Source organism: Crotalus tigris, unplaced genomic scaffold (genome assembly GCF_016545835.1).
Source record: "Crotalus tigris isolate CLP2741 ecotype Arizona unplaced genomic scaffold, ASM1654583v1 scf7180000018301.7375997, whole genome shotgun sequence".
Lineage (NCBI taxonomy): Eukaryota > Metazoa > Chordata > Lepidosauria > Squamata > Viperidae > Crotalus > Crotalus tigris.
The window spans coordinates 1,226,799-1,331,825 of record NW_024096931.1 but is presented as its reverse complement, the minus strand read 5'-3'; the positions used below and the strand labels follow the sequence as shown (position 1 = coordinate 1,331,825).

At 46.6% G+C, this 105,027-nt stretch overlaps 1 protein-coding gene across 1 annotated transcript; it reads right to left on the bottom strand.

Annotated features, from left to right (window-relative positions):
- Window positions 1-30,133: 30,133 nt before the first annotated feature.
- CACNG3 (calcium voltage-gated channel auxiliary subunit gamma 3) lies at window positions 30,134-103,536 on the bottom strand. The gene is made up of 4 exons (XM_039349689.1): window positions 103,301-103,536; window positions 35,613-35,696; window positions 33,149-33,289; window positions 30,134-31,618 (listed from the first exon to the last, which is right to left on the bottom strand). Exons 1-4 carry the CDS (start codon window positions 103,509-103,511, stop codon window positions 31,104-31,106), a joined length of 951 nt encoding a protein of 316 aa, XP_039205623.1. The 5' UTR covers window positions 103,512-103,536; the 3' UTR covers window positions 30,134-31,103.
- Between the last annotated feature and the right edge of the window lie 1,491 nt (window positions 103,537-105,027).

Here is a 105,027-nt window from a genome sequence, read left to right as displayed (position 1 = left end):
CCTTTCTTTCATCCTGTCCTCAGATGCCATTTTCCCTGACCCTTTGCCATGAATGTAAGGAATGCCATCCATCTTTCATTGTAATCTTACCCCCAGATGTCTCGTAACACCCCCCCCCTCCCAACTTCTCTACAACCACTTTGGGTTGTAGATCCAAAGTCCCTCGCTGCTCTTCCTGGGAGTTGGTTTCAGTGGTCATCTTCCACTCTCAATCACGTTCTTCCAATCCCCTCCTTTCCTTCTGAAAGAGCCACAATGTCAGCTGCCGGCTCACACTCGCTTGTGCTTCGTTACCGTGTGGTGACCGTCTGCCATGGACTCTGGGGAGGGGGGGACTATTGGAAAGGGGAAAGCAAAACTGCTGTCTCTCCGCGAGATGCTGCTTCAAGGTCTCCTGGCTGGGAGAAGAACGGCTGCATAGCCACCTACGCTTGAAAACACCTTGCTTCAGCCTGATTGAACATTGGGGGGAGGGTGGGGTTAGTGATGGGAGGCAGTTAAGGGAGAGGAAAATTGCCCAGGATTGTGGGGAAGGGCCACTCCTGGCCTGCTTCCCCAGGAATCTCGTTCCAACAACCCTCTGTGGGTCTCACCAAGAGAGCGGACCATGAGTGAGCCACGTCCAACAATCCATTTCTTCTCCTGTTCTTCCAACTTCTCCATTCCTTCTCAAACTCTTCCACTTATCATGCTCCACCTTCCCAAAGTCTCCTGAACCAGGTCATGAATCCAGGTCTTCTACCACATCTAGGCTGACTCATGCCCTGGTGCAGAAGGCAATCTACTTGAGGAATCATCCCTGGGAGGGAAGCCCAGGCAATGACCTAGTGATGGAGGCAGATATGTCCACCCAGGGCACCTGCAAGGCTCAAACCGGGGCAAATTCAAACCTTATTTTGCTGTTCTTCCAATGCATTCTGACAGCAATCTGCTCCTCCCTTCTCCTCTGAACCCTCCCCAAAAACTCAACCCACGTCTCCACCAGTCTCGCTGGTGCATGTGATCTGCTGGCCACCCATTTCCAAGCCAGCTGTTCCTCTGTTGAACTAGCCACAGTTTGGCTCTGCTTTTCCTGGGTTTCGGTAGCTTCTGTCCACATTCTGCCTTCATGTTGAGACTCTCATTATTTTTTACAATGCTCACATTTTTAATTCAACTGACCTTCACCTATGGGAAACACATTTATTTTTATTTATTAAATTTGTTTGCTTGCCCATCTTGTCAGGACACTTCCAATATTTTCCATGCCTGTTGCACAAAAATGTCTCCCCACTAAGGACTCTGTTAACCCTGTCCTGGCTGCCTTAACCTACTTTGGGGGGTTTCTTGGGACCTGACCATTTCTCAGCTCCTATTTACCCATGTGACATCTCTGCTTTGTGAGTTATACTGATTGCCATTTGGCTTCCAGCTGCCATTCAAGATGCTGGTTGTCATCTATAATAGGGCTTTTCAACCTTTTCACCCATTGTACCACTTTTAGGATATGGCAACATCCAAGTACCTCCAGTCACCTAGCAAGGTGTCAAAAACTTGATAAAGTACAGGTAGTCCTCGACTTACAACAGTTTGCTTAGTGACTGTTCAAAGTTACAACGGCACTGAAAAAAGTGCCCCCAAGCCACAGCCGAGCAAGACACCTACCTGCCCACCCGGCTGCGCTCTTCCTCCTGTCCGAGGTTTTCATTGTTGTGAGCATTTCTGTTGAGGATTGGCAACGGGGGTGGGGTGGGGGGGGTGTTTGGTTTTTATTCCCCCTGTCTGCTGGGTGGTTGCAGCAGGTTTTGGTCACTTCACATGACCCTGGGACACTGTGACCATCATAAATATGAATCAGTTGCCAAGCATCTGAATGTAAATCACAAGATCCTGGAGAGGCTGCAACATTCCAGCTGATCAGTGCTTCTTCTGGACTCAGCAGAAGTGTCAGGATCAGTGCTGCTTTCCAGCTGATTGGTGCTTCTTCAGGGTTCAGCAGAAGCACCAGGATCAGCGCCGAGCTCCATCTGGAGCCTGGCGCTGATCCTGGCACTTCCGCTAAGTCCTGACAGCCCTGCAGCTCCAGCCGTCTCTTGCTCAGGCTTGTGCGGTGCTGCCACCGCTTCAGCTCATTCTCCTCCCCCACTACTTTTCTAGGATGGTTGCGTACCACCTGCCAGGTGCCAATGTACCACAGGTGGTACCCGTACCACTGGTTGAAAAGCTCTGATCTATAAAGCCTTTGACGATTTAAGGCCTGGATATTTACAGGATTACCTATTTCCGATTTGACAGGGTTGGCATGCCCCAAGTCCCTTCAAATCAATGGCCCCACACAGGTCCCCTTCCTGCCCCTTAGAAGAGCAATTCCACCCTCCCCCCAAGGTCCCTGTAGCCCCAAATCTGCTCTCTTCAGGAAGTGGCTGTTCCTGCAGGTACTGAGCTGGGTGATTTGCAAACCTGCTGGATAGTTTGTGATTTAAGTTTTCAACTTCCTTTGGCATTACTGTTTTAATACTGCTTTGTCAATTTATATTTTTAATTCTCTTTGTAAGTGTCTTTGACTTCCTGAATAAATAAAATGGAATGATTTGAGAAATACTGTAGAGGCCACCTAAAGTTCCTTTGTTTTGAAGCCACATTATATTTTGGCTCAGATTCAGCTTGCAACCAACTCCTGTTCCGAGGACTTTTACGTAAGTCTTATTTCCAAGTCAGGAATTCTCCCATCTATTTGTCTGGGTTGTGTTTCATTCTCTGACCTTCACCTGGCCCTCCTATCTGTCTGGATCCTTTTGAATCTCACTTCTGTCTTCCAGAATATTAGCTCTCCCACCAAAATATGAGTCATTCACAAATTTCATAAGCGTTCAGAACCCTGCCTCTTCATTCAGGTGGAAGAACTTGAGTCTGATCTTTGTGTCCCCACTCAGTTTGTGTCTTCAGTCAAAGAAGGAGCCTGGTTCAGCAATCGTTACATGTCATTCTGAGCTGGCTACGTGTTCATTTAATTGTCATGTCATCCAGCCCACACAAATAATCTGCTAATTAGCAATTGTGGCGGTTGTATGTTTCATTGTTAAATGCTCACAATATATTAAGAGAGTTAGCCTGTAGAGCAGTGACAGAAATCTGAGACCACATTCAACACGCCTCCATGGTGGCCTGATAAGTAACACATTGTTTTCACATATAAACAATCTCAGTCTAGTCTAGTCTAGTCCAGTCCAGTCCAGTCTAGAATCTTCCAGGTTTCTCTTTACCTAACTGCACTATAATTTGCTAAATGTAATTTGTATTACTGTATCTCAGTGACAGCCAGCTCTACCGTGAGAAATGTAATTGATAAACATCTAGTCCCAAAGATGCTTAGGACCTAGTTCAGATTGTGTTTCTTTATTGGTTCATGTCCACTGCATCTCTGCATCCAGATACCCATTCATGATGCACACACTCTGAATCACCCTCTGATCCAGATACTATGGAGAAAGAGAGCTGAGGGTCATATGAGTGACTTTCAGCTCTTAACCCTTTTTCATACAGATGTTAAGAACCACTGGAGACAGAATAGTCACCAGGAGTACTTCTGTCAGGAAGTAGAAGTGTAGACATGAGAAACTTGGGCCCTGCAAGTACAAGTTGAGTCACCAAAGCCCCCGGAGAGAGTACCATTGTCAATAGCATCCTGTGTCAAGGTTCCAATTCATGAACCTAACCAAACAAACACCTTTGAGACATTCCGATCTCTCAATATAAGACTTTATTGAGTACATCATTTTGGCACATATGAAAGAAAAAACAGTTCTGGCAAACCCCAGCCCAAACCCCTATAGTAAAAGAATGGAATTTGCCCTCCCATTCATGAATGGGTCATATTGTCCAATTAGGTACAATTATATTGTTATGAGAAAATGTCTCTGAGTCAAGCCAGGCACCTGGTGAATTGTCCTTGATTCTCATGGTCTGCCTTCTTTGTAGCCTGCATCCCAATTCCCCATCCTCCCCCCAAGTTCATTGGCAAACTAAGTGGAAATAATTCTTGCACCAGCAAAGCGAGCTTCAAGCTTGACATCCTGTCACAAAGAATGCAAGCAAGATCAATAGAGCCACATTGCCTGGGTCTTTCCCACAAGAGGTCATCTACTAGGGCAGTGGTTCTCAACCTGTGGGTCGGGACCCCATTTGGGGTCGAACGACCATTTCACGGGGGTCGCCAAACAAGGCTGTCCGCCATTTTTTCCCCTTTTCCTTAGCTGTGCTACTCCCTTTTGTTCTATTGGCTTTTGAAAGCCAATAGAATAGACTCTCTTGAATAGAGTTTAATTCTATTGGCTTTCCAAAGCCAATAGGAATTGTCCAGGCTGTCTCTGCCCTGCTGAGCCTGCCAAAAGTCCCATTCTGCAAACAGTGCTGCACCAGTTGAATAGTCCCCGACTTACGACCAGTTGAGTAGTCCTCGACTTATGACCGGGGGTCGCGGCATTAAAAAGGTTGAGAACCACTGTACTAGGGTGACCATGTCTCATTCTGTGTATTACAAAAAGCAGGCCTGAACCCAGATGAAAGAGGTCAAGAGAATCTGTGTCCTCCAAGAATGTCAACTGCAGACAACACCCTCTCGCCCACCTTGCAAATGAAGGGATATTTGTGGCTAGGCGTGATTAGCAAAATCCTTTGTACTCAGGGAGAATATACTCTCTCTTGTTTTGAAAACTTGCTACTACAATCAGGGGAAATTCAAAGGAATTCATTTAGATCACAATGTATCCCCAAATTTGACTAATTCATCATTGTTTCTACCCTTTTGTTCTAAGACTAGTGATTTGCAATAGGGCTGTGCAAAGCATTGAAGATCAAGATTTAACTGAGTCACCCCACTGAGCCCAGAGTGCAAATCAGAGTGAAGAGCCATTTCATGAGAGCCAGATCATGTCAGATCATACCAAACCAATCTTATTTCATTCTTTGACAGAGTGATTAAATTAGTAGACCAGCGAAATGCTGTGGATGTAATAGACTTCAGCAAGGCATTTGACAAAGTGGACCACAATCTATTTCTTGGTAAGCTAGAAAAATGTGGGTTAGACACATTGCCACCAGATGGACTTGTAACTGGCTGACAAACCATATTCAACAAGTCGTCCTTAATGGTACCTCATCTACATGGAAAGGAAGCAGTGGGGTATCACAAGGTTCCGTCTTAGGCCCAGTGCTCTTCAGTATCTTCATAAATGACTTAGATGAGGGAATAGAAGGAGATCTCATCAAATTTGCAGATGACACTAAGCTGGCAGGAATAGCCAACACTCCAGAAGAAAAGCTCAGGATCCAAAAAGATCTTGACAGACTTGAACAATGGGTCCTATCCAACAACGTGAATTTTAATGTGGAGAAAAGCAAAGTTTTACACTAGGCACGAAAAGCCAAAGGTACAAGTACAGATTAGGCAAAACCTGGCTTAAAAACAGTAACTGTGAGAGGATTATCACTTAAACATGAGCCAGCAGTGTGTGGCAGCAGCAGCCAAAAAGTTAATACAATACAGAGGCATAGAATCAAAATCACATGAAATATTAGTACCACTTTATAAATCCTTAGTAAGATCACACCTGGAATACTGCATCCAGTTTTGGTCACCAAATGACAAAAAAGATGTTGAGACGTTGGGAAAAGTGCAAAGAAGAGCAACTAGGATGATTAAAGGCCTGGAGACTAAAACATATGAAGAATGGTTGCAGGATTTGGGTTTGGCCAGTCTAGAGAAAAGAAGGACTAGGGGAGACATGATAGCAGTCTTCCAGTATGTGAGGGGATGCCACAAAGAAGATGGGGTCATGTTATTTGTAATGTATTGAGGTGAAGTATTTGGAATTGTTGAAAAAACAGTCATAAGACTCTGTCAGTTAAGAGCCAGACTTGCTGTCTGCATGCTAATTATCTTGTGTTAAAGCAGGAACTAATATTTGAATCCTATTGGCTGCCACCTAGTTGTTGAGTGTATAAATAGGGATGGAGCTGCAGTTATCCAGGCTTCTGTTTTAAACCTGCAATAGAGCTGTTTGTTCACCTGCTGCCTCATCGATGCCTCACCAATCACCAAACATAACATTATTCACCAAAGCACCAGAATGCAAGACAAGAAACAATGGCTGGAAACTGACCAAAGAGAGAAGCAACCTGGAATTAAGGAGAAATGTCCTAACAGCGAGGACAATTAACCAGTGGAACAGCTTGCCTCCAGATGTTGTGGGTGCTCCATCACTGAAGGTTTTCAAGAAGAGGCTGGACAGCCACTTGTCTGAAATGATATAGGGCAGTGTTTCTCAACCTTGACAATCTTAAGGCATGTGGACTTCAACTCCCAGAATTCCACAGCCAGCAATGCTGGCTGTGGAATTCTGGGAGTTGAAGTCCACATGCCTTAAAATTGTCAAGGTTGAGAAACACTAATATAGGGACTCCTGTTTGAGCAGGGGGCTGGACTAGAAGGCCTCCAAGGTCCCTTCCAGCTCTATTCTGACCGAGATTTCTTTGCAGCAGGCAGAACAGGGGCTGCCAAAAGTTCCGGATTCTACACCTTTGTTGTGGCTGCAATTGCTGCTGGGTTTGCTTCAAATAATATACAGTGCTAAAACTTCACTTCCCCAGGGAAAAGGAAGTGGAGTGGGTGGGGCTTGAGTGCAGGTAGTCCTTAACCAATGAGCACAGTTGGGATCAGAATTTCCATTGCTAAGCAAGGTGGCTGTTAAGTCAGTCATGCTGGATTGTACAACCTTTTTTTGCAGCAGTCATTAAGCAAATCACTGCAGTTCCTGTGTGAATCATGTGGTCATTAAGCAATCCGGCTTCTCCCCTCGACTTTGCATGTTAGAAGCTGGCTAGGAAGGTCGCAAATGGCGATCCCGTGAGCCAGGGACACTGCGCCCCTAAGAAATAGGTGCCAATTGCCAAGATCCTGACCTTTGACCTTGGGGATGCTGCAACAAACAGGAATGCAAGGACTGGACGTAAGTAACTTTTTCCAGTGCTGTTGTAACTTTGAATGGTTGCTAAACAAATGGTTGTAAGTCAAGGACCACCTGGAAAGTGTGAGACTGTGAGTCTCTCTCTCTCTCTCTCTCTCTCTCTCCCCAGCCCACCTCACAGGGTTGTCATTATAGGGAAAGTAGCAGGAGGAAGGTTGTTGGATATGTTCCCTGCCTTGAGTTAATTGTAAAAATAATAAAAGGCAGGATATATATAAATCAGTGATGGCGAACCTTTTAGAGACCGAGTGCCCAAACTGCAACCCAAAACCCACTTATGCATCGTCGTGTGCCGGGTGGGTGTGGCCCATTGGGTGGGTGTAGCCCATTGGGTGGGCATGGCTGCAGTGGTAATGGCAGACTGGGTGGGACTAAAAAGTTCGATCAATCAATTCCAACTTTGCAAGATCTTTTTTTTTTCCTACGAGAAGTTGAAATTGACTGATTGACTGAACCTTTTTTTTTTTTTTTTGCACAAGGCAGTGGAGGCCTAAAACGAAAAGGTTTTATAAAACCCAGCTGAAGGCCTAGGACTGGGGCGACGGCGCACATGCCAGCAGAGAGGGCTCTGAGTGCCACCTCTGGCACCCATGCCATAGGTTCGCTACCGCTGATATAAATAAATAAATAGAAAGTCCAGGAGTTTTATCTCCTAATCAGAGTCTATATGTTCCAAAGCCCTGCCCGTTTCACTATCTTGGCTTCTCCTTCCCTCCCTTCCTTCAGCTTTCATGGGACTGAGCAGCAGGTCCAATGAGGCTACCCCACTTCTCTGTCGGTCCTATCAACCCCCCCCCCAATTCTGACCAGCTCACCTCTCGGGATTTGGAGGTAATCCAGCCAATCCAGGCTCTTGAGGCAGGGCTTGCTTTTAAATTCTGTGTCATGGGGGGGGGGGGGAGGAGATTTGATTTCAAGACTGGCCCACCAGCCCCAAGGCCTTCTGCTTTTGAAGAAACACCAACTGGGCTGGCTCACAATGCCACCTTCTCTGTGTTGTGCCACAAAATGGTCTCCTGAGGACCCTTTGATTAGGTGTTGCCTGTTGGCTGTTGTGTGTTATTTTATGCCTGTGCTCTGTTAGCTGTTCAGAATTATTTGGTTTTAGATAGGCAGCCGTATAAATTCTTTAAAGAAATAAAAAAAATACTGGTGACTGTTTCAAAAGTTTATGGCAGAGTTTATCACTCTCCCCAGGAGAAGCTTGGCAAGAATTTCCCATCTCGAAATTTGGAGAGAGGAGTTGCTCGGACATTCCCCCTGAATTGTATCTGAAGAGGGATGAGAGGCAAGAAAGGAGAGGAGAGAGAAAAGAGCAAAGGAGGGGAGAAGAAAGTAGGAAGGTTGGAGGAGAAGAGGAGAAGTGGGGAGAAAGGGGAGGAGAGGAAGAAGAGGGAAGTAGGGAAGAGAAGAAAGGGAGAAAGAAGGTAGAGAAGAAGGAGTCTGGATACGGTGAAAGGGGAAATGGGCGAGCAACACCAAAAGTCATGTGTATGTATTTATTTCATTTTATTAAAAGTATCTTAAATATGAATGTAAAAAGAATATATGTTAACATCTGATAAATATCACAGTATATGTATGGGGGAGAGTTTGGAAAAATAAAAAATTATTAAAAAAAAAAAAAGAATTTCCCATCTCCTGTTCCTGGAGCCTCCTCGACCTGCAGCCTTTGCGGAGGGGCTTCCCTGGCCCAGGAAGTGGAAGTGCTCTGGAAGCAGAAAGGGGGGGATGCAGAGGACCTGGCACCCTCCTCTGGAGTGGGAGAAAAAGCGGAGGAGATGCAAACCTTCCTAAAAATACTGCTGAAATGACAAATTAATTTTCATCCTGATGGGAACATAACAGCGCTGCTAAAAGCGGTGAGGACAAAGCCGGTGATTAAAAGATAATAAGTGCTTTCATGTTTATATGTTATGTGCTCAGGCCTAAAGAGGAATATTTTAGGCAGAACGCAATGCAGCAGGGATGGGATTTGACAGGACTTGGGTCCCAGTAGGTTGGAAGTGGACCCAGCCAGCCACACGCTCAGCTCAGACAGGAGCCAGGGGCCCCCGAAGGTCCTGGGGCTCCAGATCTCTCCAAAGGGCAGCCTCCCCCAAGGGGTGGAGGAGAATAGAATAGAATACAGAATATAGAATATATTTTTATTGTCATTATGTAACTCACAACAAACTTAAGTGCTGTCCACAGTACACACTACACACAAGTAAAAACCACAAATAAGAACATACATTATATACACACATCCTTCACATTCCATTCACCATTGCGCTGCCCCTAACATTCACTTCAATGTTGCACCATACGGTGGTATTTAATATGGTTACAGCGCTGAGATACAAACTATTGTTCAGTCTATTTATCATTGTTTTTATTATCCTGTACCGTCCGCCATCGCAACCCCATGGACAACGTTCCTCCAGGCCTTCCTGTCCTCTACCATCTTCTGGAGTCCATTTAAGCTCACGCCTGCTGCTTTAGTGACTCCATCCAGCCACCTCATTCTCTGTCGTCCCGTTCTTCTCTTGCCCTCCATCTTTCCCAGCATTAGGCTCTTCTCCAGGGAGCCCTTCCTTCTCATTAGGTGGCCAAAGTACTTGAGTTTCAACTTCAGGATCTGGCCTTCTAAAGAACAGTCAGGGTTGATCTCCTCTAGGACTGACCGGTTTGAACGCCTTGCAGTCCAAGGGACTCGCAGGAGTCTTCTCCAGCACCAGAGTTCAAAGGCCTCCATTCTTTGGCGCTCAGCCTTTCTTATGGTCCAACTTTCACAGCCATACATTGCAACTGGGAAAACCATGGCCTGGACTATACGCACTTTTGTTGGCAGGGTGATGTCTGGATAATATACCTCCCACGTGCAATATTACTTTTTTGCTAGAAAATGTTCACTTTCAATGAAGGACTAGGAATGACATGATAGCAGTGTTCCAATATCTAAGGGTTTGCCACAAGAAGAGGGGGTCCGCCTCTTCTCCAAAGCAGCAGAGGAAGGACAAGAAGCAATGGATGGAATCTAATCAAGGAGAGAAACAACCTCGAACTAAGGAGAAATGTCCTGATTGTGAGAACAATCGACTAGTGGAACAGCTTGCCTCCAGAAGTTGTGGGTGCTCCATCATTGGAGGCTTTTAAGAAAAGACTGGACAGCCTTTTGTCTGGAATGACACAGGGTCTCCTACTCAAGCAGGGGGTTTGGCACTAGAGGACCTCCAAGGTCCCAGCTCTGTTATTCTATTAAGAAAATCAAGATTAGAGGCCAACGTAAGGATTCCTTTCCTATTAAAAACAAGAGAAAGAAATGTAATAGCTGTGTCACAGTGCCTTGTGGTGTGAAAACCATTTTGATTGCCAGCTCTATGTGTAATGACAATCCACCCGTTGTCAAAAGAACTCACAACATCAATAGCGCCTGGAAAAGGCACACTGTGTGATGATGTAACTCTCTTATTGCTGGCGCATGATTTTGCTGCACCTTCTTTGCTTTGTTCTCACACCTTGTGTGCCAACCATATAGAGGTTTGCTGTCATTCTTCTGGCAGCATCCAGAGTTCAACACCTGCAGAGAGGCCTCAACTTACAGCCATTCATTTAGCAACCATTCAAAGTAACCACGGTACTGAATAAAATGACTTACGACTGGTCCTTGCATTTAGGACTGTTGCAGCATCCCCAGGGTCACTTGAGTCAGAAATGTGGGTGGTTGGCAACCAGCATGTGTTTGTGATGGTTGCAGACTTCATCGTCATCATTCACAAACTTACCAGCCAGTTTCTGACAAGCAAATCAATGGGGATGGCTGGATTTGCTTAATGACTGCGTGATACAGAACAGAGCAAAGCAGAACAGAACAATAGGCTTGGAAGGGACCTTGGAGGTCTTCTAGTCCAATCTCCTGCTCAAGCAGGAGACTCTATACCATTCCAGACAAGGGTTGTCCAGTCTCTTTTTAAAAGCTTCCAGTGATGGAGCACCCACAGCTCTTGAAGACAAGCTCCTTGTCAGAATCCAATTATATTTCATCTCTAGTTATCGACTATGGAAAACCCCATTTCTACCCTCTCTGGATTCTGTCATACGATGAAGGGAAGGGGGGTGAATAAAGGGGCTTTATGGCCCTCACTTCCTTCAGTACACTTCAAAGAGACTGGATGTGGATACCACCAAAAGGACTAAACATAACAATGAGGCCATTAGCTTTCATCTACTCCTCTCTGACGTCTCCCTTCCACTGGCAGTGAGGGAAAAGGGGGTGGAAATGTAACATCTGAGATTGTCACTGGAAAGATGGTGGGGTGGGGTGGGCTGCTGGGGATCCCTTAAAACCTTGAACCATAGGGCTTGGGCCCCAGGTCCTGTCTAGAACGCCTGCAACCATTTTCTCTTAATAAAGGATGCCTGTTGGAAGAAATATTCCAAGAGTTCTGTCTTCTTAAGATGCAAAATGGGGTGGGTCCTTACACTCCTTCAATGGTTTATTGTTCTCACTGTTAGGAAATTTCTGCTCAGTGCTGTATGTTGGTTCTCTCCTTGGTTAATTTCCATCCTTTGCTTTTTGTCCTGTCTTCCAGTGTTTTGAATAATAGGTTGATCCCCGGTTCTTTGTGGCAGCCCCTCAAATACTGGAACACTGCTATCATGTCTCCCCAGATCCTTCTTTTCACTAGACTAGACAACTCAATTCCTGCAACTGTTCTTCATAGGCTTTAAACTCCAGCCTCCTAATCATCTCTGTTGCTCTTCTTTGTACTCTTTCCAAAGTCTCAACATCTTTTTTTATATTCTCTTAACCAAAACTGAAGGCAGTATTCCAGGTGTGGTCTTATTTAACATTCACTTAACAATTGCAGTAATTTTACAGCCTAAATGTTGGAGATGTGGTAGTTCTGATGGAACTTATTTTCATGTTTGGTGGACTTGTAAAAATATTAAGGCTTTTTGGATTATGATTTGGTGGAAGATTCAAAAGATTTTTAAAAGGAAGATAAAGTTTACTCCTCAACTATTTTTATTAGGTATTTTTGAGGATTTTGATGTTAAAGAAACTATTTTAATGTTGAATCTAGTAACAGCAGCAAGGTTATTGATAGGTCAATATTGGAAGAAAGATTCGTTGCCTACTATAGAAGATTGGACACTTAAGGTTTTTAATTTAGCAGAAATGGCTAAAATTTCTGCTTATTTAAAGGATCATACACAAGAAAGATATATTATGGTATGGAGAAGATGGATAGATTATATTCAGATTAAAAATGGAACTAAAAAGTTCCATTTGCTTTATGATTAAATTTTTAAAATAATTATTAATAGCATTTTATAATGGAAATTATTTAGTTTATTTACTGTCATTATGGTTCTTTATAATGATTGTTTAAAAATGGATTTGTTTATGATACTATGATATTAAGGTTTAAAGGGAGTTAAGGGTTAAGTATGAATTTAATTATTGTATAATTTGCTAAATTTAATTAGATTATGTTTAATATATTTGGTTAAATTTAATTAGATTATGTTTAATATGTTTGTAATAACCCTGTACTTGGCTCTGGGAAGTGGGGGGGGGGTAGGGGGTGGGGATGGGTGGTTAGTGGGTTTATTCTTTGTTAATTATCAATAAAACTTTTTAAATAAAAAAAATAATAAAAAAAGAAAAAACAACAACAATTGCAGTAATTTGCTTAACAACCAGGCCAAAAAATCATAAATCAAGTGTGACTCACTTAACTACTGCCTTGCTTAGCAATGGAGATTCTGCTCCCAATTGTGTCATAAGTTGAGGACTACCTGGAAGATCTCCAAAGGTAACAATTGGGATAAACAATCAGTAGATACAAGTGTGTGAAGGAAGGCAGTTCTGGTTCCCATATGAGCAATATAACAATTTGAGTGCCTGGTACAGCAGTCCAATTCCTTTGCTAGCCAGTAGTGCTATCAAAGGTTTATGATGGGGACTTCATTTAAACATGAGAAGCCCTCAATAATCTTCCATTGTTTCAAATGGAACTTTTTTTCCGGTAGCTGAGTATTTCCTACAGCATCAGTGGGTGCTCCAGATGTAAATGCAGCAGTTTTCTTGGCTCTCCCATCATGTAATTGTGCAAATGCATCTCCTGATCCACAGTCAGAAGAATTTTGGTCACCAAGCACGGTCAAACAAGGTCTTTAGCAAACAGCTCCTTCCCTTCTCAAAATTTGTCTCTGCAATACTCTCCACCCCAAATTCAAATTCCCAAAACAGCTTCTGCAAGGGAATTATGACAATTAAATCCCTCCCCCCCCCAGTACCTAATCTGGAACACTGTTTTTATACTAGAGGAAAGACAACACCCCCCCCCCCCGCAAAGTGTTGTGTCTGTATCTCCTCAAAGGATGTGCCTCTGAAATTGCCACCATGTGTTCAGGTTAGGCTTCAATCCCTGTTTTGAAATTGTCCCAAAAAATGAAAGTTCTTTTTGTTTCCATCTACATTTCTCCAGATTAAGCCCTGAGCCTGCTGCCTTAATACAATCCAAAGCTGACCTCAGATTATGTTCATTTCTTCTACTGTTTGCCCAACCGTGTGGTAGACCAGTGGTTCTCAACCTGTGGGTCGGGACCCCATTTGGGGTCGAATGACCATTTCACGGGAGTCGCCAAACCACGCTGTCCGCCATTTTTTTCTCTTTTCCCTAGCTGTCCCTCTTATTGGTGGCCACACCCACTTGGGGGTCACCACAACATGGGGAACTGTATTATGGGGTCACGGCATTAGAAAGGTTGAGAACCACTGTGGTAGACTCAAAGCAGCCGTGGCCCTCCTTCCGGTGTGCAGACTCACAGATATTGTGCCCTGAAAAGCACAATATCTGTGAGTCTTCCCCAGGAATCTTTATCAGGTGCAGCCACATCCTCCCAAAGCTGATCTCAACCCGTCTGGAGGGCCTGGGGAGAGACCCCAACAGGGGTGGGTGGCTGGCTGGCTGTGAGCAGGACAGGAGCTTGGTGTCTTATAGCCCAGGGCCCTGGAATTGGCTTGCTCGGCTGAGGTGTCCTGCCCCCTCCCGCCCAGCATTTTGTAAAATGTGTGCATAAACACACACACATACACACACACACACAAACACGATTAATCCACTGAACTCTTGGCCCTAATTAACAGGGCTATTTATGTAGCCTGGGTTGATTTGTTTTATGTTTTTGTTTTAAAGTATGCTTTATGTAGGTAGAATCAATCCCATAGGAGACAAGTTTTAATCCATCCCGTGTAATGCATGCTGTAAGATCTCCGTTGGGTACCCAGATTGTTTGCGCTTTGCAAATCAAAGCTGTTTCAGAAAGGGGGTACTGTATATGCTGCCGTATTAGGCGACCCGGCGTATAAGACGACCCCCGTCTTTATAGCCGGGCCGCATTCCTAGAACATCGTCTTATACGCAGGAAACTACCAGTATTTCCGGTGTATAAGACGACTCGGCGTATAAGATGACCCCCGTCTTTGGCGCCGATTTCAGCGCTCGCGGAAGTTGTCTTATACGCCGGCATTTACGGGTATTTCTTTGGCTTCCTCAAATCCACAGAAAGAAGTCTCTTCCCTCCTCCCTCCCCCCTCCCTCCTCTAGGGGCAACTCTTCAGTCCCAGCCCCTCCAGTTCCTCTGAAATTGCCAGGGCTTTTTTTTTTTTTTTTTTTACTGTTCCCTTTTCAGCTTATGGATAACATTCCTGACTCTCTCCTGGCTGTTGTAACTGAGTTGTAGATGAGGGGGGGGGGGGTTAGCTATTCATCTACTTCCCAAAATGGAACACAGCAAATCTCTCTCTCCCAAGAGCAGGGATATCACTAATTTATTTTTACAGATTAGTCTCCCTGTAAAAAAAAAAAGTGACTTCTCAAACACACCCTCACTGTTGTTTGTGTTCCTTAGGCAATTCCTTCCTCAGAGTTTGTACACAAACTGACTCTGGTAATAAAAGGAAGGACTAGTCTAGCAGCATCCAGTTTTGGTCACCACGAAGTAAAAAAGATGTTGAGACTCCAGAAAGAGTGCATAGAAGAGCAATAAAGATGATTAGGGGACTGGAGGTTAAAACATATAAGGAAAGGTTGATGAAATTGGGTATGTCTAGTCTAATGAGGAGGACGAGGGGGGACATGATAGCAATGTTCCAGTATCTCAGGGGCTGCCACAAAGAAGAGGGAGTCAAGCTGTTCTCCAAAGCCCCTGAAGGCAGGACAAGAAGCAACGGATGGAAACTGATCAAGGAGAAAAGCAACCTAGAACTAAGGAGAAACTTCCTGACAGTTAGAACAATTAACCAGTGGAACAACTTGCCTTTAGAACTTGTGAATGCTCCAACACTGGAAGTTTTAAAGAAGAGACTGGATAACCATTTGTCTGAAATGGTATAGGGTTTTCTGCCTGAGCACGGGGTTGGAAGGTCCCTTCCAACTCTATATTATTATTATTATTATTATTATTATTATTATTATTATTATTATTATTATTATTATTATGGATCATCGCACAGTCAGCCAGATGTTCAGCCTGGATTTGGCATTTTGTCTACCTATCGAGTCCTTACCCAGGACCTGGGATAGGTAGATGTGGATGTTTGATGGTATTACAGATATCGTCGCAGGATGGAAGCAGTTCCTAATAAGGCCGTCTTTTGCAATTGACTATTATTATTATTATCATCATCATCATCATCATCATCATCATCATCATCATCATCATCACCATTATTATTTCTGCCTCTTTTGATATCCACTGCTGTAATCCTGAACATAATTTCCTCTGCGTGGGGAATAAAACCAGTATTGCCCACCTGGTGGTTAAACTCATTCCTAGGGCACATTTTGGCAAAGCGTCTGAGTTTCCTCTGCTTGCCTTGGGCCACCCCGGCTGGGCATCGTTGTGAAATGCCTTCTTCTGTGAAGCAAGCTCTTCCATTGGTCAACTTGGTCAGAGGACCAGCCCATTCCTCCTCCCAATCCTCCCTTTGAGGCCTCTGCCTGGGCTTCATCCTGCCTCTCCTGCTCCTGGTTGCGGCTCAGCCAGCAGGCGCCAGGCCTCTTGCAAAAGCAGCTCCGTCTCCAAGTGCCACGTCCCCAAAGAAGCAGCAGACATCTTTTCTGAGCCTGCTGCTCTGGAATCAGTTCGCCTGCTCTGATCTCAAACTCACCTGGGACCGTCACATCCCTCAAAGGAGTGAAATATTAGAGAATAGATTTGCTGCCGTTCTGTTCCTGCTGGCAAAATTTGCGATGATTAGCTACCACAATCACTTGGGCACAAAAAATATTTTTTAAAGCTTCCAGTGCAGTCTTGCATTTATTACCCACAAGAGGCAAAGTGGGAAATAGACATTATCTTTCTCTTCCAGACAGGGGAGGAATTTTTCTTCCTTCTGAAATCTCTCGATTATTAACTGCCAATAAACAGATCTCAGAAATCTGAATCTAAATAAGAAATGCAACTGGAAGCTTCTCTAGGGAGGTACTGGAAAAAGAAGCAGATTGTTTACCTCTGGGGCACAACTTCCATCTGCTCTAGCACAAGGGACCCCAAGAGTGAACCGGCTCCTTTCTCTTTCCTGCTGCTCCCCCTTCCAAGCCTCTGAGAGGCACCGCACAAAAATATCCGAATACACTACAACATTCCTCCCCCTGCCCCCCCCCATGTCCCCTTTGGGCGAATTCACAGAACTCCTTGCCTGGGTTGGCATCACGCATGGAGCCCAAAGCTTAGCACAGCAATTATTTATTTATTTGTTAAGTTTATTTGCTTCCTGTGGGGCTACCCTGGGCAGGTTACAATAATAAAAAGGAAGGAAATGAAAGGAGAGTAAACAGAAGCAAAATCATAGAACAAAATAAACAACGAAAAAGAAACATAATAATACTTCAATATGATAATCAAAAATGGTTAACGGGCAGCCGATGCTTCACGTGCATCCATCTCCCTTCAGATTGCCTCAATTTGTTTCTTGTTAAAAAAACAACAACCTCCTTGGGATATGAAAAAGCATTGCAAGGACACTGCTGTGTTCATGCCACCTGCAATTTGTTTCCTTGCATCTTAAATTGGGGTTGCAGTTGTTTGCTGTATTTATCTATTTGTCAAATTTATTTGCTGCCTATCTCACCGTGGGGCTACTCTAGGCGGCTTGTATGAACCCAGCCATTTTTATAAGCCATGATTTATAATTTGGCTGTAAACCTGGCAATTTGTCAGTTAATCTCAGTGAAATGTGGTTAACAAAGCCGGGGGTTTGTTTTGTACTTTGTGTGAAACAGGCCAAGCTGGGCTTGCAGCGCATCTATTAGATTTAATGGATGAAGAACAGCAAACATTGTAAATGAGAGCAACACACAGCAATTTGCTCTTGGCAAGATCTTGAGTGCTGAAAGCAGTTTGCCTTTGAAAGAAAGACTAATTTTCCAAACTTCTGTTTTATTTTTGCTTCTAAATCCTCACTTTGAAAAAGAAAACTTCCTGTTGTTGGAAGGGACAATCAGCCTTCCCGAGCAGCTGCAGCTCGGAGTGAGGTGTCGTTTGGCAGCCAGATCAAAATTAAGAAACTCTCTTTGAGACAAAATTGTGCATTCATCTCTCTGCTTTTGAAAGTGAGTGACAGAAAGGGTGGGGTGGAGGAATATGATTTGCAATTTAACTTTTCTGTAATGAGCTCCTGCTATTATACGGATTTCATAATGGCTGGTTTGCCTGGAACAGATTGTCGGTGCAACTGGTTTACAAAACAGTTTTCAGTGCAAGGCTTGCTTTTTTCTTGTTTTAAATAGCAACAGCTGCTAAGGCTGGTAATTATTGTATTTCATCAAAATAAACTTACCAACTCACTCCTCTTAGAGTTTCCCTCTGCAGTTTTCCAGTAGAGCTACTGTCGCTGGGCTTTGTTTGCCGTTAAAAAAACCCGAGCACCTATTTTGCACTTTGGAAGAAACGAAGCTTCAAACTGAGCTGTGAGCATCTTCGAAAGATTCTGGGGAAGGTTGGGTGGAAAGATGAGATGGAGGAAGCCATGATCGGTTCCTTGCTGGGGAGGGGGCCTTGTGAGTGATGGCTGGGTATGAAATGCTGTGCATGGATGCCAGGGCTCTTGGAGAGCTTCTGCTTCAGCCCTGCATCCCTCCCCCCACAAGGCACAAAGAGGCTCTCAACATTTTGGCAGGATATCCTGCAGCCTGCCAAAGGTGACTCCGGTGGAGGTCAAAAAGGTCAAGATGGCAGACAGGAGAGCATGAGTGTAGCCCTGCCCTGTGCAAAAAAGGGGCAGGTCTTTAACTGCATAATTGCAGTTCTCAACCTGATTCTCTTGACCAATGCCCCCCATACCCCCCCCCAGCAATGTCATGGCATTGTGTGTCCTCCCAGCCAGCCCCCCCCCCCCAGGAGGCAGCTTCAGTGTGTCTTTCACAGCTGTGGTTTTTAGGTGTCCTTCATCTCTTTTTCCTCTTTTCCCATCACTCTCTGCAGCATGAATGTTTTACACGAATAGCTGCTGCTTCTGCTGTGTTCCCACCGGCTGCTTCTGGAGGTTGCAGGGATCTTGCCTTCTTCTGTTTAGGGGTTACTCTCCTCCCAGGCCCTTCTAGCCTGGTCTGCAGGAGAGGTCAGCCCCTCGCTGCTGCAGATGCTTCTGCCTGGATCAAGTTGGACCGATGCTTTCCATTCAAGCATTATGTCTTCAGTGGTCTTTTCAAATATGGGTGAATCTGCCATTTACAGAAATCTCTTCATGGCTAGCTGATCCAACCAGGAAAGCAATCAGGTCCAACCAGCTGTATCTCATTGGTCTCATCTCAACTGAATTACAGGTTTAGAATTTTCTTGCTGCTGTGTCTGTGGAGACATCCAGGTCATGGTTGTCCCAAAGGTGCTTTTCAGAAGGCAACTGGACTTTCTTGATTTTTCCCCCCTTGAACACATTTGGCTTCTCATCCAAGAAGCTTCTTCAGTTCTGGAAGCAGAACTGAAGAAACTTCTTAGATGAGAAGGGAAACATCTTCAAGGAAAACCCAAGAAAGTCCAGTTGCCTTTTGGAAAAGCACCTTGACCAGGATGAGTGAGAATCTCCATAGACTTCCAATTCCATATCCCTTCCCTGTACTTTTATAATATTGTCTTTTGATCCCTTCAGATAATGTCCTAGAACCTGTCTATGGAGACCCTCAGTCATTAAGGTCAAGGCTATCTCAGTGGTGCTTTTCAAAAGACAACTGGACTTCCTTGGTTTTTCTCTTGAAGACATTTCACTTCTCATCCAAGAAGCTGCTTCCGGTTCTGAAGAAGCTTTCTGGATGAGAAGCGAAATGCCTTCAAAGAAAAAAAAAATCAGAAAAGTCCAGTTGGCTTTTGAAAAGCACCCTTGGGTCTTATTGTTGTGCTTTCTACTATGTGTTCTGGTGGCAGGATAAGATACCAGACACAGATGTCCTCTCCAGAGCAGGCCTATCATCAGTTTACACTCTGTTGATGAAAGCCCAGATGCGCTGGGCAGGGCATGTTGTAAGGATGCCAGATCATCACATCCTTAAACAGCTCTTCTATGGTGAGCTGTCTCAAGGAAAGTGATCGCACGGGGGAAAAAAGAAGCGATACAAAGACACGTTGAAAGCCTCTCTCAAGTCCCTGGATATTAACACCATCTCTTGGGAACTTCTGGCGCATGATCGGCCGACATGGCGCACCTTGGTGTACAAGGGTTGCCAGACATATGAACACAGAAGGTCAATCTTAGCACAAGAGAAGCGAGCACTCCGCAAAGCCAGAGCTGTAAATGCTGAAGTAACGGTGTCTACATTTCTTTGTTCAGTATGTGGCAGAACATTCCAGGCTAACATTGGTCTTATTAGCCACCTAGGGACACATCATTGATGGCCCATAACCCACAAGATGTCAAGGTCTTCATCGAAATTGATGGACGAACAACATGTGTTACTTTTTTGGTGTCTGTGTGAGTGAGTTTTCTTATTCAGATAAGGTGATAAACCAGTCCAAAGATAGCCTGGCTCGTAATTGGGAAGGCCAGGACAGGACTGAGATAAAGTGTTGTGATGGGTTCCCAGACTGATAAGGATTCAAGAGACAGTTTTATAAACAGCCAACTACCAGGTTCTCTATTATTGGTAAAAGAATTTCCTTCTTGTCAGTTGCTGCTAAAAGGAAACTAAAAAGTGTCCATCCAAGTTTACTGGGGACAAATTAATTCTAAATACAAAACAGTTCACCTGCTGAAAGCAGTGTTTCTCAACCTCAGCAACTTTTAAGGTGTGTGGACCTCAACTCCCAGAATGTTAAGAATTGAAGTCCACCCAGCTTAAAGTTGCTAAAACTGAGAAACCCTGATCTAAAGAAATTGTATTAAAGAAGACTTTGTAAGGCTCTCGACTGGGAAGACTTACATTTTCTTTGCTTTAGTAGATGGAGCTGCCAGTCTGCCCGAGACCCAATGTGGGGTGTGAAGACAATCTCCTGTTTCGTTTGTCGACTTACCTCCACCTCAGTGACTGGAGACCTGGACACACAGGTGTTGCAGAACAGCCGTGAAGGTCTCCACCTTTTTGGAGGTGTCTAAGACAAGGAGCCCCCTGTCCTCTGGTTCCTGCATGAAACTGAACGCCTCTGTAAGGACCCACCCCACTTTGCATCTTAAGAAGACAGAACTCTTGGAATCTTTCTTCCAACAGGCATCCTTTATTAAGGGGAAATGGTTGCAGGCGTTCTAGACAGGATCTGGGGCCCAAGCTCTACGGTTCAAGATTTTAAGGGTCCCAGCAGCCCCACCCCACCATCTTTCCAGCGACAATCCAGGTGTTACAGTACATTTCCCCCCCCCTTTTCCTCACTGCCGGCGGAAGGGAGACTTCAGAGGGGAGTAGATGAAAGCTGATGGCCCCATTGTTATGATTTAGTCCTTTTGGTGGTATCCACATTCAGTCCCTTTTGAAGTTGTACCGAAGGAAGTGAGGGCCATAAAGCCCCTTTGTTCACCCCCCCTTTCCCTTCATTGTATGACAGAATCCAGAGAGGGCAGAAATGGGGTTTTCCATAGTTGATAACTAGAGATTAAATATAATTGGATTCTGACAGCTTCCTTCCACTTCAGGGTCCCCTGACCTAGGGGTGCTGCCAACACGACCCTTGAGCGAAAGCTTCCCAATTGCTGCAGGGCTGCAAATACATGTTGAACGTAGGATTGCTTAAAACTCTCCAACTGCACACTTGTCCAGCCTGCTGGTCCCTTCCTTCCCTGGAAGTGAATCTGATGTGCCGCTTCTTCCCAAAGGACCAAGCGGGGACACTTAGCATGTACTTGACCAGCAAGATTCCCAACAGGAAAAGCACCCGGAGGACAATAAAAGCCAACCAGTTCTAGAGAACCATCTTTTTCTGGCCCTCTTGCTTTGATCAAGTTCAGGAAAATCTGTTCATGCTGTCAGCCTGGATCTTCCTGTTGAGTAGGAGAAGCTGCCCTCTCCCATGGGGGATCCTCCCATCTCATGCTCACCTGGAAAAAGAGGCCAGAGGCAGAACTGGATTCAGCCATGGAGTCCAGCCATGAACATGTCCCTGTGCAGGCACCTATCCTAGTGCAGCTCCAGATGCTGATCCAAACAGGCAGAGAGGGAGAAAATTTCCCAAGGTTCATAGCTGGCAAACATTGCCCTTTGCTACCCTGACACCTCTGCTGCTTTGCAACAATATCACACATTTGCTGAAGCTTTTTCTTCCCAGGCAATAGAGCAGAAATGCTAAATAAAAGCCATGTCCAGGAAAGCTGGATGTAGATTATGTGTCAAGATGGACTCGCAAGGCACTTCTTTCCACTGGCCGCTTGAACAAAGAAGCTAAAGGGGGGGGGCATGGGTATGCTTGGAATGTGTGGGGAGCTGGGAGGGGGAAAAGGAATTTACGTGAGCCTTTTTCAGGCTGGGAATGTCTTGCAACCCCAAGGTCAGACCCTGAAGACTTTTGAAAGGTGCAGACTGTTTTCCCTAAATAAAATCCTTAACCTGGATTGGTGGACAGTGGACTGTGGGCAGCCTGGGGAATGATGGCACTGGAAGATGAAAATAGAATAGAATAGAATAGAATAGAATAGAATAGAATAGAATAGAATAGAATAGAGCTGGAAGGACCTTGGAGGTCTTCTAGTCCAGCCCCCTTCTCAAGCAGGAGACCCTATACCATCTTAGACAAGTGGCCATATAGTCTCTTCTTAAAAACCTCCAGTGTTGAAGCACCCACAACTTCTGAAGACAGTGGTTGATTGTTCTCACTGTTAGGAAGTTTCTCCTTAGTTCTAGGTTGGTTCTCTCTTTGATGAGTTTCCATCCATTGTTTCTTGTCTTGTCTTCAGGTGCTTTGGAAAATAAGTTGACCTCTCTTCTTTGTAGAAGCCCCTCAAATACTGTGTTGGAAGTCAGCACCCACCCTCCTAGAGAAGGAAATATTTGGGGGGATATTTAAAAAGCAGTATATATTCCCCCAAAGGAATAATAGAAAATAGGCAGAAACCACCCCCCCCCCCCAGTCTCTCTGCTCCAAGCAGAAACCAGATCTGTAGAAATGCAGATCTGATAATCTTTTCAGAAAGACTGGAGCCAGGAAGCTTAGAGCTGATGGAATTAGAAAGACAAAGGTCCCTAGAACCAACAACCCCTCACCCAAAAAATCTAACACAGGACAGAGCCATCAGCCACAGCCCCAGGGAAGCAGGATATGACCTTTAGGTCATAATAGGATTAACCCCCATCAGAATATTAAAAGGACACACTGAACCTCAGGTCAAACTTCATGCCACAGGAACAGGAAACAACTCCAAACCCAAAAGCCCAAGAAGGTATAAAAACCCACCACTCCCAGCTACATGTGGTCAGCTTTCCCAGGGCCACATTTCTGTCTGGCTCTGCTCTTCAATAAACCACAGCCTTCTTTCTAAAGCAGTCTCCATTTTGTTCATTCCCAGCTTGGACTAGATCCTGATGAAGATTTTTCTTTCAACAACTGGAATATTGCTATCATATTTCCCCCAGTCCTTCTTTTTACTAGACTAGACATGTCCAATTCCCGTAACCGTTCTTCATATGTTTTAGTCTCCAGGCCTTTAATCATCTTAGTTGCTCTTCTCTGCACTTTTTCCAAAGTCTCAACATCTTTTTTTGTAATGTGGTGTTCCTTTGCTAGACCTTCCAATCCCAGTTTAAGCAGGTATTAGGAAATGGTCTTTTTCTTAGTGAAAAGTAAAATATGGAGCTGAACATATTTGCAAGCAAACTGAAGTTGTCTAGCCAGCTTGTTTGCCTCCTCCAGATGACCCGAGTGCCATCTTCTTGCTGCCACCATGCTGCAGTTTCTGATCCAGCTGTCTGTCTCCCTCCCAGAGTTGCCAGCCCCACGCAGCTCCCCACGTGACACCAGGAGAGAAATAGCTGCAAAGGGTTCCGCTGCAGGCTGACACCCACCCCTCGTGTGCCCTGGAGCCCCAGCTTTCCCACTAAGCATCTGGCTCTCTCTTGGGAGTGAATGCCAGCATCCTCCTCCCTTGGGCACCCTGCCTCCCACCCTGCCCACGTGCCAAGAGTTGACCACCAATGCCTTCTCCTCTGTTCTTGCCTTTAATCTAGAGCAGTGCTTTTCAACGTTTGTGTGACGGCGACCCCCGTCACACAAACGCGCCGCGCATGCGCGGCGCCGCCCCATGCACGGCGCCGCCCCCATGCACGGCATGCATGCGTGGCGTCGCCCCCTGAGGGGGAAAAATGGCGGATCGCCTTGTTTGGCGACCCCCGAGAAATGGTCGATCAATCCCAAATGGGGTTGCGACCCATAGGTTGAGAACCGCTGATCTAGAGATTCCCGAACTGGGAAAGGAGCCTCACAGAATCCATTCTCCTGTGACCTGCACCCCAGGTTTTGGCTGCAGCTTCCAAAGGGATCAGCCAGCTTTTCTGGCTGGGGAATTCTGGGAGTTGAAGTCCACAAGTCGTAAAGTTGCCAGGTTTGGAGACCCCTGCTCTAAAGCAGAGCAACACACACAGAGAGAGACCCTAAGGGAGTCTTTCTCAACCTTTGCTACTTTAAGAGAGGTGGATGTCAGCTGTCAGAATCCCACAGGCAGCAAGCTGGCTGGGGAATTCTGGGAGTTGAAGTCTACAAATCTTAAAGTGGCCAAGGTTGAGAAACACTGCCCTAAGGGCATAATGACAATGACTCCACGGTTTCAGTGAGATGGCACTGCAGACCCATGTGTCACTCACAGCTGGTCATCGGGGTCACTTAGGAGACCCTTCTGTCCCCTCCCCTGCATAGCCCATCTCTTCCCCCACCTGGGGCTCTTCTGGCAGGCTGTGCCCAGCCAGGGCAGCGTTTCCTTATTTTATGCTTCACCAGCAGCAGCCCGAACTTGTCACTGGCCACAATATGGCCTTTAATATTAATAGGCTCTGCGTGTTAAGCATTTCTCAAGGACACACAAGACTGTGCGATGGAAAAGGCTGGCTGCAGTTATGGTGAAAATGTCCAACGATGTCAGGTGGCCCACCTTATCCTGGGGCAAGGTCTCCCTAGAGAAAGGGGGCAGGGGACTCTTTGTCCCAGAGGGTGACGCTTGAGCTGATCAGGATGTTTTGATGATTGAATGGCAAAGAGTGTTTGTGGAAATCCCTTGGGTGGTGTTCTCTCTGCCCCTCCCTGGTTGACTTGGCAGGAAACTGGGATGCTGGCCTGACAGGTGCTGCTGTGTCCCCCCCCAGTCTTATCCCTTCCAGGCCCCCATAGTCATGGATCCCTGTGATGCCTCCATGCAATTCCCCAGAAGCCCAGGCTTTCGCTCAAGGTACTGCCCTGGGTGGGGTAAGCAGGGGCAAAGGACTACTTCAATAGCACCCAGCTAAGGACCACCTGCTCCTTGTCTGGACTTGGGAAAATGGCAACACAACAGAGACACAGTGAATAGTGAGAGACGTGAGAGAAAGAGGAGGCCAGGCAGGTCTGTGCTGATGCATGAGAGAAGACCTTAGTCTCCATGGTCCCTTTTCAGCTGCTTGTCCCAGGATGGGGCCCAGAATAAGGGTCTTTTCTGGCATGGCTCTCATCCTCTGGAACATCATGCCCCTCACGGTGAGACTGCTCCACCTTCTTGGCTTCCGAAAGGGCCTTAATACTGGGACCCCAATGGGGAGCCTCCACACTGGAGGTGATTAGTGGACTAGGACAGTGGTGGGATTCAAATACGTGAACAATCGGTTCTCTGTTTGGATGTTGCTTCCAGAAGTCCATTCTGGGTCTGGGCAACAAAAAATTAGCTACCAGTTTTGTCGAAGTGGTGCGAACCGGCAGAATCCCACCACTGGACTAGGAAGAAGGTCCCACCCACATCCCATTGTCTTCTGCTTTAACTTATTTCTGTTTATTTAATATTTACTGTTTTAATGTTTGTACCTGTGTTTGTATGATGTTTGTTAGCCGCCCAGAGTTGCTTGATAGTGAGTTGGGCAGCATATAAATTTAATAAATAAATAAATAGGGCAGGAGGTTAGTGGAAGTGACCAGGGCTGAAGCGAGGGCATGACAGGGTTCAGGACACAGCTGCCCCTTGGCCAGAAGGCAGGGGGAGCAGGTCTTCAGAGCCTCGGACCCAAAGGGACATTTGATGTTGTCTTGGCTGATCCAGCCAATTCTCACCATTTTCTCTGCTGAGTTTTCTAAAGATTGGGTAGACGGGTGGGCGGGCTCTCCGATTCTTTTCCAGCATGGCCTGAGGAGACCTTTCTGCTCAGCAGTGGCTCGCACCTTCTCAGTGTGGGTGGGTCTTAAAAAGTACGCAGGAACTTGATCCAAAAAACTCTTGGTCAGAAATGACGCCGTCTTTCTAAGTCTGCCTTAGTTTTTGAAACTGGTGGCATTGTGAGTGTTGCTCCGGGAGTGGGAAGGAGCCCTGTCAACCTCTGACAGATCACGTGGTGGCACCTGCCATGTCCCTGCCACTCAGCTTTTGAGATCTTACTTAGCAACAGCTGCCCACAAGCCTGGGGAAGCGTGGTATAGCTGGGAGATCTGAGTTTATTTATTTATTTATGAGACTTATATACCGCTTTAAGTGCAAGCACTCTCTAAGCGGTGTACACCAGTAAGCAATGTATATATATATTTACATTGCCCCCAACAATCTGGGTCCTCATTTACCTACCCCGGAAGGATGGAAGGCTGAGTCAACCTTGAGCCGGTGAGATTTGAACCACTGACCTGCTGAACACAGTCAGCTAAAGTGGCCTGCAGTACTGCACCCTAACTGCTGCGCCACCTCAGCTCTTAATCCCGGGTGAGATTTGAAGCCCACTGTGTCCCTGAAGGTCCACCCTCCCTTAGTGAGAAGAGAGGGAAGTGATCTCCTGCTTTCCTCCTCTGGACATGAAGGACGGCAGGAACTGAGGTGGGCGTCATTGCCTACCCACCCCCACACCGTGGCCGTCATGCTGAGAAAGGTGGCTGTGATGCCTTTTATTTATTTATTTATTTAATTATATTTATTTATTTAATTATATTTATTTATTTATTTAATTTTATTTATATGCCGCCCAATCCCAAGGGACTCAGGGCGGCGTACAAAATTAAAACAATAATCTAACAATAAAACAATAAAATAATATAATCATACAGCGTGTCCGATCATATCCCGCCCCCCCCCGGGGACATCAGCCCCAGGCCTGCCAGAACAGGAGAGTTTTAACAGCTTTCTTAAAGGCCGGCAGGGTGGGAGTAGTTCGAACCTCGGGGGGAAGTTGATTCCACCAGGTCGGAGCCACCACAGAAAAGGCCCTTCCCCGAGGGCCCGCCAGCCGACATTGCCTGGCCGACGGGACCTGAAGGAGGCCCAATCTATGGGACCTCACTGGTCTCTTGGAACTGTGCGGCAGTATGCGGTCCTGTAAGTAAACTGGCCCTATGCCATGAAGGGCTTTAAAGGTGATAACCAACACCTTGAATTGCATCCGGAGACCCACAGGAAGCCAGTGCAGCTCGCGGAGGATAGGTGACACGTGGGCGTACCTTGGCGCGCCCACAATTGCTCTCGCGGTTGCATTCTGAACCAACTGCAGCCTCCGAATGCTCTTCAAGGGTAGCCCCATGTAGAGCGCGTTACAGTAATCCAGTCTTGAGGTGACAAGGGCATGAGTGACCATGAGTAGAGCCTCCCGGTCCAAATAAGGCCGCAACTGGTGCAAGCACTGTTGGAGGAAAGGAATGATCCAGGAATGATCCAGAACCATTTTGAGCTGGTTTGAGCATAGGAAACCTTCTCTTCACCAGGAAACCTGATTCCACATGCTCTGAGTAATCTGCTGGACAAGGACACTGGATAGTCTGGAGGAGGTGGCAGCGGGTGGCACATGTCCTGATTCATTGGCTGTGAAGACGTTTGGGCTCAGCCGGGGCTGGACAATGGCCAGAAAACAGTTGTCCTAGCAAGGAGTTGCTGGTTTGGTTTTTTTTTTTGGGTGATTTCTAGGAAAATGGGTGCAACTTCCCCTGGACTGGGCTGTAGGCCTCTTGATGGTGTAGGTGTGCAGTTTGGGGTGTGGACTTTTGCTTCTGGGTTGACCAAAATCCCTCTGATTTTGTCTATTGGAGGGGGATGCATTTTTTTTATTTTTTAAAAATAAAATTTTAATCTATGAAATGGATATATGCCTATCAAGTCGACATGATCAGAGGACAGCCATGTTACTGCATGATAGCCCAAACTCAGAAGGAGCCTGGTAGCCTCTGTTCGGATGAACAGGTTTAATCTGAACAACTGTTGATTCACGTTCCTTCTACTAATGAGAATCAGGAGGATCACTTGGTTTCATGGATCGCTCTCTGGCTTAAGCAAGATCCAGTGAACAAACTGCCCAGAGTCACTTATGGTAGGTGAGATGGTTGGTACAGAAAACAAACAAGCCTTTATCTGCCTTTTAATATTTTTTCTTAGCTTGAGAAGGAGCTTCCAGATTCCTCCTGATTGATGCCTGTCAAAGAAAAGTGAGCTTCTCATAAAATGCCTGATAAAAATTCCACCTGGGATTCAGCTCAGTATTGATACACTCCTTTGCTTCTACTGTGCTATGAAGCAGAAAGGAGCATGTTTCCCCAGAAAAGCCAAACAGGGTTTATTCGTGCCAGCTCATGGTGGTCCAACCCTTCGTTTCCAGCTTAAAACAAATTAGCCAACTAACCAAACCCTCCACTCTCTCCGTGTTTTGCTTCCTTCTTTTCTTTCTTTTTTTTGTCTTCCTGGCCAAGGGTGGTAGATAAAGGGGGTGGACTGTTTTTGCCCCATCTACAGAAAGGATCGCTTGGGTTAGAAAAGGGGGATCATAATGCTGAGAGGTGTAAATCTGAGTTTTCTTTGTATTGGCTAAACGACAGTTGCAAGAACCATATGGTGGGCCTTTTCAAAGATGCCAGTTTCCATTGGCAAAGTGGGGTGGGTCCTTACAGATGTCCTGTATTTCTTCATTCATAGGAACCAGAGGGAAATATTTAGAAGGTCACCTCTACTCGATCTTTCTAGATTTGGCTGATCTCCTAGCAGGTGGCAAGGAAACATGGCGAGATAGCTCTCATCTTCCAAAGCATTCTAGGCCACTAACACATAAGCAAGATGCAGAAAAAATATGCTTTCTTGGCCTTTCCCCCAAATTGGGTGTGCTTTTAGGTACTTCAGCAAATTTGCATTTTTGTGCACGCATTGTACAGAATGTACTTTTTATCTTCTCACTTCAGGAAAGGATGAATTTTGGTGCACAGGTGCATTTGATTTCCCTTCTAAAGATTTTATAAAGGTGTGAACTGGGCAATTTTATTAAAATGCAGATTGAACTACTTTCCCTTCTGTCCTTTCCTGCTCCTGAAAAGATTCAGAGAGAAATGATAACCTATTTTTTAGCGCAAGCAAAAAGGTTTCAAGGGTCTTCTAGGATCAAAAGAAGAATCCAGATGGAAAAATGCAGAACCAGCTCAAAGACCCCTGTTGAACCCACCAGTCCTTCATCCTCAGAAGGCTGCTACCCAAAATGCTGTGGAATACCAAGGAAATAGATGTTCCTCAGTTGTTCTTCTCTGCATGAAAGCCTTGCTGCTATTCTCGGCCACTCTCGTCATCAAATTAGATACAGCCAAAGCTGGAAAAAAAAAACCTCCATGGTCTGCAAATTTGATTTCCCAGATAGATTGCAACAGAATTCAAGTTTATTCTGATGCTTTGGAAAATAGGTTGACCCCTCTTCTTTGAGGGGCTGCCACAGAGAAGGGGGGGGGTCAACCTATTTTCCAGAGCATTTGAAGGCAAGACAAGAAGTAACGGATGGAAACTAATCAAGGAGAGAAGCAACCTAGAACTAAGGAGGAATTTCCTAACAGAACAATCAAGCAGTGGAACAAATTGCATTCAGAAGTTGTGGGTGCTCCATCACTGGAGGCTTTTAAGAAGAGACTGGACAGCCACAGGTCTGGAATGGCATAGGCCAGTGATGGCGAACCTTTTAGAGACCGAGTGCCCAAAAACTGGCCCCGCCCCGCTCCACCCCCCTGACCCCCCACTCCGCCCCCATCCCCTGCCCCACCTGCCCGCAGGGCCACTCACTGCCTCCAGGGCCCGCTGCAGATCGCCCAGGCAGCCCAGCAGTGCTATGGTGGTCACACCCTCTGCCCGCGCTCTGCAGCATCAACTGTACACGATGGGGTGTGAGGACAGAATCTTGTCTATGCTGCCTGGCTGCCATGTCCTTGACTGCGCTGCTCCGTGTGGGCCACACTCAGGGGTGACTCCTTCAGGGGGGCTGCTGGAGAGGAGGGGGTCACGGGGGGAGGCAAGGCTGGGGCAACAGCATGGGTGCCCATAGAGAGGGCTCCGGGTGCCGCCTCTGGCACCCGTGCCATAGGTTCGCTACCACTGGCATAGGCGTGAGAGGGGGTTGGACTAGAAGACCTCCAAGGTCCCTTCACCTCTGTTATTGGTTGGGCCCTTTTGAAATAGTCTCGTCTGCTTTGTGCCACTTCTCTTCCCTGACGTCACATTGTTCCCCGTCCCATCAAGACCTTTTTTCTTTACACAAAGAGTCACTGGAACACAAGGGCTGATTCAAGGGGTTTTTATTGGTTTCCCTTTAACATCTCAAGTGCTTCAGATCATCCCACGGCATAGGCGGTACACAAATGCTAAATCTGAAAAAGCAGATGTGTTGTGAAACATCTACCTGGATACAGAGTCATCGTTTCAGGGTGACATTAAATGCTTGCCCGGTGGGAGAACTTTGGCAGGAATGGGAGGGCATTTCTGCCCCTTACACCTTGACAAAGAGTGTTGAATATGCAAGAGAATACAGAGCCCTTCCAAAGCCCACCAAGACAGCTCAGAGCCGCCTCTCTTCCTGCCATATGGGAGGGAATTGGATTCCAGGCTGTTTAATGCATGCACACAAGAACAGACAGCCTCACCCCCAGAGCCTGCCTCCTTTGGGGCGTCCACAAAGGAAGGAGGGGGGCATCGCCCAAGTCTTTCAGAAGCACTCGGCTTCCCGTTTTCATGCTTGGATCCCCCCCCCAGATGCTATGTCTGGATGGAGACCATAGTCCAAGGCTGTTTTCGTGGTGATGGGGGTGGGGTGGGAGTGGGATGGGTGGGGGAGGAAAAGCCATGGGGGCCCAGCACCACTTCCCGCCTTCTTGATGGGCCTCTGAGCAGTCACCTGCAGAATCATTCCTGGGGTCCTTTTTTCAGCAGGCACGAGGCCAAGCCCGATCTTCCATCTTGGCAACTGAATGAAGAGGGTGGGTTCTTGAGGGCTCCGATGAATTCAGGCCCAGGCCACAATCGCTCGGCCAAACAACTGGCAGTTTAGGATATGAAACCCGAACAGCCTAGACCTGTTCGGATCTAGGCTGCCTGTGGACAGGGAGCACAGCGAGGGTTACTCTTTAAAAACAAGGTTTTGCTGGTTACGCCATCGAAGGGAAGGGCGGATCACACATGCAGTCTCAATGATACACCTCTGTACACGGCATCTCCAACAGTCCGATCGAAGGCCATCCAGCGACAGGTTCGGCTCAGACGGGAGTGGTTCGTCTGTTGGCTGGGTTGTTATGCAAAGATTCTTTGAACTCTTTGGGGAGGGAGTTGTGGATCTGTAAAAAACCGTGATCTCTCTCTGAGTTCAGCAAAGTCCCAATAGTCACCTTGGAAGGATCCCTGGAAAGAGTGAACATGGAGATATCGGTGGACGGGATGGTATTAAAGCCTTTGCCGATGGGAGACAGGTCCCTCGACCGTGGCTCGGTGGAGCGGGAGCTGGATCGCCGTCGGAACCGGTACCGATAGGTGGGCAAGCGGGCAAAGGTGGACTTCTTCAGGAGGGCGACAGAGTGAGACTTGGCCCGGATCTGGCGGTGCTTCTCGATGTACATGTGGACAGCAACAACACCAACCATCTCAGCAATGATGAAGGAGAGGGCACCAAAGTAGAAAGACCACCCATAGGAATAGCTCTTCTTGGAGTCACTCTGCCCGGGGTCCCCCGCATTGGCCGAGATGTAAACTATGATCCCTATGATGTTGCTGAGCCCTGAAAGGAAGAGCAGAGAGCAGCACAACATAAATTGGGGCTCTGGAGTCAAAAAAATGATACACTCAAGCTCAGCATCTGTGGTAAGTTTAGTTACGGTCTTTCTGATGCTCTTGATCAGTGTTTTTCAACCTTGGCAACCTTAAGATTCTGGAATTCAATTCCCAGAATTCAATTCCCAGCCACATCTTACATAGATAAACTGCAGACACCTTTCTAGTATCAATACCATAAATAGGTCTTCAGGGTTTCCTGTGAATTTATCAATTTCCATTATGCAACTTGTCTGCTTCACCACTTGGACGTGAGTGGCAGAAAGCAATCATCACCGGCAGCGTGCATGGTATTTCTGGATCAAGACAAGGCCTGGATCTATTTAGGATCAGCCTCCTTAATCCAGACTTCCCTGGCAATGGAGGAGATCCCACAAAGTGCTTCTGTTGTGATGCCAGGAGAACTATATTTCCTGATAGTTTTCGACAGCGGGAGGGAAGTCCACATACAGTAGATGTGGCCTGGATGTGTCTTGTGCAAACCTCTTAAGGGCAGCAGCAGATCCCTCATAGAGAGGGAAGTTCATCTGTCATGAGCTATGATGAATTTCCACGGAACCAACAGAGCCAGTGGATCCCTTTATCCTTTTGTTTTCGATATGATATTAGCAACGGTCTGGGTTACCACCCATAATTGCTCCATGACAAATAAATAAAAATTCAAGTGACCTCAAGAGGAACAAGAACAAGGAATGGATGAGAAACTCTGCCGGCATCTCCTGAATCTTAAAAGGTTGCATCTGAATTTTCTTTTAAAAAGGCCACAAAGTTCAGACGCAGAATGGGAAAAGCAATAGGGAAAATGCAAATGCATCTCAGTTATGAAGACCAAGTGGTGTTCCACGGATGGGACCTTGAAAGTGTGGGAGGCTGTGATTAGACATGTCACATGCATACAAAGGCATATGTGAACATTCTGAAGGCAACATAAATATGATGTCATTCTTTCTGGCTCCTTTCATGACATCTGCAGAGCTCCCTATTTGTGAAAACATTGTTTTCTAAATCTTGCAATTCAAGACTTGAGTTTATTTTTACTTTTGCAGTTTGTTAATCGTAAAGCCTGGAAAACTGGCCTCATGTAACCGTTTCTTTATGCTTTCTTTGTCTAGCTTCGCACAGGCAATGTCCAAATGTGATTACTTTATTCGATCAATCATGGTGACTGCAGGCTGTTGTTAGCGCTTAGTGCTAAGAACAGCCAGCTGTGGCTTAAGCAATAAATTATGAATTAAAGCATGAAAACAATCATTGTGGCTTGTTAAAATAAATCATAACTTAGTGTAAGGTGTGGTCCTTGTCTTTTCCACCGTCTGTATCTTAGCTTGTATATTTTTTAAAAAATAATCTGCTATGATCCACTTATATTTATATGGAAAATGCTCCAATATGAAATCATAGTACTTAATGTTGCAACTTTATTTCATGATTATTTCATGATGTCAAACATGGGGAGTTGTGTAAAAATGGAACTCACCTGCGGAAACGAAAAAGATGCCTGCACTCAGAATGACATTGAGTTTGCTCTTGTAAAACTCACTGGCTGCCACGCAGAGTCCCCCGAAGAACAGGAGGCCCACACTGAGGAGGGGGAAGATGCTGGAGGCTCTTACAGCACCTGGAAGGACAAAAGGAGATGGCTGTGGTCAGTAGAGGGCAGCTGCAGCTGGCCCAGGGATCAAGGCCATTGCAGGCCAGGGACTGCCCCAGCACAGCAGGAGCATCTGCAGAGAGGACAAGATGGCAGCTGTGACTGTGCAGCCAAAGCCCATTTTGCAGATGTCGCATGTGCACAGAGTCTTCGATTACGTCTTACGCTTAGGCAAGAAAAACCAAAAGTACACATATAGTGTAAGGACCCACTTCAACTAACCACTCAAGAAAGCAGAACTCTTGAAACAGGCATTGTCTCAAAAGGATACTTTTAATAGGGGTCAGTGACAGTAGGGAAGTCAAGGAGCGATCTGGGGAAACACCCGCTGAAACGGTATAGTTAAACTACTAATATTCCTCCCCCCACCAAAGTCATAATGTCCATCCAGCCAATCCACAGGTGGCACAATGTGCAGGTAACTGGCACCGTTGGCGAGCATCTCAAGGTCTTCTCTAGTTTCGTTTCTCTGTAACCGTCTCCCTGATAAGGGAGACACATTCCTTTCTCAAAGGGATAGAGACAGGAAGAGAGAGTAGAAAGCGAAAGTTATCCCAAGCTAATGCAAAGCTCCCCCTCCCCCCAGCAGAACGGCAGGCCCCCAAAGTAGAGTATATATGCAAGGAAAAGAATAAGGATTGGGGGACCTGACATATAGATTGGGGTGAAACCAGGCTTAATAGCAGCAACTGTGAGAGGGATCTTGGCGTTTTAGTGGACAATCAATTAAATATGAGCCAACTGTGTGCAACGGCAGCTAAAAAAGCCAATGCAATCCTAAGTTGTATTAACAGAGGGATTCAGTCAAGATCACATGAGGTATCAATACACTCTATAAAGCCTTAGTACGACCACACCTAGAATACTGCAATCAGTTTTGGTGTCTACAGTATAAAAAAGATGTTGAGACTCTGGGGAAAGTGCAGAGAAGAACAACAAGGATGATTAAGGGACTGGAGGCTAAAACATATGAAGAACGGTTGCAGGAACTGGGCACGGCTAGTCTAGCAAAGAGAAGGATCAGGGGAGTCATGACAGCAGTGTTCCAATATCTGAGGGGCTGCTAAAAAGAAGAGGGGGTCAACCTACTTTCCAAAGCACCAGAAGGCCAGACAAGGAATAACGGATGGAAACTGACCAAGGAGAGATTCAACCTGGAAATAAAGAGAATTTTTCTGACAGTGAGAACAATCAAACAATGGAACAAGTTGCCTTCAGAAGCTGTGGAAGTTTCACAACTGTAAGCTTTCAAGAAGAGACTGGACTGCCATCTGTCTGAAATGGTGTAGGGACTCCTTCTTCGGCAGGGGGTTGGACTAGATGACCTACAAGGTCCCTTCCAACTCTGTTATTCTATTCTATTCTTGACTTTTTTGACCACCCTCCCTGCATGGTGAAATCAGACTGTTTGTTATCTCTTTTAGCAGACCAATCCAGTCACTTTGAAGCATTAGTGCATCACCTGTGCTGGGTTTGAGAAAAAGGCTAGAGACACTATTTATTTATTTATTTATTTTATTTATGAGACTTATATACCGCTTTAAGTGCAAGCACTCTCTAAGCGGTGTACACCAGTAAGCAATGTATATATATATTGACATTGCCCCCAACAATCTGGGTCCTCATTTTACCGACCCCGGAAGGATGGAAGGCTGAGTCAACCTTGAGCCGGTGAGATTTGAACCGCTGACCTGCTGAACACAGTCAGCTAAAGTGGCCTGCAGTACTGCACTCTAACTGCTGCGCCACCTCGGCTCCTATTTGGATTATCTGCTCTAAGAGAATAACAGAGTTGGAAGGGACCTCGGAGATCTTCTAGTCCAACCCCTTGCTCATGTAGGAGACCATCTACCATTCTGGATAAAGGGCTGTCTCTTCTTAAAAACCTCCAGTGATGGAGCACCGACGACCTCTGAAGACGAGCCATTCCACTGGTTAATTGTTCTGACTGTTAGGAAGTTTCTCCTTAGTTCTAGGTTGCTTCTCTCCTTGATTAGTTTCCATCCGTTGCTTCTTGTTATGCCTTCTGGTGATGGACCCCTTCTTCTTGGTGGGAACCCCTCCATTATTGGAAAACAGAAATTAGGAATGAAGGTAAACTCCAGTAGTTATTTCACTGCTTTAGAATGAACGCAGTGCTTAGAAATGAGTTTCAAAACAGGATTTGGGCACACCCCAATTTGACTCCCTCCCCCATGGGGCCCACTGTGTGGTTGCCCCACATGTGAATGAGACAGCCTTTCCTGACTGAGGCACCCACTTTTTGCCCCATCAGGGTCCCTCAACTTACGCAAGAGATACTCAGCAGCGTCCTGGTCATAGTCAGCATCTTCTGGAAAATGATTGATCTGCTTGCAGATTCCTCGGAAAGTCCCTGAGGGGAAAAGTGGGGTGGGGATGTAAGATTCTCATAAACACCAGGATGCTGGACCAGCCCAGCCGGGACTGTGAAGACCTCTGCATCTCAAGACAACACGGTCTCTTGGCCTGGCTCCAGCAGTGAGAAAGAGGATGCCAAGCCACCGTCCATCCCTCCAGGTCATTCTACAACCCTGCGCAAGGTTAAAATCCTGCCATTCCTGATTTTTAACCAAGGTGGTCGAGCTCCAAGCCAGCCCAGCAGCTTACGGTGAGTTCTCTGTGCAGGAAGGGCCTCCTTCACATTATCACCCACCTCTGGCCCCTTTAGCAATCCCCCCCCCCCCCGGGAGTTGTGCAGAGTCACCCTGAGCCTCATCAGCTAGTACAGAAAGAGAAAATGGACCTGCATCCACCACTGAAGGCGGGCAAGCATCACAGACCCGTCTCCAGAATTCATTTAGCGGTTGATTCCCCATTTGAAATTCTAAACTCTTCTCCTGGAGAATCCATAATAATTATTTTAAAAGAGTTCCATAAAATTAGACAGAGAGACCCGGACCTCTAAATCACCCCCAGGTGCAAAGGTTCTGAGGCTGCTGGGACCGCCTTGCCGAGAATTCCTAATCACACCTGGTACAACTCATGCAATTATTCGCCAACGGTGGTGTGGGTTGTGCATTAACATGCTATAAACATACATTCACACACACACACACACACACACACACACACACACACACACTTCAGATCATCATCTTAGTCCATCCCCTTATGGCTGGGCTCCTTCTGGACTACCACCTCCATCACCTACTCCTATCTTTTCAGCAGAGCGGCTCCTCTGCTTAATATTGATTTCTTTATTTAAATTGATATTGTTGTTGCAACAGGATTAATCCCTTGAGGAGACAGCACAGTTTGGCAATCTCTCTGAAACTCAATTGAAATTCGGTTAAGGAGGCTGAAAGCAAAGCCCCCTCTCTTCCTCCCCCATCCCCCAACCATCCTAGTGCAGCTGGACCTAGCAAAGACAACCAGGGTTGGTTTGAGTACCTGGCCAGGAACCTTCCAGTCAGCAAGTGTAGCTTTATTTTTAATAACATAAATCTCTAAGTTGCTTGCAAGCTTGAGCTGCTTCTCCTGGTGGTAATTTCTCTCCTTCTGTTACCCCCCTCACAAAAGATGGCTTTTGTGTGTACGTAACATCTGTCTACTTGGAGCCATAATCCACAAAAGAAAGACAGTGACAAACCAAATCACGGATGTTCCCGATTTCCTAACTCTGAAGTGACCCCCATGGTCATCTCTAAGAGCACCTGTGATGGTTCTGCCCCGGGTTGGGGCAGCTCCCATCTGCACAGACTCTCTCCTCGGCCATGTGCAGCAATCAAGCTGCCAGGGTCAAGACAAGGGACCTTCTGGGGCTGGAGGTGAGGGCTGCTCTGTGGTGGGATCAATTCTCTACATCTTGAGCAGTTGCCTGACCCCATTTCTGGACAGAGCGCGAAGGTTTCTGCACATACTAATTGGGCCTCTTGGCCCTGGCTGCCTAGCGCTCGCTTCCTTTGGGGTCCTGCTTCTTTTGGCCATCTAATTTAACTTGCCCTTGGGCCAGGAGACAATCTTGCTCAGACGTGCGTCCCGTGATGGTGATAACAATGGACAAAGTTGCACAACCAACTTGCCCCTGTACAAACTCCCCTGAAATCAGGCCAGCGAACGACCATGTTTGTTCCTGAGATCGTGGCAGTTCGCCTGGGGCTGGTTGGCAGGACTTAGAGGCTGCCTTGGGATTGCTTTATAATTCTATAAAGGAAAAAAACCGTAGACAACTAAAGTGATTTTCCTCTGCTTGAATTCACCTATCAGTTTGCATTTTTTTCCTTGCTTCTCAGTTGCCTTCTGCATAACGAGAGCTAATTGCAATATGAGTAATATTGTCTTATAATATTGTCTTCTCTTGTAATCTCTCTCTCCCCTCCATTAATTGTGTGGCAATGTCTGTTACAACTTCTTAATGAGACTACTATCTAGCCATAGTGGTTTTTAAGCAGGGGAGTCATCCAAATCATGATTTGGGCCCTTGGCAGCAGACTCAACTTACGACAGTTGCAGAACTCCTTGGTCCTAGGATCGTCTTTTGTGAACTTCCCCCCAGCTTCCCTCAAGCAAAACTGGCACAGAAAGATGTGAATCACACTGGTAAGATGCTCACACTCTTCCTCACCTGTAGCAGCCATTTACCTGCCTGCCTGCCAGCCCCCTGGACTCACTCAATGACCCACAATCCTTGTTAAACAACTGCAACTCAGTGCTGGGATTCCTGTTGCTAACCAATGCCATCACATTCGGTTGGGCTTTAAGACTACATCATTTAGGAACAAAAATTCCAGTCCCAGTTACTGTTGTTAACTGAGATAGTGGCAGTGGCTGCCCCTGGTGAGGGTGGCCCCTTCGGTCCTCCCTTCACAACCATCTCTCTTCCCTACGCCTATGGACCATCTTGGCTTAGACAAGTCCCCTAGGCTGGTAGCTTCCTCCCTCCATCTGGCAGATCTTGTGCTGGGGTGGGCCTTAGCAGAGGCTTCCCCACAGCACTGAGTTCCTCCTGGTCGTTGCCTTGATTAGACATCATTGGAACGGTCCCCACGGTAGGGTGGGTGCCTCTCCAGGTTGACCACTTGGCAGATTCCACCTAATGTAAGGTCCCACCTCAGCTATCTTCTCAGGAAAGCATGACTCTTGAAACAAGCGTTATTTCAAAAGGATCTTTTACTGAAAGTGATTGCAGAGAAGTCAGGCAAAATCTGAAGTTCCCGTGCAGAACGTTAAGCTAAATTTCCCATTGTCCAAACCCCACCCCAATGCCCAGTCCATCAGGAGCCGATCTGCTGGCGTGAAGATGCTGTGAGAATTCTGAGTCAAAGGCGATAATGACCTTGTTAGCAGGCAGGAGGTAGCTGGAAAGGAGTCAAACCAGATGATCCGGGGGGGGGGGCTCATTCCCCTCTCCCCAATTCCCATGCAGAAACATCAAAGCAAAAGTAGAAACATCCTTAATCCTCAACTAGTTCTCCCCCCTCCCTCCAGAATGGCAGCATTCTGGTAGGGACCTGACACCATGGTTACAGATCAGGGTTACCACAAAGCGCCTCCAAATTCAATTCTAGGTGAACCAAGATGTGGTGTGGGGTTTGCTTCTTGAGGCCAATCTCACAGCCTGCTGCCTTCTTAAAAAAGTTTTGATTGGGTCATGGCCCTGCAACAGCTCGTCTTCAGTTCTCTGCATTTAGTGCTGCTGGGCTTGCTTCAGTATTTTCTCAGTGTTTCTTTTTTTAATCATCACAGAAATAACCATCCTGCCCCCTTCCTTCTGCCTACACCACAGTCACTGCATCCATTGACATTTTAGAATGCCAGCATTGAGCTCTGGGTTAAGTTTCACATCCTTGACAGCTTCATTTTCTGTGCATCCTCATTGTGGAGCAGCGTCTTTTTAAGCAGTTGAAATGAGGGTTAGGGCTGTTATCAGTTGTGGTAGAACTCTTCCAAGGCAGTGCAGTGCATCGTGCCAAAAGTCTCCTCTGTAACAGCAGTATAGGCACACGGTTGTAGGCCACCCTGTTTATTTCATTGCAAGAGCCCAGCCAGCCACTGAAATGGACCATGGAATGCTAATAGCAATAGCACTTAGACTTATATACTGCTTCACAGTGCTTTACAGGCCTCGCTACACAGTTTACAGAGTCAGCATGGGGCCCCCAACAATTTGGGTCCTCATTTTATTGACATATTAGATTCCCGTAAGCATTGTGGGAAACTCCAGTACTTAGTTGCATGGAAAGACAATGGGTGGACATGAAGCCTCTAACCCAGTGGTTCTCAACCTTTCTAATGCCGCAACCCCATAATACAGTTCCCCATGTTGTGGTGACCCCCAACCACTTATACATCACCAGGTGCCAGGGACGTGGCCAAAGAAAAGGGGGAAAAAATGGTGGACAGCCTTGTTTGGCGACCCCCGTGAAATGGTCATTCGACCCCAAATGGGGTCCCGACCCACAGGTTGAGAACCACTGCTCTAACCTCATAAAACGTTTCCACAACCAATATCCTGACAAACCAAAGTCATTTGTTTATGTAATCATATGTTTGTTATGTTTCCCTCTCTCCTCTTTTCTCCTCTGCAGGACTAACCTCCCTGTTAAGGGGGGGGGGCAGCATATAAGGACCACCATCTTTGGTTTGATACCTCACTGGCATCCTGCTGTCAAAGGACCAGCGGGAGAGGACAAATGGGCAATAAACCTGTATCTATCTATTGTGAGAATTAGGGAAGGGGGGGTGACAGGTGAGGAAGAGGTCATTTACCCTGAGTATGGAAATTTACCAGCCCAAACACCTCAGCATTCCCAGAACATCTTGGTGGCATCGCATTGGCTGGATTTGGACTGGTCATCAGGGGAGGAATGGTGAATGAAGAAAACAATGATGTGCAGGAAACTCAGATTCAGCCTGACTTTTAGTAAAACTATCTTTCACTTCAATCGAATGGAGTTGAGGGCTTTTCTTTCCTAAGGGATCAGACTGGGGCAGGTCTGACCATTTGGGCTGTGTCAGTGAGGGTTTGGCTATTTCCAGGAACAGAATGACCCCAGAGTTACCGCATGCCAATTCATATCATGCCATAGTCACTGGGCCCTTAGGAAGTCTAGGACTGTGTTCAATTTCAGTGGGGCTATAAATCACGTTCCTGAAGAAGCTTCTTGTATAAGAAGCAAAATGTCTTCAAGCAAAAAACAAAGGCTGGTTGCCTTTTGAAAAAGGGCCTGTGGGGCAGCCAGAAATGGAACTTTTATTGTATCCAGGAATGGAAGACACCACAAGGAGGGGACATGGGGGCAAATGCAGAGCTTCTGCTTGGAGCAGGGCCATCTCTCCCTGCCTCCACCTGGGAAGGCTTTGCTTTCTATTTTTCATGCTCATGCTCTGAATTCCTAGATGGCTAATGTTTTATTAGTTTATCAAAGTATAAAACAGAAAAGCACAATTAAAAATGAAAACAATGGGAAAATAAGGGAGGAAAAGGGGGAGAGAGAAGAGCGTAGGGGAGAGGGGAAACGAAAAAGGAAAGTATTGACCTCTAACTCCTTTTGGTGCAGTAGAAAAAGGGAGTAAGATAACCTCAACTTTTAAATCAGTGTTTCTCAACCTTGACAATTTTAAGGCATGTGGACTTCAACTCCCAGAATTCCACAGCCAGCAATGCTGGCTGTGGAATTCTGGGAGTTGAAGTCCACATGCCTTAAAATTGTCAAGGTTGAGAAACACTGGTTTAAACTTTTACATGATCATATATACTGGCCTCTTCTATAACAACAAACCTATCTAATCGGCAAAACACCAAATCCAAACGTCATTTTTGACATCTCAAGCACAAAGTCCAGAAGTGGTTTCCAAGCAGAAACAAAATGATTGTGTTCTTTTCTTTAATCAAAGCAGTCGATTTAGCCACCTCTGCTAACTCCGTCAACTTCTGCAGCTGTTCGTGGGAATCAAAATATCCTGCTCATGCTCTGGCTTCCTGATTTGGGAATCTCATGGTGCTTAGGGAATAAGCTCAGGGTGAGCTTCAGGGCCGAAATCCAAGGCCAAAAAGCTATTCCAGGAGAGGCATGGGCGGAAGGGAGCAGAAAGAGGATCCACACAAATTCCCAGTCAGGACAGATGAGAACATAAAGGGATGTTGGGGAATAAGACAATAAGAAGGGAAAAGTCCTTAAAGGAGGGAAGCTTTGTAGTTTCCCAGAGTCTCGGCTTATTCCTCCTTATTTAAACTGTTTCCTTTGTTTTCTAGCTTGTTCCACTGTAAATACTCCCCTAAGAGAGCTAAGCTGTGCAATTCCTTTTCTAATAACCAGCCTGACGGACGGTGCATACTTGCCTTGCATGCTACAAATCAGTCGTAATATTTAGGCAATCTTAGGTGAGCTCCACAATGACACTTTGGGCTGTAAAAATGCTTGGAGATTCAGAGGACCTCAATGCCCAGAGCCAGTGAGTATCTCCTTCAAGGCCACCCGTCACAGGTTTGGCATAATTACCAGGAATCATAGAGGTTCTCCCAGAGTTTGTCCTGTGACAGTAACACAATCAGTTTTTTTCCCAAAGGTGCTTTTTCAAAAGGCAACTGGACTTTGTTTTTCCCTGAAGATGTTTTGCTTCTCATCTGCAAAGCTTCTTCAGTTCTGACTGAATGATGGAAGATAGAAAGATTTAAATTCCTTGCAGTCCTCTGGTCTTTAGCACTCTTTCTGAGAGTTGTTATGGCCACTTAGAGGTTTATCTGTGCCTTCAAAGCCACCTGAAGAGTGCAAATGGGTGTGGAGCCTTCCTGGAACTGCTGAAAGGACTGTTATAAAAACGAGATAGGTGGTGTCATATCCACCACCACCCCGTTGAGAGAGGGATGTTCAATCTTAATATAGAGGCCCTCTTTGAGTCAGAACTGAAGAAGCTTCTTGGATGAGGTGAAACGTTGTCAAAGAAAAACAAAGTCTAGTTGCCTTTTGAAAAACCACCTTTAGGACAATCATGACGTGGATGAATGAGAATCTCCGTAGACCAGGACTTTTCAACCAGTGGTACAGGTACCACTTGTGGTACATTGGCACCTGGCAGGTGGTACGCAACCATCCTAGAAAAGTGGTAGCGGGGGAGGGGAATGAGCTGAACCGGTGGCAGCACCACAAGGTGGCAGCCTGAGCAAGAGATGGCTGGACCTGCAGGGCTGTCAGGGCTTAGCGGAAGCGCCAGCATCGGCACTTCTTCGGGACTGTCAGGGCTCAGGAAGTGCCAGGATCAGCACCAGGCTCCAGCTGGAGCTCGGCACTGATCCTGGCACTTCTGCTGAGCCCAGAAGAAGCACCAATCAGCTGGAAAGCAGCACTGTTCCTGGTGCTTCTGCTGAGCCCAGAAGTGCCGATCCGCTGGAATGTTGCAGCATCTCCAGGGTCTTGTGATTTACATTCAGATGCTTGGCAACTGATTCATATTAATGACCGTCACAGTGTCCCAGGGTCATGTGAAGTGACCAAAACCTGCTGCAACTACCCAGTAGATGGGGGGAATAAAAACCAATCACCCCCCACCCACCCCTGCTGCCAATCCTCAACAGAAATGCTCACAACAATGAGAACCTCGGACAGGAGGAAGAGCGCCACTGGGTGGGCAGGCAGGTGTCTTGCTCGGCTGTGGCTTGGGGGCAATTTTTTCAGTGCCATTATAACTTCAAACAGCAACTAAGTCAACTGTTGTAAATTGAGGACTACCTGTACTTTATCACTTTTTTTTTTTGGTCATCAAGTTTTTCACACCTTGCTGGTGGTACTCGGATGTTGCCATATCCTAAAAGCGGTACAATGGGTGAAAAGGTTGAAAAGCCCTGCCATAGACCATCGGCTTTTGGTTCTCCGGATTCTGTGCTTTTAATGAAGCCATTGAAAGGTCAAGTGAAGAAAACTGAGAGGAGAAGAGTTAAGTCTTCCTCAGTCAGCTCTGGCCCCAGTTTTAGCAAGGGGAAATGAGCTTAAGCAAAGACTCATTCCTGGAACCAGGCTCACCAACTGAAGAACAGAACCAGCACAGGATTACGGGAGGCATTGGGCACGAATGGAAACCCTAAACCAGTGGTTCTCGACCTGTGGGTCAGGACCCCATTTGGGGTCGAACGACCATTTCACGAGGGTCGCCAAACAACGCAGTCCACCATTTTTTCCCCCTTTTCCTTAGCTGTGCTCCTCCCTTTTATTCTATTGGCTTTTGAAAGCCAATAGAATAGACTCTCTTGAATAGAGTCTAATTCTATTGGCTTTCAAAAGCCAATAGGAATTGTCCAGGCTGTCTCTGCCATGCTGAGCCCACCAAAAGTCCCATTCTGCAAACGGTGCTGCACCAGTTGAGTAGTCCTCGACTCACGACCAGTTGAGTAGTCCTCGACTTACGACCGGTTGGGGGTCGCGGCATTAAAAAGGTTGAGAACCACTGCCCTAAACCAAAACATCTCTGGACACATGGCTAGTTTTATATATTTAATTTGGAGCCAAAGAGGGGACTTCAAAACCGAAATTTTCTTGAGAAAATATCTCAGGTCACTTCCTTCTCCAGATGATAGGCTTCCCTGTTTCCTTCTGCAGGTGTAATCCCCTGCGGTCTCTTCCATTCATCAACCTTGGGAGTGGCTGTTCCAGTGGGATGGCATGAAGATGTGAGTCTGACTGCACTCTTCCAAACACGTTGGCCTCCTACACTGAAAAGAGAAGCGAGTGGGATCCATCAAGTAACAGCCACCCACAGAGGAGCTCCTGAAGAAGCCATCCCTCCACCGGGTAGAGTTGCTTAGAAACCTGGTGAGAAACTGCCAGAGAAAGGATATGCTGCAGAATGAAACTCATGCACAATTTTTAACAGAACCCTTTCCACTGCATGCAGTCTGACTTTCTAAAGTCTGCTCATTACCAGTAAAGCCCACCCAGCACCTCAACCAAACTCTGCACAATTCAGGTTTACTGGGAAGGTCTATAGCAGTGTTTCCCAAACTTGACAATTTTAAGGCATGAGGACTTCAACTCCCAGAATTCCACAGCCAGCAACGCTGGCTGTGGAATTCTGGGAGTTGAAGTCCACATGCCTTAAAATTGTCAAGTTTGGGAAATGCTGTCTACAGTTCAACTCCCGAACTGGCTTATCCAGAGCAGTGGCCCCTCTGAGCTCAGGGTTGGGCAACATTGCCAGTCCTGAAGACTGGTGTTTTTGCAAGACAGGGTTTTTTGGGGGGAGTTGGGTGGATGGGAAGGTAGGAAGCTACCTTTACACATCTATCTACCCTTCCCACACATTTCCTCTATTGTCTACCACCTTCTCAATGAACTTTGCCAGAGCAGTTGGGAGGGAAGAAGAAGCAGTGATGCGCCTGCTGCTTGCTGACTCCCTGCAGATCACAGGGAGTGTTTGGGGGGAATCAGAGAATTGTTGGGGGACGGCAGGAGCAGGAGGTAGGAAGTGGGAAAACTGTCATCTGAAGCTTGCCAGACAGCTCACCAGCACTTATGTCCTCCTCAGGGACCTCTTGTGCTTTTCTATTTTGCTCCCCAAGTCCTTGGAATTTGTCGCAAGCTAACTTTGGCTATCATTGCTAGGGACCTCAAAGCAGCAGACCCCAACCTTTCCAACTTGGTGGCCTGTTGCTGGATGGGGGAGAGGGGATTGCTCTGATGAGTGGTAGGTGCATGTGTGCACAGCTTTATTTGTGTGACAGTTGTGTGCAAGCACCCGCCACTTGTGCAAGTGAAGCTGTGAGCACAAGCACCTGTTACTCACACAAGTGGAGCTTCAAGTGCACACGGGCTCACCTGACACTCACCAGTTCCGAATGGGCTGTGGCCCCTGAGTGGGCCACAGCCTGGGGTTTGGGGTCCCCTGTCTCAAACCTCAATGAGTGCAACATGAAGCAGTCAGTTCACCCTCTAGCTAGCCAACAGGAGGATGTCTATGGAGATTCTCAGCCATCCAGGTCACGGTTTTCCCAAAGATGCTCTTTCAGGAGGCAACTGGACTTTCTTGTTTTTCTTTGAAACGTTTCGCTTCTCATCCAAGAAGCTTCTTCAGCTCTGACTGGATGGGGAAGCTTCTTGGATGAGAAGCAAAATGTCTTCAAAGAAAAACAAGAAAGTCCAGTTGCTGCCTGAAAAAACACCTTTAGGTCATCAACAGGAGGGCACCAAAAATGGCATCCAGCCTGTTTGGCTTTGCAAAACACACACATATTTGTAACTGGGGTGGCACAAAGCTCCCAGGGCATCATTCCCCTGGCTTGTTTGTGAAGCGATAGAGAAAGTATTGTTTGAACCTCTGCACAACAGAGGGGAATCTGGTGCTGGAATCAGGATGAGGCAAGATTGGAAAAAAATCTTTTCCCCTCAACTCCGCAGAGCTCCAGTGAACTTACTGGAAAAGTAGATGCAGTTTGGCTCCCTGATGAATTGCAGCTGAGCTGGAAGGAAACAGATTTAGTTTCCTATAATTCATCATAACCACAACCCTGATTCCATCATCCCAGATCTGACACAAACTGCATGCTCTTCACATGTTGGCTTGGCTTCTTCTGCTCTTGGGGCAGCCCTGGGTCCATCTCAGAGTCAACCCACATCAAGGCTCCCGGCGTCCTTCTTCTAGATGGAGAGGGAGTATATGACAAAGCCAGCTACTCAGAAAAGCACTTTGCACATGGAAGTCCCTGACTTCCAGCTTGGCATCTCTGGTTTGTTTCCCAAGAATCTGGTGCATGTTGGGAGGCACCTTGATGACCTTGGCAAAACTGCTGCCAGTCTACATGTGTCCTTCAGTCGTCTCTCCCAGTCTGTTGGCATCCAGTTATGGTGCAGAGGGTACAAGGGAAGACTTCAATTCCCATTATCCCTACCCAGAGTGGTTTTGGGGAATAGAAATCTGATCCAACTGGAGGGCAGCCAAATTGGGGAAATTTGCCCCATGGAGGGGAAGAAAAATCCAAAGGAAAACAAAAAGCCTGGATGGCAGTAAAGTACTGCCCAAAAAATCCCTTGGTCACCCAATGGTCATCTGGGGTTGAGAAGGCTTATGGGAGCCTTTTCAACCAGGATCCATGAAAGGCACCATCCTTTTCTTGGGCAGCTGGCCAATTGCTCTCCTGGTTAAAAACAATGACTACTCTTTTGTCAAAGAATTCTTTCTCATTCTGAGTTTAGAGCAGTGTTTCTCAACCTTTTTAATGCCGCGACCCCCAACCGGTCGTAAGTCAAGGACTACTCAACCAGTCGTAAGTCGAGGACTACTCAACTGGTGCAGCACCGTTTGCAGAACAGGACTTTTGGCGGGGTCAGCAGGGCAGAGACAGCCTGGACAATTCCTATTGGCTTTTGAAAGCCAATAGAATTAGACTCTATTCAAGAGATGGTGGCCTGTGGAAGGTTTAGAACTCTGGCAGAGGTGGGGGCACCATCTCTGCTCCAACCACAGCCAGCATTTTTAAGGATGCTGGATTTGCATGCCTCCTTTTCTAATCACTTGTGGAAATTGCTCGTTGATATTTTGTAGCTATTATGAACCTTTGGACTGGGTGGATTTGCTTCAATCCTTAATGAAAGAAGTTTTAAATAAAAGTTTAAGGACCAAGGAGAGAAATTGTTTTGGAATTAACAGCAAAGGAGTGATTAGAACAATGATTTTGGAGAGTTACAAATGGACTAAGGACTTGAAATAAGATTTTGAAATTAGTTATAAGAATTTTCCTCTGGGAAGATACTGTTGTTTTGAACTCTTAAATAATTATATAATAGGACAGAACTTTGAAGGCCAGATCCTGATGGAACTAGAAGGAACTAAACATGCATTTAAAGGAGAAAAACACTTCAGTTTGATTTGCTAATACAGAGTGGAGCAAGATATTTATAATTGGTTGTATTAAAGATTATTTGTGAACTATGGACTTAGATAGATATTGTTTTTAAAAGAAGCTAAGAAAACAAAGTTTTACATGACAACGTTGACTGATTTGAAAATGGATTTAAAAAGTATAGGCTACAAGAATTTTATGGAAAAAGATGCTACACTGGAGAGACAAATAAAACTGTCTGACAAATTAAAACATGTATAAAAAGGATATATAAAAAAGCAATCCCTCCTAAAAGGACCTGTATAATTTTTCTAGATTGGATTTACAAGAAAGATTTGTCAAAGCTTTGAAGAATTTTGTGAGAAGGAACAAAGGAATAATGAAAAAAAAATCCAAATTCTAAGAATATTTGAAAGGATTAAAGATGCTATTGTTAAAAATGACAGGAAGAAATATAAAATTGGCCCGTTTGATCAATATTAAAATAGATGTTATCTCTGGCAACCTTCAATGGACTTTTGCTGATCAGAACTGAACGATGAGGCTTTAAAGATTAGTTTATAGATAAGAGATGGGTTCTGGGAAAAGAGATCTTTTGTTGTGTTTAAGCAGTGATAAGTTACTAAAATTGCTTATACTTGTGGTGAAGAGGGAAGTCAATTTTTATATATTTCTTTTCCGTTGCTATATCGCTTTCTTCTCTATCTTTTTTATTTTCTTTTTATTAGCTTGTATTAGTTTATATATTTTCAATTGTAATGTTTAATAAATTTATTATATAAAAAAAGAGAAAGCCACGAAGTATCAAAACATCAGTCTGCCTCTAGGAGTCCTGGGGACTCCATCATTGGAGAGTTCAAGCGAAGTCACTCAGACCCCGGCGTTGGTCTGAGGAGAGAAGACCTCCAACCACCTGCTGCAAAGGAGGGGCAGATCAGAGAAGCCTCTCCACACCAAGCTGGGGATAGAACATAGAATAATAGGATTGGAAGGGACTTTGGATGTCTTCTAGTCTAGCTCCCTGCCCATGGCAGGAGATCCTACACCAGTGGTGGTGAACCTATGGCACACGTGCCAGAGGCGGCACTCAGAGCCCTCTCTGTGGGCACGTGCACCTTGCCCCAGAAATGGCAACCGTCCCTTGGCAACCAGCCGCCCGTTAACTCGCCGAGGTCCCACATGGCTGGATGCATCCCAGCACCCATGCGCTCGCTGGCCTCTGTGTGCAGGGGCCGATGGTGTCAGGCAGCTGCCGCCCTGGCCCCTGCCCCTTCTTGCCCTGTGACAGTGGCACTCCCGCCCTGCTTCTCCTCACCCTGCAGGATGAGCCTCCTGCCCACCGCCCCACCTGCCAGAGACCCCCTGGATCTCCCCAACCCTGCCTGCCCCCCCCACAGGTGTCCCTCCCCATGAGCAACATTGAGGTGATCACGCCCACATTGGCCACACCCACCCAATCTGCCACGACCACCACAGCCACGCCCACCTGGCACCCGGCGATAAATAAGTGGGTTTTGGGTTGCAGTTTGGGCACTCGGTCTCTAAAAGGTTCGCCATCACTGTCCTACACCATTCTGGACTTTCTTTGAGCTTGATGGAATGGATACATTTTATCATAGAAAGAATAATAGAACTGGAAGGGACCATGGATCATAGAAAGAATAATAGAACTGGAAGGGACCATGGAGGTCTTCTAGTCCAACCCCCTGCTCAAGCAGGAGATCCTATACAATTTCAAACAAATGGCTGTCCAATTTCTTCTTGAAAACCTCCAGTGATGGAGCACCCACCATTTCTGAAGGCCAACCCGTTCCACGGTTGATTGTTCACTCTGTCAGGAAATTTGTCCTGGAGAGGCAGGACTGTGGTCAGCAGGTTGAGACCACAAGAGATGGCCATCAGGGGGTTCCCTTGCTGCCCATCACCTGGTCTCATGAAGGCACCCATCCAATTTATCCATGACATTTACCTTGGACTCTTAAGGAAGCACCACTCCATCCTATTCATTAAAACTCTACAATGGTTCCCATAGCAACGGCTTAGTCATGTAGCATCCAGAAATATTCTCAGACTTTGTAGGAAACACCGTAGGATGATAGTTAAGCAAGGAGAAAATTGCTTCCCAACTGGGCAAGGAGGCTCTTCAGATTGGACTGCAGAGGTGAGCCACAAAGGCCCACAACGGCTGCCGGATGTAGGCCTGTCTATTGCTTGCCTGCAACACCACAGTTGTGCATTCAAAAGTGCACACCCTAACCCATCCCACTATCTAAGGCAGGGGTTGGCAACCTTGGCTCTTTTATGACTCGTGGACTTCAACTCCCAGCTATGCTGGCTCAGGAATTCTGGGAGTTGAAGTCCACGAGTCATAAAAGCGCCAAGGTTGCCTACCCCAGATCTAAGGCAACAGGACAACCTGCCTCAATTCATCAGACTTTTTCTTGGGTAGCACAAGCAAGTTAACTTTTCCTGCAGTTTCAGAATAATCTTTTGCATCCTTCAGAATACATAATTCAAGTTTAAGGTGTGCATTTGGGCAAAAAGCAATATTTGATTTGGCATGAAAATAATAGAAAATATATCCAGAGAAAGAGAGAATGCATTTTAGGACAGAGGCTTAGTGGAATTCTTCTTTTGAAATGTTAGTGCCGGGTTCAAGGCTGCCCTTCTAACAGCTGAGATGGCTTCATAGAATGGATGTCAGTAATGAGGTGGAGCCCCAGCTGAAGGAGACCACAGGCAACAAGCAGTGCATGGCTGCAACGGGGTCCCCCGCTTTACTCGGGATCTCTTGGGGGTGGGGAAGGTCTGGAGGGAGGGGGAAATTTCCTGTTTTGCATGTGTAGCACCTGCCTTACCTGTAGTGACAGCCCTAACCAAACAGTAGAAAAGCCCATGAAGACAAGAGCTCAATGGGAGAGATGTTAATGAAGACCTGGGATCCATATAGGAATCTGATTGGCTGGACAGCTTTAAAGCCTATTTTTGCTGGTATGATGTCTGCATTCTTGCTATTTTTAGTGTGGTTTGTTTGTACTCTGCTCTCTGTTTTGGAAATTCAGGAGGGGCGGGGAGACAGACAAGGGAGATCTTTCTGCTACCTCTGACCCATCCCTGTGGCTTTTATTTGCCCCGAAGAGGAGGAAATCGGAGAGAATTCTGGAAAAAGAGGGAACGAGAGAGCAGAGGTGGAGGTTTGGCGATGGGGACGGGGGAAGGTTGCAAATGGCAATTTGGCTTCTGAATGGTGGTGGGACAAGGCAAGGAAGAAGGTTAGTCTTGCCAGGAGAAAGTGCATGTGGGAACCAGCCCCAAGAGCTGCTGAGTTGGGGTTATCTGGAAGGAATTTGAAGTGAGGAGATTTTTTCCATTATTATAAAGCCAGTGCATTCTTTCCAACCAAGTAGATCTCCAAGAAAGGAAGTCAGAGATCCACTGACTGTTAAGATCTGTTAAAAAGAGCAATGGGGGAGAACAGGAGAGTTGGAGGGGTGGGTGAACACAAACAACTCCACAGAAAACTTCACTCGGGATCTCTCTTTATCATCCCATGTAAAGTAGGCAGACCTGTCCACCTGGAGTTCCAGGTTCTTCTTGTCCTCCCACGTTGGCCTTTGAAGTGCTCAGAAACGTGATGATCTGGCATTAAGGCATGGACGCTCCTTCTTGATCCTTCATCTTTTTGACAACAGCTAACTGGATGTGCCTTTACACACAGGCAGATGTGGGACTGAGTTTGAAAGAGGATTAAGCTCGCAACCAACAGATGAGCGAGAAAATGGGAACGGCTATCAACCTGGGATATGGGTATTGTTGATCCACTGATGCGATTCTCCCTCTGTCTGATTCTACTTAATTTACATTGTATTTTGGGGAAATATTCCTGGAAGCAGGAGAGAGTTGGCAAATTTGGGCCTGGCCTCTGCCTAATATTGTCGTGGGATTTTTGAAGCAAAGAGCACAACACCGAGTATAGCAGTCCTTGGGTGCCTCCTTTACAAGAAAGAGGGACCCTGAACAATGGGAAAGCAAAGATCTGTCTAGATCAGTGGTTCTCAACCTTTTTAATGCCGCGACCCCCAACCGGTTATAAGTCGAAGACTAAACAACCGGTCATAAGTTGAGGACTTTCCCTGCCCGGGAGCACTGTGCATGCGTGGTGCCACCCCCTGCACCAGCTGAGGCGTAGCTGGCAAGGGGCAGCGACGATGCAGAGCGACCACCGGCTGGGCCACCAGCTGGCCCAGCCCAAGGGAGGTAAGGCACCCGCCGGGCCCCACGTGCACCAGCAACCCTCCCTGTGCCCGCTGGCCTCCCACCTCCCACCTCTGGCCCTCTTTTTCTTACATTTTTAGTAGTTGCTCAGCAGGGAGAGGTGGAAGCTTCCAGACAGCTCGCCTTCGCTGTAGACAACTTGCAGCACTGTTTGCAGAATGGGACTTTTGGTGGGCTCAGCAGGGCAGAGACAGCCTGGACAATTCCTATTGGCTTTTGAAAGCTAATAAAATTAGACTCTATTCAAGAGAGTCTATTCTATTGGCTTTCAAAAGCCAATAGAATAAAAGGGAGTAAGGAAAAGGGGGAAAAAAGGGAGTAAGGAAAAGGGGAAAAATGGCAGACTGCATTGTTTGGTGACCCCGTGAAATGGTCGTTCGACCCCAAATGGGGTCCCGACCCACAGGTTGAGAACCACTGGTCTAGATGGTGAGGTCTACCAGGCAGAAAATCCTAGAGGTCTGATTGTCTGGCCTGTTTGGTGAAGATGGGCAGGTCGTTGTCCCTGAATCTGGGATTATTTTGTTGCAAGGCAAAATGGCCCTTTCAGGAGGGCAGCAGAGCTGGAGATGTTTATGGTGAAGGAGACTGAATATTGTGGTCTTCAGCTGAGAAGATGGAAGGTCTGGATTTCTCTGGGTTGCAGTTTCCTTGTAAGGGCTACTCCTGGGCTGGGCTGTGAGCTGGTGGGGAGGGGGGGGAATGAGATGGCAGGGGCTTTTGTACAGCAGGAAGGGTCCAATTGCGTCTGATGAGATTAGGCAAAGAGATGAATTGGTCAGATCCAAAAGAGGAGTGTGTGTATGGGTGTGGGGGCAGCCTCCATTTCGATTGCTAGGGTTGCTGTTTCCACTCCAATTCTCTCCTTGCTGGGCTGCCCAGTCCTTTTGCTGGCTTGGTGAAGGCTCTCTGGTAGATCAGTCAAAGCACATCCATTCAAAAGTTAGGTCTGGAGAACAGGTTTGACTACAGAGCACTTGGAGATGACTAGAGACCTTCTCAAAGCAGCAGTTTGCTCCATAGTGCTTGACAGCCTGACTTCCAGAAGAACCTGGACAGGGAGCCCTTGGGAAGCAAGCTGGCTGTGCACACTGAGATTTTAAAAAGATGCCTCTAAATATTTCTGAAGTGGAGATTACCTTTATCAGTCACTAATCTTTACCTTTACGAGTGCTCAAAAAGTAAATGACGATGAAATAATTATACAACATTTAAAACAAAACCAGAATGCTTGAACGTAAAATTGACATCAATAAATTAAAAGGGAAATGGAAAGGAAAAGGTTTGGGAAAGCTGATAGGTTTGGCCATTTTTTCCCACTGCTGGGGCCAAACAGGGTTTGACTTCCTCCTTCATCCCAGACAAAAGCCATGGCTCGTGGCCTCGTTAGCAGACTAGAAAGAAAGGGGGGGGGACACCCGATTTCAAGGGGTTCAAACACAGAAAGTTAGGGAGAAACCCCCATTCTGCGGGGGAGGGGGAGCCAGGAAAATCAAGACAGGAGGGGAATCTCCAGTTTTTGACTTTTGTCCCATCTCTTCTTGGGAGGAGGGGAGCATCACTGAAGCTAGATGTGAGGTTGACTGTTTTTTGCTTGATTTTAAGGACGATCCTATGGGGTGTTGTAACACTGTGTGTGTGTGTGTGTGTGTGTGTGTGTGTGTGTGTGTGTGAGAGAGAGAGAGAGAGAGAGAGAGAGAGAGAGAGGGAGAGAGAGAGAGAGAAAGAGAGGGAAAGAGAGAGGAGAGAGAGAGAGAGAGAGAGAGAGAGAGAGAAAGAGAGGGAGAGAAAGAGAGAGGAGAGAGAGAGAGAGAGAGAGAGATCTGCTGCAGCTGAGAAGAGAGTTGAGATCATCTTTTCTCCTTCAGTGCATTTTTGATTCACGTCTATTCTTGAACCGTGCTATACCTCATGAAGATTTAAATCCTCCAGAGATCAGTGATACTCCTTCTGGGGAAACCCTAGCCCCATTTCCCCATCTCTAAGCTACTGGAGTAGGGGATTGTCCCCTGTCTCCTCTCGAGTAAACCAGGAATTTGGAATAAAGTAGCCCCTGGCCACACTCCCCAGGAAGACCAGGGCTGGTTCAGAGCCCTCATGTGAGGAATGTGGAATTCTGGGAGTTGAAGTCCGGACATTTTCAAGTTGCCAAGGTTGAGAAATCTGCTTTCTATTTACACACCTTCATCCTGCAATTGCAAAGCCTTTGCACCCCCCCTTCTCTCCTACTGCTGTGCATCCCCCTCCTCATATCCTTCTTCAACCACAGATCAATAATCTCTCTTATCACCCTCCTCGTGAGAAAGAATTTGCATCTCCTGCGGGCTCTGCCATTCGGCTCTTTGGATTGATTTCCCCTTCTTTTACTTCTAGGTTTTCTGATTTTCTCTTCCCGTTTCTACTTGGCTTTTTTAAAGCAGCGGTTTCCCTCAGGCTGCCCCTCCCAGGGCCTTGAAGGTGGGAAGGATGTGGTCACAGAGGAGGATAATTTAGAGGAATATCCGAGCAAGGCTTAGTGAAACTGGAGGTCAGAATGGAAGCAGCTTCAGTCAGTGGAGAGCTTCAACAAAACTACACAACTATGTTTGCATGCCACTCTTTGAGGATATTGTGATATGTGTTGTTGGTAGCAACCGAGATTCTCTCAGAAACTGGTTTTTAATTTATTGTAAATGACCAGCCGTAGGCAGCATTCACAATCTGCCTTCTTCTTCCCTTTGTTTCTTTTTTGGGAAATTTTCATGTCACACCACTTCAGTCCTAATTCAGTGCAAGCCCGTTTGAATCAAAAATGCTTTTACAAAAGGCAGCTGGACTTTTTTTCCCCCCCCCGGAAGACGTTTCGCTTCTCATCCAAGAAGCTTCTTCAGTTCTGATTGAATAGTGGAAGATGGAAGGATTGATATTCCTTGCAATCATCTGGTCGTTAGCGCTCTTTCTGAGAGTCGTTGAGGCCACTTGGAGGTTTATCAGTGCCCTCAACAGAAGGAGTGGAATATGACATCACCTCTCTCCTGTTTACAACACAGTCATTTCAGCAGTTCCAAGAAGGTTCCACACCCATTTGCACCATTCAGGTGATCCTGAAGGCCTAGATAAACCTCCAAGTGGCCTCACTGACTCTCAGAAAGAGTGCCATCAACCAAACAACTGCAAAGAATATAAATCCTTCTATCCTCCACCCTTCAGTCAGAACTGAAGAAGCTTCTGGGATGAGAAGTGAACATCTTCAAGGAAAAACAAAGAAAGTCCAGTTGCCTTTTGAAAAACCACCTTTGGGATAACCATGACCTGAGATGACTGAGAATCTCCATAGATACAGACCAGTTTGAAGCAATTTGCAGCAATTTCCCTCCCTTTCCTTTTTTTTAACTATATCTTGATTGGGATTTTTATCCTTTTAAAGATATTTGTTAGGTTTTAAACATTTTAATCTCATGTTGTTTGTTACGGGTCACATATAAATCCAACAAACAAACAAATCTTCCCCTTCTGCCAAAGTTTATTGGTTTATTGTTAAATTTATTGGTCTGGCTTCAGAAAGAGAATCTTTTTGCAAGGCTGCAAGGAAAGAAGGTCCTCAGATGCCAACATCCTGTTTAAAAAGCCTTGGGCAGGGCAGAACAGACTGTGAAAGGATAATAAGATGGCACTCTTGCAATCAAAGATCTGCCACCCCACCCCATGCAAGGCATATACAAAAAGAAGAGAAAGTCAAAGAACATGGAGGCACAGAAGAAGATGGAAAGACAATATTAAAGACACACCATAGCATCATCAAATAACAATGGTTGAGGCTGCCAGAAGAGGAAGAACCAGAGCTGTGTGTTTCCCTCAACACCTGAAGTGGAGGAGGAAGACCCATCATCAAGTGGCCAAGGTTGAGAAACACAGGGCTGGAGTGAAGGATCGGGAAAGAATAAACACAACAGAGCAGCCAAGCCAAGTTGACCTTGTTGCAATCAAAAGAGTCTCATTGGTCCAGGACTGATGTAGAGGCCCAGCCCTCTTTTCTCCATCCTTCCCCTTCCTGGTGCAGTAGGATTGGTAAAATCCTTACTATTAGTCATAGTTTTGCCTCTCATCAAACTCTGGACTGCCTGAACTTGGACTTCAGCCCCCTGTAGGTCTGGATTACTGGATGCTTGATTTATTACAAGACAACGTGAGGATCACTGTTCATTTCCTGTTTATGGTTGCTGACTGTCTGATTTGTAGATGTCTGAAAACCAGGCTCTTCAACTAGACCTCTTCCTCTCCTGACCAAAACTTCTGCCTTCCTCCTGTGTTTGTAATTTTCCCTGCAGAGTTTAGACACAGTAGAAGATAGAATCGTAGGGTTGGAAGGGATCTTGGAGAGCTTCATAAATGGGAAGATAATTGTGACATCTGTGGTCCATCTGTGCTTTCTTGTGCAGGAAAGCCTCCCTGATGTGAATTTGATAGCTCTGATTCTACAGGATCTCATCACCTATTATTAGGGGGCCAGGACAAAATCACCTTTACCTTTTTGCCAATCAGTCTATCTGCCCTTTCTCAAAGAAATAGAGAACCTCCAATAAATGTCCACTGCCCTCCACTTCTTTCCACGCACCTTCTCAACCTTCTAACATTGGCTTCTGTTCGGATGGTTCTTGTTTGCTGTACCACTATAGCCATTAGGAAGAAAAAACTCGGAAGGGAGAAAGGCAAGGAAAAAGGTGAGGCCACTGGGCTATCTGAGGCCCTAAGATGGGACAGGTGATGATATGGCCTGGCTTGGACCAGGGCAAGGAAGCAGCCAAGGCCAGATTGGCTGGGTGGCTGGACTGTTTTAGATTCAAGAGTAGCAAACTGACCATTGCTCAGAATGAGAAATGGAATGAGAATCACTTTCTATGCATTTATATTTATTGAAAACCTAATCTAAGTGTTTTGTTTGGGAATTGAATGACTTGCAAATGGCTTTACACATTTCAGCATTTGCAGACATCATTTCCAGGTAATAGGTAACAATTATGATCTTCTTGGGTCAAATCAAAACTTGGTGTCATCCTTTGTCTGTTTCTAAATATTCTTCTACACGATTCTCTATATACAATAAAGCATATACATATTAGCGCATATGGTTGGGCCTCTGCAAGTACAGGAGAACAAGGAAGGTCTGGGCTGGCAAATGGCCAAGTGATCAGTCTGGGACCTTTGCAATGAGACTCAGAGGTAAGGTTGGGCCTGCTTCTTCCATGACCTTGACAATATCCAATGGGGGCCAAGGGGCAAGTGAGGAGAGAATGTGAACTGGTTTATGTGTGTTTCTGTGTGTTTGTATGTGTGTGCATGCATGTGTTTGTGCATGTGAAAAAGCAGAAGGAGATGAAACCTGGGGGGTTGGGTATGTCCATGTGTGCATAAAAAAGGGAGAATTGGGTGGACGAATTATGTAAATGTATGAATGGATGAAGTGATAACTTTCTAATATTAGCCATCTTTTCATTGTAGAATTAGAAACAGTTTTAATTGATGGATATGTTTATATTTAGTTTCCTCCTTTTTATTAGATTTACTTTTTTGTTAAGTTGATGGTTTTTTCCTTTTTTCTCATATATTTCTTTTTTACTTGTAAAAATAAATAAATGCCCTCTTCCTCTGCAAATGCCAGGCATTTAATGCTCCTCTGTCTCTCTCTTCTTAATAAAGAAAACAGTAGGATTTTCAAAGGCATAACTGGTGCCTCCTAATGTTGTTGGCTGCCAAGGTGGGTGTGTGCTTGCTGGCTTTCTGAAGTAGCTGTGGAGGACAAGAGACTTTTGGAGATCTGTAATCAAATATTAGCTTTGTGGGCATCAGGGACACAACAAAAAGGAAACTGCCACATGCTTCAAACCCAGACCCTGAACGGAGAGTCTTCATCTTGTGCCCGTCCACAAGGACTAACAGCCAGGGACAGGATGGGACAGGGTGATGTATATTCTTCTCAAAAGGCTCCACCCTGCTCAAAGGCCATAAGAAGGATCATGAGCCACCGCAAAGTGGAGAAACTATGCAAAATTGAAAAAAATTATGGACAGGAAATTGGTGCCCAGGAAAAATATCCCACAGTATTAGAAGCAGTGGTTTATCTCACTCAACAGAGATCGGAGATGCTTGTAGAGATTCTCAATCATCCAGGTCATGGTTGTCCCCAATGGTGCTTTTTCAAAAGGCAAATGGATTGTTTTTCCTTGAAGATGTTTTGCGTCTCATCCAAAAGACTTCTTCAGAGATGTCCACAAAGTGTAGTCAGAAAAAGTGTTGACAGTATGATTGAAGCTCTGCTTGGTTTTAATGTTTATTGTGACAAGCAGAAGTTCAATCATTGTTTTGACCACCATCTTATAACATAGAAGGGAACTTGGAAGTCTTCTGTCTAACCTCCTGCCCATGGCTTTTTGGTCCATGCCGTGTAGACATCCTTATCAGAGATACTTTTAGAAGAGATATATTCAAAAAATGGATGACTGTATTAAGTTACATGGCTCCTCCTAACTAAACAACTGTTTCAAAACAGATTCTGAGATTAAAAACTGGTTATAAGATTTGATTCCGTTCCTTTAGATGCTTTAATTTCTTTCAAAAAGCTAAGATGACAATGTCTTATGAGCTTCTGCCATAATAGTTAATACACCTCAAAGACAAAGGCTGAATTCATTTATCTTTGTGGAACATCAAAGCACGTGAAAACCCTAACTCTTTTGTCAAACAGGCACAAGAGATGTTTTCTGGGAACGGAGGAATGTTCTGATCAAGCCTTCCAAGAGGTGTTCCCTGGAAAAGTAAAGGATAATTGGAAAGAAACCTGAATTGTCTGGAGAGGCCTGATTACTTAATGTACAAATTAAAACAATACATTGATAATAAGATGCATAACTCTTGGCTGCCAGAAAATGGATAGACTTCATTTCTCTTGTGGGAAGTCAGCCCCCCCCCCCAGAGAAGGAAATATTAAAAGGGCAGAATATTATATTTCCTCAAAGGATCTTAAAGAGGCAGAAATCATGCCCAGAAACCAGCTCTGTAGAAATGCAGATGTAATAATCCATTCAGGAAGGCTGGAGCCCTCCAGCTAGAAGCTTAGGAAGACAAAGACATCTAAAATCTACATACACAACCCAAACTCTAAGACAGGACATACAAGGATTAACCCACAGATGCCAAAGGGCACACTCAGACTCAAGTCAAAGTACATGATACAAAGCCTCAAACAGGAACAGGAAACAACTCCAAACAAAAGCCCAAGAGGGTATAAAAACCCACTCCCTACTACATGTGCTCACTCTCTTTAATTCCAGAGCCATCTTTCTGCCTGGATCTCTTCTTCAATAAACTACAACCTTCTCTCTAAAGCAGTCGCCATGTTGCTTATTCCCAGCTTGGACTGGACCCTGAAGAAGACTTTTCCTTCTACACTCTATTCTGATAGTTGAAGTCCATCCACATAACTTGTAGTTTTTATATTTTCTTCTCCCTTTATCCCCCTACCAGAATTTCCCCTCTTGCAAAGGAGGGAGATTGCTTGGACTAGCTGTCTCTGCCTAAACTGCTTTTCTTTTCTGGGCAAGCTGCGCCTCCCTGCAAGGTGCTAACTGCAAATCACCTCAACTCTGGAATCTTGATGAGTTAATTAGCACCCAGCCTGTTTGCACTGCTATATGAAATTGGCATGACCATAGTCAATTTCAGCCCAAAAGCTTCCTTTTGTATCCTAAGCAGCCAGGCCAGTAGCATGTTAAGGTTGCCAGTGCCAAGTCATTTCTTTCAATGTGTATTCCCCATTGTGCGCTTGCTTACTCGCTTCTAATCCCTTCCTCTCCATCAAATGGAAATACAAACATTGATTTCTCTTTGTTTATTATCCCTGAACTGACTCGAGGATTTTTCCCCCTTTCCCAACTTCCTTGTGAGTCAAATTCCAGAACACAAATCTTTCTTGCCATTAGGGCTCACCCAGCTGACTGCGGTTGTATCCTCCTAAAACTGTAAACGAGGAAATTTCTTAATAAACCTTTTAAAGCTTTGTTAAAATCCTGGCATCTCCTCTGGTTCTCCTTCATTATAACATAGTATTAATGCCTTGGTAAGACCACAGTTGGAATATTGCACCTGGTTTTGGTCACCACGATATATATATATATATAAAAAGACGTTGAGACTCTAGAAAGAGTACAGAGAAGAGCAACAAAGATGATTAGGGGATTGGAGGATAAAAATACAAAGAACAGTTGCTGGAATTGGGTATGCATAGTTTGATGAAGAGAAGGACGAGGGGGTGACATGAGAGCAGTCTGAGGGACTGCTACAAATTAGAGGGGATCAACCTATCCTCCAAAGCACTTGAGAGCTGGACAAGAAGCAATGGATGGGAACTAATTGAGAGAATCTAGAATTAAGGAGAAATTTCCTGACAATTAGATTAATTAATATGGAATGACTTGCCTTCAGAAGTTGTAAGTGCTCCAACACTGGAGATTTTTAAGAAGAGATTGGACAACCATTTGTCTGAAATTGTATAGGTTTTCCTGCTTGAGCAGGGGTTGACTAGAAGACCTCCAAGATCCCTTCAACTATTATTCTGGTATTCTGGTATCCAAAGAATTCCTACACATTCTAGATTGCCAATATGGAGATTAATGGAAACATAAACTACCCTAAAATGTTTATCATTTCTAGGAAACACCCCACAGTAGTCCATAGCCAGGCACTTCTACTTGTGGCCCTCAAAATCCTCAGCAGTCCCACATTTCACTCATGTGCAACCCCCCAAATATCTCTCGGATGCCTTGGAAGATCCCAGGGTTGGTGCCACATCTTGGGTTCAAGGGAGGGCCTGGCACCAAATCATTGCATGAAGCTGAGGGTCCAATGAGTCTCTCCCATCAAGGTTTCTTCAGTATACTGGTGAAGGACTTCCAGGGGAAGACAGCCTTAGAATGGGGAGATGTTGGGGAACAGGGCATCCCCCACTTGGCCTTCCAGAGCCCACATGGGTCCTGGCATCTGGATCAATAAACTGAACTTTGGCTGCCTGGTCACAGGAGGTTCTGAGAGGCCCTACCTTATAGACATCTACTTTATATAGAGTGTGTGTTTGTGTGTGTGTGTGTGTGTGTTTGTGGTGGGCTGATGGCAAACTTAAAAAGTTTGAAAATGGGTTCTTACAAAATGGCTGCTATCATAGCCACAAAATATGGAGAGGGTGTCTTAGATGAGAGGGGGGTTGTAGAAATTGAACAAACAAATCTGGAAGGCAATTTAATAGCTTGTTCTCTGTGCCCTTTTGAATGTTGACTGCTTTCTCCAGCTTTGGGGGCAAATGGGAATATTTTCTGTCCAAAGTGAACTTGAAATTATCCACCATTTTTATTTTCTAAGGATGGTTATGAATCCCAGTGGAAACGTAGAATTAAAGATGATCGTTGAGGCTGGCGGTCTGCCTGCTTCTTGAGTGATTTAAAGTCTCTTTAAAAAAATAAAATGTCAGATGGGGTTGTAGTTATGGTGGCACCAAGGGATACATCTAGAGATGCATCAGGACTACAGAGCATCAACTTAATGGCCGGTTCCTTTAATCCTTCCTGGATCCTGACATGTGATGGTTAAATACATTTCTGCCAAGTCAGGCAGACCAAGTTGCTCACAAGCACTGCATGGCATTTCTGTGGACACGTTGGTGGGTTTTCTGAGGGAAAGTTCTTGGACTCAGAATCTTTTGCTCTGAGCCTGCCTCCTCACGTGTAAGGCAGGAGCCACCCTTCCCTCCCCACCCAGCCTTCTCTGTGTTCCCCTCAGGTGATTCTGAAGCTGCTCTTGCTAGTGCAGACCGGATGTTAATTAGAATAGAATAGAATAGAATAGAATAGAATAGAATAGAATAGAATAGAATAGAATAGAATAGAATAGAATAGAATAGAATAGAATAGAATAGAGCTGGAAGGGACCAGTTTAACGAAGAGAAGGACGAGGGGGGACATGATAGCAGTATTCCAATATCTCAGGGGCTGACATAAAGAAGAGGGAATTAAGCTATTTTCCAAAGCACCTGAAGGCAGGACAAGAAGCAACGGGTGGAAACTAATCAAGGAGAGAAGCAACCTAGAACTAAGGAGAAACTTCTGACAGTGAGAACAATTAATCAGTGGAACAACCTGCCTCCAGAAGCGGTGAATGCTCCAACACTGGAAGTTTTTAAGAAGAGACTGGACAGCCATTTGTCTGAAATGGTATAGGGTTTCCTGCCTGAGTAGGGGGTTGGACTAGATGACCTCCAAGGTCCCTTCCAACTTTACTACTATTACTACCTTGGAGGTCTTCTAGTCCAGCCCCCTGCTCAAGCAGGAGAACCATCCTATACCATCTCAGACAGGTGATTGTCCAGTCTCTATCAATGGGGAAGCCAGTTTCATTCCAGGGAGACAGCATACCTCTCTGGATTGTATGTCTGGTCTGCAGACGGATGATTCTGTTTCTCTGAGGATAGAATTCCCTATTACCAACACTCTCCTTCCTTTGGGGGTGGCGGCTGCAGTCTGGGGTGCTTTTCTGTTTAGGCGTGTTTGTTGATGTGGCTTTTAAAGGGATATTTAAGGTGACTTTTTAAGGGATATTTGAACTTTTCTTTGCTAGGTGTCTGCATGTCTTCTTTGAGGGGGAGGTTGTGAGTATGCATGTTTCCATCTGAGGGGAGCAATTGATTGCTGCATTTTAGTGGGGCTGCTACTGGTTGGGTAGGTTTGGGCAGAAGGGGTTTGTTTGCTGCATGTTGTTTCTTTCTTTGAGTGTTTTGTTTCCTTCTGTGTGTAACATTCCTCCATTTGTCTTCTTCCAAGGGTTTATCAGTAGGGTCAAATCCTTTGGGAGTTATTTGTTCGTTGTTTGGTTCAGTTTGGGTGGAGATTTCTTTCATATGTTGGGGTTTGGCTAGAGTGGCCTCTAAGTTCCTAACCTTTTCCTGTAGTAGTTCGCATAATTTGCATCTGATGCATTTATACTTTGGGTGTTCTTTGGGCATCAGTGAATACATAGAACATGTATTGCATATCACTAGTTTCAGTCGCCTGTTCCACGGGTTTGGTGTTTAATAGTCCCTCTTTTTGGTTGATGGTTGTACTTTGCTGTTACCTTGTTTCTAGCTTTCTTGTTTTGGGTAATTATGCCTATTTTGCATCTGTCCATCTATCTATCTATCTCCCATCCATCCATGCACCCATCATCTCATCTATCCATCTCATCTCTTTCTCCCTATCCCTCTCTCTCTCCATCTATCATCTCTATCATCTTGGAATATCCTCATCAGTCTGATGGGCGTTCAGCACTGTCGATACCCTGTAAATTCCAGCAAACAGCAGGAGAGATGAAACAAGAACATCTGAGGAAAAACATCTTGGAAATTTCAAGAGCCTTAACAGCTGCTGTGATTAACAACTGTGGCAAAAAAATGATAAAATCGGGAACGGCTTGTTTAACAAGTGCCTCAACTTAGCAACAGAGATTCTGGTCCCAACTGAGGGCATAAGTTGAGGACCACCTGTCCTTATTTTTTTGTGGGCATTTTCCTGGACTGCAAATATGCATTTTGACTACACACATGGCTCTGCATCCTTCTACGGTAATCAATTTTAATGGATATATTTTTTAGATCCATTAGGCATAATAAACCAGGTAATTCCTTGAGGCCTTCATGGGACAGGAGCCCTTTTCCAGGGACCGGTCAAGTGTCGTGTAGGGCTGCTTGTTTCAATCACATTTGGATGATTTGGAGGAGAAGTTGTTGTTGCAGGAACTGGGTTTGTCTCGTCTAGTGAAAAGAAGGTGACATGTTCCAATATTTGAAGGAAGAGAAGCAACTTAGAACTAAGGAAATTTCTCATTGGTTCTACTTTGTTTCTCTCCTTCATGAGTTTCCATCCATTGTTTCTTATTTTGCCTTCAGGCCCTTTGGAGAAGAGTTTGCCCCCCCCCTCCTTCTTTGTGACAGCCCTTCAAATAGTGGAATCCTAGTATCATGTCACCACTAGTCCTTCTTTTCACGAGACTAGACATGCTCAATTCTGCAACCAATCTTTATATGTTTTAGCCTTCAGCTCCCTAATCGTCTTTGTTGCTCTTCTCTGCACTCTTCCCAGTCAATCCCTTTGTCTCTTCTGTCCATAGTTAAAATATACAGTAGTAGTTTATAATTGCCTTCACTCGCCCAGTATGAAAGGACGCCTTTGCTATTGCTGCTAAAGTGACCTTCGGCTCCAGCATCTTCCTTATTGCTGCTGCCCCGTGCAGGTGCTGCTTGCTTTAGCTGGGCAGGTGGGATGACCTCCATATCTTGGGTGACTTTAAGGAGGACCCAGGACAGGCTTTTACTCCTCCTCACCTTCTTTGCTCCTCCCTCCAGGAAGCTCTTCCTGCCATCATGAGGCAGCACAGCTGAACTCAAGGGGGAGAATATTGTATACAGCAAATTTAAAATAAATATGATGTGATCTTGATAGCTTCATGGAGATAGTATGTACCCTTGGGGTGAAAGATTGAAGTAGTTTTTCTTACAACTGGTTGTTTAGCAACCATTCAAAGTTATGATGGATTCTCCCCTAAAAAAATGGTCTGCACTTACAGCCATTTCCGTTGCCCAATGGTCACATAACCATGATTTATGTCTAGTTTTGGTAAAACCAGGTTCATAGCGAATAATGGGTTTGCTTAATGACTGCAGCATTCACTTTCTGACTGCCAATTTGCTTTATGACCACTGCAGAAAAGGCTCATGAAATTGTGTCAATCATGTGACAAACTGCTTTACAACCATCACAAGTTACAACTGTAATTGCCAGGCACAATAAAGGTCATAAGTTGAGGAATTTGGTTCTGTGTAGGAAACAAATCATGGGCAAATCATAGAAGTTCATAATGTCCTTTTTGATAATTGAAATGTCTGATCCAAAAATGTTGCTTCCTAATGTAAAAGAATATTGCCGCTTTGATCCTGGAGGGGCTTTTAGGATTACTTTCAAGATTTGAGACATTACATAAAGTTATTTATGTAATGGCTAGAAGTAGATATGTGAAAAAAGCTGCATATGAAGCTCTCAAATTTGGGGTGTCATTTAGTCTTTGTTATTGATTTGAACGGCATCAAAGAAAAATTCTACATTTCTTCTTTGCACATATAACCTTATTTTGGTATGTTTTTAAGGGAGACTTTTGGATTACTACCAAGAAAAGGCAAAACTATTCATATTTGCTTTGGTTTCCTCCCAAGCATCTCTATAATCGTCATGTGTGGTCAGAGCAGGAAAGGTGGAGAGGAGGAGAGGAGAGGTGTGTAGATGGAGGGTATCTTGGAGTATTCACAGAATTTCCTGACATATTCTCCAATGTTTCTTTAATCTTGGGGATCCTGAAGGACAAGTGAGCTCCCAAAGGATCTCCAGTCTCAGAATCAGAGAATTCCAGAGGCTACTAAGTCCACCCTGGGCTGCAGGAAAGGACTCCCGATGACAACAGCCCAGAGAAAGGCTACTTTAGAGCCTCTGGATCAATGATTCTCAACCTTTTTAATGCCACGACCCCCAACCGGTGGTAAGTCGAGGACTACTCAACCGGTGCAGCACCGTTTGCAGACTGGGACTTTTGGCAGGCTCAGCAGGGCAGAGACAGCCTGGACAATTCCCATTGGCTTTTGAAAGCCAATAGAATTAGACTCTATTCAAGAGAGTCTATTCTATTGGCTTTCAAAAGCCAATAGAATAAAAGGGAGTAGCACAGCTAAGAAAAAGGGGGGAAAAAATGGCGGACTGCATTGTTTGGCGACCCCTGTGAAATGGTCGTTCGACCCCAAATGGGGTCCCGACCCACAGGTTGAGAACCACTGCTCTGGATAAACCTATCCAGAGGAGGGAATCCATTGTCTCCCAGACTCAGGGGCCCACTCTTGAACGCCTCTTGCTAGTCTCCAGTCAAAGAAAATCTGCCTCTCTGTAATAAAAAAAACATTATTCTATACTGTGGAATAAGAGACAATAAGTTATGGGTGGCATCACTGCAAAGTGCTGCTCAATCCTCTTGTACACGATCCATTGTAGAACTTCCTCTATCTACCCCTATAGCCACCCTGAACCCTGAAGGAGCTAGTGACTCCTGTAGAATGAGTGCAACTGCTTCAACGGTCTTTCCAGGTTATTCTTCTCTGCCTCTGCATTTGCATGCATGTATATGCACATGCCCAAATACTATTCTCAGAGTGACTGCAGGATACAACTGCTCTCATGCTTCAAGGAAGTTTTCTGTGGTGGCACTAACACAATCTGCAAAATGCACCTTCATTTTTCATATAGAATATTTGCATATTTATTTATTTATAAAATGTATCCCCATTAGGTAACTCTGGATGGCTGACAGACTTTACAAATACATACACATTAAAATCTATATAAATGAAAACTAAAAATTAGAATCAAGGACATGTGGAGAAGGTGAAGGTAGAATGGGGGAGGAGGTGGGATCTATTACTTGATCAACCACATCCACTGTGCTAGAAATGATACTTTTGCTGATGAAATCTAAACATCGAGAAATCTTATTTTGCAGTCAGATGCTCATTATGTAACAAACGGTTTCAATATTTTTTTCACAAGGCCTATTACCGTGCCAATAGTCCATTTTACACCTGGATAAATTTTATTCCATTACTTTTAGCCAACCTGTAATTATATTGTTTTGAATTAAATTTCTGTTTTTAAGGTATTAGCAATAACAATAGACATATACCGCTTCATAGTGCTTTACAGCCTTCTCTGAATGGTTTACAGTATCAGCATGTTGCCCCCAACAATCTGGGTCCTCATTTTACTGTCTTTGGAGGGCTGAGTCAATCTAGAGCTGGTCAGGATCGAACTCCAGAATGTGGGCAGAGTCAGCCTGCAATGCTGCATTCTCACCACTGCACCACCAAGGTTCTTTAGATGTCTTAGTGTCACTGGTAATACTGAGACCCATTCCTTGTGTTCCAAATCTTTCACAGAAATGTTGTAAAGTGATCTTTCTGGCAATCCTCTTGGTGATTCCTATTGGATGAGAAATTTTGAATGAGCACTCTTGGAGTTTTATTTCCAGGCCATTGATGGATCCTTTTCATTGTTCTGCCCTGATCATTAGCTTGCTGAGCAGAGTGCCACAGGCTACCTTTGCTTTAATCACATTATATTACATCTACAGCATTGCCATATTGTAAAAAAATGTTGGTATCATTAAGTAGTCAGGAAGTGTAAAGTGATCACTGTGGTTTGGACTTCCCAGAAGGCAATAAAATAATTAGAAAAAGCAAATGACATTAACGAGAAGTTAAAATTACCTTAGTTTGATTTTACTGCTTGTTTATTTATTCCATTTTGAAGCCACCCAACTCTATAGCAATTCTGGGCAACTCACAGGTAAAATAATTAAAAGCAAACAATGTATATCAAAGAAAGTAGACAATTGACTGAAGATAAATCAAAATGAATCTCCCGTAGGCGAGTATTGTTCCACAGGGCAGGAATTCTGCCCTAAAAGGACGCCTCTTGGGTTTTGCAAGACGACCCTGCAGAACTGATGAGACCTGGAGTGGGCCCACTCTAGCTGAGCTCACCAGACAGGTTCCTCACGTAACCAGGCCCTCCGCCATGCTGGGCTTTATAGGTAAAAAAAAACAACAGTACAGGTCATCACTACCACAACTGAGCCCCAAATTTCTGTTCCTAAGTGAAATATTTGTTAAGTGAGTTTTGCTCCATTTTATGACTTTTCTTGCCACATTTGTTAAGTGAATCACTGCAGGTGTTATATTAGTAACACAGGTGTTGAATGAAACTGGCTTCCCCATTGATAAAGCGGACCACAACCTACTCCTTGGTAAGCTAGAAAAAGTTGGAATAGACAATATCACCACCAGATGGATCTGTGGGTGGCTGGCAAACCGTACTCAACAAGTAGTCATCAATGGCACTACATCCACATGGAGAGAAGTAAGCAGTGGGGTACCACAAGGCTCCGTCTTAGGCCCAGGACTCTTCAATATCTTCATCAATGACTTAGATGAGGGAATTGAAGGGGAACTCATCAAATTTGCAGATGACACCAAACTGTCAGGAGTAGCCAACACTCCAGAAGGCAAACTCAGGATCCAAAAAGTTCTTGACAAACTTGAACAATGGGCCCTATCCAACAAAATTAATTTTAATGTGGAGAAAAACAAAGTTTTACATTTAGGCAGGAAAAACAAAAGGTACAAGTACAGACTGGGCGAGACCTGACTCAAAATCAGCAACTGTGAGAGGGACCTTGGAGTCCTAGTAGACGATCATTTGAGTATGAGCCAGCCGTGTACAGCAGCAACCCAAAAAGCTAATACAATCCTGGGTTGTATAAACAGAGGCATAGAATCCAGATCACGTGAGGTATTAGTACCACTTTATAAAACCCTAGTAAGACCACACCTGGAATACTGCAGCCAATTTTGGTCACCATATCACAAAAAAGATGTTGAGAATTTGGAAAAAATTCAGAGAAGAGCAACTAAGACGATCAAAGGCCTGAAGGCTAAAACATACAAAGAACGGCTGTGGGAATTGGGTTTGGCTAGTCTAAAGAAAAGAAGAAATAGGGAAGACATGATAGTAGTATTCCAGTATCTGAGGGGCTGCCACAAAGAAGGGGCGTCACGTTATTCACCAGAGCTCCAGAGGGCAAGACAAGAAACAATGGTTGGAAACTGATCAAAGAGAGAAGCAACCTGGAATTAAGGAGAAACTTCTTGACAATGAGGACAATTAACTAGTGGAACAGCTTGCCCCCAGAAATTGTGGATGCTCCATCACTGGAGGTTTTTAAAAAGAGGTTAGACAATCACTTGTCTGAAATGGTATAGGTTCTCCTGCTTGAGTAGGGGGCTGGATTAGAAGGCCTCCAAGGTCTCTTCCAGCTTCTCTTCTCTTCTCTTCTCTTCTCTTCTCTTCTCTTCTCTTCTCTTCTCTTCTCTTCTCTTCTCTTCTCTTCTCTTCTCTTCTCTCCTCTCCTCTCCTCTCCTCTCCTCTCCTCTCCTCCCCTCCCCTCCCCTCTCCTCTCTTCTTCCATTCCATTCTATAACTGCTGCATTCTGGACCAGCCGTAACTTCCAAGGGATCCTCAAGGGCAGAAATAATAGTTGTTGTAGTTGCTGTGATAGTATTAGTATTATTAACAGGAGATGGGAATGCAACATGCATAATTTATTTCTGCAAGGATGAGAAGTTTTCCTTGAGCTAGGCTTGCACTTGTTTGAAATTCCATGCAACACCTGGATTTGCATAAATGCTGAGCTAGGCTACAATCGGGTTGGATATTTATGGTTTAATGTCTAATCAGAACCCATTATTGACTTAGGCCATTGCATTTGTCCTGAACTGGTTTCTTTATCTGGGCACAGCATCTCACAACAACACAGCAATCAAATCGGTTGTTAGGGCTTTTAGACAAAGGGATTCCTAATGGAGCCTCACCAGAAGGAAGACTCAGCTGGAACGTTGAAGGGTCTGGAGCCCCCCCCCCCCGCCACCCACCTCAGGGAGAAGGAAAGGGAAACTTCTGGCCAGCACACCGCCTCAATCTTCTGGGCATCTCCAACCAGTCTGCCGGTTTCTCTTTGGAAACCTAATTTTATTTATGTATTTAAAACATTTGTATAGCCAGCCATCTTCTGATGAGCTCTGGCTGACTTCCAACCAATGAATCAATACGTACAAAACAAAAACAATAAAATCCACTCCTCCTGCCAAGTAAAGTGCCACAACTATACTTCCCAGAGGCAGCCCACATTCTCATTTCACCCTGACCTCACCTCTCCCTGGCCTTGGGGGAAGAGCCAGGCCTTCTGTCCTCTCCAGAAGGATCAATGAATGGGGGCTCCTGGATCTGGGGTGGGGAGAGGGTGTTCCACTGGGCGAGGGCTCATTTTCAGATACCCCCATCTGTGCCCCCACCCAAAACTTCCCTCTGGAAACATGCAGCAGAGAGGCCAGGCGTAATCAGGGATTGCAGTGGGCTTAGACCAGAGGTCTCCAAACTTGGCAACTGTAAGACTTGTGGACTTCAACTCCCAGAATTCCCCAGCCAACATAGCTGCTATGCTGGCTGGGGAATTCTGGGAGTTTAAATCCACAAGTCTTACAGTTGCCAAGTTTGGTGTCCCTTGGCTTAGACCAACTCTCCCCTCAGCTCAGTTCGGCCATCCTTCTTCCAGCTGTCCCTTAAGAAGACAGGTGACGGGGGATTCTCCTCAGTCTAAGAAAGGGTCTACACTGCTTTATGAAGGTCAGATTTCAGGCTTCTGTAGGACTTAATTATTCTTATTTCCTGGAGCTTATTGAAGACTTATAAGATTTGCTTCGATCGAATGAGCGCCAGTTGGGAGTCCAAAATCCTTGAGCGATGTTACCGAAAGATTTATTCATAGTTGTGACCCAATAACTGCCTTGTGGGAAGAATCCAGAAATATATTGGGAAATATTAAAAAGGCAGAATATATTTCCCCAAAGGATTTTAAAGGCGGGAAGTCTCTCTGCCCCAAACAGAAACCAGGCCTGCAGAAATGCAGATGTGATAATCTTGTCAGAAAGATTGGAGCCAGGAAGCTGGGATTAGAAAGAAAGATCTCTAGAATCAACAATCCCTCCCAGCAAAAAATCCAACAGTCATCAGCCACAGCCCCAGGGAAGCAGGATATGACCTTTGGGACATAATAGGATTAACCCACCACCATCAGAATACCAGAAAGGCACACTCACTCAGGATAAAGTTCATGCCACAGGAACAACTCCAAACAAAAACCCAAGAAGGTATAAAAACCCACTCCCTACTACATGTGGTCAGGTTTTTTTTCCAGAATCATATTTCTGTCTGGCTCTCCTCTTCAACAAACTACAACCTTCTTTCTAAATCAGTCTCCATTTTGATTATTGGACTGGAACTTGATGAAGATTTTTCCTTCAACTTTCCAGGAAAAGTTTCTCCATCCCTTGACTCAGATAAACATCCAGAAGTTGGGGAAGAGGCTGAAATGAAGAAAGCAGCAAAAACTGCGAGATTTTTTTTTCCTTCAGGAAAAGGGTATAAAAAGTAGGAAATGAAAAAGAGAAGTTAAGAATTTAAACAAGGCTGGAAGCTGAAAGCCAGTTTTTTTCCCCACTGCAAATCAGTTCTGCCAAGGAAGCAGGAGGGGGGGGGGGCAAAGGACATCCTATTGCAGCCCATCCTGGGGAGGGAAGGAGAGAGAGCAACTTCCCCAACCCCGAGGCTGGAGCTCCCGAACGGAAAATGCCAATCTTGCAAATGCTGGAAATTGCCCATCCTTTTCTGCCTCTTGTTTGATGCCTTCTTATTCTTTCTAGATTGTTTTCAACTTTCTAAAGGACCCTGTGTAGGTTGTAATTATCCCACAGAATCCAGGTTGGAAACATGATTCATTGCTGCAGCGCAGACTCCTACATGTGGGTGGGAAGAGGCCTCCTCTCGCCCCCACGAACTCCCCCCAGATCTGCTTCTCTTTATAACTCTGCTCCCTCCAGAACGTCTTGCTCTTCTGCTTTGGCTTGACCGGGAACCTGCACCCAAGCCCTTGTTCCCCAGCAAGCCACCGGCCAGCTCCTTGCTGTTAGAACTGAGCTTTTCACCTCTAATATAGTCAATGCCATTTCTGTGTGCTCCGCCTGGTGACGTCCATGTCTGAAGGCACCGTTTGGGTTGTCTGGTTCTCTATAGTCAGTCCTAGGTTAAGAACATCCGGCTGAAGGAGAACCCCTGGATACGAATGCGCTGCCAGTGACTAAAAATGGTGGACAGCATTCTCTTTCCTTGAGCCTTCCTCCACCCATCCCCCATTTCTCTCTCTAGTAGGAGAAGCTCCTTCTCCTGCCTGCTCCCTTCCTCTTAGCAGCAGGTAATCTGCTGTCTGACAAATAGAAGAGGGGTCTCCTTCACAGCCAACCTGGAGCCCCTCTTACAGAATACAAAGAAGGGACAAATACATGCACCCAGCATGTATTTGTGATGGTTGCAGACTTCATTCACAAACTTACCAGCCAGTTTCCAACAAGCGAATCAATGGGGATGGCTGGATTTGCTTAATGACATCATGATACAGAACAGAGCAAAGCAGAACAGAAGAGGCTTGGAAGGGACCTTGGAGGTCTTCTGCACAACCCCCTGCAAGGCAGTAGACCCTCCCATTTCAGACAAGCAGCTGTCCGATCTCTTCTTAAAAGCCTCCAGGGATGAAGCTCTAGTCCAGCCCCCTGCTCAAGCAGGAGACCCCCTCCCATTTCAAACAAGTGGCCCTTCAAATATTGGAACACTGCTATCGTGTCACCCCTGATCCTTCTTTTCACTAGACCAGACAAACCCAACTTACTAGACTAGATGTGCTGCTTTTGACTGCAGACCGAAATGCCAACGCTGGAAAGAGGAAAATGTAGTTGGACTGTGTGGCCCAAGAAACAGACAGGGAGCAGAGAAATGACTCAACAGTTCCTGCCAAGCTAATCATTTCTTCATTGCTAACAACCCAACTGGTGCCTTCAGACATGGACATCACCAGGTGGAGCACACAGAAATATTGGAGGTGAAAAGCTGACTTCTAACAGCAAAGAGCTTGCTGGGTGCTTGCTGGGGAACAAGGGCTTGGGTGCAGGGTCCCGATCAAGCCAAAGCAGAAGAAGAAAGACCTCCCCCATTCCCATGATAGGATCTTGAACCCTCCATTTTTATACCCTTGGGAATTGCTTTCAAGTCCTGAGCCTTGCAGATCCAGGCAATCTCTTGTTCCCTAACTCTGCCTTTAACCCAGATTTCTGCTTCAGTCGGAACTCATTCTTACATTTGTTGTTGTTAATTGCGAAGTCGTGTCCGACCCATCGCGACCCCATGGACAATGTTCCTCCAGGTCTTCCTGTCCTCTACCATCTTCTGGAGTCCATTTAAGTTCACACCTACTGCTTCAGTGACTCCATTCAGCCAAGGTGGCGCAGCAATTAGAGTGCAGTACTGCAGGCCACTTTAGCTGACTGTGTTCAGCAGGTCAGTGGTTCAAATCTCACCGGCTCAAGATTGACTCAGCCTTCCATCCTTCCAGGGTAGGTAAAATGAGGACCCAGATTGTTGGGGGCAATGTAAATATAGATATACATTGCTTACTGGTGTACACCGCTTAGAGAGTGCTCGCACTTAAAGCGGTATATAAGTCTCATAAATAAATAAATAAATAAAAGCAAATAGCAAATACTATTAAATAATATGAGCCGAGGTGGCGCAGCAGTTAGAGTGCAGTACTGCAGGCCACTTTAGCTGACTATGTTCAGCAGGTCAGCGGTTCAAATCTCACCGGCTCAAGGTTGACTCAGCCTTCCATCCTTCCGGGGTAGGTAAAATGAGGACCCAGATTGTTGGGGGCAATGTAAATATATATATACATTGCTTACTGGTGTACACTGCTTAGAGAGTGCTCGCACTTAAAGCGGTATATAAGTCTCATAAATAAATAAATACATCTCATTCTCTGTCGTCCCCTTCTTCTCTTGCCCTCAATCTTTCCCAGCATTAGGCCCTTCTCCAGGGAGTCCTTCCTTCTCATTAGGTGGCCAAAGTACTTGAGTTTCAGCTTCAGGATCTGGCCTTCTAAAGAGCAGTCAGGGTTGATCTCCTCTAGGACTGACCGGTTTGAATGCCTTGCAGTCCAAGGGACTTGCAGGAGTCTTCTCCAGCACCAGAGTTCAAAGGCCTCATTCTTACATAGGGATGGCCTATTACTAAAAAAAAGTGGATGGTCTTGTCCTTCCTCGAACTGACAAACTGCTGAAAACAGGCTGTGTATTTAAAAAGTGCTGCTTCCAAGGTTCCTGAAAGCCTTGAGTGGCTTCACTGCTTTGACTCAAGGAAAGAGAATGCTGTCAGCCCTTTTTAGTCACTGGCAGCGCATTTCTATCCAGGGGTTCTCCTTCAGTCAGATGTTCTTAACCTGGGACTGATGATAGAGAACCAGACGAAGTATGGAACGCAATCCACGAGGTTGTTCAGGGTGACTGCGAAACTGCCAGAGATCGAGAAATAGAAGAAAGCAAACTGGATGGCAGATCAGAGGAGGGAAATTGCCAGGAAGAGAGGAGAAGCCAAAGCCCCAAAAGACCAAGAACTCCGAAGGAACTTAAAGAAGAATTTCCGAGAGTTGTAATGCAACAGAATTTCAGAAAAGTGGTATTGCAACAGCATTTGTAAAGGCATCAATGATATGGAACAAGCAGATACGGAACAAATCTTCAAAGAAATCTCCAAACTTGGTCTCAAGTTGGCATGCTAAAGGATGGTAACGGATAGATCACAAACTGATTCAAAAAGATAAAAAGATAGGACTCTACTGAAACTCTCTACAATCAAGCTGTCAACAGCCAAGATACCTTATAAGATATTCCTTGTTTACAAGAATTAGTACTACAGGTTCTCGCTACCACTAAAAACAAAATTGGAGCTTTTAAAGAAGAGACTACACTAGACAGTCACTTGTCTGAGATGGTATAGGTTCTCCTGCTTGAGCAGGGGGCTGGACTAGAAGACCTCCAAGGTCCCTTCCAGCTCTATTCTATTCTATTCTATTCTATTCTATTCTATTCTATTCTATTCTATTCTATTCTATTCTATTCTATTCTATTCTACTCCAGTGATGGAAAACCTTTTAGAGACTGAGTGCCCAAACTGCAACCCAAAACCCACTTATTTATCCCCGGGTGCCAGGTGGGTGTGGCCACTGGGTAGGCATGGCTGTGGTGGTCATGGCAGACTGGGTGGGTGTGGCCAAGGTGAGCATGGTCACCTCGATGTTGCTCATGGGGAGGGATGCCTGTGGGGGCTGGGCAGGTTTGGGGGAGATCCAGGGGGTCTCTGGCAGACGAGGCAGTGGGCAGGAGGCTTGTCCTGCAGGGTGAGGCAAGGCGAGGCAGGGTGGGGGTGCCATTGTCGCAGGGCAAGGTGACGCAGGGGCCGGGGTAGCTGGTGCCTGACACCATCACCCCCTGCACACAGAGGCCAGCGAGCGCATGGGGGCTGACAGTGTCCGTCAGCAGCCACAGCCTGCCAGCCCCTCGACCGGCACACTCTGGGGCTCCGCAGCCCACCGCTAGCAGTTCAGAGAAGCTGCCTCTGAGCTGGACGGACGGCTGACAGCTGAGGAGGCGATGGAGTAGGTCGTGCCCAGGAAAAGGAAAGCATGCGAGGCCAGGAGGCATCCCAGGGATGGGACGGGGGGGAGGGAAACCAGCCATGATGGGATGCATCCGGCCATCTGGGACCTCGGCAAGTTAGCAGGCAGCTGGTTGAAGAGGGACAGTTGCCATCTCTGGGGCATGGCACGTGTGCCCACAGAGAGGGCTCTGAGTGCCACCTCTGGCACACATGCCATAGGTTCGCCACCACTATTCTATTCTATTCTATTCTATTCTATTCTATTCTATTCTATTCTATTCTATTCTATTCTATTCTATTCTATTCTATTTTTTACCAAATTGGAAGGTTGTTGAAAGTGATGAAATATCTATAGAAATATGGTTCACAGGATAAGAATGAATAAGGTTCTAATCAAATTATACCCTTAAATTTGGAGAATTACAAGGGAATCTACGTCTAGTATCAAAGAAAGGAGGCTTAACAGAGCAGGCAAATGATTGTATAACAGCCTTAATTTCACCAGATAGCAAAATAATATATAGGAGCATCTAATGAAGATTAGAGCCCTACACAGAAAGGGAGATGCCAGGTCTTCAGTCTGGGTTGAGAAAAGGCCAAGGAACAAGAAATATCGCTGCCAATGCTTGCTGGATTATTATGAAATCAGTCTGGGCTTTGTTGGTTCTAGAAATGCCTTGGATGCGTTGCTCCCCTATGTGATGCAGCATGTGAGAATCTTGATATCCTCTTGGGAAACATGTAAACAGTTCAGGAAGGGACAGTCTGGATGGAAATGGCAAAATTGATGGATTCCAAGTTGGCCAAGCAATCAGACAAGTCCCTTATTCATCCAACCCAAATGCAGAAGGCATCTGGAGGGAAGCTCAGATGATGAACATGCTTTAAATCTGGAGGCAGAAATTCCACAACTTGGATAAGGCTGCACTTGTCTCATAGCTGGAAATGCCAACAAACTCTAGTAATGAAAATCAAGGAGCACTAGTATTTTAAAAAAAAGACTTAACTAATAGGTGGTACCTGTCTCAGTAACTGACAGGTAGTAGTGAGGGATCCAGGTGTGAGGGATCCAGGTGTCCTACTGGATTACAGGCAGTCCTCAACTTACGACCATAATGGAGCCCAAAATTTCTGTTGCTGAGACAGTTGTTAAGTGAATTTTGCCCCATTCTATGACCTTTTGGGGGTTCTCAAGCAAAATGCAGGGGGGGGAGGTTTTGAGGGAAGCAGAAGGGCCTTTGCTGAACCTTTCTGGAGGCCCCCCCAAGAATCCCCACAGACCGAGAGGCCTCCAGGGCAAAAACTGTGCTGCCCATGTCCTTGATCCCCCAAGAGGCACTGAGGAAAGATTTGAACATCAAAAATTGAACAGCCTCGTCTCCTTCTCCCAGGAGCACGGGAGGCTCCTTCGCATTTTATGTGAAGGGGGCAGAGTTTGCCTGTGAAGAGAAATCCTTCTTCCAGACTGGGTTAGGGTTTCAGTGGAAAGCAGGCAGGGCTGCCCCGGGATTGAGAGTGTCTGAGTGAGAAGAGCAAGTGGGCGCCAAGACACGCGCTGGAGTGCCTGGCCCTGGTGGCTCTTCAAAGCCTTTGCCTGCCAGAAAGCAGAAGGAAACAAGCAGGCCTGCTGTCCCTTGCAAGCAAAGCAAGAAGCAATGGATGGAAATTGAAAAAGGAGAGAAGCAACCTAGAACTGAGGAGAAATTTCCTGACTATAAGAACAATCAACCAGTGGAACTGCTTGCCTCCAGAAGTCGGTACCCCATTACTGGAGGCTTTCAAGAAGAGACTGGGCAGCCACTTGTCTGGAAGAATCTAGGGTCTCCTGCTTGAGCAGGGGGCTGGACTAGAAGACCTCCAAGGTCCCTTCCAACTTTGTATTCTGTATTATTCTGTATTCTGTTCATGACAGAGCTGTTTTTTTCTGTACAGGCACTTCCCCCAATTTTTGATGCAGTTTTTAAACCACAGAGATAACAATAATTCAAGGGTGCTCCAAGGCCAAATGCATAGAAAAATATACTTCTGCCCAAAATATTTTGAAAATAATAATTGTTTTGGTATGCCTTTCTTCTCTGAAAAATGCAGAACAATGCAGAAATGGTAGGAAAGAGGAAGGCTCACAAACTATTCATTTCAAAATAAATCACCGATTAGAAATGCTAAAACAAAACAAGAGGTAATGCAGTGAAATGCTGCTTGTCCTGAGCAAATGAAGTGAAGCTGGGATAGATTAACCTTGACACCAGGTGAACTTGAGGTCTAAATTCCATCTAGGGTGCATGTGCACATTTGAGGTACGTCTGCTTTAGAAAGGGTGTCAGGGAAACAAAATCAGGGTGACTCCATTTCTGTGCAGAGTATAGGGCAGGCCGCACAGATGTCCTAAAGCTGGTCTTGGCAGAGTTCTCCTTCTGCCACCAAACTCCAAGTCCAGGCAGAAGGAGACTTAATCTTCCCTGGGATCATGGTCAAGGAAACCAGTGGTTGGAAAGTAACCAAAAAGAGAAGCAACCTGGAACTGAGAAATTTCCCAACAGAGAGAACAATTAATCAGTGGAACGGCTTGCCTTGGGAAGTTGTGGGTGTTCCCCCACTGGAGGCTTTTAAGAAGAGACTGAACTACCATTTGTGTGAAATGGTCTAGAGCAGTGATGGTGAAACTTTTAGAGACCAAGTGCCCAAACTGCAACCCACTTATTTATCACTGGGTGCCAGGTGGGCATGGCCCACCGGGTGGGCATGGCTGTAGTGGTCATGGCAGACAGAGTGGGTGTGGACAAGGCGGGCATGGTCACCTTGATGTTGCTCGTGGGGAGGGACACCTGTGGGGGCTGGGCAGGGTTGGGGGAGATCCAGGGGGTCTCTGGCAGGTGGGATGGTGGGCAGGAGGCAAGGTGAGGCAGGGGCAGGGTGGCTGCTGCCTGACACCATCGGTGGCCGCGGCCTGACACACCTGCACATAGAGGCCAGCGAGCGCACAGGAGCTGGCATCATCCATCAGCAGCCACAGCTTGCCGGCCCCTCGACCGGCACACTCTGGGGCTCCACAGCCCGCTGCCAGAAGTTCAGAGAAGCTGCATCTGAGCTGGACGGACAGCCGACAGCTGAGGAGGCGATGCAGTGGGTCGTGCCCGGGAAAAGGAGAACATGCGAGGCCAGGAGGGATGGGATGGAGGGAAACCAGCTGTGCTGGGATGCATCTGGGCATGTAGGACCTCAGCCAGTTAGCAGGTGGCTGGTTGAAGAGGGACAGTTGCCATCTCCGGGGCATGGCACATGTGCCCACAGAGAAGGCTCTGAGTGCCGCCTCTGGCACACGTGCCATAGGTTTGCCACCACTGGCCTAAAGTCCCCTGCTCAAGCAAGGGGGTTGGACTAGAAGACCTCCAAGTCCTTCCAACACTGTTATTCTATTAATTCTGTTAGTTCTCTGCCTTCCCTCCCCCTGCCTCATCTCTCCCCTGGAAATCCTCTCTTCATGGGTAGCCACTGCCTTAGAAAACAGAAATCACTTTCAAAATAATCTTGGCAGATTAGGTAAAAGGTAAAAAAAAATATGGACTCAAACTGAGCAGAGATAAATGCCCAGTATATTCATAAACGGAATGTATAGGTAAAATGGGAGATTCCTTCGTTAGCAAGAATGCTTGAAAAAAGAACTTGGAATAGTGGCTGATGGCAAACTGAATATGAGCCAACCATTTCTTGTGGTTGCAAAAAAGTCAAGTGCCATTGTAGGTTGCATGAAATTATCGCAAATATAGTTCCACTTTGTTTTGCATTGGTCATACTGAACTGAATATTCTTGAATTCTGTTCACACACTTAAGAAAGCTTCCAATAAACATGACAGGGATGAGCAGTCAGGATTATCACAGAAGAGCATTGTGAAAACATTGGGCATGTTTGAGAAGAGAAGAGGAGAGGAAAGGAGAGGAGGAGTGAAGATCAAGAGAAATTATGAGGTCCCTTTTCAAACATTTGCAAAGCTATTCCATAAAAAAAGATCCTGTCATCTCACGGTTCCATACTGCAGGACATGAAATAATGGATTTAAGCTACAGGAAACGAGCTGAATTTTTGGAAAGCCTTCTGATCAGCAAGAGAAGGAGGATGGTGGAACCCATGAGCTACAGAAGTGATGGCCTCAAGCACCTCTTCCCACTTTGCATCCCATAAGGCAAAACAGCTGCTGGGTAGACCAACCTGCCAATCTTTGGAAAGGTGACACATAAATATAATAAACAAACATAGAATATGTTAAATAGAAAAAGAGACCGAGATGCTTAATGTTGTTCTGGAAACCCTAGCAGATCGAGATGGCTCAGATTTCCACCCCATAACTTGGATCGAGGCCATGGCGTTTATTCCCCAATGGCGGTCTCCTTGGAGACCATGGGCTAAGGCCAAATCACAGCACGCAGAGTACAAATGCAGGGGGTCAGGTGTGAATCCCAAGGGAAGAGAGCACCCCTTTCCCCATCCTTTTCCTTTCTCTTAGCAGAGCCCAACTGGTGATGGGAAACAAGCCCCCCCCCCGACTTCTTTGCTCCCCCTGCTGGGTTGACCGAACCCCTGCCCTGCCCTCTTGGCTGCTGCAGAGTGGAAGGAATGCAAGTCATCCTAGCCAGCAGGGGTTTCTGGCTCCCTTGTCCCAAGGATGGGGAAGAAACCCCGAGATGTTGGCCCTTCTTCTCTGGGGGCCTTTGCAGCAGCCAAAGCATCATAGAATAGCTTTTAGGAGCCCTGCCAAGATGGCTGAGGCTGGAGGAGAACGTGGAATCGTCTGGTCTGGCTTTTCCTGGCATCTTTTCCTCCTCCTCCTCCTCCTCCTCCTCCTGCAGCTACTCAGACAGACAAGCAAAGATCGGATTAAATACCCAATCCATCTTCAGTTCAAGGCCAGCTCTGCCTCCTTCCCTTCTAAACAGCCTTGATGTATGTGAGGCACGTGGGCATCGGCTCTGGCACCAGCCTGCTCTTGTGCCTGGTCTTTGGCAGCTGCAGAGGCCGCTGCTGTCTGCCTGCCATGCACTGTGGCTCCCTCACAGAATTAAGCATCTCTTGGCCCTCCTGGCAGCTTCCCAGCCAAAGAAGTCGTCTCCTTGGGTTGGGGTAAGGGGTGACCTGGACTGCCAGTCGCAGCAGCAGCTGCAGAACAAGGGGAGGAGGTGGTGGTGATGGTTTCACGTAGGAATAACTCAGCGATTCCTGGCCCTCCAACCCCTCGCTCTGTTCAGGCAAGGGGAAAGTAGCCGAGCTGCACCACAGGATGCAGGTAAAGCCACACTGGATCAGCAGTAACTGCCCAGCCAGCCTTTCCCAAATTCCAGAGACGCCTCAGGATCCCCCCCCCCCCGGTAAGCAGGAGGCAGAAAAAGGAAGAAAGGCTTGTGGGCAGAGCTTCAACCCCAGCGTCATGGCCAACATCTTGATATTTTTGACCATGTCCTGCAGGCATCCCTGGTGAGTAGGATATGCGCTTATCACCACGGATCCCCAGCTGGCCCCATTCACTGGGCGTAAGACCAGTTTGAAGGAATGGCTGGAGGGGGCTTCGCTTAACCCATCCCAATTAGCTGATTCATAGTGGTCATGAAAACATCTTCTGAGCTTCCCCATATCTTTACTACGAAGCTTTTTACTTCCCTCTTGCTTGGAGAATCCCAGAATGCCTGTCAGAATCCAATTATATTTCATTTCTAGTTATCGACTATGGAAAAACCCGTTTCTGCCCTCTCTGGATTCTGTCATACTATGAAGGGGAAGAGGGATGAGCAAAGGGGTTTTATGGCCCTCACTTCCTTCATTAAAACTTCAGAGGGACTGAATGTGGATTCTGATCAAGAGGACTGACCATAACAATAGGGCCATCACCTTTCATCTACTCCTCTCTGAACTCTCCCTTTTGCCGGCAGAAAGGGAAAAGGGGGGGGGTGACAATGCAGCGCCTGGAGTCTGGGAAAAGAGAGGAGGAGGAGGATCGTCGCCCGAAGAACTGTGGGGGGGGGGCTGCTTGAAAACACTTAAAACATTGAAGGGTGGGAGAGAATTCCTCAGATCCTGTCTAGTACATCTACAATCATTTTCTCTTAATAAATATGCCTGTTGGAAAAGATATTCCAAGAGTTCTGCATTCTTAAGATGTAAAGTGAGGTGGGTCCTTACAGTGCCCTTATCAGCATTCAGGTGGGGCAGCTCTTCAGATGGGGGCACGACCAAGCTGGATGACCATGGGTGCCTCAGACAGGTGGAGGTCACGTTTCCTTTTCCCCACCCCACCAAGTCGGCTACCCCCCCCCCACCCAGACATGTTTTGCCTGCTGCAGCAGCAGCCCTGAGTGTCCCTCTGTGGCGTAATCCCAAGAGAAGCGTCTTCTGCCTTCAAGGAGAGCCAGAGGACAGCTGGCCTCGGGGAGTCCCTCTCGCAGTGAGCCTGAAACGGTTTATAATGAAAAGCTTTGGATCTTTGGTCTTAATACTTCTTCCTAAAAGTCTACACTGCACGGTTATTTGTAATGCTAAAGAAGAAAAAGGAGTTGCTTCAAAAAAAGTAATTATTCAATGTCGGGCAAAATTTATCCTAGCAGCTGTAAGCATGTATCTCCAACGGTGTCTTTTGTTAATGCATTCTAATATTATACTTAGCAAAATGTGTTTTAATTTCAAATTTAATTTTTAAAATTCTCCGGATGTACTATGTATACCTTTCCAATCCTTTTGAGTGCTTTTATATGTCCACCGCATGTGAAAAAAAATACTCCCATTTCACGGCATTTCCAAAATTTGGTACTGTATGATTTGTCCACTTTGGAAATTATAGTCAGAATTGTGTACAATCTGTTAAAAAAAGTTTAATGTCTGTTTATACAAACTCAGAGGAAAGCCCCAGCCCCAGCTGCAGAAACAACCCGGACTCACAAAAAAATTCTTCTAACGAGCAGTTGGTGACCCTCTCTGGGCTCATCTGACATTGGCTCAAATCGAGAGGCTAGTTTCTGATGAGACCGGATCGGGGGGGGGGCACTTAGCCAATTTTGAATATTTTAAAGTGTCATTTTAGGAATAGGTTGCTGAAAAACAGGTTGACCAAAAAGGAGTTCACAATGAAGCCCTCGTGGGTTTTATCCAAGTGACACATGCTTGGCCATGGGATGGTGTGTGTGTGTGTGTGTGTGTGTGTGTGTGTGTGTGTGTGTGTGTATGGTGCATCATGTTTTACCTAGGTTGAATAAGGCAGTTTTCTCAACAACCCCAAAACCCCATGATTGAGGAGATATTCAGCCTCTTGTCTTCTTCTCCAACATCTTTGGCGTGGGAGAATGGATTAAAGCAGTGGTGGTGAACCTATGGCACGTGTGCCAGAAGCGGCACTCAGAGCCCTCTCTGTTGGCACGCACGTCGCCGCCAGCAGCAGGTCCATCAGGCCGCACCACCGCCAGAGCAGGAGCCCTGCCCAGCATACAGGACGTGAAGCAGCCAACTAGCAAGCTCGAGTAGAGATGGTAGAGCAGAGGTCACCAACCATTGTCGATTGGCGGACTGGAAGAAAAGGGAGGGGGAAGCATTTTACATGCGTGCATGCACCCACGGGGCCACGAGCATGCACGCGCTGCAAATGGGGCAGGGCTAGTGCCTGCGTGATACTAGTCCTGCCCCCTTCTTGCTTGGTGTAGCGCCTTGTATCTGCACCCTGCTGTGCGGCGGTGGCAGTTTTTGCGCCTTGCAGCATGGTGGCCCATTTTTGCGCCCCTGGTTTTTGCGTGCCAGAGGCGGCACTCAGAGGTGACTCCCTGCTCCCCCCTGAGGGCACTATAATGGTGATGCGCCCCTGGCAGTTTGCAATAAATAAGTGGGTTTGGGGTTGCGGTTTGGGCACTCGGTCTCTGAAAAGTTCGCCATCACTGGATTAAAGCGTGAGGAATCAGCAACCTTCAACCTTTGCAGTCCTACAGTGTACAGTTGGTGTGGCTTCTCCTTATGGAACAAAGAAGGAAGAGATCTGCAGATCCACACAAAGATCGAATATCCGGATAGCAGTCAAGCGTCACAGCACAACGTATCACAACCATCTGGCAAGAATACGTCCCATGCCAGACACCCCTCTGCCCTAGAATCTCTTTGTACGTTCCTCAGCTTTCATCCCATCCTGCTTCTTTCTACCATTTTCACGCCAATGTTTGTGAGTTTGTAGCAGTCATGGCAATCATATCAACCACAGTCCCCTTATGGTAGTACTGGTTGATCTATCACATCAGCAGCCGCAAAAGAAATTAGGTGCTGGAATCCTGCCTCTTATGGTGATAGGCAGCTGCGTTGTGCTGGTAGAACTTCTATTCCTTCTTTCGTTTCCTGAGTCAGAAACAGGGGCAGCTAAAGGGATCAGTTATCAGAGCAAAGACAGAGATAAAACAGCCTCTGCTTGACTAGCATCCATTTTGTGGCATGATCTGACAGCAGAAGAGAGTAGTGATGGCCTCCTGTAGACTTCCCTACCATGCAGCAACTCCCCAAATGTTCCACCTAGGTCAGGGGTTCTCAACCTTGGCAACTTTAAGACTTGTGGACTTCAGCTCCCAGAATTCCTCAGCCAGCTTTGCTGGCTGAGGAATTCTGGGAGCTGAAGTCCACAAGTCTTAAAGTTGCCAAGGTTGAGAACCCCTGACCTAGGCCATCTTGGCTAGGAAATCCTGGAAGCCAAAACACTCATCTGGAAGCTGCCCAAGTTGGATCAAGAGGCACGGGTTCCATTTGTCAAGCTTTAGTCAGGAGTTGGATTTGTGAAAGGGCTGAAGAAGAGTGTCCCTCAACATGTGTTCCTGTTGCAGCCTCTCCTCATGACGAACCAGAGCACGTCATCTCTCCTGTGGAATGGTGGCCCAGTTCCTTCAGACGAGAAGTGGCAGGACTGTTGAGAAGATAGTTCCAGGGAGAAGATCCTCATGAATGAAGAGCAGAGGAAAAAGGATGTCCTTCACTGGTCCTTGGCAAGCAGCCCAGCTGAGTTCAGCTTCCTCTCTCCTGCAGAGAGTCTGCCCACGAATGAGGCACGGGCTCTCCTGTACCAAGTTCAGTTGTAGGCACCGTAGTGGCCTAACCTGAAATTTTCTTTCTGCTGGAATGGCTACTTCCTGTTGCTCTTTTCTGCTCCAAAGTCCTAACAAAATGTCAAAAAGCTCTGTATCTTTCTGATGGCTGAGTCTCCCTTACCACCTATCTTTAGTATCCAGGGGACAACAAACCTTTTGAGTAACAGGGAAATGATAAGCCAGGATAATTGTGCTGTTTTGCTCATGGTGTAGGAAAGGAAAAACCTTCTGAGGTCACACGCACAGAGCAGAGGCTTAAAGAGGATATGTAAAAACTTTGTTTTGAAATGTGGTCTCTCTTGCAGCTTGCCCATGCTGGCCATGGTGTTTCCAAAGAAGGTGTTAGCAGGAGTTGGGATTCATGGAGCAGGATTCCCAAAGGAAGCCCGGGAAGGCTCTGGGAGCACAAAGGTTCCTTTTCTGCTCCTTGGTTCTTTCTTGGTCTGCAGAAGACTCCCTGGTGTCCCATGGACACGGAGCTGCTTCTCCAGCCACCTGCCATTTCTGCAGATGTGAGGAGGATGGAAGTCGCCCTGCTCCAGGCTCCATTTTTGCCAGCCATTTCTTCTGCCACCAGCAGAATTCAGTGTCAGGTCTTAACCTTCATTTCATCTGTAGATGTGGTAGGGTGGAGGACAGCATTTGTAGTCTTGTGGAAAACGAAAGGACTCTTACGAATTCCAGAGGGTTTTAGCAGAGAGATTTATTGCGCAGGTTCAGAAGCAATAGCAACAAGCAATTCTGAACCCCGAGGGCGGGTTCAGACTTCAGTTTTATACTTTTCTTTTCTCAGGAACAACGGAATACACATTGAAATACACATTGTAATACATTAGGTTCGTTTCTCACGGGTATACAATGGAGAGTTTGCTGCATACATTGTATCCGAGTGCAATGCGCGTTAGGTTAGTCACATACTATTAACACAGCACTATTCCAGTAATTATGAAGACATACCATTATTCTAGTGATTGTTCATTATTCCACATTATTAGGGACAGGTCTGCTAGGGTTGGCTTGGCGCCTCACAGGCATCTTGCCATCAAAGGCTAGAAGGGGGGAGGACAGATGTAAAATAAAGTTGTGTGTTTACGAAATAGGGAGGGGCAAATGACAGGTGATAAAGACCAGAGAAGCTTGGGACCTGAATCCAAGGCCAGGCATCCTCAGAAAGAATGTTGATCACCCCAATCGCAGCATTCTAAAAACATCTCAGCGAGTTGCAATCGGCTGAAGATGGACTGGTCACAGGGGGCGGGCTGGGATGAAGGGAGACCTTTCTGTATCTTTTGAGTGTGGGAAAACCATAGTTAGCCTGAATTTGCTACAGCCAACATCTTTTTAGTAAAAGAACCTTTTGCTTCAAACTAATGGAGTCGAGGGTCTTTCTTTCCTAATAGATCAGATTGGGGCAGGTCTGACATATATTATCCGTTGACTTCAATATGAGTATGAAATGAGGTGGGAAACAAATCCTGAACATTTTGAAGATTATAGGGTCTCCTACTAGTTTAAATTTAAATGGACTCCAGAAGATGGTAGAGGACAGGAAGACCTGGAGGAACATTGTCCATGGGGTCACGATGGGTCGGGCACGACTTCGCAATTAACAACAACAACAACTAGTTTTCAAACAAAATGTTGCAGGGCATTCTTCCCAGGCCTGAATCTGGAGCTTTGCAATGCCCCGTTGATTGTAAATGAATCCACCTCACACCCAAAATGATGAACCCTTTAACTTCTGAGTCTGCAATTAACGGGAGTAATGCTGATAGTGGTCACAGTTAATGAAATGTGCAATTGTGGCCGTCCTTATTGAAATATCAACCTTGGTGAGTTCCCTGGTCCTTGTTCCCAAGAATGCAATTGGTTCAAGGATCTGAATTCAAATGGCCAAGGAGCCCTTTGCTCTTCACGTAAGAGCAATTCATTTCCCAGTTTGTGGCTTGCCATAATGTCTAATTTCAGATGGCATAATGAGAGCTTAGATGCTATGTTTTCTTATAATCACAGACAGCTGATTATCGAGCCATTGCTGAATTCTGCCAATACATATGAAGAGAGGAATTAGGAAAGACCCAGTTAGCAGGCAGGGTTTTATGCTTAGCCCAGCGTGATGATGCTTGATCAAAAGGTTCAGTCCAGCTTCCTGCTGGTCCCTCACATCTCTTCCCCACCCCTCCCCACCCCCCTCCCCTCCTGAAAGCTAAGATCCGTATCAGGTTGTGACTAATTCTAACCAAGCAATGTTTGATATCTGGGCTTTTCTAGCACAGTAGAGCTGGAGAGTAGATGGTGCCTTACTCCAAGAGGCAGATGTGACATTTTCCTGTATATTTTATAAAGTTAAAACTCAAATTAATATTTCAGGATCCTTAACCCCCGAGAGGGGCAACTATGGAAGCAGGAGGAAAGAAGAGAAGGCTCAAGTATAAGGTCTCCTTGCAACATCCTTCTCCTGTAGCAACTCTGTCCTTCCAGAGACTTGATCTTCAGGAGTCCCTTCATGTGCACAGGCAACACCAACAGTGCTGGAGAGGCCTACACACAACTGCCCAAGACAACATTCAAGAACAGTTGATGTATTTGATGTATTTCCTGCAATATTGTCAAGAAACCCAACCTGCTTCTAAATGCTGGCTTGAGGTTTCTACCAACTGCCTTCTCTCTGTGGGTTGTTGCAGCCATGGCAGCATTTTCAACACCTGGGCATGGCTATTGGTGCTCTTGGAGTTTTGTGCCCATACTGTGCACTGCCAATGTTGGATGATGCTAACACAGTCTTTTCTCCCCAGAATTGCACCGAATATGGGGTTGGAACTGGGGCAGTTTCTCCCCACTGTTGTCAAGGGTGAGATGCAATGGATGTAGTTTCTTCCTGTGGGCTGCAACCCTGGCACTGAAAGTGTATAGAACCCCGCCTTCCCCCAATCTGCCTCCCCAGAAAAGAGGAAGGCAGAATCTGAAAAGTTGGGCAAAGAAGATGATCTTCTAAGAGGGAAATACATTCTGCAACCAATGTGGAAGATCTACTTGACCCGAGGGGAGCTTTATATAGGATTGAATTGGGTCACTGTTTGGAAAGCTCTCCGGTATCCTTCACATTAAGAACAAAAAAGAAAAAAAACAGCGTCCTGCACATGATTATCAATTCTAGTGTATCCCTTTCCACATATGCTAGATTTCTACATGCAAGGTAGTTACTTTTCTAGCCTAAAGGGGATTTAACATTCAGTCTCCTATAAGATTAAGCTTATGGTGATTACAACTTCCCTATCAGAAATCTCTCCACATATTTAGTAAATTGGGGGCAGAGACAGCGAAGAGTCTGTACTTGGAAAGGAATCTTAGTGAGATGAGCAAAGGCTGGCCCACCGCTGACAGAATAAATCTGCCTTCTTAGTCACAGGCAGCCTCCCACATCCCTGAGCTTCCTTCCCAGGTGCTTCATTCAAGCAAAATGTCTGATTTAATCTCTGGCGTGTTGCAGCAAAAGCACTCTCATCAGGGACTCAAAGGGTGCGTTGCTTATAAAATTTTCCCAAATTACTGGACATCTTGTGCAATCTCACTCGTTTTCATGTGCACTTCCTGGCCTGTGATTTGTTATGTACAAGTAGTCCTCAACTTACAACAGTTCATTTTGTGACCATTCAAAGTTACAACGGCACTGAAAAAAGGGATTTATAGTCGTTTTTCACATTTACGACCGTTGCAGCCTCCCCAGGGTCACGTGAGCAAAATTCCGATGCTTGGTAACTGACTCATACTTATGACGGTTGCAGTGCCCCGGGGTCATGTGATCACCTTTTGCGACCTTCTAACAAGCAGACTCAATGGGGAAGCCAGATTCACTGGACAACCGTGTTACCAGCTGAACAACTGCAGTGATTTGCTTAACAAGCAAGGTCACAATTTCACAAAAGGGCAAAATTCACTTGCCAAATGTTTCGAACAGCAACAGAAGTTCTGGGCTCAACTGTGGTCATAAGTTGAGGACGACCTGTATATATCCTCCTGCCTTAAAACTAGCTCCCACCTTGGCTGGCTAGGGAATTCTGGGAGTTGAAATCTTAAAGTTGCCAAGGTTGGAGATTCCTCTTCTTAAAGTCTACACCAGGAGGACATTTTAAAAAAAAAACATTATTATAGATAACTGAATTACACCTTCAACTTACAACTGAGACTAGAATTTCCTTCACCAGGTAAGCTGGTTGTTAAGGGAGTTGTACCCAATCTCATAGCCTTTTTTGCTACCGTTGTTAAGCAAATCACCACCGTCGTCCAGTGTGTCGGGTTGTGGTTAACCAAATCTGGCTTCAGCCATTGACGCTGCTTATTGGAAACCTGCTAGTAAGATTGCAGGAGGGAAGGATGCGACTCTGGCATGCTGCAATGTATCAGTTGCCAAGTGTCTGAATTTTGATCATGTGACTATGGGGATGCTATAATAGTCATAAGGGTGAGGACTGATTGCAAGTCAGCTTTTTCGGTGCTGTTTTAACTTTGAATGGTTGTAAGTGCAATGGGGTACCAGCACTGAAGACGAATCCGGAGTCCTGCTGGCCGAGAAAGAAATCCACTGTATATTCATTTAGGTATATTCACATACGTGCGCTTTCTTTTTATTTTATTTATTTATTTTGTATTTTTTCACACTGTTTGAAGAAACACATCCCAAACGTCGTATCAGTCTATAAGGCCAATAACAGGAATATAAAATATTGAGCAAAAAGTGGTTGGGGATAGGAGACTCTCAGAGGAATGGAATCAGCAATTTGTAGACAATCTATCAAGGGAGGTATGCTGTCTCCAAGGAGCAAAGATCAAAGATGCAACTGAGGCTTACTAAAAAAATTAAGCCCACAGATTATTATCCCTTTCTCTTCTTTCATGTGGGGACAAACAGTACAACAAAGAACCTGAAAACATTATCAAGAGACTGTAAGCAGCTAGGCATGAAAGCCAAAGAGATTGGGGTACAGATGGTGTTTTCATCTGTACTTCCAATGAAAGGTCAACATCCAATGAAGAGAATGGAGGATTTTAGAAGTAAACCATTGGCTTAAAGCAGTGGTTCTCAACCTTTCTAATGCCGTGACCCCATAATACAGTTCCCCATGTTGTGGTGACCCCCAACCACTTATATATCACCGGGTGCCAGGGGCGTGGCCAAAGAAAAGGGGGAAAAATGGCGGACAGCCTTGTTTGGAGACCCCCGTGAAATGATCGTTCGACCCCAAATGGGGTCCCGACCCACAGGTTGAGAACCACTGGCTAAAAGGATGATACCAATAAGAGATATTTAGACTTCCAGACCATGATCTACATTACCCCCATGAAGGACTTCTGGCAGGGGATGGGCTACACCTCATAAGGACTGAAAAGAACATGTTTGGGAAACAACTGGCTTGGCATATATGAAGGGCTTTAAACTAACATTGGAAGGGGAGGGAGACAATCTTTAGGACTGAATTCCATGCATAAACTTCAAGACAACCAATCAAGTGGTGAGAAGGAAGTGGAACTCAGATACAAAACAGGGATGTGGGATGCAAACACAGGATCAATCAAAAAGAATTCAGATGCCAATTCACTAATGCTCAAAGTAAGAGGAACAAACAAGGCAAACTTGAGGTCCCAGTATAAGAAGGCAAGTGTGATATTGTTGCTATTACTGAAACTTGGTGGGATGGAATCCTTGACTGTAACATACTGATATAAGGATTCAAATTGTTCAAAAGAAACAGATCTAACAAAAGAGGAGGTGGAGTTACACTATATGTAAGAAATAACTATTTCTACAGAAATACATAAAACTTTTAAAGAAGGGACTGGACAGTCACTTGTTTGAGATGGTATAGATTCTCCTGCTTGAGCGGGGGGCTGGACTAGGTGACCTCCAAGGTCCCTTCCAGCTCTATTTTATTCTATGAAAAAACCTTCTTGAGTGCCTGTAGATTAATATAAAAGGAAAATGGAATGACCTTGCCATACTACAGGCCATCCAACCAAACAGAGGAAACAGAGGAACTGTTTGCTAATCAGTTAGTTAAGGTGTGCAAGGAGCATGCTACAGTAGTAATGGGGGACTTTATCCTGTCATCAACTGGGAGACAAATTCCACACAGAACGGGAGCTTAAACAGGTTCCTGATACACTTGCCATCCCAAAGATAGAGGAGAGAACCAGAGGGTCACCTATACTGGACTTAATTCTTACTAACAGGGATGAAATGATACAAAAAGGTTGAAACTGCGGAAACTTTGGGGGGGAATGACCATGTTGTATTCAATTTAATGCAGACACAAGCAACAGAACAAAATAAAATTAATGTTAGACTGTAAGAGAGCTGATTTAACAAAGTGAGAGAGACCCTAGGAAAGATTCCATGGATGGAAATCTTAAAGGGGAAAACAACTCAAAACACTGAGGAAAATCTGAAAAAATAAAATTATAAAAGCCCAGTCTAACACAATATCACTGAGAAAGAAAAACAAGAAAACCTGGACAAAATGAGCATGGTTGTATAAAGAACTCTGATAAACTGAAAGACAAAAAGGACAAGTATAAAAGGACAAAAATAAAAAAAAATAACTACAGCAGAATACCAACACCTAGCCCAAATCTGCAAAGATGAAGTCAGGAAAACTAAGGCTCAGAATGAAGTAAGACTTGCAACAAATATAAAAAAGAAATTTAAAGGTTTCTTTCAACATGTAAGGAAACAAGAAAAAAAGTCAAAGAAATGATTGGTCCACTAATGGAAAAAGATGCCAAGGGGGTCATAGGTAACAGGGAGAAAGTGGAACTGCTTATCCTTTGCACTTGTCTTTATGCAAAAAGAAAATATAGCCCAACCTATCAAAAGCAAGGCTGTAGAAGACAGAATAGAAATACATGTGAAAATGGAAAGAGAACACCTATCCACTCTAGATGAGTTCAAATCACCAGGATGAGAGGGATTGCAACCCAGGCTTCTGAAAGAACTGGCAAACATAGTCATAGAACCACTGAAAAAAATCTTTCAAAGATACTGGAGCATTAGGGAGCTGCCAGAGAACTGAAAAAAAGTTGATGTGGTTCCAATCTACAAAAAAAAAAAAAGTGTATCCAGGAAACCACAGACCAATCAGCTTGACGTCAATGCCTGGGTAGATCCTGGAAAAGATAATCAAGCAACGCATTTGTGAGCACCCAGAAACAAAAAAGGCAAGTAATAGAAGTAGTACATGCTTGTTAAAAACAAAACATGCCAGACAAACCTTACTGCCTTATTTGACTAAGTGACTAAATTAGTGGAGCAGCAAAATGCAGTGGACATAGTATACTTGGACTTCACTAAGGCATTTGACAAAGTAGATCACAGCCTATTTTTTAGTAAGATAGAACAGTGTGGAATAGACAGCATCACCATCAGATCAATTTGCAGTTGCCTGACCAACTACAGTCATTGTGTAATCCCCAATGGAGCTACATGTACACAGAGGGGACATGCAATGGGGTACTTTAGGTCTTGGGACAGGTACTCTTCAACATTTTCATAAATGATCTAGATGAGAGCGCTGAAGGAGTGCTCATCACATTTGCAGACAACACTAAGCAAGGGAGAATTGCCAACACTTTGGAAGATAGACTCAAGATTCAGAAAGAACTTGATATATTTGAACACTGGGCCTATGCAACAAAATGCAATTTCTGCATAGGCAGGAAAAACCAAATGCATAGGTGTAGAATAGGACCGTAGTGGCGAACCTATGGCACGCATGCCAGACTGGGCACACAGAGCCCTTTCTGTCGGCACATGCGCCAGAGGGACACTCCCCTCCCCCTCTCCACATGTGCCTGACTAGTGGGAACTGGAGAGGGCAGGGAAGCTGAATCCAGCAGCGCTCTCGTGAGAACAGCTGCGAGAGCTGGGTGGGGAGAGGGGAACCTATAAAAGCAGGTTTTGGCGGGAGTGCAGCGAAAGAGCGAGTGAGCGAGCAGACGACCTTTGGAAGCGATGGTTGGCGTGAGTTTGGAGAAGACAAGTAGGATGCGGCGTCCATTTGCGCTTTTCAGAAGGCTAACAGGGGAAGGAGGACACATAGATTTGGACTTTGGAGAGAGAGAGAGAGAGAGAGAGAGAGAGAGAGAGAGAGAGAGAAAGAGAGGGAAGGAAGGAAGGAAGGAAGGAAGGAAGGAAGGAAGGAAGGAAGGAAGGAAGGAAGGAAGGAAGGAAGGAAGGAAGGAAGGAAGGAAGGAAGGAAGGCCGGGCCCACCAGCACCGTTGGGCAGATGACCTGGGCAGATGACCTGGGCCTGCCCAGGTGATGCCGAAGCCAGCCAGCCCTTCTGTGGGAGGGGAGAGCGGCTACTCCCAAGCACCACAACTGCCTACCTTCGGGCTCCATTGGCCTCTCCCCCCCTCCAGGCTGGGACTAGTCAGATTCCCCCCTCCCCCGTGGGCAGCGCTGTGTCTGTCCCTGGCCAGCCCTCCTCCTCCTTCTGCGGGTGGACCGCGGCTTACCAACCTGGGCAGCGCCTCTCCCTGTACGCGTCCTCAGGTGGAGGAGCCAGGCAACCCTGGCTCTCACTTCCCTCTGTCCTCCATCTGCCTGAGGCCCAAGCTCGGCACGCCCAGCTGGCCAGCAACAGGCTGGAGAGCGCAGGATGGCAGCAGCCGCCCCGGGATGCGGGGTAAGTGGGATGTAAGCTCCCGATATCCGCAGGGGAAGAAGCGGCATGGAGACTCTGCGCCCAGTCCAACCCAGCCCCAGCACAGCATGGAAAGTGAGCCAGCAGCCCCATAAGCGTCCCCGTGCACGCGTGCGCCCCCGCCCTGCTAGGCAAGCGGAGCTGCGGCATCTTCAGCAGAAGAGCACAGGTGGGCAGCAGAAGGCACGAGAAGCTCTGATCCCAGTACAGCCCCTCCCCACTCTCCTCCTCCCCCCTTAGAAGAGCTGCAGTGCTCAGGAATCTCCCCCCCATACCCCCCACCTCCCCAGGGAAGAAAACCATCGCGAGACACTCTTCTGTTTTAACTTTTTTTTCCTTGTCACTTTTTGGAGTTTTCATCCTGCTTTCATGAGATGGCAGCGTTTGGGAGGGGGGGGTAGCTGCCCCCTCCTCCCCCCAAGCCATCAGCTAAGCAGACGCCCTCCTGCCCATTGCCAGAAACTCCCTGGATCTCTCCCAACCCTGCCCAGCCCTCACAGGCATCCCTCCCCAGGAGCAACATCGAGCTGGCCACACCCACCCTGGCCACGCTCACCCAGTCTGCCATGACCATCGTAGCCACACCTACCCAGCAGGCCACACCCACCCAGTGGGCCACGCCCATCCAGCACCCGATACATAAGTGGGTTTTGGGTTGCAGTTTGGGCACTCGGTCTCTAAAAGGTTCGCCACCACTGGAATAGGAGGTACTTGGCTCAACAGTAACAACTGTGAGAGGGATCTAGGAGTCCTTATTGGACAACCATGTAAGTATGAGCCAGCAGTGTGCTGCAGCTGCCAGAAAAGCCAACGTAGTCCTAGGCTGCATCAACAGAGGAGTAGCATGAAGATCGTGGGAAGTGACAATACCGCTTTATACTGCATTGGTGAGACCACACTTGGAATCCTGCATCCACCAGATTCAAAAAGATGCTGAGGCCCTAGAAAGAGTTCCAAGAACAACAAAAATGATAAGGGGTCTGGAGGCTAAATCATGAACACTTAAGGGAACTAAGTATGTTTAGCCTAAGGAAGAGAAGGGTTAGGCGTGACCTGATAGCTGTCTTCACAGGGAAGAGGGCATCGATTTATTCTCCATAGCACCTGAGGGCAGGACAAGAAGCAGCCGGTGGAAGCTTGTTAAAGAGAGACCCTACCTGGAATTATGGAGAAATTTCCTGACAGTGAGAATAATTAACCAACGGAGCTTTTTAAGAAAAGACTGGATAGTCAATTGTCTGGAATGGAATAGGGCAGTGGTGGCGAACCTATGGCACGGGTGCCAGAGGCGGCATTCAGAGCCCTCTCTGTGGGCACACATACCGTCACCTCAGTCCTAGGCCTTCAGCTGGGTTTTATAAAATCTTTTCGCTTTAGGCCGCCGCCGCCTTGTGAAAAAAAAGATTCAATCAATCAATCAATTTCAACTTCTTGCGGGAAAAAAAAGATCTCGCAAAGTTGGAATTGATTGATTGAACTTTTTAGTCCCACCCAGTCTGCCGTTACCACCGCAGCCACGCCCACCCAATGGGCCACGCTCACCCAATGGGCCACACCCATCCAATGGGCCACACCTAGCCAATGGCCACACCCACCCAGCACCCAACAATGCATAAGTGGGTTTTGGGTTGCAGTTTGGGCACTCGGTCTCTAAAAGGTTCGCCATCACTGGAATAGGGTCTCCTGCTTGAGCAGGGGGGTTGACTAGGCTAGAGACCTCCAAGTTCACTTTCAGGATTCTATGATTCTGAGATAGAGAGGTAAGATACATGAGAGACAGAGGGAGGGAGGGATGGAACAGCTTGCCTCCAGAAGTTGTGAGTGCTCCATCACTGGAGGCTTTCAAGAAACTTTTGGACAATCAATTGTCTGGAATGATAGAGAGTCTCCTGCTTGTGCAGGGGGTTGGACTAGAACAGTGGTTCTTAGCCTTTTTGAACGAATCGCCCCCTTGAGCCAATGAGGAAGTTGTCATCGCCCCCCTCCCCCAACATAACCTCTCAATCACAACATAGGAAATAATTCTTCCATTTATGCAAACACTTTTTTTGTTTTCTTTAAAATTGTCATCAGGACATATTGATGCAAATAATTTATTTCCAGTCTTTTCCCCATATCTCCCATATTCTGGCCAATGGCGCACCACTGTATGGGTAGAGGCTGCTGCGCAACACGCATGAAGATAAGCGATGCGTCTTCACATATGTACGGCGTTCTGTACTGAAGCTAGCTGGAGGAACATTTGAAAACACAATTCAATCCACTAATAGCGAGCGATCTGATGTTTTTGTACGACAGATATACAGCCATTCACTGTACGAAAAAGTCTCAAAAGTGTCCCCAAAACTTCTCGCTTCATCGCCCCAATATCGCCCCCTTTTTGTTCCTCCGCCCCCCTGAAAAATGAAATCGCCCCCCTGGGGGGCAATATCGCCCAGGTTAAGAACCACTGGACTAGAAGATCTTCAAGGTCCCTTCCAACTTTGTTATTCTGCCTCCCGCCACCTCTCCACAATAACCTAAATCATTGTTAGCTCCACCTGCAGCTATTTGGGTGTGTGTGTGTGAAGGGCTTTTTCCAGGACCCTAATTGCTTCTCCCTAGGAACCACTTCTCTTTCTGGAATTGCTTGTTTCCTTTTTGCACTGGGGCTCCCCGAGGTGTTGTGCAAATCTATACGGCTGTGTGGTCCTTGAGATGTGAGAAGTGGAGTTAAGTGGTATTTTTAATAAAAATACCATCAGATTGACAAAGTAATGTTTTATTTCTTTGTTGATCAATTTTAGTAGGCCTACTTTTCCCACCCCTGTACGGGGTGGAAATACACTGTGACCATATGTTGAGGTTCAATTTTTTAAAAAACAAAAGCTTAAGCCATGTTTTATTGCCCTGTGCAGAGAATATACATAGTTTAAGTGAAGCTTTAGAATCTATTTTTCTGCACAGGCTAATTTATAAAACCTAAATCTGCTTTCAATTTCCCAGTAAACTTTATGAAAAAAGCCTACCTCTTCTTGGTCAAATCTTCTATATTTTCTATATTCTTTTGTGTTTTGTTAAGCTGCAAATAGATGCTGATATTCTCTCAGTTGAATGTATTATAAAACTGATTTGAATAATAATGAACCAAGACAACCAGCATGTAAAACCAGCAAATACTATTGAAGTTAACTAGAAAGTGCGCCTATTTCCGAAGGACCTAAAGACCATGCCATGGAAGGACACAGAACCGAGAAGCAGCCAAATGAAGTCTTCTGAACTCTGATTTTGGCAGAATCTCGTGTCTGCCTAGTCCAGGAGTAGGCAACCTTGGCTCTTTTATGACTTGTGGACCTCAACTCCCAGAATTCCTGAGAATTTCAATTCCTAAGCTGGCTCAGGAATTCTGGGAGTTGAGGTCCACAAGTCATAAAAGAGCCAAGGTTGCCTACCCCTGGTCTAGTCCAAAGTAGTCCCACTTGAGTTCCATCCTTTTCCTTTTCAAGATCATGCTGGCTTTTTTCTCAGCCAGTCGATCTGCAATGAAACCGGTTTGTTTCCTGGATTGCAGAATATCATGAATATCATGAATCATAACCTAACAAGCTGTCTGGATTTGCCATTCTCCTGAGCAGAAGAAAAGGCAAGAATTAAAATGACATCCTCCTATGTGAATGCAGCTGGCAAAACAGGTGGTCTGAACCAGACTGTGCAACAGGGGTTCTCTCAAGGTTGACTCCCCCCTTGACAAAGAAGCTAAAGGAAGGAGGCACGGGTATGCTCGGAATGTGTGGGGAGCTGGGAGGAAAAGGAATTTAGGTGAGCCCTTTGCAGCCTGAGAAAACCTTGCAACCCAAGGTCATATGCTGAAGACTTTTGAAAGGTGCAGACCGTTTCCCCAAAATAAAATGCTTAACCTGGATTGGTGGACAGTGGAGAGTGGGCAGCCCAGAGAACGAAAAAGCGGTTTTTACTATGCTGCATTTCACACCAGAAGCTTAGAACTGGCTTTGCTTCTTCTCTGCCCATATGGGTCTCTCAGTAAAGTTTTACTCTTGGTCACAGGTTGGCAACCTGCGGCTCCGGAGCCGCATGTGGCTCTTTGAGCCGTCCCCTGCGGCTCCCAGCCCCCTCTGCCATTTGCAGAGAGAGAGAGACAGAGAAGCCTTCCCTTCCCTTCTCTCTCTCTCTCTCTCTCTCTCTCTCTCTCTCTCTCTCTCTCTCTCCCTCTGTGTGTGTGTGTGTGTGTGTGTGTGTGTGTAAAACAGAGAGTGGACTCACGGTGTTCTCCGAGGAGCTGAAAAGCTTACTGGGCAGGGCTCCTGCCTTGGCTGAGTCTCTGCAGGAAGCAGGAAGCAGGAAGGGCAGGAGAGAGCTAGCTAGCCCAGCTATGCTGACTCAGGAATTTTGGGAGTTGAAGTCCATGAGTCATAAAAGAGCCGAGGTTGCCTACCCCTGAGCTTGTTGGAGAACAGCTTGAAGCCAGCTTGCCAGATAAACAGAAGATCGGAGAGAGGGGAGAGAGGGGGGGGGGAGAGAGAGGGGGGGAGAGAAAGAGAGGGAGACAGAGACACACACATCTAAAATGAAGGTAATACTGCATATATCCTTTTTTACCTTTATGATACACAAACACACACACGCACACACACACACACACCCTTATAATAAAGGTAAAAAAAGGATATATGCAGTGTTAGCTTCATTTTAGATATCAAAAGGGTTTTGCAGCTCCCAGTGTTTTGTTTTTGGTGGGAAACGGGTCCAAGTGACTCTTTGAGTGTTTTGGGTTGCCTACCCCTGCTCTTGGTAAAGAAAATGGCCCAGGAGTTTCTTTTGCTGTGCATGCCAGTGGGATGGTTGACATGTTCATTGGATAGAGCAGATTTGAAGAAATTCAGAAGGAATTCAGCTCAAATATTATTTCTCAAATAATGGTCTTGAGAACAGAACCTTACTTTAGAGACAGCTTGTTGTAATAGTGAAGGTGCCAAGCTAGATACTGGGAGATGGCAAGTCCAGCCTTAGACATGAAAACTCTCTGGGGATTTTGGGCCAGTCCCTCTCTCTCAGCCCAACCCATCTCACAGGATTGTCGTTGTGGGGAAAAGTGGAAGAAGGAGTATTAGGTATGTTAACCACCTTGAGTTATTTATAAAACTAATAAGGAAATTAATAAAATAAATAGGTAGGTTGCCTTTTCATCCACAGGGAGCCACAGCCTTTATATGGCTCCATGGAACTGCTAGAGTCCATCCTGGGAACACCGTTCTTTATGGCAGGGGTGGGGAACAATGGCCCTTTTATGATGTGGACTTCAACTCCCAGAATTCCTCAGCCAGAAGGAATTCTGGGAGTTGAAATCCACAGGTCTTAAAGTTGCCAAGTTTGGAGACTCTGCTCTATAGAGACAGCAGCAACAGGGCGCATGGCTTAGGGGTACCACATAACTAGCTCCACCTGGGCAGAAGCACCACTGAAAAGGGATGTGTCCAGCATGTACTGGACCCTGTGGCACAATATTCCCAGGTATACCCTTCTTGTTTAAGGAAGCTCTCACATCCAGCAATTGTTCATAGATCTCTGCAGAACAGCAGTGGTACTTGATGAAACCTCATTGGGGAAAAACCTGTGGCAAAGCCCGCTTCCTCTGGCCCATCTTAGGAATGAGCAGGGGCAAATGCCAGCTGCAGGGAGCTACCCCTTCATCTGCCTGCCTGCCTGCTGGGAGGCTCTGGGTCCCAGCACCATCCCGGCTTGTTTATGGAAGCTCAGGTGAGCCGTGCAAAATCCTGGCCAGCTCCCAGCTCCCCCTTGCTCTCTCTCCTCCTTCCAGCAGTACCGCTGCCCTGCTTTCTTCATTTTGCTGGAGGCAAACATGGCTTTCCAAGCCGGTTTCTGAGGCAGAGAACAAGGGGATGGGGTGCCACGTCTTGCTACAGTCCCCTGCCCTGTTGGCAACTGGCCTTTGCACGTCCTCACCTGCCCTTTCCAGCTGTCTGCTTGGCAAGAATCATTCTTCAGAGCACAGCTGCAGAGGCTGCCTCAAAAGTTGGCAACCCTGTTACAGCCCACAATAGAAGAAGCAGCACCCAGCTTGCCCGATGCTGGACCGATATCCTTGTCTGCAGATCAAGCTCCTGAGCCTGGCTGGGATGCCAGCGGCCTGCCGAGGCTGCAGTGCCCACCTTGAGGCAGCTGCCGGTCCCTGGCAGAGACCCCTGGCAGGCCAACGTGGCCGGGAAATCATGTAGTGCAGTGGTTCTCAACCTGTGGGTCGGGACCCCATTTGGGGTTGAACGACCATTTCACGGGGGTCACCAAACAAGGCTGTCCACCATTTTTTCCCCCTTTTCTTTGGCCATGCCCCTGGCACCCGGTGATGTATAAGTGATTGGAGTCCGGTTAGGGCTCCATTCAGGGAGAGCTGACAGACCTGAGGCGGAAGCGTTGGGCACTGCTCTGGGGAACGCCTGAAAGTGGTTCCTAGATGTCAGGACTGAACAGACAAGGTAAATGTGGGAACACGAGAGACGAATCCCCTTTCATTATATTTACTTTTAATTAAGAACATGTACAAAACATTCTTTTTAGTCTCCACCCAACCTTTGGGCAGGCAGAAAGGAGACAAGTAAGAGAACCAGCTTGGTCTCGTGGTGAAGCTGCTGGCCTCGAATGCAGGAAGTCTTGAGTTCTAGTCCTGCCTTGGGCATGAAAGCCAACTTTGGGCCGGTTACTCTCTTTCAGGCCAACCCACTTCACAGGACTGTTGTTGTTGGGGGGGGGGGGAATAAGAGGAGGAAGGAGTATTAGGTATGTTCACCACCTTTGGTTACATTTAAAGCAATAAAAGCAGGATAAAAATCTAATGAATCAATCGGAGCCAAAGCTGCCCTGGGTTAAGGCCCTGTTCGGACTTCCTCTGGATCAGTGGTTCTCAACCTGTGGGTCGGGACCCCATTTGGGGTCAAATGACCATTTCACGGGGGTCGCCAAACAAGGCTGTCTGCCATTTTTTTCCCCCTTCTCCTTAGCTGTGCTACTCCCTTTTATTCTATTGGCTTTTGAAAGCCAATAGAAGAGACTCTCTTGAATAGAGTCTAATTCTATTGGCTTTCAAAAGCTAATAGGAATTGTCCAGGCTGCCCTGCTGAGCCCACCAAAAGTCCCATTCTGCAAACGGTGCTGCACCAGTTGAGTAGTCCTCGACTTACGACCGGTTGAGTAGTCCTCGACTTATGACCGGTTGGGGTCGCGGCATTAAAAAGGTTGAGAACCACTGCTCTGGATGCTCCTATCTGCTTCCCGGGGGAGCCTCCTCCTCCACACCAGGCTGCCAAATGGCAGCCGTTCACTAGCCAACAGCACAGCTGGGTTTTCCTGTCTCTCCTTCAGATTTCTGCCCCTCCCTGCAATCTGGTAGCCCTTGTTCCACTGTTCCTTGTTCTCCTCTGAGTAGCTCTAACCCTTGAACCTCCTCTGTTGGTACGTTGCCTTTTCAGGGCTGGGCTCTTTGGAAACAGTCTAGGCATAATTGCACAGAGCACCATTCATAGCTTGGAAACAGAATTCCCAGCGCAGAGAGCTCTTCAACGCCCATAATCCCCCCCCCCAGCACCTGCTTCCACCCATTTCACCAGGAAGGGCCTTTGTTTCCTCCACAAAGTCACCCCTTCCGGTCTTCTAACGATCCTTCTGACAGACCAGCCCTGTCTCCAGCAGGCCCCGTGCGAGAGGAGATTTGTTCCCAGCCATAAGCAAGTGCCTACTTGGCCGATCAACAGCTGGCTTCCCAAATGACACGGTCTCTGAGCATATCTGCAGTGCTGTCCATAAAGTCATTCCAGCCTCATGCACAAACAAGGCTGCGTTCCCACATTCTCATTCATGGCTCAATTTGGCTGGCTCTTTTCCGCCCCCTCTCCCCTCCCTTGCAAGCAGACAAGCCTTTCTCTGGAACAGGATTATTCCCCCTTACAAAGTGCCCAACATGGAGACTAGTGACACAGCCAGGAGCCCCTCACAGCCAAGACAGAGGCAGACTGTGCCTGGTGGCCCCAAGAAATAGCCGTTGGAAGCAGACAGAAGTTCCCGTCCAACTGCCTGGCCCATCTCACCCGCTGCTCAGCCAGGAGGCCTTTGCTTTGGATTCAGGCAACAGAGCTGCCTCCCTCCTCCCTCCTGCCTCTGGACAAATGAGACCCAGGGCTGTGTTATAGCTGGTGCAGCAGGTGTGATGCAAAGCCGCTTAGGTAGAAAGAGATGTACTGGTGATCTCACAATGACTGTGGTGCAGGGAGGTTTAGGGCTTGCAGTAATAAATGTTGTTTGTAAGCAGGTATGAAAAACGCAGCTATACCCAAGGGATCAGTAAAGATCCACTTCAATTCCAAAGCGTGAAAAGGGAAACACACTTACCTCCCATTCTAGTAATATAATGCTCAAGATTTTGCAACTCAAACTTCAGCAATATACAAAATGAAAATTGCCAGATGTTCAAGCCTTGTTCAGAAGGGACAGGGGCACCTGAAGCCCTGTGGCTAAAGCTGTGCAGTCATGGGGACGGCAAGGGAATCATAGCGCAGGAAGCAACAGTTAGAATGAAATGCAGAATAAGTAAACCGCCCGAAGTTGCAAAAAGGATGTGTCTAGGTTGCACATAAAGATAAGCAGAATAAAGCAGGAGAAATGCTGGGATGGAAGCAATTGAAGTTGATTTTGGTTGTGAGAAACCCCAACAATCACAGATAGGCTGATGACTAGTGGAGAGGAAGAGGATTTTTTTTGCAGATGAAGAGAGTGCAAAAGCCAGACTTTCCTGCTCAACGTTAATGGGGGGGGGGGGAGCATCATGCCAATTCAAAAAAGCAGAATGATCACACATTTTATCTCTCCAGGCACAAAAATGTACTGTGATGCTGACTGTAGCACCAATAAAGAGACATCTGCTATTTGTGAGAAAAACTACGATAGATCTGGATCAAATATGGAACAGTGGAGATATCACACTGTCAATATATTGTCAGGGCTGCAGTTTCCCCTGTTGTAACATATGGGTCTGTAGCTGGATCACGAGAAAAGCCAAACAAAGAAAACCGATCCTTTGAACTGTGGTTCTGGAAAAATAGTCGGGAATATGTTGGCTCACCAGAAGAACAAGCAAGTCAATACCAGATGGCGAAGTAAAATCTCACTGCTCACCAGAAGAAGGAATAATGATGCTAAAGCTGAAATATTTGGACACATCGTGTGAAGGCGAGAATCACAAAAGACTCTGATGCTTAGAAAAATGGAAGAGGCCAAGTGAAGGCCGGGTGGCTGATATTATGACCGATGGGGGAGCAGGAGCTTCCAAGAACTCTAAGAAGTAGTTGTGGATGGACAATCTTGAAGAAATGATGCTTTGGGTCACAAAGACTTGGAAGCAATTGAATGACTGAACTATCCAAAACCTCCCCCCCCCCCAGGTGGGACAGGTGGGGGGAGAAGCAGCTGAACACAATGTGAGGTCCAAGTGAGGTAGATAGATTCTATTTAAAGACTCTGTTAAGAAAGAAAGCGACAAATGGAATTACTTCTAACTCAATGGGAGCCATTCTCATCTTCACTCACTCTCTGGATGTGCTGAAGGATCTAATGCACCTTTACAGCAGGTTTGATATTCAACTGGTTCTCTAAAGCTGCCTGTGGACTTTCATGCTTTGGCCAGGCACGAGGGACTGTCTGCTCGCCTCCGTGTCTCCCCAGCTAGCCTCCATTGTGCTTCCTTGGCTGTCTTTGGGCTGAGTGCCTTCCCCTGCCCAAACATTCCTCTCTCGGAACAAGAGCCACTTGTAAAGATGGTTGGAAGGTTCTGTTTCACTTGAAACAGAGCCATGTGGTGGTGGTCCATGGGGAGGGGGCTGCCTCCATAAAAGCCTGTGGGAAAAAGCAGCCCTCTTCCCCACTCTGATTCCTTCTGATGTTCCTGGAGGCGTGGGTCTAGATGCATCATCTCCTCTGTCTGGAGGGTTTAGAAGGCCAGTGGGCAGAGGCAGGACTGCTTCCCAGAGGGGGATGTACACACACAGGCACGCACACACACATTGTACACACACCTGGACAAGCATGTTTCTAGGCTCAGCTTTGGGGAAGTTGAGGCTGTCTGGCTCACAGCAGCCTTCCTTCCGAGGAACCCTAAAACAAAAGACTGCAACCTGCTTTGCCAGGGGCTTCATAGGGAGACACCAAGCTGCCACGAGGGTCTTGCTTCAGACCTGCAAACCTGCTGCTCCACCTCTTCATGCACTCTGCCTGTTGTCTCTGTGTGTGGTGCCTGTTTGCGGGTAGCTGTTTGGACTGTGAGATTTCAAGTAGCTAACATACAGATAAAGGAATCCCTGCCTTTCCTGCAGATAGGAGACGCCTGTGGGGAGGGAGGAAGGAAGGAAGGAAGGAAGGAAGGAAGGAAGGAAGGAAGGAAGGAAGGAAGGAAGGAAGGAAGGAAGGAAGGAAGGAAGGATGGATGGATCTCTGGCTCACTGCATTTGCCCCTTTGTAACTCTCTCCCGCAGCAGACTGGCACGAAGAGGGAGCTGCCCAGGAGCCAGCAGAGAGGCTAAGCGCGACCGCTGCCCTCCCTTCCCGCGGCTGCAGAGGCTGCGAGCCCCCTCCCCACCATACAGCAAGTCCGCAGCCCGATAGGCAGCCTCCGTCTCGAGGCTTCGGGCTGGTTGCGGTTGGACACGCGCGCGGGGGCAACAGGTGCAGCCCGGCCAGGAGCGCCCCCTCCGCTCCTGGCTCCGCGGGGGAGGGCGCCCGGGAGCGCCACGCCAGGCGGCCGGAGGAGGCCAGGAGGCAGCGGCCTGTCCCGCCCGGCGCCCGGCTCCCCTAGCCCGAGCCGCGCCGCCCGCACGCCTACCTTCCAGGCAGCAGGTCCGCCACAAGCCCGAGTGCGTCAGGACTTCCTCGTTCTTCCGGCTGGTGTCGTTGTCGCCGCTGGACTTGGTCCTGCAGACGCCGCGGGAGTAGAGCCAGTAGTCGGTGCCCACCGCGATGGTCATGAGGCTGAAGGCGGCGAAGGCGCCCAGGGTGGTGATCAGCATCTGGACGCCGCGCTCACACATCCTCATCGCCGCGCATGGCCCCGCGGGCGGGCGGGCGGGCAGCGGCCAGCCGGCCGGCCGAGCCAGGCTGCGCTCAGCCCCGAGCAGGCGCCGCGCCGGCCAGCCGCGGCCCCGCTGCGGACTCCCTGCCCGCCCGGCCCCGCTGGGACGGGGCGCGCGGCTGAGGAGCAACCCGGCGCCGGAGCCCCATCCCCGGGCGAGCTCGGCGGCGGCGGGAGGGAAGGCGAGGAGGGCTCCGGCGAGCGCGGCGCGCGGTCTGCGTGTGCCGGAGCCAGCGCCAGCCCGCCTGAGCAGCAGGCGGCGAGGGGAGGCGGCGGCGGCGGCGGCGCGGCCGGCGGGAGGAGGGAGGCAGGAAGCCCGTCACGGCAGCCCCTCCTGCGCCAGCAGCCGGCCGGCCCCGGGAGCCCTGCGCAGGCGGCGGGCGAGGAGCGCTCCCGGCCGGAGGGTGCTGAAACGGACAGCTCCCGTCCGGCCCCAGCCTGGAGCCGCCGCCCCGCCCCTCCCCGCCCCTCCGCCTGCCCGGCTCGGCTTTATCGCTGGGGAAGGGGCGCCGGGCGGGCAGACCCAGGTACCCGCTGCCTGGCCTTTGCTGCAAGGGAAACTGGCAGGGGAAGAGCCGGCGGCGCAGAAGGAGGGAGGCTGCTAATCCCCCGGGACTTTCTCGCCAGGAGTCCAGCCCACGCCATCCCTTCCCCAAAGCGGGATCCCCCCCCCCCAGCGGAGCTGCCGCCCATTCAGACTGGTTGCCATCTGCCCAAGTCCGAACACCCCCTGCGCGGCTTTTGTGGTCGGCAGGGGCGGGTCAGGGGCCTCCCGCAAGACTTAACCAACAGGTAAAGGTCCAGTGGCGCCTCGGGCAGAGACGCCCACGGACTGGAAAAGCGAAGGGCAGATCTGGCCAGAGAGGGTTCAGCCAAGGCTGCTGCAGCGAGCACAAGTCCCCGAGAGGAGAAGCTGCTCCGCGGGCTCTTTGTCCCGCCTGTGCCCCAAGAAAGATCCATCAAATGGTGGGAAACCAGCCCGGAGTGTGGCGGGAGAGTCACGGTGTCCCCAGCCAGCCCCTCCTTTCCCTGGGTCAAGATTTGTGTGGCTGTTGATACATGGAGGTGAAGGAAGGGATTGGCACATGTTTAGCAACAGCACCACATCTGTGTATTGTTTCCCAGCTCCCCCAGTTGCTTCTACCCTGCCAAGCCATGAGCAAACCAGTTGCCCAACACAGCAAGGTGCAGGGGCAGGTCTGCCTTTAAGAGCCCAGGATTCTGGAGTCAGGAAGAGCCTGGAAGAGTCAGGCATGCAGAGCAGGAGCTGAGGTCCTGAGGCCAATGGCTTCCCGATTAAAGAGGAATCAAACAACAGGCGCAAATGGTGAGACAAAAAGTCTTGTACAACTATAGGAGAAAAAAAAGGAGGTTTCAGCTGAGGAAAGGGATCCTTGAAAAACCCTGAGGCCTCACAGGGCTTTTCAGTGAGTGGCAGCAAGAGGAGGACAAAGGGCTCCCAACCCCAGTGGTCAACTCCT

Excerpts from the sequence above, each read along its gene's own strand:
- CACNG3 (XM_039349689.1), bottom strand. The coding sequence starts at position 103,511 with ATGAGGATGTGTGAGCGCGGCGTCCAGATGCTGATCACCACCCTGGGC. Across the intron at positions 35,697-103,300 it reads GCGGACCTGCTGCCTGGAAG|GGACTTTCCGAGGAATCTGC; the intron begins GTAGGCGTGCGG and ends TTTTCCCCTCAG. Across the intron at positions 31,619-33,148 it reads CATCTTTTTCGTTTCCGCAG|GGCTCAGCAACATCATAGGG; the intron begins GTGAGTTCCATT and ends TCTTCCTTTCAG.